This window comes from Chiroxiphia lanceolata, chromosome 29 (assembly GCF_009829145.1).
Source record: "Chiroxiphia lanceolata isolate bChiLan1 chromosome 29, bChiLan1.pri, whole genome shotgun sequence".
Classification (NCBI taxonomy): domain Eukaryota; kingdom Metazoa; phylum Chordata; class Aves; order Passeriformes; family Pipridae; genus Chiroxiphia; species Chiroxiphia lanceolata.
Window position 1 is genome coordinate 304,107 of NC_045665.1, and position 129,310 is coordinate 433,416.

General features: G+C 54.1%; 29 protein-coding genes and 1 long non-coding RNA gene across 41 annotated transcripts in view; 19 read left to right on the forward strand and 11 right to left on the reverse strand.

Annotated features, from left to right (window-relative positions):
• Nucleotides 1-2,672: 2,672 nt before the first annotated feature.
• LOC116799721 (feather keratin Cos2-2-like) lies at nt 2,673-11,070 on the reverse strand. The gene is made up of 5 exons (XM_032713049.1): nt 10,657-11,070; nt 9,603-9,694; nt 7,577-7,732; nt 3,613-3,877; nt 2,673-3,506 (listed from the first exon to the last, which is right to left on the reverse strand). The coding sequence occupies exons 3-5, from the start codon at nt 7,649-7,651 to the stop codon at nt 3,463-3,465; spliced, it is 384 nt and encodes a 127-aa protein (XP_032568940.1). The 5' UTR covers nt 7,652-7,732; nt 9,603-9,694; nt 10,657-11,070; the 3' UTR covers nt 2,673-3,462.
• A 2,595-nt stretch (nt 11,071-13,665) lies between these two features.
• Nucleotides 13,666-14,354, forward strand: LOC116799769 (feather beta keratin-like). Its single transcript, XM_032713137.1, has 2 exons — nt 13,666-13,714; nt 14,017-14,354. The coding sequence occupies exon 2, from the start codon at nt 14,034-14,036 to the stop codon at nt 14,352-14,354; it is 321 nt and encodes a 106-aa protein (XP_032569028.1). The 5' UTR covers nt 13,666-13,714; nt 14,017-14,033.
• A 2,673-nt stretch (nt 14,355-17,027) lies between these two features.
• On the forward strand, nt 17,028-18,075 carry LOC116799768 (feather beta keratin-like). The gene is made up of 2 exons (XM_032713136.1): nt 17,028-17,065; nt 17,383-18,075. Exon 2 carries the CDS (start codon nt 17,400-17,402, stop codon nt 17,709-17,711), a length of 312 nt encoding a protein of 103 aa, XP_032569027.1. The 5' UTR covers nt 17,028-17,065; nt 17,383-17,399; the 3' UTR covers nt 17,712-18,075.
• A 1,198-nt stretch (nt 18,076-19,273) lies between these two features.
• LOC116799767 (feather beta keratin-like) lies at nt 19,274-22,036 on the forward strand. 7 transcript variants are annotated; one of them, XM_032713131.1, is made up of 3 exons: nt 19,274-19,510; nt 20,933-21,030; nt 21,351-22,036. In XM_032713131.1, the coding sequence occupies exon 3, from the start codon at nt 21,368-21,370 to the stop codon at nt 21,677-21,679; it is 312 nt and encodes a 103-aa protein (XP_032569022.1). In that variant the 5' UTR covers nt 19,274-19,510; nt 20,933-21,030; nt 21,351-21,367; the 3' UTR covers nt 21,680-22,036. The 7 variants fall into 7 exon arrangements, with proteins under 7 accessions (XP_032569022.1, XP_032569023.1, XP_032569021.1 ...); XM_032713132.1 differs by having other exon boundaries at nt 19,274-19,434; XM_032713130.1 differs by having other exon boundaries at nt 19,274-19,421.
• A 2,805-nt stretch (nt 22,037-24,841) lies between these two features.
• Nucleotides 24,842-25,580, forward strand: LOC116799695 (feather beta keratin). Its single transcript, XM_032713017.1, has one exon. The coding sequence runs from the start codon at nt 24,912-24,914 to the stop codon at nt 25,221-25,223; it is 312 nt and encodes a 103-aa protein (XP_032568908.1). The 5' UTR covers nt 24,842-24,911; the 3' UTR covers nt 25,224-25,580.
• A 2,585-nt stretch (nt 25,581-28,165) lies between these two features.
• Nucleotides 28,166-28,661, forward strand: LOC116799696 (feather beta keratin-like). Its single transcript, XM_032713018.1, has one exon. The coding sequence runs from the start codon at nt 28,341-28,343 to the stop codon at nt 28,659-28,661; it is 321 nt and encodes a 106-aa protein (XP_032568909.1). The 5' UTR covers nt 28,166-28,340.
• Nucleotides 28,662-32,813: 4,152 nt separating this feature from the next.
• On the forward strand, nt 32,814-33,469 carry LOC116799700 (feather beta keratin-like). Its single transcript, XM_032713028.1, has one exon. It carries the CDS (start codon nt 32,822-32,824, stop codon nt 33,170-33,172), a length of 351 nt encoding a protein of 116 aa, XP_032568919.1. The 5' UTR covers nt 32,814-32,821; the 3' UTR covers nt 33,173-33,469.
• A 3,524-nt stretch (nt 33,470-36,993) lies between these two features.
• Nucleotides 36,994-37,326, forward strand: LOC116799772 (feather beta keratin-like). The gene has a single exon (XM_032713139.1). The coding sequence runs from the start codon at nt 36,997-36,999 to the stop codon at nt 37,324-37,326; it is 330 nt and encodes a 109-aa protein (XP_032569030.1). The 5' UTR covers nt 36,994-36,996.
• Nucleotides 37,327-40,940: 3,614 nt separating this feature from the next.
• LOC116799699 (feather beta keratin-like) lies at nt 40,941-43,147 on the forward strand. Its single transcript, XM_032713027.1, has 2 exons — nt 40,941-40,968; nt 42,338-43,147. The coding sequence occupies exon 2, from the start codon at nt 42,355-42,357 to the stop codon at nt 42,703-42,705; it is 351 nt and encodes a 116-aa protein (XP_032568918.1). The 5' UTR covers nt 40,941-40,968; nt 42,338-42,354; the 3' UTR covers nt 42,706-43,147.
• A 4,625-nt stretch (nt 43,148-47,772) lies between these two features.
• LOC116799813 (feather beta keratin-like) lies at nt 47,773-49,583 on the forward strand. Its single transcript, XM_032713199.1, has 2 exons — nt 47,773-48,055; nt 48,880-49,583. Exon 2 carries the CDS (start codon nt 48,899-48,901, stop codon nt 49,229-49,231), a length of 333 nt encoding a protein of 110 aa, XP_032569090.1. The 5' UTR covers nt 47,773-48,055; nt 48,880-48,898; the 3' UTR covers nt 49,232-49,583.
• A 561-nt stretch (nt 49,584-50,144) lies between these two features.
• Nucleotides 50,145-51,342, reverse strand: LOC116799722 (scale keratin-like). The gene is made up of 2 exons (XM_032713050.1): nt 51,285-51,342; nt 50,145-50,671 (listed from the first exon to the last, which is right to left on the reverse strand). Exon 2 carries the CDS (start codon nt 50,648-50,650, stop codon nt 50,264-50,266), a length of 387 nt encoding a protein of 128 aa, XP_032568941.1. The 5' UTR covers nt 50,651-50,671; nt 51,285-51,342; the 3' UTR covers nt 50,145-50,263.
• Nucleotides 51,343-51,900: 558 nt separating this feature from the next.
• Nucleotides 51,901-52,649, forward strand: LOC116799712 (scale keratin-like). Its single transcript, XM_032713036.1, has one exon. The coding sequence runs from the start codon at nt 52,033-52,035 to the stop codon at nt 52,399-52,401; it is 369 nt and encodes a 122-aa protein (XP_032568927.1). The 5' UTR covers nt 51,901-52,032; the 3' UTR covers nt 52,402-52,649.
• A 1,958-nt stretch (nt 52,650-54,607) lies between these two features.
• On the reverse strand, nt 54,608-55,565 carry LOC116799688 (scale keratin-like). Its single transcript, XM_032713011.1, has one exon. The coding sequence runs from the start codon at nt 55,163-55,165 to the stop codon at nt 54,779-54,781; it is 387 nt and encodes a 128-aa protein (XP_032568902.1). The 5' UTR covers nt 55,166-55,565; the 3' UTR covers nt 54,608-54,778.
• A 588-nt stretch (nt 55,566-56,153) lies between these two features.
• Nucleotides 56,154-61,491, forward strand: LOC116799679 (scale keratin-like). 2 transcript variants are annotated; one of them, XM_032713001.1, is made up of 3 exons: nt 56,154-56,571; nt 56,679-57,058; nt 61,357-61,491. In XM_032713001.1, exons 1-3 carry the CDS (start codon nt 56,398-56,400, stop codon nt 61,385-61,387), a joined length of 585 nt encoding a protein of 194 aa, XP_032568892.1. In that variant the 5' UTR covers nt 56,154-56,397; the 3' UTR covers nt 61,388-61,491. The 2 variants fall into 2 exon arrangements, with proteins under 2 accessions (XP_032568892.1, XP_032568893.1); XM_032713002.1 differs by lacking the exons at nt 56,154-56,571; nt 56,679-57,058 and adding an exon at nt 60,675-60,869 and having other exon boundaries at nt 60,977-61,491.
• On the reverse strand, nt 58,835-65,101 carry LOC116799686 (scale keratin-like). Its single transcript, XM_032713008.1, is given in 4 exon segments — nt 58,835-59,036; nt 63,806-63,917; nt 63,920-64,181; nt 65,022-65,101. Coding segments are annotated over 4 exon segments (462 nt in total). The 5' UTR covers nt 65,079-65,101; the 3' UTR covers nt 58,835-59,005.
• A 326-nt stretch (nt 65,102-65,427) lies between these two features.
• On the forward strand, nt 65,428-66,303 carry LOC116799680 (scale keratin-like). The gene is made up of 2 exons (XM_032713003.1): nt 65,428-65,622; nt 65,730-66,303. Exons 1-2 carry the CDS (start codon nt 65,449-65,451, stop codon nt 66,138-66,140), a joined length of 585 nt encoding a protein of 194 aa, XP_032568894.1. The 5' UTR covers nt 65,428-65,448; the 3' UTR covers nt 66,141-66,303.
• Nucleotides 66,304-68,460: 2,157 nt separating this feature from the next.
• Nucleotides 68,461-73,429, reverse strand: LOC116799678 (scale keratin-like). 5 transcript variants are annotated; one of them, XM_032712994.1, is made up of 2 exons: nt 72,906-73,429; nt 68,461-68,898 (listed from the first exon to the last, which is right to left on the reverse strand). In XM_032712994.1, the coding sequence occupies exons 1-2, from the start codon at nt 73,254-73,256 to the stop codon at nt 68,509-68,511; spliced, it is 741 nt and encodes a 246-aa protein (XP_032568885.1). In that variant the 5' UTR covers nt 73,257-73,429; the 3' UTR covers nt 68,461-68,508. The 5 variants fall into 5 exon arrangements, with proteins under 5 accessions (XP_032568885.1, XP_032568891.1, XP_032568890.1 ...); XM_032713000.1 differs by lacking the exon at nt 72,906-73,429 and adding an exon at nt 70,937-71,092; XM_032712999.1 differs by lacking the exon at nt 72,906-73,429 and adding an exon at nt 70,924-71,091.
• LOC116799687 (scale keratin-like) lies at nt 70,118-70,969 on the forward strand. The gene is made up of 2 exons (XM_032713009.1): nt 70,118-70,280; nt 70,388-70,969. The coding sequence occupies exon 2, from the start codon at nt 70,412-70,414 to the stop codon at nt 70,796-70,798; it is 387 nt and encodes a 128-aa protein (XP_032568900.1). The 5' UTR covers nt 70,118-70,280; nt 70,388-70,411; the 3' UTR covers nt 70,799-70,969.
• On the reverse strand, nt 72,295-72,909 carry LOC116799690 (scale keratin-like). The gene is made up of 2 exons (XM_032713013.1): nt 72,906-72,909; nt 72,295-72,798 (listed from the first exon to the last, which is right to left on the reverse strand). The coding sequence occupies exon 2, from the start codon at nt 72,772-72,774 to the stop codon at nt 72,406-72,408; it is 369 nt and encodes a 122-aa protein (XP_032568904.1). The 5' UTR covers nt 72,775-72,798; nt 72,906-72,909; the 3' UTR covers nt 72,295-72,405.
• Nucleotides 73,430-74,159: 730 nt separating the features above from the next.
• LOC116799689 (scale keratin-like) lies at nt 74,160-74,731 on the forward strand. Its single transcript, XM_032713012.1, has one exon. The coding sequence runs from the start codon at nt 74,160-74,162 to the stop codon at nt 74,544-74,546; it is 387 nt and encodes a 128-aa protein (XP_032568903.1). The 3' UTR covers nt 74,547-74,731.
• Nucleotides 74,732-77,611: 2,880 nt separating this feature from the next.
• LOC116799682 (scale keratin-like) lies at nt 77,612-78,166 on the reverse strand. Its single transcript, XM_032713005.1, has one exon. It carries the CDS (start codon nt 78,164-78,166, stop codon nt 77,612-77,614), a length of 555 nt encoding a protein of 184 aa, XP_032568896.1.
• Nucleotides 78,167-80,870: 2,704 nt separating this feature from the next.
• On the forward strand, nt 80,871-82,525 carry LOC116799681 (scale keratin-like). The gene is made up of 2 exons (XM_032713004.1): nt 80,871-81,333; nt 81,941-82,525. The coding sequence occupies exon 2, from the start codon at nt 81,962-81,964 to the stop codon at nt 82,523-82,525; it is 564 nt and encodes a 187-aa protein (XP_032568895.1). The 5' UTR covers nt 80,871-81,333; nt 81,941-81,961.
• A 1,899-nt stretch (nt 82,526-84,424) lies between these two features.
• On the reverse strand, nt 84,425-84,949 carry LOC116799683 (scale keratin-like). The gene has a single exon (XM_032713006.1). The coding sequence runs from the start codon at nt 84,947-84,949 to the stop codon at nt 84,425-84,427; it is 525 nt and encodes a 174-aa protein (XP_032568897.1).
• A 4,056-nt stretch (nt 84,950-89,005) lies between these two features.
• On the forward strand, nt 89,006-89,515 carry LOC116799685 (scale keratin-like). The gene has a single exon (XM_032713007.1). The coding sequence runs from the start codon at nt 89,006-89,008 to the stop codon at nt 89,513-89,515; it is 510 nt and encodes a 169-aa protein (XP_032568898.1).
• Nucleotides 89,516-94,056: 4,541 nt separating this feature from the next.
• LOC116799806 (scale keratin-like) lies at nt 94,057-96,309 on the forward strand. Its single transcript, XM_032713188.1, has 2 exons — nt 94,057-94,281; nt 95,113-96,309. Exons 1-2 carry the CDS (start codon nt 94,107-94,109, stop codon nt 95,526-95,528), a joined length of 591 nt encoding a protein of 196 aa, XP_032569079.1. The 5' UTR covers nt 94,057-94,106; the 3' UTR covers nt 95,529-96,309.
• A 1,134-nt stretch (nt 96,310-97,443) lies between these two features.
• On the reverse strand, nt 97,444-99,496 carry LOC116799807. The gene is made up of 2 exons (XR_004361122.1): nt 99,363-99,496; nt 97,444-98,452 (listed from the first exon to the last, which is right to left on the reverse strand). It is a non-coding gene; the product is annotated as an uncharacterized LOC116799807 (long non-coding RNA).
• A 6,745-nt stretch (nt 99,497-106,241) lies between these two features.
• On the reverse strand, nt 106,242-106,658 carry LOC116799598 (scale keratin-like). Its single transcript, XM_032712844.1, has one exon. The coding sequence runs from the start codon at nt 106,656-106,658 to the stop codon at nt 106,242-106,244; it is 417 nt and encodes a 138-aa protein (XP_032568735.1).
• A 5,136-nt stretch (nt 106,659-111,794) lies between these two features.
• LOC116799599 (scale keratin-like) lies at nt 111,795-112,151 on the forward strand. The gene has a single exon (XM_032712845.1). The coding sequence runs from the start codon at nt 111,795-111,797 to the stop codon at nt 112,149-112,151; it is 357 nt and encodes a 118-aa protein (XP_032568736.1).
• Nucleotides 112,152-113,249: 1,098 nt separating this feature from the next.
• On the reverse strand, nt 113,250-114,543 carry LOC116799600 (scale keratin-like). The gene is made up of 3 exons (XM_032712846.1): nt 114,396-114,543; nt 114,099-114,171; nt 113,250-113,862 (listed from the first exon to the last, which is right to left on the reverse strand). Exons 1-3 carry the CDS (start codon nt 114,541-114,543, stop codon nt 113,373-113,375), a joined length of 711 nt encoding a protein of 236 aa, XP_032568737.1. The 3' UTR covers nt 113,250-113,372.
• A 14,748-nt stretch (nt 114,544-129,291) lies between these two features.
• The window catches only part of LOC116799601 (keratin, type I cytoskeletal 9-like), a 694-nt gene continuing 675 nt past the window's right edge, over nt 129,292-129,310 (forward strand). The window contains 1 exon segment of the mRNA XM_032712847.1: nt 129,292-129,310. This exon segment is cut by the window's right edge and continues 433 nt beyond it. Coding sequence (XP_032568738.1) covers nt 129,292-129,310 — 19 coding nt within the window.

Genomic DNA, 129,310 nt, shown 5'->3' on the forward strand with positions numbered 1-129,310 from the left:
TTTATGGCCTGGAAACCCGAAGTTATTTAATCAGGAACAAACCACAGGAATGTAAACAAACGATGCAGGAGAATGGAGGGGGTATTTTTAGCAACCTGTGGGTGGAGCAGGTAAATCTGCTGTGAGTCATCCTGGGTCCTCCCTGGCACTTGGGGTGGCTACAGGGTGAGAAATGCTGTCCAGCACAGGCCTCTGCTGCCACAGGTTTGCCCCGAGGGGCTGAATTTAATGGAAATTTAAATGCTCCAGGGCTAGAACTAATAATGGCTGGATTAACAAAGCATCATTAATGAGGGTTTTATGCCTCATTTAAAGAGGTGTTATTACCTGAACATATGGAATCTGATGAAATATGAGTTGATTCATCCCACATTTAGTGCAGGAAGAGCAAGGACAGGTTAGAGATGAGGATTTGGGTCATCCCATTTCTTTGATCCAATGTTTCGTGCAGGAAAAGCAAAGGTTGGAGTGACCTGGAATAGTGGGAGGTGTCCCTGCCCGTGGCAGGAGGTGGAACCAGAAGACCTTTAAAATCCCTTCCAAGCCAAGCCATTCCAGGATTTCCATGGTGGTGGCAGCTGCTGCATTTGACTTGCTCACCTGCAATTACACAGAGCCCTCCAGGAGACACGTTCAGGGGGCTGTTAAAGGCCACTGATATTCAAAATACACGAATATTTCCTGTTCATGCACGATGCAAACTCAGCCTGATGCACCCTGGACTGCCCAGGGGAAGAGATGCTCGGCTTGGGATTGTCCCACACACTTAAAAAAGCACTGGGGGGACATGAGAGGCAATTCATTTAAAATTTAAAAAAGCTTCTGAGGCAAGAAAAAAAAAAAGGCCCAGAAATGATCTCACGTGCAAAGCGACGCCCGAGATCCTCGTCCGTGTTTCTGAAGAGCAGGAGTTGCTCAACCCCTGCATGTCCAAATCCAGAGGCACAGGCTGGGTTTTGCAAGGCTCAGCTTGGGTACACACATAATGAGTGTTTGTGAAGCCTTCCCAGAACTCTGGCTGTTGGTCCTGGAGGATGGTTTTATGGAAAAAGCAGCTGCAGAGTGAATTTGGGGATTCCAAGACCTCAAGTGGATAAATGTGGGAGAAAAAGTCCTGGGGGCTGAGGAAAGATGTTGGAAACACTGTTCCCTGGAAATTACAGTGGGGAAACATGAACACATTAATTCTCAGCCTAAGAGCTCATTAGTTTTGGCCATTGCTGCGTGTTGGCCAATACAGAGAAATATTTCCTTTGCATTGTTCAGCTGCACGTACCCACCTGGCAAATTCCACCTGGCAGATCCCACCTGGCAGATTCCACAGTGCAGATTCCACCTGGTAGACTCCACAGTGCAGGTTCCACAGTGTAGATTCCACAGTGCAGATTCCCCTTGCACAAGCTGTCCCAGCGTGGTGACCCAGGGAGGTGACAGTGTCCCCAGGGAGGTGACAGTGTCCAGGTCCTGCCTGGACACGTCTGGTCGGTGATTTTTGTCCTGTTTTTGGGGAATGGCCTCATGAGTTGGCTGGGGAATTAATCCCAGTTCTTTAATTAATTAAGGCAATCTGCATCTCTGGGCTGGGCAGGGATGAGGCACCTCGAGTGCTGCGTCCTTCACTGGCAGGGAGACACAGAGGGGCTGGAGCGTGTCCAGAGAAGGGAAGGGAGCTGGGGAAGGGGCTGGAGCAGCAGGGGAAGGGTCTGGAGAACTCCTGAGGGAGCTGGGGGGCTCATCCCAGAGAAAAGGAGGCTCAGGGGGGACCTTCTGGCTCTGGAATTCCCTGACAGGAGGGGGGAGCCGGGGGGGTCAGGCTCTGCTCCCAGGGAACAAGGGACAGGAGGAGGGGAAACAGCCTCAAGCTGTGCCAGGGGAGGGTCAGGTTGGCCATGAGGAGGAATTTCCTCCTGGAAAGGGTGTTCAGGCCTTGGCAGGGGCTGCCCAGGGAGGTGGGGGAGTCCCCAACACTGGAGGTGTCCAAGGCAGGACTGGCTGTGGCACTGAGTGCTCTGGGCTGGGGACAAGGTGGGGATGGATCAAAGGTTGGACTTGATGATCCTGGAGGTCTTTCCCAACCTCAGGGATTCTGGGATTTTGCTTGGACTTTTGCTCCTGACAGCCTGGGAAGGAGCCTGGAGGAGGTTTTCTGGTGACCCCCTTGGGAGGGGCTGGCAGTGCCCCAGGCAGGGCTCAGCTCTCCAAACCAGCAGCATCCTCAGTCCACGGCAAAAGGCAGGTCAGGAGAGCTCTGAAAAAAGGCAAAACTCCTGCCAATGTCCCGTGGGGATTTGGTTAATGCTGGTGGGGGGGTTGAGCCTGAGGAAAAGGTCACAAAGACACTCAGGGGGACTCACAAGGGCCCAAAAATAAAGTGCAGAGAAAAAGCTTCACCAGGAACTGGAGGGACAGGACAAGGGGAGGTGGGTTCACACTGACAGAGGGGAGACACAGGTTGGATATTGGGAAGGGAATGTTCCCTGTGAGGGGGGGGGGAGACAGTGGTTTTCCAGGGAATTTGTGGCTGCCCCATCCCTGGGAGTGTCCAAGGCCAGGTTGGAGCAACCTGGGACAGTGGGAGGTGTCCCTGAATTGGAACAGGATGAGCTTTGGGGTCCCTTCCAGCCAACCTGTTCTGGGATTCTGAAAAAGGAAAACCCAAAAGTGCTGCTGCAAGACAGAATTTAATGGGAATGAGAAGCTGAATATACACGAGCAAAACTCTCTGGATATAATCAAAGACTTTCAGGACTTCAGGAGGGTCCACAATGAATCCCCAGTTCCATGATTTTGCTCTTCTTTGGTCAGAAGGATTTGGTAAAAAAAATCTGCAATTACAAGTGCTTAATATTTTTGGGTTTGCCCTGGCTTGTATCCAATGAGATATAGGCAGAAAAAGAAGCTGGGAAAGCATTACATTGTGGGTCTAAGCAGAAATAAAGCAAAAGAAAGACTTACAAAGACCTAATTTTAAGAAATGCCAAGTAGAGCTGCTTTTTTTTTGTTTGTTTGTTTTTCAATGCTGGTTCAGTAAAATTTACAAATGAATATGAATTTAGATAAAATTTCATTTTGGAACCCAAGATTTTCAGACCTACTCTTTTGATCTATTTTATACTTTTTATTTGGAGATAAATTGATAATAGAACATCAATGTTGGCATAAAAATGAATTTATTGACACACAGTTTTACCAAACCAAGAAAAAAATAAAGATTTTTTTTTTTTTTTTTAGAAAATCTGGTTTCTCGGAAAATTCGGGGGTTTATTTCATCCTAATTTTGAACCAGGTCAGTGGTGAAATTTCAGTTTCTTGGAGTTTGGAAATTCTAGTCCTCGGGCAGGTCTAGTGCCAGGAAGCCATGGATTTATTGACTCCACTGGGAACCTCGGGAGCTCAGCACTTCTCTAATCCATTATCCATAAACTTAGTCGGGCTCTTTAGTGCTCAGTCCTGCTTTTCAGTCTATCCACAGATATCCGTGGTGGGTTTGGGTTGGCCTGCAAGTTCTACAACAAAACAGTTGGGATGAGTGAGGAGGAAAAGGGTTAAAGTTCCCTGCACCATAAAACGACCCTGCTGAGTTCATCAGAGCTGCCCCAGAACCAAACCTACCCCTAAACCCCAGGGCTCCCCTGGCTCCAAGGAAGCTCCTGACGTCCAGGACGGTGGATCCCACGATGGTTTGCTGGGGGAAGGTGGTGAGCCTGGGCCCGGGGTAGATCAGGGAGTAGGGGGGCTGGTGGGGCTCCACGATGTCCACCACGGTGTCGGGGTACTGGATCACACAGGTCTCATTGCAGGTCACAGCAAAGGGCTCGGGGCACTGCAACCCTGGCAGGCAGCACTCCTGGAAGGGAGACATGGGGCAGGGCCACACCTGGAATGGGGAGAAAGGACAGGGTTAGTCCAGAAGGAATTAGGGATTAAACACCTGGGACAGGGCCACACCTGGAATGGGGAGAGGGGATACAGTTAGTCCTGCAGGAATTGGGGATTAAACACCTGGGACAGAGTCAGACCTGGAATGGGGAGAGGACAGGGTTTGTCCAGAAGGAATTGGGGATTAAACACTTGGGACAGGGCCACACCTGAAATGGGGACAGGGGATACAGTTAGTCCTGCAGGAACTGGGGATTAAACACCTGGGACAGAGCCAGACCTGGAATGGGGAGAGGACAGGGTTAGTCCAGCAGGAATTGGGGATTAAACACCTGGGACAGAGCCAGACCTGGAATGGAGGGAGAGAGGACATAGTTAGTGCAGCAGGAATTAGGGATTAAACACCTGGGACAGGGGGAGAAAGGACACGGTTAGTCCAGCAGGAATTAGGGATTAAATAGCCAGGTTTGGGTAAAAGGGCTGCACGGTGGGTAGGGGGGTATTTGGGAAATGGGGGAATTGCAAAGGGTCAATGGGGGAGTTATAAAGGGGAATTATGGAAATCATAAAGGGTAGAAGCGGGAGTTATAAAGGGCAAATGGAATTACAAAGGTCAAATGTGGGAATTACAAAGGGCAAATGGGAGAATTACAGAGTGGAAATAATTCAGGTGAGAATTTTGCCCAGTTTAGTTTTCCAGCTGGTAACTCTTCTCCTTCCCAAGAAACCCTTTTGAACTTCATTGCTTCAATATCTGATGGTATTTTCCAGACCCCCACTGTTTTCACACTAAAAATCTCTTGTCCTATTCCTTCTCTTCTCCAGGGTTTTCAGTGTGTGGCACTGCTCTGTCTCACTCCTATTAATTGAAAGCCACAACTCCCAACCCAATTCCATATTTTAAACTTGGATTTTAATCCTCACTGCACTGGCAGGAGCAGAACCCCGGGGGAGAAGCTCCTTCCCTCCTCTCACCTGGTTCCAGGTGGAACAGAATGATCCAGGATGGAGACCCACCCATCTTTTATTGGTCTCATTACAGATCATCTGAATATTTGAAATCACACAGCTCTTTAAAACCCAACCTGAGATCCAGGCCAGATTTTTCTGGGCATTGTTTAATTACAGATTGTCAGGCCCTCCTTGCCCTGGATTGTGCCCACACTAATTGGGTGAGGAAAACAGTGGGGGAGAGGAATAATTTCCTTTACTTTACCTTTGTGAAACTGGTGGAGAAGGAATTAAGGGCTGGCACAGGGTGGGCTTGGACTGATTTCCTAAAGAAGTCCCTACATTTACCCCAGGACTCTGGGAGAGAGAGAAAATTTGTGTCTCTCTCTAAATATCCCATTTTAACCTTCTAAAATCCTCAGGGCTTCCCCTTCAGCTTTTCCCAAGTGATTCAAGTTGCCTTTGACTTGGAGGCAGGGAAAAGGCACCACAGAATATTGTCCCAGCTAAAAAGCTGGACCTGGAATGGCCAATTTTGGCTTGGGGAAAAGAATTTCTGCCACAGATTGCTCCCAAAGCTGGGATCTTGGAGTGGCCCAAGGCAGAGAAACAATTTGCCAAAGCTCATCCCGGTGCTCACGAAAAGAGATGAAGGAGAAGCACTTGGATGCTCCTTCTGGGTTTGGAATTCAACCCTGAAAATGAGACCAGCTGAAATAAACTGGTTTATAAAAATAAACCCACTCAAACAGGACCAGCAGTAAAGTGGCTTTTTTTAGTAAGAAAAATCTGTGCAGGATTTTGAAAATATTCAGGACAAGTTCTCCGGCTGTGGGAAGACACCGGAGCCTCCCTGAAGGCAGCTGAGGATGAGATTTAAATTAAAAATTAATGCTTAAAATTATAATTTCTTTAATGAATCTGTGTCTTTAGAATATGAAAGGAGCACTTGCCACTGTAAAATTATTGAGGCTCTTCAGAATTCTGAGTGAGTTTTCTGCCGTGTCCCTGCTTTAAATGAACACCAACAGCTCAAGCTCTGAAGAATAGAACTTAAATTGACTTAAAACCGAAGGATAACAGAAAGGATATTTCTGGAAAAAACACCCCCTTGCCATTTCAGAAGCTTAACCTCTGATTTGATATTTAGCCAGCAATAATAATTGATTTAAAAGGCAATAATTGATTCAAAATTGACTTACCCGGATCACCAAGGAGAAGAGTTAAAGACAAGTGATTAGGAGGGTTCTACGTAGCAAATGCTTTTATACACTTAGTCAAATGGCCTGGAGGATGTGACACCCTTTTTGCATGAAGTCTTAATTAGTTGCAAAACAAACTTTGCTGCATGCATAACTTCTGCAAGTAATGAAACTGTTTTGCTCCCTGTTTGTGTTTGCTCCCTCTCGGACCTTCCCAGAGCTGAGTCCGTGGCCCAACCTCCAGGCAGGAGCCCCTGAGCCCTTTCCTGGGCCAGAAAAGGGCCTGATCTGCTTCTGAAAGCACAGTTCAGTCGTGGCAGGGCTCCATCAGGGCTGCTGGGGGTTGCATTGTGTTTTTCCCTCTCAAATTCGGGCTGGGAAAGGGATTCAGGGGAGTAACAGCAGCAGCTTTGCCTGTCGGGAAACAGCTTTTGGTTTTTTCTTCATTTCCCAATTTTGTCCAGTGTGGAGGAGATTTCTTTATTCTGAAACACCTTTAAATGTAAACCTGCATAGTTTATATCTAGAGAAACTTATATAGTTATATCTAGAGAAACTTATATAGTTTATATCCATAGAAACCTATATAGTTTATATCTATAGAAACCTATAGAGTTTATATCCATATAAACCTATGTAGTTTATGTCTATAAAAACCTATATAGTTTATATCTAGAGAAACCTATAGAGTTTATATCTATAAAAACCTGTGGGTGTCCATCTCAGGGGATATCCAAGGATAAGGAGAACAATTCAATAAACTCTCAGCCATTTTCACAGTGCCATTAAACATCCCTGGGCAGAATCAATCCCAAAGGAAGGAAGCTCTGCCTGGTCTCACATCCCCCCCAGTCTTTACAAACATCCCTCACGTCCCTTGTGTAGGATTTGAGGAGCATCTGGGTTTGTTTCTGGCTCGGAAGGTCTGACCCTGTTGCAATGAAAGGCACATCAACACCTCCCACGTTCTCCTGTCCCTGACTCCAAGTGGAGTCACAGCTTGTTGGTTTTTTTGTTTATTGGGGTTTTTTTGCCCTCCCTCTCCCCCTAGTTTTTGACCAGGTTGTAAAGGACAATCTTATAGGAAAGGTTGTGCTCTGAAACTGGTGTTTCCATCCAGGCTCTGTTTTTCTGTGACTGAGGGGGAAAAAATAACACTCAAGAAATAGCTCTGTCCTGATGAGAACTTAATTTAACACAAGTTAGAGATGTGAGTTCAATATAAAACCAGTAAATTATTGGAGAAAATGGGCGTGGGCACTTTGGCAACATTTTTATGAGGGACCCAGAAATCTGGATTTAAAAGTGTTTTTGTAAAGAGGGAAATCAATATGACAGAAAAAGTCTAATAAAGGGGAGGAAAATCAGGAGTCCCATGGAAACAGATTTCTGAAGGAGCCACCAGTCAGAGCAGCCAGGAGGGTTTTGGGATAACAGTCTCCTCCTGCCTCGCCAGCTCATAAATCAGAAACAGTTTGATTTAATGCATTAAAAGGTGTTGTTAATTTAAATCTCGTTGTCATGCAGGGCTGGGGCTCACTGACCTGGCTGGGGACACACTTCACAGGGCCACTGCAGGTCCCCGTGTTCAGCCCCGCTGCACAAAGCTCCATCTGCATAAATCCCAGGAAACCTTTTGTTCCCCAGTTCCCACAAAGGCTTTTGCCTTAGGACCCCTCTGGAGCTGCAGGTGATTTATGCTGTGAGGGAAAACTGCGAGTAAATAGTAATTAGGACCGAAGGAATCCTCGCTCCCGGTTTGCAGTGTGACGGAGGGAGGGAGGGAGGCAGCTCCTCTCCTGGCACCTCTCGCCGGGAACATAAACCTTGGGACAGAGGAATGAGGATTCCTGGCAGCCTCTGGTGGCAATGAGGTCCCAGGGTGGATTTAAGACAAAGTTTGGTGTGGGGTTAAAGCTTTTTGGCACTGGGGTGACTAAGAGAAGTGGCCCAGCTGGGAGGATTGCCCTGCTCAGGGTGGGAAGTGTTTGATTTATTTATTCATTGCTGTTTATCCGGGGTGCTGGAGGTGCCTCCTGGCAGGGGCAGAGATGCACCAGCTGCTCTGGGGAGCTGAGGATCTGAGGCTGAAACACCTTATTGCATTAAACTGACATTTTGCTGGAATTTGTTAAAGTGGGAGAGGGCAGGTTTAGGTTAAATATTGGGGATCAATTCTTTACTCTGGGGTGGGGAGGGCTGCCCAGAGAAGCCGTGGCTGCCCCATCCCTGCAATCGTTCGAGTCAGGTGGGAATATCCTGAGATTTACCCCTAATTAACCTGCCTGAGCCCTGCTCTGCCACTGAGGAGCTGTGGAACATTGAAGCTGTGCAGGAGGGTTATTTCAGCTGAAAATTTGTATATAAACAGACAGGGGCACTAAATAAATAGTTACATATTTTTATTTTGGTGTAGTCCTTGCAGTTCAACCACTCAACACTCTTTAAAGAAAACAATTGGTTGTGTTTATATGAAATACACACAACCTGCTGCTCACAAGCCAAGTGAAGATAAACCTCAAACATGAAGGTAAAATAAAAATTCCACTTTTTAACTGACTGCAAACCACCCCAGGCCCTGTTCTTAGGGAGGAGAGCATCGTGTGCAGTAGATCCCTTAATTAATTACTGCACTTGCCCCAGTGGCTCAGTTTTATAGTAAAGCAAAGCCACCTTTTTGGGCACTCCATAAAAATGCTCCTTTGCCCTTCCCTCCCAGCTGGACTTTTTGTTGCCTTTGGCACATTTTAATTCCAGTTATTATCTGGGTTTAATAGCAAAGCACAGAAGCTGAATGAATTGTCAGAGGTCACTCAGGGAGCAAAGGGAGCAGCCTGGAGTGAAGCAGCCTCTCCTCACTGCCATTTATCATCTCATGGATAATTGGGATCCCAGCAGCCCTTTGAAGTCTTGACTGGGGTTCCATTGCCTGCCCCAGCCAGGAGCAGCTGATTAGGAGAAGGATTTCCTCCCTCCTGCAGATGCCACAGGGATTAAGGGAGGGGCTGGCAGGGCTGGGAGTGCTTTGTGTCCTGAAATGGCTTTTCCAGTTTGGCCCAGGAAAGCTCTGCCAGTCAGGGAGTAAACACAGCCCCGAGTTTGAAATCCTCATTAAATCTGAAGAGCCCCCAGTTCGTTCACATCTGCCAGAGCTGTTCCAGGAAACATGGAATGCTTTGGGTTGGGAGGGTTTCCAAAAACCCTCCAGTGCCACCCCCTGCCATGGGCAGGGACACCTTCCCCTATCCCAGGTTGCTCCAAGCCTTGGACACTTCCAGAGATGGGGCAGCCACAGCTTTTCTGTGCCAGGGCCTCACAGGGAATAAATTTTTCCTAACAGCCTGCTCACAGTGAATAGTGAACACTGATTTCTTTACATTTTCCCCTTTTCCACAGGACAAAAAAAGTGCCAGGTTTTCCAAAGCTGCTTAAAGTGTTTAAAGCACAATCCCTAATTAAATCCCATGGCTTTGTTTATGTATTTCGAAACCTAAACTGCCACTTAAGAAATCTGCAATTACTGCAAATTACTAACTATGGAGTAATGATCTTCGGTAAAAAAAATAATACCTTTTTAATGAAAATCCTGCATCAAAAATCATCCCTTAGGTAATGGTTGGTTCCCAAGGAACAATTGTCTCAGTGTGGATTTAGCTGCTTTTCTGAAACACATAAAGGAGAGGGGGGAAATAAAGAAAACAAGTAAATAATAAGAATAGAAATAAGAGGCCCAAACTGTGGGAATCTTCTTAAATTAATTGAAATATTAAAGAAGCCTTTTGTGTGTGAGCTCCTAATTAGCTCCCCAGATTAAGGGGTTTTTTTTAAGTTCTGCATTCTCCCTGTGATGCTCAGACTGGTCCCATCTGCACCTTTGCATATTTTCTGGCCTCAGTGCATAACTAGAGAAGGTCCATCAGTAACCTTGGCACGTCTCTCAGGGTGACTTTGCACTCCTGTTTCAGAGCTCTGCAATCTTGCTGGATGCCTGAAATACGATAATGAGCGTTTTCCGTGGATAACTCATTAATGGCAGTTCGCAAAGTGCTTTGAAAACCCTCCAGTGTGAAACCTCCTCGGGCTGTTCCCGGTGCCTGGAGCTGCCCCGGGGTCTGTGCAGAGACTTCGGCTCTGCAGGAACAGCTCAGGAGATTGAGCGAGTTAATAAAGAAACGAGAATAGAAACGAGACATGAAATGCTTTTCAGAGAAAGGGGGTGGAACACGGAGGCTTTTCCCTGCTGGAATCTTTCATCCCGTGGTGCCCCAGCAGGGCTGACGTGGGGGGGGCACAGAGGAAAGGCTGGAGAATTGGGGTCGTTGTGCCTGGGCAGAAATGGGGGTTTTTGTTCCTGAGAAAGGGACATTTCTGGCCGTGCTCCCCCTTCCTGAGGGACCTCTGCACTCAAGCTCTGCTTATTTGGGCACCAACCCCAGTTCAAGGGTCTGTCCCTGAGGATCAGGGGAAGAGCTGCAGCCGCCAAGGATGACACAACCCTCGTCCCCACGTAGCCCATCTTTGGGCTGCTGTGCCCAAACCTGCAGCTCAGCCCAGGGGACGAGCAGGGAAAGTGTGTGAGCTCTGCCCTTCCCTGCAGACAGATTCCCTGCCTGCAGTTGTTTACCTGCTCCTCGTTTGCTCCTCTGACAGAGCAGTAAAAATCCTCCTCTGCAGATGCCTCCCAAGCGCTGAGCTGTGCTGGAGGGATCCCCGAGGCGGAGACTCTTATCAGGAGCTCGGCGTCCTCCCCATCAGCTGCCAGGGCCAGGTGCTCATTAATGGGTCCTGCATTCCCGGTGCTGTGTGATTATCCTGCTGTGCTGCTGGCTCCAGGCACCCGGGAATTGAGAAATAAAACCCCTTTAAGACAAACAGAGCAAAGCCTCAGCTGTCACTCCACTGATCAGCTCATAACCAGGTCAGGGTTCTTGGCCTCATCATGCCTTTTTTTTTTTTTTTTTTTTTAATTTCCTACACAGTTTCCATATTAAATCCCACCAACTGAATGGATGGAATCATTTACTGTCTCAGGGAGCCTTCGTCCAAGGGGATGCAAATGGACTCCCCCCATGGCTTTGGGTGTCTTTGCCTCTCAGAGGAGGGACTACAGGAAACCACGGAATCATGAAATATTTTGGTGGGAAGGGACCTTAAAAATCACTTTGTTCCACCCCCTGCCATGGGCAGGGACACCTTCCACCATCCCAGGTTGCTCCAACCTGCCCTTGGACACTCCCAGGGATCCAGGGGCAGCCACAGCTTCTCTGGGCAACCTGTGCCAGGGCCTCCCCACCCTCACAGGGAAGGATTTCTTCCCAATATCCATCTAACCCTCCTCTCTGTCACTCTGAACCCATTCCCACTCATCCTGTCACTCCAGGCCCTTGTCCAGAGTCTCTCCCCACATTCCTTGGAGCCCCTTCAGGTCCTGGAAGGCCACAGTCACGTCACCCCAAAGCTGAACAATCCCAATTTTCCCAGCCTTTCCTCCCAGCAGAGCTGCTCCATCCCTCTGCTCAGCTCCTCTGGAGTGGCTCCAGGTGCTCCCTGGGCTGTTCCCCAGGGCTGGGGCAGCTCTGCTGGGGGGGGACAGTGTTGGAAAATCCACATTCCCACCTTATTTTATTGCCCGGTGCTGCTGCATTAAACGCTCCCAAGAATTCAAAGGAGCTGTGGGTCTGCCCCAGAAGTTTTACTGGAAGGTTGTTGTGCCACACAAAACTACTTTTTCATGAAAAGATCACCAGCCCTGGTTTGGGAGGCGGTTCAGGGAGTGGCCTCAGCTGCCCAATTTCAGGTGACGTTCTTGACCCAGTGACAGAACTACTGAAATTTTGTCACAGACTTGCAATATTTACATAGTTTGTGCCCTCTGTGTGTCTCAACCATTAATGAATATTTGGGACTAACTTTGAAGTTCTTCCCTTGAAAGGCACCAAAGGAGAAGCTTCCCTGTTGTTGCCCAGCCCTGGGGACCCGCAGACAGACACACCCTGGTGCCTTCTGACTGTGGGATGAGGGGAGAGGAAAGATCAGGATTCTGATACTGTTTGGGAGGAAACTTGGAGTGGAAGGTGCTTTTTTAATGAAAAAACAATATTTTCTAACCCCAAATTCCATTATTTGTGGGCTCACAGAATGGTTTGGGGTTAAAAGGACTTTAAAGATCTTCTAATTCCACCCCCTGCCCGGGGCAGGGACACCTCCCACCAGCCCGGGTTGCTCAATGTCCTGTCCAACCTGGCTTTGGATTGATCACATCCTGGGACTGATCACTTCTTCAGCCTCAATAATTACAGGATGCCTTCCCAATTAATTTGGTTCCTGAATCCTTAAAAAGAAATTAAAAAATTATACAAATAAAATCCCAAATCTGTGTGGGATGATGGGCAGAAACTCCGCTGGCTGAACAATTTTATCCCTTCACAGGCAATTTAATTCTTGTTTTGCTGCAATCACGACATATTAAACTCTGCTTTAATGAAGGAAATTAAACAGAAATGGTTCAGGGTGCAAAAATTCAAGCTGCAGACTTTCTTCATTGGGTCAGCCAAAATTCCCCCCTCAAATGACTTGACTGTTGTAGGAATGACTGTTTGCTGCTCCAAGTCAAACATTTGGGTTTCTGTGTTTGGGTTTGGTAACAAATAAACCCAAATTATGTTCCCAATTGCTCTCATTCCTTTGCAGAGTTGTCTAAATACTCTTAAGTGGATGTTCTGGCCACCAAATTGTGGTGCCAGGACACAAACCCCAGGCTTAGGCCAGCCCTAATTAGGCCAGGGCCACAACTTGCCCAATGGCCCGTGTCCAGCACCAGGTGCTGAGTGGTTTGTTCCCACTGAGGAACATTCCAGCTCCTGGTGGAAAAAGGGAGGGAAAAACCACTCCCTGAGACTTTCCAGGAGTTGCTCTGCGGGTCAGAGGAGGAATTATTCCCAAAAATTACTTGGAAAACCAAACATTTTTAAAAACTCTGATGGTACATGCTGGGAATTTAAAGTACTTGGAGATGCTACAAAAGTTGAAGGGAGTGACATAATAAATATAAACCATGAGAGGGTTTCTGGAATAAAATGGTTGATGGTGACTGAAAAAACTAAAAAATGGGTGCCATGGAGGGTTTGTGACCTAATTAGGCTTTTATCTAAAACAAAACTTGGTTCTCAGTGAGAGGTTCAAACCAGACATGTGGGGCATGACACAGAGAAAAACACCTGGAACTGCATTTGTGCAAAACATGCAAATGTTCCCAATCTGCAGCTCTCTGGGGTGAGTCTGGCAGCATTTTAATTTTAATTTGGAAATGGCCCTCAGACAGACAAGCCAGTGACTAAACTGAGAGACAGAGGAGGAAAAACACATTGCTTTCCGAGCAGATCACCATAAATGTCTAAATTACCTGCCCCAACAACACCGGGCACGGAAAGCGTTTGATCTCTAATTATGGCACAGAAAACAAGGCTCTGGGCTGGAAGGGGGATGCCACCAGCATGGAAACGGGGAAGGAGCGTTGCAGCACCAAATCAAAGCCTCTTTCAGGAGCAGGGAGTGTTTTCCATGCGAGATGAGCTTGGTAAACACGCGGGGAGGGTGCCCTGGGCTGTGCGGGGCTCTATAAAACCCGTCCAGCTGCAGGTCCCTCATCCACTTCTCCTGCCTTCTCCTCCTCGGTGAACCAGGTGAGCTGCAGGAGCCTTCCCCTGGTCCTCTTCTCTCCCTTTTCTCTTTCTCCTCTGGTCTCAGTGCAGCTTCTCCCGAGACCATTTCTGTTCTCCCTTGTTCCCCACTCTCAGTTCCCTGCCACCGTTCTGGGAGGTGGGAGAAGGTCTCGGGCTTTCACTGCAGGGACCCCTTCACTACCAAGTCACTTTAATGTTCCTTCCTCCCTGTTCAGGCTATGCCTGAGCACCAACCTGTGCCTTTTTTGACAAGGAACCTGCCTCTCACGCTCTGCCTGTGCTGTCCCTGCCCTCTGTGCCAGGTCTGCCACCCCCAGCCATGTCCTGCTACGACCTGTGCCGTCCCTGCGGCCCCACCCCGCTGGCCAACAGCTGCAACGAGCCCTGTGTGAGGCAGTGCCAGGACTCCCGGGTGATCATCGAACCCTCGCCCGTGGTGGTGACCCTGCCCGGGCCCATCCTGAGCTCCTTCCCCCAGAACACCGCCGTGGGATCCACCACCTCCGCCGCCGTGGGCAGCATCCTGAGAGAGGGAGGAGTGCCCATCAACTCCGGGGGCTACGGCCTGGGGAGCCTGGGTGGCCTTGGTGGCTACGGCCTTGGTGGGCGCTACTGTGGCCGGAGGTGCCTGCCCTGCTAAAGCCGGGCCTGAGCCCAGCGAGTGCCTCACCCAGGGAGCCCAAAGCCGGACTGAGGATGGAGCTGCTGGCCAGCGCTTGCCCAGGGCTTTCCTTCTGCTGCCCAGGAGGGAGGCAAAGGTGGCCAGCTGATGTCTTGTGCTTGTCCTGCTCTCTTCTGCTCCTCGTGAGCCCCTGTTGTCTCTGCCGTGCTGTGCCGGGGGTCCCTCCTGACTCCAGCGCAGCGGGGTCCTGCTCCTGGCGCTCTGCCCGTGGGGGTGGGAGGCTGACGTGTGTCCCACTGCTGGGCAGGGCTGTCTGACTGGGTCCCTGCAGCCCTCCCTGCTTTGTTTCTGTCTTTAAAGCCATTAAAATTTTTGCTGCACTGTACCTTGAGTCTCCTGGAGTTCCTTCCGTGCTGGGATGTGCAGCCGAGCTGCTCCCGGGGAACTGGGGTGCCCTGGGGGGGAATTGGGTGGGTGGTTAAAGGCCACTGATGGCCACTGGTCACACCTGGGTGAGCTGAGCACCCTGCAGGTGTGTGGGGATTGGAGGAGCCACGGGGCAGTGGAGGGTGTGTGGGGTGACCACGAGGTGCCCCAGGGGACACGTGAGCAAGGAGGGAGGTTGGGCACTGAATTCCAGCTGATGAGGCAAAACACTGACCTGGTGAAAGATATTTCTGTGCAGGTTGACACCTCCTTTAAAACTCATTAAAATGTGCACAACATTATGTCCTGAGTCTCCTGGAGTTCCTTCAATCCTGGGATACCCAGCCAAGCTGCTCCCTGGGGAATGTGATGCCCTGGAGGGGAATGGGGTGGGTGGTTAAAGGCCAGTGATGGACCTTTCTCCCCCCTGGATGTGCTGAGCAACCCCAAAGACCAGAGGCACTGGATGAGCCACGGCATGGAGGGTGTGTGGTGTGGTGTCACTGTGCCAAGGGTGACCACGAGGTGCCCCAGGGGATATGTGAGCGAGGAGGGAGGTTGGTCATTGGCATCCAGTTGATGAGCCAAGCCATGGACCTGCTGGAAGATGTTTCTGTGCAGGTCAACACTCACCTGCCCAAGGCTACAATTGTGTGTTACCACCTGGAATTGGTCCTTCCCTCCCCTCCTCCAAGCACTTCTTCCAAACCCTGGAGTCAGAGGGAGCCCCCAGGAGCTGAAGGGATGGTGGCACCCAAGGCAAAGGGTGTAAAGGGGGAAGGGAGTCCTCTGCCAGAGGAGGAGGTGATGAGGAGGGTGGGGGGACATGGATATGGGAGAGGGGTTGACACACAGGAATCATCCCCCCTCATCCCAAAGGGATGAGCAGTGTCAGCGACACGTCCTGGGAACTGTTCCTGGGGTTAGAAGGGAGCAGGAGAAGCATCTGATCCCCCCCCGAACAGTCCTGTGGGCAGAAGCATGAACTGGTGAGGAGTCATTCCCTGTGTGTCACTGTGTCCTGAAGGGACAGGAGCCTGGAGCAGATGGGCAGCAAATGCTCCAGAAATGCCACTCAGCTGCTGTGCACACTGGACCTGCAGAGGTCACCAGCAGTGATCCTTTGGTCCCTCCAATGTGCCCTTGTGTCTCCAGTCTGGGGATCCTGAGGGCCTGGGATCCCACCAGCCCAGGTCTCTGTCCCTCCTTCCCAGCCAGGCAGTGCTTTGGTTCTGCTGCTCTGCTTGTACTTGAGGGAGAGCAGAGGGAACCTTTTGTTCTCTGCTCCTCCATCTGTCCTTGCAAAGACTCATGAGCAGGGCTGGGTGTCCTGTGGAATTCCTGCCAAGGGTTTGGCCACGTGCCATGGGTCAGGATGTGCCAAAGCAGAAGTTGTGGCAAACCACGGGCAGAAAGAAGGACATGTGTCCATTGGGCAGGATGTGCCTTGGACACAGAGATGGCTCCAAGTCAAGGAGGTGCCTTCAGCTGAGAGTACTGGGAGGGGAACCTTCATCCTTGACCACTGATAATTGGGTTGGGGGACAAGGTGGGGATGGGGCACAGGGTGGACTCGGTGACCTTGGAGGTCTTTTCCATCCTCAGGGACTCTGGGATTCAGCCAAGAGTGTTTAGAGGGGAATCGTCTTCTACCAAGGGTACTCTGCTGCTTAAGGTGGGGATGAAGGAGAGGAGGAAAAAGGCAAAAGAAGCAGCAAAGTTGTGCTGAGATCAAAGCTCGGTCTCAAAGAGAGTCTAAAGCCCAAGAGCAGAGGAGCCCTGCCCAGAAAGGCGATGCCTAAAGCCGAGTGAGTGAGCCCAACCTGAGAGCAGGGGAGGGCTGGGGCCGACCCTCAGAGGTGGATGTCCAGGCTGAAGCCTCAGGGGGATGAGGAGCCTGACCCAATTTGTCAGGAAGGAGTTTAAAGTGAGGCCCTGGAGGGCAAGGCCTGGCACCAGCTGGTCAAGTGGGACACTCCTCAGCCCCGGCTGCGTCACCCCCTTCGTGCTGACGTCTCATTTTCCTTGGGAACATTTTGGCCTCTAATAGTGTCACTTGAAAGGAGCCTGGGAGGCTGCCTGGGCCTGGCAGGGCTGGGGAAATGAAAAGGCAGCGTTGCAGGGCAAAAATAAAAACACTAATTTTTTTTAATTGGGATGTTTTGCATGGGAGATGAGCTTGGTAAACACGTTCCATGTGCAAAGGTGCTTCTGGGCCCGGGGCTGTGCGGGGCTCTATAAAAGCCCGTCCGACTACAGGCTCCTCATCCACTTCTCCTGCCTTCTCCTCCTCGGTGAACCAGGTGAGCTGCAAGAGCCTTCCTCTGCTTCTATTCTATGTCTTTTTTCTCCTTCTCTTCTGGCTTCCTCTGGATCTTTACCTCGGGTCTGTTTTGCTGAGACAGTGGGTGCTCCTCTCTGTTCTCTTTGCCAGGCTGGAGGGAGCGGGGAGAAGGTCTTGGCTGTGCTTGTGGGGCTCTTTTGGGGACTGCAACACCTGAGGTTCTCTTCTTCCCTGTTTAGGCTGTTCTTTCTCTCCCAGTCTGTGTTTCCTTTTGCTGAGCAGGATCTCAGGCCGTGCCTCACGCTCTGCCTGTGCTGTCCCTGCCCTCTGTGCCAGGTCTGCCACCCCCAGCCATGTCCTGCTACGACCTGTGCCGTCCCTGCGGCCCCACCCCGCTGGCCAACAGCTGCAACGAGCCCTGTGTGAGGCAGTGCCAGGACTCCCGGGTGGTGATCCAGCCCTCGCCCGTGGTGGTGACCCTGCCCGGGCCCATCCTGAGCTCCTTCCCCCAGAACACCGCCGTGGGATCCACCACCTCCGCCGCCGTGGGCAGCATCCTCAGCGAGTCCGGGGTCCCCATCAACTCCGGGGGCTTTGGCCTGGGTGGCCTTGGTGGCTACGGCCTTGGTGGGCGCTACTGTGGCCGGAGGTGCCTGCCCTGCTAAAGCCGGGCCTGAGCCCAGCGAGTGCCTCGCCCAGGGAGCCCAAAGCCGGACTGAGGATGGAGCTGCTGGCCAGCGCTTGCCCAGGGCTTTCCTCCTGCTGCCCAGGAGGGAGGCAAAGGTGGCCAGCTGATGTCTTGTGCTTGTCCTGCTCTCTTCTGCTCCTCGTGAGCCCCTGTTGTCTCTGCCGTGCTGTGCCGGGGGTCCCTCCTGACTCCAGCGCAGCGGGGTCCTGCTCCTGGCGCTCTGCCCGTGGGGGTGGGAGGCAGACGTGTGTCCCACTGCTGGGCAGGGCTGTCTGACTGGGTCCCTGCAGCCCTCCCTGCTTTGTTTCTGTCTTTACACTCATTAAAGTTTATGTTGCATTATATCCTGAGTCTTCTCGTGGTCCTTCGCTCCTGGGACACCCAGCTGAGCTGCTGGGTGGGAAATCACAGAATCCCCATTTTTTGAGGTTGGAATACACTTCTGGAGTTCATCTGGCCCAGCCTGGCTCATGTAGGGCCACATGGAGCCAGTTGCTGTAGGTTCTGGTGGCTGTTTGGTATCCCCAGGGCTGGAGTCCCCACCGTGTGCTCCATGTGTGTCAGTCACAGTGTTCCTGTGCTCCAGTGTCACTGTCAGTGACATGATCAGTGGAACAGTGCTTCCTGAGGTTCCACTGGAGAATTCTGAGTGTCCTTTTGTGTCTTTTTCCGCTTGTCCTTTCAATGGGCAGCACTGACAAGATCCAAACTACTTCCTCTTTGGATTTAAACCCATTACTAAGCCCTTCCCCCTGCCCCCAGCCTGCTGTTCCCAGATCTCAGTCTTTCCTCACGTGTGTGATGCTCCAGCCCCTTCATCAGCCCCGTGGCCTTTCCTCTGACTTGCTCCAGTCTGTCCACACTGTCCACGTCTCCCTTGCACTGAGGAGCCCAGAACTGAAGAGGGAGGAACAACTCCCTCAACCCACTAAAGCATCCCAGGGTCCAACAGCAAACGTGACCCCACCCAGGGAAAAGGGGTGGCTGAAAGGATGTGGAGCACTTGTATCCTTTTGGAGGGTTTTAGAGTGGGTGTCCCACTGAAATGGTCACCTGGAGGGGACTGTCCTGTACCTGTGACAAAGTGATTAAAGTCACCCACATCCCTTTGTCCTGAACACCAGACTCGTGTCTCCCAGAAAACCCCGCAGCGCCTTCCGTGGCTCACAATTTGTGTGTGAGGTGTGACAGGAGCCCAAGGGGTTGTAACCCTTCCCTTCTGCCCCCAAGGCCCCCCTTGGTGCCCTCCCCTCCCCTTCTGAAGTTGTCAGAGGCGCTGGCAGAGCTGCACAAGCACAGGGAGTTCACGAGACCTGCAGCTCATGACATGTGGGAGGGTGTTCAGCAGGTCCCTCTGTGCCCCCTGCACAGCAGGGGAAGGAAAGAAAGGAACTCTCCAGGATGAGACATCGGGTCTTCCACCCCAGACTGCAAAACCACTGATGGAGGGGGGAGCAACATCATTCCTGGGTTAAGTTCACAGAATCACAGAGTCACAGAACCACAGAGTTAACAGTCACAGAATCACAGAGTCACAGAATCACAGAACCACAGTCACAGAATCACAGAACATGCTGAGTTGGAAGGGACCCACAAGGATCAAGTCCAGTCCTTACCCTGCACAGAATCAACCCCAAGGATGACACCATGAACTTGTTGTGTAGTTGGTGATGCAGAAGAGGACAAGGTGCCTGTCCAAGGTGCTTGTCACTCCTTCCCACATCCTTTGTCCTCCAGGGGTGATGTTTTGCCCTGTGCCTCCCACTCTTGCTTCAGGTACAGTGAGGGTCACTTCTTGTGCTGCCCCATAACCTGTGGGAGCCCCTGCAGTGCCTTCCCCCACAGCTGAAAGGAGATCACTGTCCACAACTTCCTCAGGGGGGGCAGAGGAGGGGCATCACCAACCTCTGCTCTCTGACCAGGGACAGGAGCCAGGGAAGGGCTGGAGCTGTGCCAGGGCAGGTTTAGGTTGGACATCAGGAGAAGGTTCTTCCCCCAGAGGGTGGTTGGCACTGACCAGGCTCCCCAGGACAGTGGGCACAGCCCCAAGGCTGCCAGAGCTCCAGGAGGGTTTGGACAATGCTCTGAGGGCCAGGGTGGGATTGTTGGGGTGTCTGTGCAGGGCCAGGGGTTGGATGGATGATCCTTGTGGGTCCCTTCCAGCTCAGGATATCCCAGGATTCCCTGAACAGCAGCTGCTGTCAGCAAACCCCCCCCCCCGTGCATGGGAAAAGCACCCCCATGAACATGCAGGAGAACTGGGGGGTTCCAAGACCATTCCAGGGAGGGAAGGTAGAGTCTGGGAATGATGAGAGAGTGCAGAGCCTTCAGGCAGCCCCTCACCATCAGTGCTGCCTGTGGGATGGGCCAGCTGGGAGCTGCATGTCTGAGTGTGCCGAGGTGCTTGGCAGTGGAACCAGTGATCTCGATGTCTGCTTGCCTCCAGTGTTTTCCCAGCCCATGAGTCCTTCTGAGGAGTTTTGATGTCTCATGGAGAGCTTTGCAATCTCTTTCCACTGCCTGTTATTGAGTCAGGGTGTAGGCCCACAGAAGTGGTTTGTAGAGCTGGGGATGGAGCAGTGCTGGAAAGCTCCAACACTGATATTTGGTGCTGGGTGGAGGTGGTGGAAGGAGACTGGGTGTGGACAGGACTGTCCCTGCTTTTCAAACATCCATCTCCTGTTGATTGGAGAATCCTGGGGGGTCCCCAATGAAGGCAAGGAAGGGAGAAGAGCATACGGATTTCTCTCGATGTTGAATCCTGATTCTGAAACCTTACAGAGTGTCCAGGATGACAGGGAAGTTTACACCCAGCCCTGCTGCAGTTGGGTATTCGCTTAAGCAATGGATGTGGTGACTCCTGCCACAGAAAACACATTTTAAGCCTGGCCTATTATTTTAGGGTTGCCTGAAGCCATGCCCTGTTCATTATGAGAAGCCTCTCCCGGAGGGCAAAGGGCCTGGACTCACCGGGTGGAATGAGACACTCAGCACCCGCTGCCTCATCTGCCCGTGCTGACGTGTCCTGGCCCCTGGGAACACTTTGGCCTCTAATAGTGTCACTTGAAAGGGGCCTGGGAGGCTGACTGGGCATGGCAAGGACAGGGAAATGAAAAGGCACTTTGCAGTGTCCCCATTTCTCTAATTGGGATGTTTTGCATGGGAGATGAGCTTGGTAAACACGTTCCATGTGCAAAGGTGCTTCTGGGCCCGGGGCTGTGCGGGGCTCTATAAAAGCCCGTCCGACTGCAGGCTCCTCATCCACTTCTCCTGCCTTCTCCTCCTCGGTGAACCAGGTGAGCAGCAAGAGCCTTTGCCTTCTTCTTGCCTTTCTCCTCTTTCTGCTTCTCTTCTGGCCTCAGCTCTGGCCTTGCCCCTGTGCAGCTTTTGCTGAGAGCTTTGAACTGGATCCTGCTCCCGAGCTCTCTGTTCGGTGGGAGGAGGTGGGAGAAGGTGCTGGGTTTTCTTTGTAGGGAAACTGAGGGGATGGGGTCCCTAATCCTCTCTTCCTCCCGAAGCCTGTCCCTTCTTCCCAGTCTCTGCTCTTCCTCCTGCTGAGCAGGATCTCAGGCCGTGCCTCACACTCTGCCTGTGCTGTCCCTGCCCTCTGTGCCAGGTCTGCCACCCCCAGCCATGTCCTGCTACGACCTGTGCCGTCCCTGCGGCCCCACCCCGCTGGCCAACAGCTGCAACGAGCCCTGTGTGAGGCAGTGCCAGGACTCCCGGGTGATCATCGAACCCTCGCCCGTGGTGGTGACCCTGCCCGGGCCCATCCTGAGCTCCTTCCCCCAGAACACCGCCGTGGGATCCACCACCTCCGCCGCCGTGGGCAGCATCCTCAGCGAGTCCGGGGTCCCCATCAACTCCGGGGGCTTTGGCCTGGGTGGCCTTGGTGGCTACGGCCTTGGTGGGCGCTACTGTGGCCGGAGGTGCCTGCCCTGCTAAAGCCGGGCCTGAGCCCAGCGAGTGCCTCGCCCAGGGAGCCCAAAGCCGGACTGAGGATGGAGCTGCTGGCCAGCGCTTGCCCAGGGCTTTCCTCCTGCTGCCCAGGAGGGAGGCAAAGGTGGCCAGCTGATGTCTTGTGCTTGTCCTGCTCTCTTCTGCTCCTCGTGAGCCCCTGTTGTCTCTGCCGTGCTGTGCCGGGGGTCCCTCCTGACTCCAGCGCAGCGGGGTCCTGCTCCTGGCGCTCTGCCCGTGGGGGTGGGAGGCAGACGTGTGTCCCACTGCTGGGCAGGGCTGTCTGACTGGGTCCCTGCAGCCCTCCCCGCTTTGTTTCTGTCTTTAAAGCCATTAAAATTTTTGCTGCATTGTACCTTGAGTCTCCTGGAGTTCCTTCCGTGCTGGGATGTGCAGCCGAGCTGCTCCCGGGGAACTGGGGTGCCCTGGGGGGGAATTGGGTGGGTGGTTAAAGGCCACTGATGGCCACTGGTCACACCTGGGTGAGCTGAGCACCCTGCAGGTGTGTGGGGATTGGAGGAGCCACGGGGCAGTGGAGGGTGTGTGGGGTGACCACGAGGTGCCCCAGGGGACACGTGAGCAAGGAGGGAGGTTGGTCATTGTCTCCCAGCTGATGAACCCAGCCATGGACCTGCTGGGAGACATTTTTGTGCAGGCCAACACCCACCTGCCCAAGGCTCTTACTGTGTGTTACCACCTACAACTGGTCCTTTCCCTTCCCTCCTCCAAGCACTTCCTCCAAACCCTGGAACCAGAGGGAGTCACAAACAAGGAGAGGAGACGTGTGGCACCCAGTACAACTGTGTAGAGACTCATATGAGTTCTGATTTTCAGTTTTCTTCCCTTTTCCTCCCTTTTTGCTGTGTTTATCCACAGGGAATGGTGGGTATCCAGCACTACATTCTTCTTCCAGTACAGTCAGAGGCTGCTTTTCTTCAACTCTGATGGGGTTCATATGCTCCCACCACATGGTTGCCTTCTTGTCTTCCCTGAAATAAAGTGATCCTTCAAAGTTCCCCTGTGTCTTTATCTGCTGGAGAACCCTGGAGAAATGCCCTCCCATCCATGACTGGGAGCCATGAGGAGCCCTCAGCAGGAACAAGGTCAAAACCAACACAGGACATGTCCTGAAGGAACAGGGTGGGTCAAGATCCTGACCCCTGCTGCTCTCTGGGCTGGGTTTGGTGGCACTGCCAGCCCTCAGGAGCTCCTGGTGAGCTGTGTGTGCCCTCAGGAGTCCCTGGTGAGCTGTGTGTGCCCTCAGGAGCTCCTGGTGAGCTGTATGTGCCCTCAGGAGCTCCTGGTGAGAGCTGTGTGTGCCCTCAGGAGCTCCTGGTGAGAGCTGTGTGTGCCCTCAGGAGCTCCTGGTGAGAGCTGTGTGTGCCCTCAGGAGCCCCTGGTGAGCTGTGTGTGCCCTCAGGAATCCCTGGTGAGAGCTGTGTGTGCCCTCAGGAGTCCCTGGTGAGCTGTGTGTGCCCTCAGGAATCCCTGGTGAGCTGTGTGTGCCCTCAGGAGCCCCTGGTGAGCTGTGTGTGCCCTCAGGAATCCCTGGTGAGCTGTGTGTGCCCTCAGGAATCCCTGGTGAGCTGTGTGTGCCCTCAGGAATGTTGCTGAGTGTTTGGAACTCTGTTTGCAGCTGTGTTGGGTTGGTGTGGCCACGTTCTGGTAGTGGGGGGGGTTCTGTGAGAAGCTGCCAGAAGGTTCCCCCGTGTCCATGGAGCCAATTCCAGCTGGATCCAGGATGGACCCGCCACTGGCCAAGGCTGAGCCCGTCAGGAATGGTGGTGACACCTCTGGGATAACACATTCCCGTCTCCCTGCACTGCTGGGGGAGAATTCGGGAAGGAGGGAGGGGTAGGGAAAGGTTTTTAAGATTTATTTTAGTTCTCGTTCTCCTGCTCTGATTCCACTGGTAATAAATTCAGTTCATGCCCCACCCTGAGCCTGTTCTGCCTGTGATGGTGCTTGGGGAGGGATCTCCCCCAGTCCTCATCTCGCCCCATGAACCCTTGTTGTATTTTCTCTGCTCTGCCCAGTTGCAGAGGGCAGTGACAGAGAGGTTTGGTGTCCAGGGCCAAATCCCCCTCAGCTCTCTGATCAGATGTGGGACCAAAGAAAAATGAGGGTATGGCCACAGGGGATGGAAGAAGGAAGAGGTTTGAAGTCAGAAGATGTTCTTGTTAGGGAGTGGTTTCTGCAGGATAACAATGACTAATACTTGAATGATTGGAAAGCAGCATCATTCCTTCTGGAATGTTCTTGTTCTGCTGATTGGAGAACTCCAGGCAACTCAAAAAAGGCAAAAGAGACAGGATAATTTGTTTTAAAGGCAATATGAGATAAAAGTTCAAAACCAAACAGTCTCTCTGAGGAAGAAATGATGTCTAACAAGGCTTAAAAGGCCTTGGAGTCACAGAGAGCAACACCTCTGGCCAGTCCCTGCCAGAGCCTGCCCTTTAATCCTAGCTTTATAATGAAAAAAACTGCATTTATTACTACAAAGACTGAAAGGCTGCCTCAGGAGGGGAAGGTGCTGACATCACCTGGAAATGTGGCCCCACTCCACCCAGGTGGCTGAAACCCCAGCCTGGTTCTGGCTGAAAAATACCCTGAACACATTTTGGCCTCTGATGCTGCTGCTTGAAAGGAGCCAGTGGGGCTGACTGGGCAGGTCAGGAGCAGGGAAATGAAAAGGCGGCGTTGCAGGGAAGGTAAACAACCAGCACTTTACTTAATTGGGATGCTTTGCATAAAATATGAGCTTGTTGGTAAATACATTCCATGTGTAAAGGCGCGTCTGGGCCCGGGGCTGAGTGGGGCTCTATAAAACCCGTCCAGCTGCAGGTCCCTCATCCACTTCTGCCTTCTCCTCCTCAGTGAACCAGGTGAGCTGCAGGAGCCTTTGCCTCCCTCTTCCCTTTCCCTTCTTCTCTTTTTCTTCTAGCCTTGACCAAACCTTTGCCCCTGTGCAGCTTTCCCGGAGAACTTTGGTCTCCCTCCCGCTGTCTGTGCTGCCCCTGTTCTTCACTGAGGAGGGGCTGGGCTTTCCTTACAGGGAAAAGTCTCTGGGGTCAGCGCTGTTGAATCTTCCTTCCTCCCCATTCAGACTGTTCTTTCTCTCCCAGTCTGTGTTTCCTTTTGCTGAGCAGGATCTCAGGCCGTGCCTCACGCCCTGCCTGTGCTGTCCCTGCCCTCTGTGCCAGGTCTGCCACCCCCAGCCATGTCCTGCTACGACCTGTGCCGTCCCTGCGGCCCCACCCCGCTGGCCAACAGCTGCAACGAGCCCTGTGTGAGGCAGTGCCAGGACTCCCGGGTGGTGATCCAGCCCTCGCCCGTGGTGGTGACCCTGCCCGGGCCCATCCTGAGCTCCTTCCCCCAGAACACCGCCGTGGGATCCACCACCTCCGCCGCCGTGGGCAGCATCCTCAGCGAGGAGGGAGTGCCCATCAACTCTGGGGGCTTTGGCCTGGGTGGCCTTGGTGGCTACGGCCTTGGTGGGCGCTACTGTGGCCGGAGGTGCCTGCCCTGCTAAAGCCGGGCCTGAGCCCAGCGAGTGCCTCGCCCAGGGAGCCCAAAGCCGGACTGAGGATGGAGCTGCTGGCCAGCGCTTGCCCAGGGCTTTCCTCCTGCTGCCCAGGAGGGAGGCAAAGGTGGCCAGCTGATGTCTTGTGCTTGTCCTGCTCTCTTCTGCTCCTCGTGAGCCCCTGTTGTCTCTGCCGTGCTGTGCCGGGGGTCCCTCCTGACTCCAGCGCAGCGGGGTCCTGCTCCTGGCGCTCTGCCCGTGGGGGTGGGAGGCAGACGTGTGTCCCACTGCTGGGCAGGGCTGTCTGACTGGGTCCCTGCAGCCCTCCCCGCTTTGTTTCTGTCTTTAAAGCCATTAAAATTTTTGCTGCATTGTACCTTGAGTCTCCTGGAGTTCCTTCCGTGCTGGGATGTGCAGCCGAGCTGCTCCCGGGGAACTGGGGTGCCCTGGGGGGGATGAAAGTGGGGGGTGAATCATTTGCATGCCTGGATGAGCTGAGTAACCTCAGCAAGGCCGTGGTCATCAGAAGTGACCTGGGACAATGGAGGGGGTGTGATGGTGTGTGAGCAAGCAGAGGGTGACCATGAGGTGCCCCAGGGGACACGTGAGCATGAAGGGAGGTTGGACACTGGCTCCCAGTTGATGAGGCAAAACACTGACCTGCTGGGAGATTTCTGTGCAGGTCAACACCCTCCTGCCCAGAGCTGTTCTTGCAAGTTTGCACCTATAACTGGTTGTTTTCCTTTCCTTCATCCAAGCACAACATCCAAACCCTTGAACACAAGGGACACCCCAGGGAGCTGAAGGGACAGATTGTACCCAGGGCAGCTGCTAGATTTTGGTGCTTTGGGGATTGACAGAGGAGGGGCCACTCAACTGAAGGAATCACAGAATCACTGAGGTTGGAAAAGATCTCCCAGCCCATCCAGTCCCCACTGTGCCTCATCCCCACCTTGGCCCCAGCCCAGAGCACTCAGTGCCACAGCCAGTCCTTCCCTGGGCACCTCCAGGGATGGGGACTCCCCCACCTCCCTGGGCAGCCCCTGCCAAGGCCTGAACACCCTTTCCAGGAGGAAATTCCTCCTCATGGCCAACCTGACCCTCCCCTGGCACAGCTTGAGGCTGTTTCCCCTCCTCCTGTCCCTTGTTCCCTGGGAGCAGAGCCCGACCCCCCCCGGCTCCCCCCTCCTGTCAGGGAATTCCAGAGCCAGAAGGTCCCCCCTGAGCCTCCTTTTCTCTGTGATGAGCCCCCCCCGCTCCCTCAGGAGTTCTCCAGACCCTTCTCCAGCTCTGTTCCCTTCTCTGGACACGCTCCAGCCCCTCTGTGTCTCTCTTGCCCTGAGGGGCCCGGCCCTGGACACAGCACTCGGTGACATGTTCTGGGAACTAAAGGCAGGCTTGGAAGGGAGCAGGAGAAGCATCTGATCCCCCCCAGAACAGTCCTGTGGGCAGAAGCATGAACTGGTGAGGAGTCATTCCCTGTGTGTCACTGTGTCCTGAAGGGACAGGAGCCTGGAGCAGATGGGCAGCAAATGCTCCAGAAATGCCACTCAGCTGCTGTGCACACTGGACCTGCAGAGGTCACCAGCAGTGATCCTTTGGTCCCTTCAACGTGCCCTTGTGTCTCCAGTCTGGGGATCCTGAGGGCCTGGGATCCCACCAGCCCAGGTCTCTGTCCCTCCTTCCCAGCCAGGCAGTGCTTTGGTCCTGCTGCTCTGCTTGTACTTGAGGGAGAGCAGAGGGAACCTTTTGTTCTCTGCTCCTCCATCTGTCCTTGCAAAGACTCCCAGAATCCCTGAGGTTGGGAAAGACCTCCATAGGATTAAGTTCAACTTTTGACCCACCAAAATCTTCTCAACTAGACCAGAGCACTGAGTGCCATGTCCAGTTGTTCCTTGAACACCTTCAGGGACAGGGACTCCACCACCTCCCTGTGTTGCTGAGCAGGACTGGGTGTCCTGTGGAATTCCTGCCAAGGGTTTGGCCACGTGCCATGGGTCAGGATGTGCCAAAGCAGTATCTGTGGCAAACCATGGGCAGAAAGAAGGACATGTGTCCATTGGGCAGGATGTGCCTTGGACACAGAGATGGCTCCAAGTCAAGGAGGTGCCTTCAGCCGAGAGTGCTGGGAGGGGAACCTTCATCCTTGACCACTGATAATTGTCTGCTTAAGGCAGATTGGGATGAAGGAGAGGAGGAAAAAGGCAAAAGAAGCAGCAAAGTTGTGCTGAGATCAAAGCTCGGTCTCAAAGAGAGTCTAAAGCCCAAGAGCAGAGGAGCCCTGCCCAGAAAGGCGATGCCTAAAGCCGAGTGAGTGAGCCCAACCTGAGAGCAGGGGAGGGCTGGGGCCGACCCTCAGAGGTGGATGTCCAGGCTGAAGCCTCAGGGGGATGAGGAGCTTGACCCAATTTGTCAGGAAAGAGTTTAAAGTGAGGCCCTGGAGGGCAAAGGGCCTGGACTCACCGGGTGGAATGAGACACTCAGCACCCGCTGCCTCATCTGCCCGTGCTGACGTGTCCTGGCCCCTGGGAACACTTTGGCCTCTAATAGTGTCACTTGAAAGGGGCCTGGGAGGCTGACTGGGCATGGCAAGGACAGGGAAATGAAAAGGCACTTTGCAGTGTCCCCATTTCTCTAATTGGGATGTTTTGCATGGGAGATGAGCTTGGTAAACACGTTCCATGTGCAAAGGTGCTTCTGGGCCCGGGGCTGTGCGGGGCTCTATAAAAGCCCGTCTGACTGCAGGCTCCTCATCCACTTCTCCTGCCTTCTCCTCCTCGGTGAACCAGGTGAGCTGCAAGAGCCTTCGCCTCTCTCTTCCCTTCCCCTTGTTCTCCTCTTTCTCCTGTGGCCTTGGCAGAAGCTTTGCTTCTCTGCAGTGGTCACTGAGAGCCTCATTCCTTCATCCTGCTCTCTTCACTTCTTTGTCCTTGTTCCTTGCTGTGGGGAGGTGGGAGAAGGTGTTGGGCTTTCGTTGCAGGGAGAGCTCTGGGACTGGTGCTGTTGAATCTCCCTTCCTCCCCACTCAGGCTGTCCCTTCTCTCCCAGTCTGTGTTTCTCCTGCTGAGATCTCACACCCTGCCTGTGCTGTCCCTGCCCTCTGTGCCAGGTCTGCCACCCCCAGCCATGTCCTGCTACGACCTGTGCCGTCCCTGCGGCCCCACCCCGCTGGCCAACAGCTGCAACGAGCCCTGTGTGAGGCAGTGCCAGGACTCCCGGGTGGTGATCCAGCCCTCGCCCGTGGTGGTGACCCTGCCCGGGCCCATCCTGAGCTCCTTCCCCCAGAACACCGCCGTGGGATCCACCACCTCCGCCGCCGTGGGCAGCATCCTCAGCGAGGAGGGAGTGCCCATCAACTCCGGGGGCTACGGCCTGGGGAGCCTGGGTGGCCTTGGTGGCTACGGCCTTGGTGGGCGCTACTGTGGCCGGAGGTGCCTGCCCTGCTAAAGCCGGGCCTGAGCCCAGCGAGTGCCTCGCCCAGGGAGCCCAAAGCTGCTGGAGCTGCTGGACGGCGCTTCCAGGAGGGCTGAGAACCTTCACACCCTCCTCCAGCCCAGGGAGGGAAGGAAGGGGCTTTCTGGACACGTGGCCAACTCGCCTTGTTCTTTAAAATCCTGCCTTTGATGACTTTCCTTGTGTCTGTGAGTTGGAATTTCACACTGACCTCTCTGTGCTTCTGAATGGTCAGTTGGATGGGTTTTATTCAGGAGTTAAGGAAAAGCTGAGTCTTGCTTGCTGTCTCTCAGATGGAATGGTTTAAGTGGTTTCTTTTCCCCTTATAAATGTATGTATTCCTTTTGTTTTGCTGAAAACTACTTGACTTTTTATCATTAAACTGATGTTGCATCTGAATTTGAGTTTCATTGTGGTTTCCTCCTCCCCTTTCATCTCTTTGGGACAGAATGTGTCATTATATGAAAATCTACACAGAGTGGAAAATGTGAATCCAATAATCACCACAATCCAGCTGAAAACAGGAATGTAATTGGCTTTACACTCTTGAGAAGCACCAAACAGGTTCCCAAACACATTTCTCTTGCTAGTTTTTTTTTTTTCCCCCCAACTTTTTTTTCCCACCTCTGTGTGTAAAAGTACAACTGTGATATTTCAGCTTAGGCTTAGGCCCCACTAAAATCCACCTGAAAATTAAAGTTACTTAGTGCTGAGTGTAAATAGTTGTGGGACTCGAGGGAAGGAGCTGAGGGACTCGAGGGAAGACACCTGGAGTTCAGGTTCAGGGTGGAACCAGCCCAAGTGTCCACACAGCTGGGGAAAGAGGGGGACACAAGATGGGATAGAATCATGGGAGCCTGAGTTGGAAGGACCCCCAAGGATCACCCAAGTCCAACCCCTGGGCCTGCACAGACACCCCAAAATCCCCCCATGGCCCTCAGAGCGTTGTCCAAACGCTCCTGGAGCTCTGGCAGGTTTGGGGTTGGGACCATCCCTGGGGAACCTGTTCAGTGCCAACCACCTCTGGGGAAGAACCTGAGATCCACCTAAACCTGCCCTGGCACAGCTCCAGCTGCTCCCTCAGGACCTGGAATGGTCACCAGAAGGAAAATCTCGGTGCCTGTCCCTCCACAGGGTCCCCTTTGAGGCCGTGGCTCGGGGCAGCAGAAGCAAAGTGTGAAAGTTGGTAAATGAGAAGGTCCTGGACTGAGCGGAGTCTGGGCTTAAAAATAGGTTCTCATGAGGGAATTTTCCAACTAATCGGATGGAATTCCTGCACCAGCCCTGCCCACAGGACTGGTCTGACTGAAGTGATTAGTTATTCCCTGAGATCTGTCAGGAATCACTGATTGCACTCTGAGGAGCATCAAAGAAGGGCCTCTCTGGGGGCAGGAAGGTGCCTTTCCAGGAGGCAAAGGGAGAGTAAAGAGCAGAGAAATGAGTTTCGGGAGAACAAAATGTCCATGTGAGGGGAAACAAGCCCCTGAATTTATCCTTGGGGATTTAAAATTGAAAAGGAGAGCCCTGCCCTGGAACCACCCTCAGCCACCACGGCTTTGGGGAGAGTTTGTGCAGGACAACGAAAACTTAATTAAATGAAGGTGCTGCTTTACATCTCAAGTATCATTTTATATCTTTAAGGGTCTTATCCATCATCTGCAAGGCCTGAAATCATTAGAGTCACAGTTCCTGAAGAGAGGGAAGATTGATTTGAAATCCATGGCCCCTTTGGATGTTCAGACTGGAGAAATGGTGCAATAACTCTGAATTTATGAGACTGTTGAGGCTTTTTTTGTGCATTAATTAGTTCCCACATATATATATTTTTTTTGCAGGTGGAACCTTTTCTTGAAGCAGAAATTGCCTTGTTTTGTTTTTCAGTCTGGCTTCAGCCTGTCATTGCATGAGAAGTAGAATCTACCCATTAAAAATTCTTTCATCTTCCCAATTTATGGGTAGTTTTAATTTCTGGTACTTTTGCACTGACTCTATTAGTGTCAGCATGGAATGACTCCAAGCACAGTCTAATAAAGATGGTTTTTTTTCAGCTCCTCAGCAATTTTTTAGCTGGTGGCTGTCTGGGGATCTCAGATCCCATTAAGGCATTCACTGAAAGCCTCTGTGCCATTCCCAGTCTGACCCACTTCAAACCAGTTGTCGTGTTCACATCCTAAAAAAAACCCACTCAGGGGAGGTTTCCAAGCCTCTTGGGTGAGTTCTTTGAGCCAGCCTGGAGTGGGGACGTGGCCAGGAGGCAGTTCAGGAGTGTTTCTGTAAAATATTGCAGCGATCTCTGATGAGTTTGGGTTTAAACTGAGGCACCACAGGAAACAGGAGCCCTTGTGCTGATCCGAGGGCTGGAGCAGCTCTGCTGGGAGGAAAGGCTGGGAAAACTGGGGTTGGTCAGCCTGGAGAAGAGAAGCTTTGGGGTGACACAATTGTCCCTAAATCCCACGCCAGGCTCTGGTTCTTTCTCCCTGGGTCCTGTGGGATCTCAGGTGTGGATGTGCTGTTTTAGCAGGGCCCTCCCAAAACACGGAATTCAGTCTGGATTGTTCTCACACTCGGCTGGAGGCAGAGCTTTGTAAACACTGCTGGAGACAGGAATTTATTAAGGATTTAGACTCCTTTTCTTAATAAAAGAACACCCTGGAAGGATGAATTATGTATTATACACATTCTTAGTGTTTTCCTTTATGACTAAAGCGAAACACAGGCTGGATACAAACTTTGTTGTGCCTGAAAGGTGGCACTGGGATAAATTCAGCCCCTAATTCCCGAGATGAGAGAAACCTGTAAGACTGCAAATGTCTGGCAGAAGATAAGGAAATGAAAACAAGGTAATAAGCACTGAGGAAAAGGCATTTAATCAGTTGGAAGCGTTTTGCATGCGGGACATACTTGTTGGGAACTAATTTCATGTACAAAGGGTGTCTGTGCTCCCCAGGCCGTCTGAGCTTCACTATAAAAACCAGCTCCACTCAACTCCTTCCTGCCACTTCTCTCCCCTCTTTCCTCTTTTGTGAACAAGGTTAGTTTAAATCTTCTTTTCTTTCTCTATTTGCTGGGTTCTTGCCTGTTAACAACCTTTTTTTTCCCCACAGTTTTCTGCCTGTTGCTGAATTTGCTGGGGGAGGAGTTTTTCTGTTTAACAATTTGGGGTTTGCTGTTAGAATTGCAGAATTTCTGGAGTCCTGACTTGGCCATGGGGATCCTTGAACTGGTGATATAAATTCATTCAAATGTGGGATTTCAGACTTAGAAAATACTACTACTAATAAAGATTAACAAACTGAAGGGGGGGAATAACTCTGCAAGGGGTTGGAACTATGTGATCTTTAAAAATCCATTTTAACTCCAACTGTTCTCTGGAAACAGAAGATCCAGTTCAATTTTCAGCAGAATTTTATATCTTTAAGGGTATTATCCATCCTCTGCAATGTTTGAAATGTCAGCTGGGTTGCCAAATGTTGAAGTTATGTTACAGAGTGCAATGACATCTCCTGAAATGTAGAGAAATGGGATCATAACGTGAAGATAAAGGGAAAGAAGAGCAAAAACGAGGGAGACCATGCTGGGATGGGTGTAGGAATCGGTGGGCTTTGATTTTTTTGGTGTGATGGAACCAGGCACAGGGAGCATCCAGGGAATTCCTGGCTTTCTCTTAGGTAGAACATCTGTGGAAAAGTGTCTGGGAAAGCTTTCGAAAGGCCTCCTCTTCACGGATGCTTAATTACACTGGAATTTGTACCTCTGTGTAGGCAGAGCTGGAGCCTTGAGAATAATTCCTCATTTCATCTTCCAGCTGCCTATTGAACTGTACCCACAGGTGCATTTGTGGGCAGGTGTTTCTCCTCCTTATTGCTCCTGCCATGCTCTGAGTTCACGGGGCTGGGTCCTGGTGGTGTCTCTCCAAAGAGACAAAGCTGCTAAAATTGAAGTGACCACCCGGGCACCTTTGCTTCTGACCCACTGCTGGTTCTGCCTCTGCTCCACCGAGAGCTGGGGGGGTGGTTCAGCCTCTGGAAGGAGGGTTTGGTTTCCTGCTCAGCTCCGTTCCTGGAGGGATCCCTGGACAGCCCCTGTTCTGGTCACTGCTGTGAGCACAGTATCCCCCCTCTCTGCCCTGTGTTTCAGGTCCTGCACCCCCGGCCATGTCCTGCTACGAGCGATGTGCCCCCGGCCCCTGCGGCCCCACCCCGCTGGCCAACAGCTGCAGCGAGCCCTGCGTGAGGCAGTGCCAGGACTCCACCGTGCTCATCCAGCCCTCGCCCGTGGTGGTGACCCTGCCCGGGCCCATCCTGAGCTCCTTCCCCCAGAACACCACCGTGGGCTCCTCGGCCTCGGCCGCCGTGGGCAGCGCCCTGAGCGCCGGGGGGGTTCCCATCAGCTCCGGGGGCTCCCTGGGACTGGGGGGCTTTGGCTACCCCGGGCTGGGCGGGGGCTACAACCGGCCCTCCCGGCGCTCCAGCACCTTCCACAGGGGCTTCTCCGGGCCCTGGTAACGCTCTCCAGGAGGGAAAAGGCAGGAAGGAATCACCAGGAATTCCGAGTTACGGCCCAAAGCAGGACTGGGCTCACGGCCACAGCTTTCACAAGCAGTCTCAGGCACCCCCAGCTCCACCCGAAGCAGAGCTGTGGGAATCAGCCATTCCCTAAAATGAGGCCGCTCCTCTCGTTTTGCTCTGTGTTTCCAGCCCAGTCTGTGGCTCTGCTGCTCCTCAGTGCATTTGGTGCTACCTGGTGTAAAAGTTTAATCTGGAGAGGAGGTGGGACTTGATGCTCAAGGTGCAATCCTGCACTGAAAGGAGAGCTCTGCCCGTGGGATGCAGCCCACGAGCTGTGCCGTTCTTCCCACACTGACCCCTGTTCTTCCCACACTGACCCCTGATGCTTTGCAGGATTTTAATCCACTCCTTGGTCTTAATAAAGTGTTGCTGTTGTGGCATCTCCAGTCTTCTGGTGGTTTTTTTCCTTCCCCTCTTATTTTCTTCTGAAACTTTTCCTGGGTGAAATTTATCCCTGAGTGGACCCTCACCGGGCTGAGAAATTTGGGGCTGGAGAAGAGAAGGTGGTGAAGAGACCTCAGAGCACCTTCCAGGGCCTGAAGGGGCTGCAGAGAAGCTGGAGAGGGATGTTCATCAGGAATTGGGGTGACAGGATAGGGGGGATGGGGTCACACAGAAAGGGGGGAGATTTAGGTTGGATATAGGGAAGGAATTCCTTCCTGGGAGGGTGGGGAGGCCCTGGCACAGGTTGCCCAGGGAAGCTGTGGTTCCCCTCACAGTAAAGATTCTTTTTTCCCCAATATCCACCCCTAAGCCTCCTCTCTGCCACTTTGAAGCCATTCCCTGTTGTCCTGTCACTACAAGCTCTTTGCAAATGGTAAATCCCTGCAAGTGAATTGGTTCTGCTAAAATTAAGGACCTGAGATTTAAATGAGATTTGCAGCAGTTGCTCAAAGAGACAGTTTGGGGAAAAAACTGAAGAGGTTCTCACATTGTGAAGATTTGGGGCGTTCTGATAACTTATATAAATTATTAAATAATTATTAAAAATATAAATTATTGTAGGTTCTGTAAATTACGTTGCAGCAGCTTCAGTTGTCCCCAGCAGTTAAATTGTTGCCAGCAGTGAAATTGCTCCTGGTTTATGTACCAGTCTCACCCTGGCACCAGATGAAAACCCTTCCTCAAAGCTTCTTTCATCCCCAAGACCTGAGGATCATTTGAATGCCTTGTTCCCTCACAAGCCCGACTCCCAAGTCAACACAACGACACGAATTTCAATTCATGGAGTAATTTGTCAGCTCTTGGGGCAATCTGGTGCCTCCCCAGCCTGGCGTGGCAGCACCAGCTCCTTACACAAAGGGCTTTAATTGAGTGTGAAACTCCATCCCTGGTCCATGAGCCGGGGTTGGTGTCTCCCTTTGAGCACCCAAAGGCTCCCAAGCTTTTGGGTGAACCCTGGGTGCCAATTACCAAACTGGCAGAATATCAATGCAAACATTTCCAGGCTGGTAATGAGCCTTTTTTTTTTTTTTTTAAATATTATCTGCCCTCCCAGACAAACTGTTTCTGTGCCCAGAGGGAAGAGTGAGGGAAAGGAAGCATTCCTTGGTTATCTCAGATGAAAGGGAGTTGAATTCTTTGGGTGAGTGATTTTACCTACTAGAAGGAATTAATTTTTTAAAATATCTAAACAGGCTGTAGATAGTAGAGATTTTGAGGAAAGGCATGAAAAAGACTCTTTCTTCTACAGAAAAAGCTTTTATAAAAAAAGGAGAGAAGAATTTTCTTGCAGAGAAAAGATGAAGATTTTAAGATTTTATAAAAAAAAATCAATATTTGGCTTAAATTTTTTTAGGTAAATTATAAAAACATTTAATAAAATAATTCAAGATTTTGAAGTTGCTTACCTGAATTCGTTTGTGAAGCCCTTTGAGTGATCTTGACCCACATACTTGGAGATTGAGTTATTATCCTGGTGATGGGAGCACTGAGATCTCATCATGTCCCTCCAACATCGGGGAGCCCAAAACTTTGCATATTTGAGCCCCTGGTCAGAAGGTGGTGGGAACTTTGAAGTCCTTTGTTCTTCTGCAGCCCAGGCTCTGTTCCAAGCCTCTGTGCAGCTGGAGTTAATTCCTGTCTCTGCTGAGGGGCTGAGAGGAGGCACCTGATCCCTGGGCTCTGCATGTTTTCCATCTCTGCAGGGAATTCCAGCAGGTTGGATTCCAGCCAGGGCTGGTCACTGCTGGCTGGGCACCAAACCCTGTCCTGAGAAATGAAGAAGTGCTGGGGGTAATTTCTCCTGACGCTGTCGTTTGGCTCAGACAGAGCCTCTCAAACCCAACATTTGAAGTTCATCCTCAATGTCCACATTCATGTTTAATTTGTCGTGATAATTGCTGCACATCCTGGCATTTCATGGTGACTTTGGCATGGAAATGATATTAAAATGTGTGTTTGGGTAAAGAATTGCAGGTTTATGAGTGTTTGGATGGGCTGGGTTCATAAAACCGGGCTCAGCCCAAGCAGGAACGTGTTTTACTGTCCTTGCTCAGCAATTCTCACTGGTTTTAATTTTCTTCAGGCTTTGCAATACTCATGGAACTGTGCTGCTCTTCTCAGCTGCCTGTTTGTGTGGGAAGGGCAACATTGGGGAATATCTGCTCTGCATCTTGTCCTGTGGCAAAGCTGAGCCCTGGTTTGTGGGCTGAGCCCAGGCCGTCACCTCCCAGCTGATTGTTCACCTCCAGCAGCGAAGTCCTGAACAAGGACTAAACATCACCCACACTCCCCTCGAGCAGTGTCTTAATGACTGAAATGGGGCCTGAAATGTCCACTGGCCTCAGGAGGCACCGTAATTACTGCCCTAATTCACAGGAGTCACCACAAGCTTCCCAAGCAATTTAGTGGGTGCCCAGGGATGAAGATGAAAGGGGTGGGGATGTCACAGGGGGAAGGGGAAAGCAGAACAACACCAAGAGAGATTTGGGAACAAACAACAACAAGAGTCGATGGGTTTGGGGGGTTTTGCATGCAAATCATGGGCCATTAGGGGATGTCATGCATAATAAACATCTCTGGTCTGCAGGCAACAGGACCGTGCTATAAAAGCCTATAGAACACAAGCCCCTTCCATCCTCTTCTCTTGCCTTATTCTCCCAGGTGAACAGGTAAGTTTGAACCTTCCCAGTGCCTTTTTAAATGCTAAACTGCCACTTTGATGGCTGCTTTTGTTTTATTTTATTTTATTGTTGTTGGTTGTTGTCGGTTCTTGGGTTCTTCCTAAATATTGCTGGTTTCGTTGTTTGGCCTCCAGGGGAAACTGGAAACTTTGTACCGAAAAGAAAGGGTTTATTTACTTGTGGAGCAGAGCATGAGGAGACAGGACTTGGAGGATTCTGGCAGTGTTATCTCTCAGAACAAGCAGATTTATGCTCCATTTTAGAGGATTTTTAGGACCGCTGGGGGAGTGGGTGGCCACGAACCTGGTTGGCTTCTGCAGAGGGTTCTGGCTAAAGGCTGGGAAACCCCTTTGCTGGTTGGGCTTGGACAAACTTTCCATGGCTGGCACCACAGTTCAGAGGCCTCACAGAAAATAAGAGAAACCTCTCAAATGTAAAAAATTTAGTGTAAAACACCAGTTCCACCCGTGGGTTTTGCTGTGACAGGTGGTGTGACAGAGCTGTGACCTCCCCAGCCACCTCCTGTAGGTACCTGGACATCTCTTACCCTCTTAGGTGACTTCTGTGGACTCACTGCAGGTTTTAAAGGGTTTAACCTTCTTCCCTGTATTCCAGCCCTGCCTCTGCCCCAGAACCATGTCCTCCTACGAGCTGTGCTGCCCCGGCCCCTGCGGCCCCACCCCGCTGGCCAACAGCTGCAGCGAGCCCTGCGTGAGGCAGTGCCAGGACTCCACGTACCTCATCCAGCCCCCGGCCGTGGTGCTGACCCTGCCCGGGCCCATCCTGAGCTCCTTCCCCCAGAGCACGGCCGTGGGCTCCTCGGCCTCGGCCGCCCTGGGCAGCTCCCTCAGCTCCGAGGGGGTTCCCGTCTCCTCGGGGGGCTCCTCGGGATGGGGGCCCTGGGGGTCCAGCCGGCCCTCCCGGCGCCCCAACCCCTCCAGGAGTGGCTTTGGGGAGCCCTGCTAAGGCGGGGGGAGAAGCAGGAACGACCCCCAGGGATGCTGGAGCACGACCCGGCCACGGTGCCCAGACGTGATGCTGAACACCCACGGCCCCAGCTGAATTTAGGGGTGGTGGGAGCTTTGCATCTCCTCACGTCGGGCCTCTGCTTGTCTTATTCCTTGATCCTTTGTGTTTCTGAGGAAATATTTTGGTTTGTTTCTGCTGCTGTAAAAATGGGGCTTTTTTTTGTCCCAGTTCAGTGCAGCACCGAGAAAACAAACCCAGGATGAAAAGCCATATTAGCTCTTGTCTTGAATCCTAGAAATGTCAACTTTCACTTCGTGCTTTTTTATTCTGCTTTTTTTGCTCTCATTAAAGTTATGTTGCATCACAACCCAAGTCTCTTGCTGTTTATTTGAAAAACTTTGCAATCTTTTAGCAAAAATCTCGCTTTTGCAGAATTTTCACTGAAGTTTATTCTGAGCATGAAATCCTTTCTCTTCCTTCTGGGCTGGAAAAGTGAGGGAGGGATGTGTGTCAGTCCTGGGTCTGCAGCTCCAAACAGGGAGGTGATCTGGCCCTTCCCAAATGACCAATGGGAGTAAATTTAAATCAGGAGCCTGGGACACAACTGCAGCCAAATGCAGGTGAGTTGGTATCTCCTGGAGCACCTGGCAGGAAGAAATGACCTGTGCAAAGGGTTTCTCCCAATTACTGCAGGCACAGCCCTGCTCCGAGGGGATGGAATAAATCCCACATTCCTCAGCCTCGGTGGCACCAAGACATTGCTCTCCCAGTGAGGTGGATCTCACACCCAGCACTAATTGCACTCTCCCAATTTGAAACATAATTAAAAATCTGCATTTGAAAAAAAAAAAAAAAGTCCCTCAAACGGGTTTGAGAAATAAAGAAAACCCGCCCGTTTTGGGTGTGTTGTTTTGCAGAGGTTCTGGTGACTAAATAACTTCTTCCCTCGAGCAGAAATGAGTTTTTGGTGTTGTTTTCCAGTTCTGTTCCCAGCAGAATTCCAGCACAATGACCACACCACTCCTGGTTCTTCGCATGAACGCTCCAGGTGTTCATCCAGGAGTGAGCCACGTTTATTTTTGGACAAAAAAAAGGGAAATTCTAAACTAAGATGCCAAACCAAACCTCAAACTTGAGTGATTTTACAGTTCTTTACAGCAGCATTTGAATAACATCAGCAATGAGACGAGCTCCTTTCAGGTACCTTGGGGAGGACACAAATGCCTGTGCTGGAACACCTTTGCCCTGGGGGGAGTTATTTGAGCAGCACAAGTGGGGAAGAGCAAATCACAGGCTCTGCCTGCACCAGGAACCCTCTGGGATCACAGGGACACCTAATTCTTTGTAATGAGCTAATTAATTACGATTCAGAACGAACTGCAGGGGACACTCCTGCCAGGGAAGCTCCTCCATACGGGGATTTTGGGGTCACTTTTGTGCCTGGAGACTTCCCACAGGGATCACTGTGAGTAAAACCCCACTGCAATTTTGATGAAGAATCTTCCTTTTGTTTCTTTTCAGAAGTTTAGTCACTCTCAGGTGTCTCAGGAGGATGTTCTCACATTATGCAAGAAGGTTTAATTATAATCTGAATACACAGGTCTGTCCTTGATTATAAAAGTCTGTGAACTTCTAATTCACTCACTTTAATTCCTCTCAAAGCTGAGGCCATTAAAGCCATTCTGACTGTACAATGCAGTGGCTGGAGTTGGGACAATGTTTATTGTAATCATTCTCAAGGAAGGCTGAGGAAATCTCTGAAAATGTTGTTGCTGGATTTTTTTTTTTTAAAAATCACAGTCAGATTTTAAAGGTGTTTTGTGTTTCCCAAGCAAACCCTGGATGAAGGAAAAATAAAAAAAAATTGATGACAATAAACTGTGGATGCTGTTATGCAAATTAATTCCTCAGATTGCTGCTAGGGAGGAAATTATTTTTGAGACAGGCTGCTAATCCCTCAGAATACGGAGAAGTGCTGAGGAATGGACAGGGCTGGGGAAGCTAAAAACAGCCAGGGAAGTTTCTTTGTCAATCCCCTTGAAATATGAGATGGTTTAAACCAAACCTTGAGCTTTTTACACTAAATTTAAAATAAAATAAGCCAGCTGTAATTCCTGCAGCCAGAAACAATAGCATAAATTTTACAGCCCAATTACTGCCCTGCACTCCCAAATCCTAATGACATGTCATTAAACAAGTGATATGGGAATTCAAATGTGGGTCACGTATCTTAAATTTGCACTTAATGTCACACTTTGCATTCTGGCTCTTTAATAAAGCTTCTGATAAACTTTGAAGTTCTCAGGAAGCTCTGACCAAGCCAAACGAGTTTCTGTTCCCAGGGGACCTTCCCAAAGACAGCCCTAATTTGGGGCTCGTTTGCATGTCTCAGAGAGCAAATCCCCAGGACTGATCCCTGTGTCTGGAACTGCTCAGGGATTTTTCCCCTTCACCATTTATCCTGCAAGTCCGCCTTGGAGAAGAGGCTCCAGTTCTTCGTGCTGCTGGAAAGTCACAGAAAAATCAGCTCCAAGTGACACTTTATAGGCTTTTGGCAATTCTCCAACTGGGTCCACTGGTCTTTGACACATCAGAGTCAGACACTGCTGGGGAAATGGGTGTTGCAATAAAATAAGGATTGTTTAGAAAAGGATTATTTGGAAAAGACCTCCAAGATCTTCAAATCCACCCTGTGCTCCATCCCCACCTTGTCCCCCAGCCCAGAGCACTCAGTGCCATGTCCAGTCCTTCCCTGGACACCTCCAGGGGTGGAGAAACTCTCTAGGAAGGGAAGGATTCTTGGCTGGAACTTCTGCCTCCACAGCTGGGTTTGGCAAAGCTTTACCTGCTGCAAAACTCCTCCTTGGGAACAAATCTCACCAAGCAAAGCAACCCTTTTATTCAACCTAAACACAGCTGCTGATATTTGAGCTCTGAGATGAGAATAAAAGTGGATTTTTTTCCATGAAGAACTCCAAAGGGATCAGGCCCAGGATTAGAGACCCAGGAAAGGTTTTGGGGGCTGTAGCTGGGTGAAAACTGTGTGTGTTCTTGGCAATCTGCCTGTAAAATTCAGGCTCTCTTTTCCTTTCCTTAAAAGGAGGAATTTCTTGCTGGAGAGGCTGGTGAGGCCTTGGCAGGGGCTGCCCAGGGAGGTGGGGAGTGCCCAGCCCTGGAGGTGTCCAGGGAAGGACTGGCCCAAAACCCATGGATTCACTTCCAAAAGCAGCAATTGATGTTTTCCCCCGGGATTTACCTGGCAGAGGAGGGGACCAGGGACTGCATGATGCAAATGATGCTTAATCTCCTCTAATGACCCCAAGCAGACCCAAGAGGGTTTTGAAGGCAGAACAAATCCTTCTGAATTAATCATGCCACTGTTCCCAGGAATTAGGCTGGCCCAGAATATTTCAAGATGAAACAATCTTGTGGTCAGATATACATGCCACAAGATAAGGAAGTGAAGGAGTAATAAGCACAAATACTGAGGCAAAAAAACATGTAATCAGTAGTGGCTCATAAATCACTTCATGCACAAAGAGTGGCCCAAGTTGTTGGGCAACTTAAGGCTCGGTATAAAAACCTGAGCAACTCCAGGCTCTGCCAGACATTTCTCTTGCCTTCTTTGCTGTGAACAAGGTAAGTCTGAAGCCATTTATTCTCTCTTTATACAACAAACTATTGCCTTGATGGTTTTGTAGCTTTTCCTCACTCATTTTGTGGCAAATTCAGCTTTTTTTTTTTTCTCTGAGGGAGGAAGGGGTTTTGATATAAAAAAAGTACATTTTCCTATTTCATATGTTGGTGGTGAGTCATAATAATCATTAATATGCCAATGAGCCACATTCACCATTTAGGGCTGTTTATCAACTTTGGGACCCAAACAAGTTTTCAGGTCCTGCAGGTGCACATGAAATATCTCTCGTGAGTTCTGGGGTGTGTTCAGAGTGGTGTGACCAAGTTCCACACAGACCAAGTGTGGAGGGTTCAGCAGAACAGAATCTCAGAATGTGCTGAGCTGGAAGGGACCCACAAAGACCATCGAGTCCAGCTCCTGGTCCTGCACAGCCCCATCCCCAAGAGTCCCACCCTGTGTCCCAGAGGATCATCCAAACCCTCCTGGAGCTCTGGCAGCCTTGGGGCTGTGCCCACTGCCCTGGGGAGCCTGGGCAGTGCCCAACCACCCTCTGGGGGAAGAACCTTTTTCTGAGATCCAACCTGACCCTGCCCTGGCACAGCTCCAGCCATTCCCTGGGTGCTGTCCCTGCTCACACAGAGCAGAGCTCAGTCCCTGCCCCTCCTCTGCCCCTGCCCAGGAACTGGAACTGCACTGAGGTCTCCCTTCAGCCTCCTCTGCTCCAGCTGAACACACCCAGTCCCCTCAGTGCCCTCCCACGGCTTCAAATCAAAGCCCTTCCCCATCTCTTTGCCCTCTGTTTGGATGCTCTGTAAGGGCTTCATCTCTTTCCTATGTTATGGTGCCCATTAAGAACTTGGGTTCCTCCTCAAACCGCTCCTCACTCAGCTCCTCGAGGGATCCCTGGACAGCCCCTGCTCTGGTCACAGTGCAGGAGCAGCACAACTCACCTCTGTCCTGTGTTTCAGCAGCACAACCCACCTCTGTCCTGTGTTTCAGCAGCACAACTCACCTCTGTCCTGTGTTTCAGCAGCACAACTCACCTCTGTCCTGTGTTTCAGCAGCACAACTCACCTCTGTCCTGTGTTTCAGCAGCACAACTCACCTCTGTCCTGTGTTTCAGCAGCACAACTCACCTCTGTCCTGTGTTTCAGCAGCACAACCCACCTCTGTCCTGTGTTTCAGCAGCACAACTCACCTCTGTCCTGTGTTTCAGCAGCACAACTCACCTCTGTCCTGTGTTTCAGCAGCACAACCCACCTCTGTCCTGTGTTTCAGCAGCACAACTCACCTCTGTCCTGTGTTTCAGCAGCACAACTCACCTCTGTCCTGTGTTTCAGCAGCACAACTCACCTCTGCCCTGTGTTTCAGGTCCTGCACCCCCGGCCATGTCCTGCTATGACCTGTGTGCCCCCGGCTCCTGCGGCCCCACCCCGCTGGCCAACAGCTGCAGCAAGCCCTGCGTGAGGCAGTGCCAGGACTCCACCGTGCTCATCCAGCCCTCGCCCGTGGTGGTGACCCTGCCCGGGCCCATCCTGAGCTCCTTCCCCCAGAACACCACCGTGGGCTCCTCGGCCTCGGCCGCCGTGGGCAGCGCCCTGAGCGCCGGGGGGGTTCCCATCAGCTCCGGGGGCTCCCTGGGACTGGGGGGCTTTGGCTACCCCGGGCTGGGCGGGGGCTACAACCGGCCCTCCCGGCGCTCCAGCACCTTCCACAGGGGCTTCTCCGGGCCCTGGTAACGCTCTCCAGGAGGGAAAAGGTGGGAAGGAATCACCAGGAATTCTGGAGCACGACCTGACCCCGGCCTGAGCTCATGGCCACGGTTTGCAGACGTGATGTTGGACACCCACGACTTCCCCCGGAGCCGCTGGAGCTGTGGGAGCTTTTGCACCTCCTCCAACCAGGCCTTCGCTTGTCTTTTGTTGTGCTTTACTTGGTATTTCTGATCAAATGTCTTGTCCTGCTTTTGTGTCTGTGTTTGACAACAGGGAAAACACGGAATTGTTAGGAATTGTCCTGCGTGGCTGAATTAGTGCAGTTCACCAATGAAGAAGGAAGATTTCAGGTTGCTGAGTGTGTCACTGTGAGAGGGATGAGTGGGTTCTGTCCTCACTGGACCATAGAAATGTGTTCCTTACCTTTATATTCCATTCCCCAGCCTCATTAAATTTGTGCTGCATCCTACTCCGAGTCTGTCTGTCCTTCCTTCTTCCCCAGCCCCTCATGCCCATTCCCAAAACACAAGGAGTCAGATTTCAGTCGTGGAAGATGATTTTTCTTTTGTCTGTACATTTTAATTCAAGCCTGAGACCCCTTATCAAAGGGTTGGCCTTCACCTGCCATGGGTTGAGACAGAAACAGGTGATTTCTAAAGATGAGATGCTTGGGATCCCTTTAAAAGCAGGAGGAGAAGCAGGGTTTGGTCAGGAAAAGGGTGGTGGGAGGGTTGGGGATCCCTCTGAGTTCAGCCTGAGCTTCTTGGTGGGTGCAGCACCTTTTGGCAGCTGAGCTCAGACCCTGGTGAGTCTGGGAGGGGGAGAGGAGAGGGATGTGCAGTGTTCTCACGAGGGAATTGGCCTTGGGAATTTGCTGGCCTGGGAAGCACGTCTGGGAGAAAGAGATTAAAGGACTAAATCTGGAAGATTTTTAAGTTCTAACCCTTTTTCAGTGTGTCTTTATAACCTGTCTCCTATTTGCTGCGCCTGGCAAAGCTGAGCTTTATCAGGCATTGCTTTGTTCCAGCCTGACTGTGCTGGAATAAAGGTTTGGAGACTGGGAGCTTTGGTCCCTGAAGGAAGAAGGTTTGGAAAAGCTTCACCTGAAGGCTCTGGGTGACTCACTGTCCTGTCAGCCCAAACAGCTCCAGCCTGAGCTCTATAAAATGTCTTGCTTGGAGTCTTTGTCTGTGTCTGTCCAGACTGATGCTGAGCTGTAATTAAAGCCAGGGAAAGCTGTTGATGAAGTTGCATTGACTGCACTCATTAGTGGAACTAAATTAAAGGAGGTGAAGGAAGACCATGAAAGAATTAATAATTTTAAGGAGCAGGTTTTCTTAATAAACAACAGAAGCAAATGGAAAGTTTGATGTTCTAATACAGGACAAGGTTGGTCTGAGTTAAATGTGTAATATATTTTTTGCCATCTCAACTGAAGTTATTGCTTGATCAAAGGTGATGAATTCCAAGGACGTCAATGGCTGCAAAGAGTTCTGAGTAAGGCACTGCAGTGAAAGTGTCTTTAATGCATTCAGGTGGATATTTCTCATGACCAAGTGCATTTTTCTGCTCTTGCAATTCTCTTCTCATCAGTGGAACCAACCCTCTTCCCAGAGGTAACCCCTGTGAATGCAGATCCCTCCCAAAGCTGGGATGTTTCATTCAGAAATTGTGTCAGAAGGGTCTGATTTGCAGCTCACCTCAAAATGAAAAGCAAAGACAATCCTCAAGCATCATTTCCCCCCTTCACTCCTGTCCCAGACTGCCTTTTTAGGTTAAAATTTGGTGTAGCAACCCATAAAGAGCACAGTCCCAAAGGAAAGGGTTTCCCTGTTTGGTTTTGTAGCCAACCAGAAAGTGTTTTTATTCACTGCTGCAGATTTTGAGCTGGATTGTCATGTTACACAGGAAGCTTTCTAGGCAAGCCAAGCTCGGGGGCTGCCTCCCAAGTTGGTTTTGTGTTTTATTTGGAAAAAAACCAAGGAAACAAGTTCCTTGTTAGCCCAGGGTTTAGTAGTACTAAAAAGCAGCATAAAACAGGGCCTGGTTTGATCCACGTGCTCTGAACAAAGGACTGTCTCTGTCTTCTTTCTCTTGTTTCATTAACTTGCATCTGCCAATATCCATCCCTGAACATGGGATGGTTTGGGCTGGAAAGGATTGGAAAGGCCACGTAAAGTCCATTGCAGGGACATCTTCCACTATCCAGGTTATTCCAACCTGGCCTTGGACACTCCCAGGGCTGGGGCAGCCACAGCTCCTCTGGGCAGCCTGTGCTGGGACCTCCCCGCCCTCCCAGGGGAGAGTTTCTCTCAAAGAGCTGAAAAAAGTTGGTCCCATGGAAAAGAAGTGACAGGAGCTGTTTTTGCAGGACCCTGAAGTATTTTCTGCTCCTGTCAGTGCAAAGGTGTTTCCATTCCAAATTCTGCAGAGGGATAGAATTGCAAAATATAATCACATAAAAAATGTAATTTAATTACAACCCACCAGACTCTGGAGGCAGAAGTACAGTGTCTGCTGTGTGCACAGGGAGGGGGGAAGAGGCTTTTACAGCTCCCTCAGGCTGCCTGGGGGATCTGAGCCATCCCTGCACATTCACCAACCAGCCCCTGCCTGAATTGTGGCTCTGATTTGCATTTGGGCTCCCAGGAGTGAAATTGGGTTGTTTGCTGTTTGTGTTGATTGCCTGGACTTCTCCTGGCCATGGAGGGAAACCACCATCCACGGGGCCCCTTTCATCTCTCTGCTTTGCATCCACTGAATATTCCTGACTCCATTCTGCTGACTCCACCTTCCAAAATGGCCAGGAGTCAAAATCCAATTTGCTTAGGAATTTTGTCTGCTCTTTGGCACTTTGGTCACAACTTGGGAGCACCACCTGCTGTCACAGCAGGAGCTTTAATTGGAGTCCTGAGTGTGTGATTCCATCCCTGATAAGTGACCGTGAGATTTGGGATCACTGACCTCTCTAATATTCTCTAATATCCCAAAGCTTTCAGCTCCTGGGATGAGAGGACTGAGCCAGCCAGACTAGCTGGACACACAACCACCTTCAGAAGTGGACTTATGACTCCTTTTATCATCTCTGTCCCTTTTGATGAGTTGGTTTTCAAAGCCACAACTTCATCATGTCGAGAGATTGTTATTGTTATAAAGGAATGTCAGAGAACCCTGGAATGGTTTGAGTGGAAGGGACCTTAAAAATCATCTCATTTCACCCCCTGCCATGGGCAGGGACACCTTCCACTGTCCCAGGTTGCTCCAGCCTGGCCTTGGACACTTCCAGGGATCCAGGGGCAGCCACAGCTTCTCTGGGCAACCTATGCCAGGGCCTCCCCACTCTCACAGGGAAGGATTTATTCCCAGTATCCCATCCAACCCTTCCCTCTGTCACTCTGAACCCATCCCCCTTGTCCTGGCACTCCAGGCCCTTGTCCAAAGTCTCTCCCCACATTCCCTGTAGCCCCTTCAGGTCCTGAAAGGCCACAATCAGGTCACCCCAAAGCTTCTCTTCTCCAGGTTGAACAATCCCAACTTTCCCAGCCTTTCCTCCCAGCAGAGCTGCTCCACCCCCCTGTTCAGCTCCTCTGGAGTGGCTCCAGCAGCTCCAGGTGCTCCCTGGGCTGTTCCCCAGCTCTGCTGGGGGGTCTCAGCTGAGGGGGCAGAGGGGCTCAGACCCCCCCTGCCCACGCTGGGGGATCAGCCCAGGAGGTGTTTTTCCCCATCTGGGTGCCACAGAGGGTGTCTGTGTGTAAGAGCACTGGGACAACTCTGGGAGATCCCCAGGACAGGAGAACTTCAATCCGTGTCAGAGATGGAGATCATCACGTCTGGGGACACCCAGTGACTCAGGAGTGGAACTGGGTTTTTTGACAGGTGACTCTGTGCAAACACTGCTTTGCATCTCAGGTATAAAATGGAGGGACTGGAGTTTCTGGGGAAGTCTGTGACATTCCTGAGTGATCTTGGTCACCCATTTCAAAGTTGGTCATGTTCAAAGGGTGTCCCCACACCTGCCCACTGGCTGATAACTCCCCATCTGCATGTCTGAGGGTTTGGGAACTTGGAAGACTTTTGTTCTTCAAAAGTGCACAACCAGCACTTATTTCCCAGGAGATGTTCAGGGAGATACTCCCAGTTCAGGGGTTGCTTTGCATGTCTCTGCCTCGGTGATTTAAACATGAGGAGAGCTTGGAATACTGATCCCTGCCCTCGAGTCTGCTTGGGCATTGCCTGCAATTACTTTTGAATCTCGAAATTGCCTTTGAAAAGGAAATGGGATCGTTGCACCTTGCGATGCTCTGGGAGACATGCAAAGGGAAAGCGACAGAATTCGCTTTCAAAGGGACAAAAAGAACATTACAAACTTCTGTGAGTGACTGCTGATGATGGGGGGAACAACTTTGCATAATAGTGCAAGGCCCAGTAAGGGAAAGTAATAATTTAATGGCAAATGTAAAACTGTTTGGCGTCTTTAATGACCCCAAAGCTGAACCTGTGCAAGACTTTGAGTGTCTCTGACCAGCCTAAAATTCACAGGCATCCCCCATCTGACCTGGATTGTTTTCCTGGGGTTTGATGTAGGAAGTTAAACTGCAGACTCTCAGATGAAGGACTTGGACACTCAGTTCCCAAATTGAAGAGCTGTGTCTCAAATTCCTTCATGGAAGTGAAGTAGTTTAATAGGAAATGAGTAGATCAGATGCTGCTGATACTCTTTCATCCTGTCTCCTGAGTCAAGAAAATAAAATATGTTCCCTCAAATAATCTATTTCCCAGTACCTTTGAGACTGGTGAAGTCTAATCAGCTCGAAGTGCTTTGTGTAACAATTTTATTTCCTATGTCTGTGTGGCTCTCTGGCTGTTTGAGGGGAATTTGGCAAACCCACAGTCCAGTTCTGAGGCAGAAATAGGAATTTCTGGCCTTCTCAGAGTGAAATGTGTCAAAAACTTCTGCTCCCCATGAAGGGGGAAGGGGGATTTCACAGGGAAGTTCCCATCCATCTTTCCTAGCAGATTTATTCATCTGTGCCATCGGTCCTTGGGATGCAAAATAATTTCTTCAGTAGCTCAGATGAATCAGTTCATCTGAGCAAGAATGAACTGGGCTCCCAAGATCTGAAGATAAAAGAAACCTCTCGAGTGGAATGCAAACATTACAGGGAGGAAATTAAACCAAGGCAGGAAATCCAAACAGTGAGGAAAAAGTAAATCACCAGCCAGGAGGATTTTGCATCTGAGAAGTCTTTGGTAATTGGCTGGTAAATGGCACAAATTATGCCTTAGATCCTCAGGCTCTCTGGGCTGGAGTATAAAAGGCAGCACAGTCAGAGGAGCTTCATCCACTTCTGCTTTATTCTCCTCAGTGGAAAGGGTAAGTCTTGATTTCTTTCCTATTTTTTAAAGTTGCCTTCATTGTATTTTATTTTTACACCCTCTTTGTAGCAGTCTGAGGTTTGTGCTTTGGGTGGGGGGGACCACCAAGCAGCTTTTTTTCCAGGAGAAGGTTGTTGTTCCGTGAAGGTGGAGGTGGTTGGATGCAGGACTTCAGCCTCATTTTTCATTTATGTCACCAAATAATTCAGTTCCAAAACGTTCCAATCTCTGCCTGTTATTGCTCAGCAATTGGAGGTGGATGTGGTGAATCTGTGCAGAGATTTTGGCTTTTGGGATAGAACCCCAGAGTACCTGGGGTTGGAAGGGACCTCTGGAGACCCTCCAGTCCAGGGCAGGGTCACCCAGAGCAGGTGACACAGGAGCGTGTCCAGGTGGGTCTGGAATGTCTCCTGGGCACCCTGTGCCGGGGCCTCCCCACCCTCACAGGGCAGTTTGTGCTCCTCACTTTTGCTCGCTGAGGAAATCTCAATTTTTCTCTCTATTTTGGGGCAGAGTTTCCCCCTCCCTTTTCTGACAGATCATAAGCCTTGTCCCCCACTTGCCCACCCAGGGCTGGAGGATCCTGGAGGAGCGTGGTTGGGATTGAGCTGCCAAAAGCTGCTCAGGGGAGGCAGAGCTGCCCCCCGAGCTGTTCTGTGCCCTGTGCAGGAGTCTGACCTTCAATGAAGCCTCTTTTCAACCCAAGACTAACCCAATATTCCCTTCTCCACATCCTCTTTCACTCTCCCTCACGTCAGCAGCTTAACCACACGGCTCTAACCACAAATTCCTCCTTGTGTTCCCTCCCTTGCTGTGCTGCAGCCCCGGTGACACCCCGGCCATGTCCTGCTACGACCTGTGTGCCCCCAGCTCCTGCGGCCCCACCCCGCTGGCCAACAGCTGCAACGAGCCCTGCGTGAGGCAGTGCCAGGACTCCACGTACGTCATCCAGCCCTCGCCCGTGGTGGTGACCCTGCCCGGGCCCATCCTGAGCTCCTTCCCCCAGAACACGGCCGTGGGCTCCTCGGCCTCGGCCGCCGTGGGCGACGCCCTGAGCGCCGGGGGGGTTCCCATCAACTCCGGGGGCTCCTCGGGGCTGGGGGGCCTCGGCTATTCGGGGCTGGGGGGGCTCTACGGGAGGTCCTATCGCCGCTCCAACCGCTGTGGGCCCTGAGGAGGCCTCGGGAGTGGCCCCGGAGGAACCGCCCGGAGACGAGAAGCGCGACCCGGCTGCAGGACTGAGTTGGTGACCACGGCTTGCTGACCCCCCTCAGCTTCCCCCCGAGCTACTGGCACTGCGGGAGCTTGGCACTGCTGGTTTGAGGCCTTTCTGTGTTGTCAGGGAGGCGAAAAATGCAATTTTGGTTGTTGCACGTAGGAACTGGGTGTCCAGCTGTAAAGCGCTGCCTGGAAACGGAGAATTAATTTTATAATTAATTTTATCCATAGAAACCCGACTGCTTTCTTATGCTGTACATTTTTTTTTTTAATGCCACTTCTCGCTCATTAAATATTTGGTGCATCATAATTTGTGTTTGGCAATGTTCTTTCTCTTCCTCTTCTCTGGCAGAAATTTGCCTGTGCATAAATTGTCAGTACCAGGCAGAGCTGCATTTCATTCATACCATGCTAATTACTGATGAGTTAATCAGACATAAGCATAAGCAATGAGCAATATGCTTTTTTTGATAGGGAATATTTTCCCTTTGTCACATCTATTGAAGTACAATATGAAATAATCATTCACATCTAACATGCAGTGGGGGGGGAGAGGTGGGAAAGCCAAAGCTGTCTTACAATATACATGACATATATAATTTATATATAATTTAATTACATGGTGTTCCAATTCCTCAGAGCTCAGAAAATCCCAGCAACCCCTGGTGTTATTATCATAGTCATTTTTTAAGTTATGAGGAATACTTTGCCATTAACAAAAAATGTGCAGGGAAGAAGTTCCCGGACTCCGTCAGCCGACAAACACCACAACCCCTGGGTCTTTTTGGCTTTGGAGAAAGACGGAAAGAGACAAGACTTGGCTGCAGGAAAAGTTTATTGTGGAGAGAGGGTCAGGAAAGAGTGTGAGAGAGATGGTGGGCAAGAGCCAGGCAGGCTGGTGGTGCCGGGCTGGAGGAGGCCAAGGGCTGTTGTGCAGCTGGTGGGTTGTGGAGCGTGGTGAGCGCTGTCAGTGGGGTGTGGGCTGGGTCTAGCAGGGCCCGCAGGTGTCCCAGATTTTCCTGGAGTAGCGGGGCAGGAGCCAAGGGCTGCAGGCGGGAGCAGCGCAGGCTGTGGGAAAGGTGCAGAGGCCCCCCGAGGCCTGGGTGGCCCCTTGGCCGTAGAGGCCCCCCAGCCCCAGGGAGCCCCCAAAGGCGGGGGCTCCGGCGGAGCCCACCACGGCTTGCTGGGGGAAGGAGCTGAGGATGGGGCCGGGGAAGGTGACCACCACGGGGGGCGGCTGGATGAAGGCCGTGGAGTCGGGGCACTGGCGGGCGCACAGCTCGTTGCAGCTCTCGGCGATGGGCTGGGGCACAGCCACGCTGGGCTTGGGCACAGCCACGCTGGCTTTGGGGGGGCACAGCTCGTAGCAGGACATCTTGGCCCGAGGGAGGTGAGGCTGAAACAGAAAACCACAAATAAAAGGTGTCATGAGCAAGCAGGAGACCCCCAGGCTGAGCAGTTCAATGATCCCTGGCTGCCCCAAAACAGAAGTGCTCAGAGCCACATGGACTAGAGTTCTCTGCCCATGACTTGTCCTTTGCCCCCCAGGCCCCAGAGTGCCCTGATACCCACACAGAGAGAAACACAAGATCTCTCCCCAAGCCCTGTGCCCAGCCTGGCTGTGCCTGTGGCAGCCAAGGGGCCCTTGGTGCCTGGTGCCAGTGCAGCTGATCCCTGCCAGTCCCTGCCAGGCTGCTCCCAGCACAGCCGCTGCCCTGGCAGCTGTGGTGGCCAGGGAGGGCCGTGGGCAGGGCCTGCCCCAGGAGGCCCAGAGCCCGGGCACCCACCTGCCCTTGTGCTGAGCAGAGCGAGGCCGCAGCAGTGGATGCAGCCCTGGCCCAGGGCAGCACTTTTATGGGGGGCCGGGCAGGCGGGGCGGGAGCTGCCCATGCTGGGGGCACGTGGCGCTGGGGGCCCAGCCCCTGCCTCCTCCCTGCCTGCCACGGGGCTCTTTTGCTGACTGGCTCTCCTGGACAGCCCCAACCCGCTCTCTCAGCCCCTGCAATTACCCCCTCGCACGCTGCCAGCTCATGGGGCACATCAGTCCTGCTGGCTCCTCATTATCTCAGTGGGGCCATCTGCACAGGGCAAAGGTTACGAAACCCAAATCCAAGGCAGCTCCTCGGGGCCCTGCCTGCTCAGCACGAGGCATCAGTGGCCCGCCCAGCAGAGCCGGGCTCCATCCACCTCCAGGCTCTGGCCATGGAGCTCTGCAGGGCTAGGGGACAAAAGATTCCCTGGGCACTTCCCTCAGTTAATTGTGAAAGGCCCAGAGATGCCAAGCAGTGCCCAAGTGTTCCTGATTCCTGCCAGTGCTGCCCCAAGCACCCCAACCCCTCCCTGGTATTCCTGGAGCCCCACTGAGGGAGAGATCCCTGCTGACAAAGGGCAAGGAGGCAGGAAGGGGCAGCAGGCTGGGGCAGCGGGATGTGCTGGGGTGGCAGCCGGGGGGATGCTGACTCAGGGAGGGGCAGGAGCGGCCCAGCCCTGGTGTCATCAGCAGCAGGGAGTGTCCCCTGTGCACATTGGCCCGGCCGGGGCTGAGCCGTGGTGGGGCTGCTATAAAAGGCCTGGCCGGGCCAGGCTGTGCCAAGCTGCTCTGGCCACCTTGTCCTCAGGGAAAAGGGTAAGTGTGGCAGCGCTTGTGCTGCTGGCTCCTGCTGCAGCCCCGGCCCCCGGGCCTGGGCCGCTGCCCTCTGCAGCTCTGCTGCCCTCACTGCTGCCCTCTTGCAGAGCTCCAGCGCATCCCTGGCCGAGATGTCCTGCTACGAGCTGTGCCCCCCCAAAGCCAGCGTGGCTGTGCCCAAGCCCAGCGTGGCTGTGCCCCAGCCCATCGCCGAGAGCTGCAACGAGCTGTGCGCCCGCCAGTGCCCCGACTCCACGGCCTTCATCCAGCCGCCCCCCGTGGTGGTCACCTTCCCCGGCCCCATCCTCAGCTCCTTCCCCCAGCAAGCCGTGGTGGGCTCCGCCGGAGCCCCCGCCTTTGGGGGCTCCCTGGGGCTGGGGGGCCTCTACGGCCAAGGGGCCACCCAGGCCTCGGGGGGCCTCTGCACCTTTCCCACAGCCTGCGCTGCTCCCGCCTGCAGCCCTTGGCTCCTGCCCCGCTACTCCAGGAAAATCTGCTAAAGCCTCACCCAGCAGCCCTACAGCCCTTTGGGGCTCTCAGCCTCTCTCCTCCCCTCTTTCCTCCTCTCCTGTCCCTCTCCCCATGACTCCTCTCCCCCTCCTGCCCGTGCCCACATTCCCGACTCCCCCATGGTCCCACAGGGCACTTGCTTCTCTCTGCAAGAGCCCCTGCCTGGCACAAGCCTGAAGGATCAGCTCTCTGCCAGCCTGGGCACATAACCTGCCTGCCTCTGCCTCATGTGTCTTTGTCCAGTGTGTTCTGCCCTTGCAATAAAAGAATCTTGCATCCAACATCTGCCTCTCTGGTTTCCTGCTGTTGCTCAGAATGGGGGGCAGAGTTTCCTCGCCCTGCCCGTGTCCCTGACCCCACTGGCCGGGGCAGTGTCTCAGCCCCATCAGAGCCAGGCTGAGCTGCCTTTGCACAGCCCCATCAGCCCTGGCAGCTCTCAGCACACACACTCCTGCAGCTCAACTCCCAGGATTCTGCCTGAAGCCAGGCAGCTCCTCTGGCTGCAGGACATGGAGCCCAGTGGGGCAGTAGCTGTGCTTTAAACATGCTTCAAAATGGCTCTTTGTAGTCTCTTTGCTGGCTCCTGCTTTCTTCTTCCCAAGCCCCCCCCCCCCGACAATGTTCTCCCCTGCAGGAATGTCCTGGGCAGATCTCCTGAGCTGTTCTCATTGGCCCCTTTAACCCCTTCCTATTGGTTGTTAACCCTTCCTGCCACCTGTCATTGGTTCCCCTGGGAATCCTCCGAACCCTATAAATGTGACATCCCCAACAATAAACTCTCTCTTGCCTCCTCTCCACGCCGCTGTGCTGTCTCTGTGCCTGCCATGGGACCACTTGGGTGGCAGGAGGGGAGAGCACCTCTCCCCTCCAAGCTCAGGACCCGAAGAAACCCCTGGCGCGGGAGTCCCCCCCCATCCACCTTAAGCTGTGGAAATGGTTCCTCAGATGGAAATGGAACTAGAACTGGGCTGCCCCACACCATGGGGGGAAAGGGATCCAGAGCCCAGGGGGCTTTTTCAGACCTCCAGCCTCCCTGGGATAGAGAGGGGCTGTCCCCACAGCTGGGAGCCAGCCAGGGACAAGGGTTGCCAGTGCTCCAAACCCTGTATGTTTGCATGGCTCTGCTAAAGTTCTTGGAACTGAAAGCAGAGGAGAGTCTTCCCTTTCACTGTTCCCTATCCTGGATGTTCCCTCATCATCACCTCCTCCTTCTCCCCCTCCTCCTCCTCCTTCTCCTCCTCCTTCTCCTTGTCTTTCTCTATCACTTTTCCTTTCACTTATTGCTTCCACTTCTACTCCATCTCATTGCTCTCATTCTCATCTTTTCAGTTCCCCTGTGCTATAGTTTTCTCCTCCCCATGAACCTTCACTGTCCCCTTCTCTCTTCTATTTTACCTTCTCCTTGTCCTTCCAGTTCCAATTCCCCTTTGGTGACCCCTCACCCCTGCACACACAACACATTTGCTGCCCCTCAGCTCTGCTACAAACACACAGTGACACAAATCCCCCCTGGATCCTTGTTCCCACAGCCTTTCCAGGCCACCTTGGCCTCCTGCTGCCCCCTCCAGCAGGGTCACCCAGAGCCCAGTGCCCAGCCCCGTGGCCACAGGGCTTTGCCAGCTCTCCAAGGACAGAGCCTGCAGCCTGTGCCAGGGCAGCCTGTGCCAGGGCAGCCTGTGCCAGGGCTGGCTCCCCTGCCTCTGACCAAGGCCTTTGGGGCTGCATTTCAGCTGCTGCCCATTGCCTCTGCTCCTGGCCCTGAGCCCTCTGCCCAGAGCCTGCTTCCATCTTCCTCAGCCCTTCCCTTCTCTCCTGGCTGCTGCTGCTGGAATCCCCCGCAGCCTCCTCTGCACTGGGGGCAACATTCCAGGCACTCTGGGGCTGTGCCAGCAGCACAAATGGTGCCTGTCCCTTCAGCAAGTGTGTGTGGCCCTTGGGGGAGTGTCTGCAGTGCCCCCCAGGTGTTCTGTCCTTGGGGGGCACAGCAGTGGGCACAGCAGGGCAGGGCTGGCCTGGCCAGGGCTGAGTGGAGGGCAGGGATCCCTGTGTGCAGCTGCCCCACAGACACCTCTGCCCACCACTGCAACCCCCCAGTGCCACCTGGGCATCCCAGCAACAGCTTTGCCCTCCCACCCTTGGCACTGCCCCACACCCAGGGTCTTCCCAACTAGGGAAAAATGGGGATGGAGACAAGACTTGACTGCAGGAAAAGTTTATTGAGCAGAGAGGGTCAGGAGAGAGTGTGAGAGAGATGGTGGGCAAGAGCCAGGCAGGCTGGTGGTGCCGGGCTGGAGGAGGCCAAGGGCTGTTGTGCAGCTGGTGGGTTGTGGAGCGTGGTGAGCGCTGTCAGTGGGGTGTGGGCTGGGTCTAGCAGGGCCCGCAGGTGTCCCAGATTTTCCTGGAGTAGCGGGGCAGGAGCCAAGGGCTGCAGGCGGGAGCAGCGCAGGCTGTGGGAAAGGTGCAGAGGCCCCCCGAGGCCTGGGTGGCCCCTTGGCCGTAGAGGCCCCCCAGCCCCAGGGAGCCCCCAAAGGCGGGGGCTCCGGCGGAGCCCACCACGGCTTGCTGGGGGAAGGAGCTGAGGATGGGGCCGGGGAAGGTGACCACCACGGGGGGCGGCTGGATGAAGGCCGTGGAGTCGGGGCACTGGCGGGCGCACAGCTCGTTGCAGCTCTCGGCGATGGGCTGGGGCACAGCCACGCTGGGCTTGGGCACAGCCACGCTGGCTTTGGGGGGGCACAGCTCGTAGCAGGACATCTTGGCCCGAGGGAGGTGAGGCTGAAACACAGAATAACAAAAAAAAAGGTGTTATAAACAAGCAGGAGACCCCCAGGCTGAGCAGTGCCCTATTCCCAGGCCTGGCCTGCAGCTGCAGGGACCAGATGTGTACTGACTCTCCCACAATGGCCACCTCTTGCCCTTTGCCCTGACAGCCCCCTGAGTGCCCTGATCCCCACACCAGAGCCCACCCAATCCCTGCCCAAGGCCCTGTGCCCAGCCTGGCTGTGCCTGTGGCAGCCAAGGGGCCCTTGGTGCCTGGTGCCAGTGCAGCTGATCCCTGCCAGTCCCTGCCAGGCTGCTCCCAGCACAGCCGCTGCCCTGGCAGCTGTGGTGGCCAGGGAGGGCCGTGGGCAGGGCCTGCCCCAGGAGGCCCAGAGCCCGGGCACCCACCTGCCCTTGTGCTGAGCAGAGCGAGGCTGCAGCAGTGGATGCAGCCCTGGCCCAGGGCAGCGCTTTTATGGGGGGCCGGGCAGGCGGGGCGGGAGCTGCCCATGCTGGGGGCACGTGGCGCTGGGGGCCCAGCCCCTGCCTCCTCCCTGCCTGCCACGGGGCTCTTTTGCTGACTGGCTCTCTTGGACAGCCCCAACCCGCTCTCTCAGCCCCTGCAATTACCCCCTCGCACGCTGCCAGCTCATGGGGCACATCAGTCCTGCTGGGTCCTCATTATCTCATCGGGGCCATCATCTACACAGGGGAAGGTTACGAAACCCAAATCCAAGGCAGCTCCTCGGGGCCCTGCCTGCTCAGCACGAGGCATCACTGGCCAGCCCAGCAGAGCCGGGCTCCATCCACCTCCAGGCTCTGGCCATGGAGCTCTGCAGGGCTGGGGGACAGAAACCCCTCCTGCCCTGCCCAGAGGGGAATGGGGCAAGGAGCACAGAGCCCCAGTGCAGCCCCCGTCATTCTGGTGCCTGCCAGCCCTGGCCTAGCCCCACCACAACCCCTCCCAGCTCCTCCTGGAGCCCCATTGCTGAGGGAGATCCCGGGATCACACAACGTGCCAGGGGGGATTGGACCCTCAAGGATCATCGAGTGAAACTCCTGTCCCTTCACAAGAGTCATCCCATGTGCCCCAGAGTATTGTGCAAAGAGCTGTTGAACTGTGTGAGGCTTGGTGCTGTGAGCACTGCCCTGCTGCCAAGTGCCCAGGAGGCAGGAAGGGGCAGCAGGCTGGGGCAGCGGGATGTGCTGGGGTGGCAGCCGGGGGGATGCTGACTCAGGGAGGGGCAGGAGCGGCCCAGCCCTGGTGTCATCAGCAGCAGGGAGTGTCCCCTGTGCACATTGGCCCGGCCGGGGCTGAGCCGTGGTGGGGCTGCTATAAAAGGCCTGGCCGGGCCAGGCTGTGCCAAGCTGCTCTGGCCACCTTGTCCTCGGGGAAAAGGGTAAGTGTGGCAGCGCTTGTGCTGCTGGCTCCTGCTGCAGCCCCGGCCCCCGGGCCTGGGCCGCTGCCCTCTGCAGCTCTGCTGCCCTCACTGCTGCCCTCTTGCAGAGCTCCAGCGCATCCCTGGCCGAGATGTCCTGCTACGAGCTGTGCCCCCCCAAAGCCAGCGTGGCTGTGCCCAAGCCCAGCGTGGCTGTGCCCCAGCCCATCGCCGAGAGCTGCAACGAGCTGTGCGCCCGCCAGTGCCCCGACTCCACGGCCTTCATCCAGCCGCCCCCCGTGGTGGTCACCTTCCCCGGCCCCATCCTCAGCTCCTTCCCCCAGCAAGCCGTGGTGGGCTCCGCCGGAGCCCCCGCCTTTGGGGGCTCCCTGGGGCTGGGGGGCCTCTACGGCCAAGGGGCCACCCAGGCCTCGGGGGGCCTCTGCACCTTTCCCACAGCCTGCGCTGCTCCCGCCTGCAGCCCTTGGCTCCTGCCCCGCTACTCCAGGAAAATCTGCTAAAGCCTCACCCAGCAGCCCTACAGCCCTTTGGGGCTCTCAGCCTCTCTCCTCCCCTCTTTCCTCCTCTCCCGTCCCTCTCCCCATGACTCCTCTCTCCCTCCTGCCCGTGCCCACATTCCCGACTCCCCCATGGTCCCACAGAGCACTTGGTTCTCTCTGCAAGAGTCCCTGCCTGGCACAAGCCTGAAGGATCAGCTCTCTGCCAGCCTGGGCACATAACCTGCCTGCCTCTGCCTCATGTGTCTTTGTCCCCTGTGTTCTTTGCTGCTCTTGAAATAAAAGAATCTTGCATCCAACATCTGTTTCTCTGGTTTCACTGTCAAACCCAGCCTTTGCTGAAGGGCTTCCTTGCACTAAACATCGTCCCCACCCAGTGGACCAGACCAGTGTGTTGTCCCCATCAGAGCCAGGCTGAGCTGCCTTTGCACAGCCCCCCAGCCCTGGCAGCTCTCAGCACACACGGTCCTGCCCTTGAGCTCCAAGGACTCTGCCTGCAGTCTGGCAGCTCCTCTGGCTGCAGCACTTGCAGCCCGTGGGCTTTGGAAGCCCTCCAGCCCTTTGGGTAAAAGTCGGGCTGACCCTGGGCCTGGGGACACTCCAGGGGCAAAGGCTGCCTGAGCTCCAGCCCATCTGATCCTGCACAGCTCTGCTAAAGGTCTTTGGGGTGATGGCAAAGAAGAGGCTTCCCTTTCTCTGTGCTCCTTATCTTAAATTGCATGTTCATCAGCACCTTCTCTTTCCCTTTCCCCATCTCCTCTTTCTCCTCCTGCTTTTCCTTCTACTTCTCCTAGTCCTAATCCTTCTCATTCTTCTCCTTATTCTGCTTCCATTACATCTTTGCTATAATTTTCTCCTTCCCATGACCCTTCACTGTCCCCTTCTCTCTTTTATTTTACCTTCCCCTTCCCTTTCCCATTCCCCTTTAGTTCTTTTGCTCCCCCCTCAGCACACACAACACATTTGCTGCCTCTCAGCTCTGCCTCAGACACAGAATGATAACTCTAAGGGAGAGTAAGGGAAAGAAAAACTGAGAGTGGACAGATGTCCAGAGTCACTGCCCATGGGGTCCAGCGATGGAACTTGGGAGTTGCAGCTTCCACGTCTGTCAGTTGAAGGGTGGCCTTGATCTGCTGGGGGTGAAGGAGGGAAGCCCCCACACTCCAAGAAGTTATGAGTTATTATATCCATGGTTGGTGTCCCGGGCCATGCCTCGAGCCTCCAACCTCTCCCTGGGCCTGAGCAGAGTTTTTGTGTCTGGCTCCCTCCTTTCGAGATTGGCAGAGGGGGGCGGGATGGGCTTTGATGGGCCATCAGAGGTATAATGCAAAGGTCAAAAGCCTGAAACTCGGCTCTTCGGGCCCTTTCAGGGCTTGACACCTTCAGCACTGGAGGGAGGGATGGGCCTAACTGCCCATCAGAGGTATAAAGCAAAAGTCCTGCAGAAGCCTGCAAAAGTCCCTTGGTAATCCTAGAATGCATAAATCATGAACCATTTCAGTCTCTGACAGAGTGTCTGCAGTGCCCCCCAGGTGTCCTGTCCTTGGGGGCACAGGAGTGGGCACAGCAGGGCAGGGCTGGCCTGGCCAGGGCTGAGTGGAGGGCAGGGATCCCTGTGTGCAGCTGCCCCACAGACACCTCTGCCCACCACTGCAACCCCCCAGTGCCACCTGGGCATCCCAGCAACAGCTTTGCCCTCCCACCCTTGGCACTGCCCCACACCCAGGGTCTTCCCAACTAGGGAAAAATGGGGATGGAGACAAGACTTGACTGCAGGAAAAGTTTATTGAGCAGAGAGGGTCAGGAGAGAGTGTGAGAGAGATGGTGGGCAAGAGCCAGGCAGGCTGGTGGTGCCGGGCTGGAGGAGGCCAAGGGCTGTTGTGCAGCTGGTGGGTTGTGGAGCGTGGTGAGCGCTGTCAGTGGGGTGTGGGCTGGGTCTAGCAGGGCCCGCAGGTGTCCCAGATTTTCCTGGAGTAGCGGGGCAGGAGCCAAGGGCTGCAGGCGGGAGCAGCGCAGGCTGTGGGAAAGGTGCAGAGGCCCCCCGAGGCCTGGGTGGCCCCTTGGCCGTAGAGGCCCCCCAGCCCCAGGGAGCCCCCAAAGGCGGGGGCTCCGGCGGAGCCCACCACGGCTTGCTGGGGGAAGGAGCTGAGGATGGGGCCGGGGAAGGTGACCACCACGGGGGGCGGCTGGATGAAGGCCGTGGAGTCGGGGCACTGGCGGGCGCACAGCTCGTTGCAGCTCTCGGCGATGGGCTGGGGCACAGCCACGCTGGGCTTGGGCACAGCCACGCTGGCTTTAGGGGGGCACAGCTCGTAGCAGGACATCTTGGCCCGAGGGAGGTGAGGCTGAAACACAGAATAACAAAAAAAAAGGTGTTATAAACAAGCAGGAGACCCCCAGGCTGAGCAGTGCCCTATTCCCAGGCCTGGCCTGCAGCTGCAGGGACCAGATGTGTACTGACTCTCCCACAATGGCCACCTCTTGCCCTTTGCCCTGACAGCCCCCTGAGTGCCCTGATCCCCACACCAGAGCCCACCCAATCCCTGCCCAAGGCCCTGTGCCCAGCCTGGCTGTGCCTGTGGCAGCCAAGGGGCCCTTGGTGCCTGGTGCCAGTGCAGCTGATCCCTGCCAGTCCCTGCCAGGCTGCTCCCAGCACAGCCGCTGCCCTGGCAGCTGTGGTGGCCAGGGAGGGCCGTGGGCAGGGCCTGCCCCAGGAGGCCCAGAGCCCGGGCACCCACCTGCCCTTGTGCTGAGCAGAGCGAGGCCGCAGCAGTGGATGCAGCCCTGGCCCAGGGCAGCGCTTTTATGGGGGGCCGGGCAGGCGGGGCGGGAGCTGCCCATGCTGGGGGCACGTGGCGCTGGGGGCCCAGCCCCTGCCTCCTCCCTGCCTGCCACGGGGCTCTTTTGCTGACTGGCTCTCCTGGACAGCCCCAACCCGCTCTCTCAGCCCCTGCAATTACCCCCTCGCACGCTGCCAGCTGCCACCTCAGCCCTCCAATCAGCCCCGCTGGCTCCTCATTTCCTTTCATTCCCCTCAGCACTTCCATCACCTCCCTGCCTCACAGGACACTCCTGCTGACAAAGGCTGACTGTAGGTGCCAGGGCTCTGCCCAAGGCCTTGATCTCGGGGCGCCCACATTCCTTGTCTGCAGAGCCCCAGGGCACAGCGGGGTCCTGGTGCTGACCTTGGCAAAGCCTCCCACACCCCAGTGCCCTCCTGAGGTGCCCTGGGTGTCCATCATCTGCACAGGGGGGATGTTCTCCAATGCCATGTCCAAGGCAGCTCAGACCCCCAGTGCAGCCCCTGTTGGGCTGATCCCTGCCAACCCTGCTCCCTTCCCACCCCAGCCCTTCCCAACTGTTCCTGGAGCCCCATTGCAGGGGCAGATCCCACAATGACAGAATGTGCCCAGTGGGATGGGACCCACGAGGATCATTGAGTCCAACTCCTGGCCCTGCACAGGCCCATCCAGAGAGTCACAGCATGTGCCCAAGGATAGACTGCAAAGAGCTGTTGAACTGTGTGAGGCTTGGTGCTGTGAGCACTGCCCTGCTGCCAAGTGCCCAGGAGGCAGGAAGGGGCAGCAGGCTGGGGCAGCAGGATGTGCTGGGGTGGCAGCCGGGGGGATGCTGACTCAGGGAGGGGCAGGAGCGGCCCAGCCCTGGTGTCATCAGCAGCAGGGAGTGTCCCCTGTGCACATTGGCCCGGCCGGGGCTGAGCCGTGGTGGGGCTGCTATAAAAGGCCTGGCCAGGCCAGGCTGTGCCAAGCTGCTCTGGCCACCTTGTCCTCGGGGAAAAGGGTAAGTGTGGCAGCGCTTGTGCTGCTGGCTCCTGCTGCAGCCCCGGCCCCCGGGCCTGGGCCGCTGCCCTCTGCAGCTCTGCTGCCCTCACTGCTGCCCTCTTGCAGAGCTCCAGCGCATCCCTGGCCGAGATGTCCTGCTACGAGCTGTGCCCCCCCCAAGCCAGCGTGGCTGTGCCCAAGCCCAGCGTGGCTGTGCCCCAGCCCATCGCCGAGAGCTGCAACGAGCTGTGCGCCCGCCAGTGCCCCGACTCCACGGCCTTCATCCAGCCGCCCCCCGTGGTGGTCACCTTCCCCGGCCCCATCCTCAGCTCCTTCCCCCAGCAAGCCGTGGTGGGCTCCGCCGGAGCCCCCGCCTTTGGGGGCTCCCTGGGGCTGGGGGGCCTCTACGGCCAAGGGGCCACCCAGGCCTCGGGGGGCCTCTGCACCTTTCCCACAGCCTGCGCTGCTCCCGCCTGCAGCCCTTGGCTCCTGCCCCGCTACTCCAGGAAAATCTGGGACACCTGCGGGCCCTGCTAGACCCAGCCCACACCCCACTGACAGCGCTCACCACGCTCCACAACCCACCAGCTGCACAACAGCCCTTGGCCTCCTCCAGCCCGGCACCACCAGCCTGCCTGGCTCTTGCCCATCATCTCTCTCACACTCTCTCCTGACCCTCTCTGCTCAATAAACTTTTCCTGCAGTCAAGTCTTGTCTCCATCCCTATCTTTTCCTTTGTTGGGAAGACCCTGGGTGTGGGGCAGTGCCAAGGGTGGGAGGGCAAAGCTGTTGCTGGGATGCCCAGGTGGCACTGGGGGGTTGCAGTGGTGGGTAGAGGTGTCTGTGGGGCAGCTGCACACAGGGATCCCTGCCCTCCACTCAGCCCTGGCCAGGCCAGCCCTGCCCTGCTGTGCCCACTGCTGTGCCCTTCAAGGACAGAACACCTGGGGGGCACTGCAGACACTCTCCCAAGGGCCACACACACTTGCTGAAGGGACAGGCACCATTTGTGCTGCTGGCACAGCCCCAGAGTGCCTGGAATGTTGCCCCCAGTGCAGAGGAGGCTGCGGGGGATTCCAGCAGCAGCAGCCAGGAGAGAAGGGAAGGGCTGAGGAAGATGGAAGCAGGCTCTGGGCAGAGGGCTCAGGGCCAGGAGCAGAGGCAATGGGCAGCAGCTGAAATGCAGCCCCAAAGGCCTTGGTCAGAGGCAGGGGAGCCAGCCCTGGCACAGGCTGCCCTGGCACAGGCTGCAGGCTCTGTCCTTGGAGAGCTGGCAAAGCCCTGTGGCCACGGGGCTGGGCACTGGGCTCTGGGTGACCCTGCTGGAGGGGACAGCAGGAGGCCAAGGTGGCCTGGAAAGGCTGTGGGAACAAGGATCCAGGGGGGATTTGTGTCACTGTGTGTTTGTAGCAGAGCTGAGGGGCAGCAAATGTGTTGTGTGTGCAGGGGTGAGGGGTCACCAAAGGGGAATTGGAACTGGAAGAACAAGGAGAAGGTGAAATAAAAGAGACAGAAGGGGACAGTGCAGGTTCATGGGGAGGAGAAAATTCTGGCAAAGGGAAACTGAAAAGATGAGAATGAGAGCAATGAGATGGAGTAGAAGTGGAAGCAATAAGTGAAAAAAAAAAAGTGATAAAGACAAGGAGAAGGAGGAGGAGGAGGAGGAGGGGGAGAAGGAGGAGGTGATGATGACATGTAGTGGTTTGGACCTTGTTTTCCCCCAGAGGCTAAGAAAATGGAACATCCAGGATAGGGAATATTGAAAGGGAAGACTCTCCTCTGCTTTCAGTTCCAAGAACTTTAGCAGAGCCATGGAAACATAAAGGGTTTGGAGCCCTGGCAACCCTTGTCCCTGGCTGGCTCCCAGCTTTGGGGACAACCCCTCTCTATCCCGGGGAGGCTGGAGGTTTGAAAAAGCCCCCTGGGCTCTGGATCCCTTTCCCCCCATGGTGTGGGGCGGCCCAGTTCTAGTTCCATTTCCATCTGAGGAACCATTTCCACAGCTTAAGGTGGATGGGGGGGGACTCCCGCGCCAGGGGTTTCTTCGGGTCCTGAGCCTGGAGGGGAGAGGTGCTCTCCCCTCCTGCCACCCAAGTGGTCCCATGGCAGGCACAGAGACAGCACAGCGGCGTGGAGAGGAGGCAAGAGAGAGTTTATTGTTGGGGATGTCACATTTATAGGGTTCGGAGGATTCCCAGGGGAACCAATGACAGGTGGCAGGAAGGGTTAACAACCAATAGGAAGGGGTTAAAGGGGCCAATGAGAACAGCTCAGGAGATCTGCCCAGGACATTCCTGCAGGGGAGAACATTGTCCGGGGGGGGGGCTTGGGAAGAAGAAAGCAGGAGCCAGCAAAGAGACTACAAAAAGCCATTTTGAAGCATGTTTAAAGCACAGCTACTGCCCCACTGGGCTCCATGTCCTGCAGCCAGAGGAGCTGCCTGGCTTCAGGCAGAATCCTGGGAGTTGAGCTGCAGGAGTGTGTGTGCTGAGAGCTGCCAGGGCTGATGGGGCTGTGCAAAGGCAGCTCAGCCTGGCTCTGATGGGGCTGAGACACTGCCCTGGCCAGTGGGGTCAGGGACACGGGCAGGGCGAGGAAACTCTGCCCCCCATTCTGAGCAACAGCAGGAAACCAGAGAGGCAGATGTTGGATGCAAGATTCTTTTATTGAAAGGGCAGCAAAGAACACACTGGACAAAGACACATGAGGCAGAGGCAGGCAGGTTATGTGCCCAGGCTGGCAGAGAGCTGATCCTTCAGGCTTGTGCCAGGCAGGGGCTCTTGCAGAGAGAAGCAAGTGCCCTGTGGGACCATGGGGGAGTCGGGAATGTGGGCACGGGCAGGAGGGGGAGAGGAGTCATGGGGAGAGGGACAGGAGAGGAGGAAAGAGGGGAGGAGAGAGGCTGAGAGCCCCAAAGGGCTGTAGGGCTGCTGGGTGAGGCTTTAGCAGATTTTCCTGGAGTAGCGGGGCAGGAGCCAAGGGCTGCAGGCGGGAGCAGCGCAGGCTGTGGGAAAGGTGCAGAGGCCCCCCGAGGCCTGGGTGGCCCCTTGGCCGTAGAGGCCCCCAGCCCCAGGGAGCCCCCAAAGGCGGGGGCTCCGGCGGAGCCCACCACGGCTTGCTGGGGGAAGGAGCTGAGGATGGGGCCGGGGAAGGTGACCACCACGGGGGGCGGCTGGATGAAGGCCGTGGAGTCGGGGCACTGGCGGGCGCACAGCTCGTTGCAGCTCTCGGCGATGGGCTGGGGCACAGCCACGCTGGGCTTGGGCACAGCCACGCTGGCTTTAGGGGGGCACAGCTCGTAGCAGGACATCTTGGCCCGAGGGAGGTGAGGCTGAAACACAGAATAACAAAAAAAAAGGTGTTATAAACAAGCAGGAGACCCCCAGGCTGAGCAGTGCCCTATTCCCAGGCCTGGCCTGCAGCTGCAGGGACCAGATGTGTACTGACTCTCCCACAATGGCCACCTCTTGCCCTTTGCCCTGACAGCCCCCTGAGTGCCCTGATCCCCACACCAGAGCCCACCCAATCCCTGCCCAAGGCCCTGTGCCCAGCCTGGCTGTGCCTGTGGCAGCCAAGGGGCCCTTGGTGCCTGGTGCCAGTGCAGCTGATCCCTGCCAGTCCCTGCCAGGCTGCTCCCAGCACAGCCGCTGCCCTGGCAGCTGTGGTGGCCAGGGAGGGCCGTGGGCAGGGCCTGCCCCAGGAGGCCCAGAGCCCAGGCACCCACCTGCCCTTGTGCTGAGCAGAGCGAGGCCGCAGCAGTGGATGCAGCCCTGGCCCAGGGCAGCGCTTTTATGGGGGGCCGGGCAGGCGGGGCGGGAGCTGCCCATGCTGGGGGCACGTGGCGCTGGGGGCCCAGCCCCTGCCTCCTCCCTGCCTGCCACGGGGCTCTTTTGCTGACTGGCTCTCCTGGACAGCCCCAACCCGCTCTCTCAGCCCCTGCAATTACCCCCTGGCACGCTGCCAGCTGCCACCTCAGCCCTCCAATCAGCCCCGCTGGCTCCTCATTTCCTTTCATTCCCCTCAGCACTTCCATCACCTCCCTGCCTCACAGGACACTCCTGCTGACAAAGGCTGACTGTAGGTGCCAGGGCTCTGCCCAAGGCCTTGATCTCGGGGCGCCCACATTCCTTGTCTGCAGAGCCCCAGGGCACAGCGGGGTCCTGGTGCTGACCTTGGCAAAGCCTCCCACACCCCAGTGCCCTCCTGAGGTGCCCTGGGTGTCCATCATCTGCACAGGGGGGACGTTCTCCAATGCCATGTCCAAGGCAGCTCAGACCCCCAGTGCAGCCCCTGTTGGGCTGATCCCTGCCAGCCCTGCTCCCTTCCCAGTTGTTCCTGGAGCCGCATTGCAGGGGCAGATCCCACAATGACAGAATGTGCCCAGTGAGATGGGACCCACGAGGATCATCGAGTCCAACTCCTGGCCCTGCACAGGCCCATCCAGAGAGTCACAGCATGTGCCCAAGGATAGACTGCAAAGAGCTGTTGAACTGTGTGAGGCTTGGTGCTGTGAGCACTGCCCTGCTGCCAAGTGCCCAGGAGGCAGGAAGGGGCAGCAGGCTGGGGCAGCAGGATGTGCTGGGGTGGCAGCCGGGGGGATGCTGACTCAGGGAGGGGCAGGAGCGGCCCAGCCCTGGTGTCATCAGCAGCAGGGAGTGTCCCCTGTGCACATTGGCCCGGCCGGGGCTGAGCCGTGGTGGGGCTGCTATAAAAGGCCTGGCCGGGCCAGGCTGTGCCAAGCTCCTCTGGCCACCTTGTCCTCGGGGAAAAGGGTAAGTGTGGCAGCGCTTGTGCTGCTGGCTCCTGCTGCAGCCCCGGCCCCCGGGCCTGGGCCGCTGCCCTCTGCAGCTCTGCTGCCCTCACTGCTGCCCTCTTGCAGAGCTCCAGCGCATCCCTGGCCGAGATGTCCTGCTACGAGCTGTGCCCCCCCAAAGCCAGCGTGGCTGTGCCCAAGCCCAGCGTGGCTGTGCCCCAGCCCATCGCCGAGAGCTGCAACGAGCTGTGCGCCCGCCAGTGCCCCGACTCCACGGCCTTCATCCAGCCGCCCCCCGTGGTGGTCACCTTCCCCGGCCCCATCCTCAGCTCCTTCCCCCAGCAAGCCGTGGTGGGCTCCGCCGGAGCCCCCGCCTTTGGGGGCTCCCTGGGGCTGGGGGGCCTCTACGGCCAAGGGGCCACCCAGGCCTCGGGGGGCCTCTGCACCTTTCCCACAGCCTGCGCTGCTCCCGCCTGCAGCCCTTGGCTCCTGCCCCGCTACTCCAGGAAAATCTGGGACACCTGCGGGCCCTGCTAGACCCAGCCCACACCCCACTGACAGCGCTCACCACGCTCCACAACCCACCAGCTGCACAACAGCCCTTGGCCTCCTCCAGCCCGGCACCACCAGCCTGCCTGGCTCTTGCCCACCATCTCTCTCACACTCTCTCCTGACCCTCTCTTCTCAATAAACTTTTCCTGCAGCCAAGTCTTGTCTCCATCCCTATCTTTTCCCTAGTTGGGAAGACCCTGGGTGTGGGGCAGTGCCAAGGGTGGGAGGGCAAAGCTGTTGCTGGGATGCCCAGGGGGCACTGGGGGGTTGCAGTGGTGGGCAGAGGTGTCTGTGGGGCAGCTGCACACAGGGATCCCTGCCCTCCACTCAGCCCTGGCCAGGCCAGCCCTGCCCTGCTGTGCCCACTGCTGTGCCCTTCAAGGACAGAACACCTGGGGGGCACTGCAGACACTCCCACAAGGACCACACACACTTGCTGAAGGGACAGGCACCATTTGTGCTGCTGGCACAGCCCCAGAGTGCCTGGAATGTTGCCCCCAGTGCAGAGGAGGCTGCGGGGGATTCCAGCAGCAGCAGCCAGGAGAGAAGGGAAGGGCTGAGGAAGGTGGAAGCAGGCTCTGGGCAGAGGGCTCAGGGCCAGGAGCAGAGGCAATGGGCAGCAGCTGAAATGCAGCCCCAAAGGCCTTGGTCAGAGGCAGGGGAGCCAGCCCTGGCACAGGCTGCCCTGGCACAGGCTGCAGGCTCTGTCCTTGGAGAGCTGGCAAAGCCCTGTGGCCACGGGGCTGGGCACTGGGCTCTGGGTGACCCTGCTGGAGGGGGCAGCAGGAGGCCAAGGTGGCCTGGAAAGGCTGTGGGAACAAGGATCCAGGGGGGATTTGTGTCACTGTGTGTTTGTAGCAGAGCTGAGGGGCAGCAAATGTGTTGTGTGTGCAGGGGTGAGGGGTCAGCAAAGGGGAATTGGAACTGGAAGGACAAGGAGAAGGTGAAATAAAAGAGACAGAAGGGGACAGTGCAGGTTCATGGGGAGGAGAAAATTCTGGCAAAGGGAAACTGAAAAGATGAGAATGAGAGCAATGAGATGGAGTAGAAGTGGAAGCAATAAGTGAAAGGAAAAGTGATAGAGAAAGACAAGGAGAAGGAGGAGGAGAAGGAGGAGGAGGAGGGGGAGAAGGAGGAGGTGATGATGAGGGAACATCCAGGATAGGGAATAGTGAAAGGGAAGACTCTCCTCTGCTTTCAGTTCCAAGAACTTTAGCAGAGCCATGCAAACATAAAGGGTTTAGAGCCCTGGCAACCCTTGTCCCTGGCTGGCTCCCAGCTGTGGGGACAGCCCCTCTCTATCCCGGGGAGGCTGGAGGTCTGAAAAAGCCCCCTGGGCTCTGGATCCCTTTCCCCCCATGGTGTGGGGCGGCCCAGTTCTAGTTCCATTTCCATCTGAGGAACCATTTCCACAGCTTAAGGTGGATGGGGGGGGACTCCCGCGCCAGGGGTTTCTTCGGGTCCTGAGCTTGGAGGGGAGAGGTGCTCTCCCCTCCTGCCACCCAAGTGGTCCCATGGCAGGCACAGAGACAGCACAGCGGCGTGGAGAGGAGGCAAGAGAGAGTTTATTTTTGGGGATGTCACATTTATAGGGTTCGGAGGATTCCCAGGGGAACCAATGACAGGTGGCAGGAAGGGTTAACAACCAATAGGAAGGGGTTAAAGGGGCCAATGAGAACAGCTCAGGAGATCTGCCCAGGACATTCCTGCAGGGGAGAACATTGTCGGGGGGGGGGCTTGGGAAGAAGAAAGCAGGAGCCGGCAAAGAGACTACAAAGAGCCATTTTGAAGCATGTTTAAAGCACAGCTACTGCCCCACTGGGCTCCATGTCCTGCAGCCAGAGGAGCTGCCTGGCTTCAGGCAGAATCCTGGGAGTTGAGCTGCAGGAGTGTGTGTGCTGAGAGCTGCCAGGGCTGATGGGGCTGTGCAAAGGCAGCTCAGCCTGGCTCTGATGGGGCTGAGACACTGCCCTGGCCAGTGGGGTCAGGGACACGGGCAGGGCGAGGAAACTCTGCCCCCCATTCTGAGCAACAGCAGGAAACCAGAAAGCCAGATGTTGGATGCAAGATTCTTTTATTGAAAGGGTAGCAAAGAACACACTGGACAAAGACACATGAGGCAGAGGCAGGCAGGTTATGTGCCCAGGCTGGCAGAGAGCTGATCCTTCAGGCTTGTGCCAGGCAGGGGCTCTTGCAGAGAGAAGCAAGTGCCCTGTGGGACCATGGGGGAGTCGGGAATGTGGGCACGGGCAGGAGGGGGAGAGGAGTCATGGGGAGAGGGACGGGAGAGGAGGAAAGAGGGGAGGAGAGAGGCTGAGAGCCCCAAAGGGCTGTAGGGCTGCTGGGTGAGGCTTTAGCAGATTTTCCTGGAGTAGCGGGGCAGGAGCCAAGGGCTGCAGGCGGGAGCAGCGCAGGCTGTGGGAAAGGTGCAGAGGCCCCCCGAGGCCTGGGTGGCCCCTTGGCCGTAGAGGCCCCCCAGCCCCAGGGAGCCCCCAAAGGCGGGGGCTCCGGCGGAGCCCACCACGGCTTGCTGGGGGAAGGAGCTGAGGATGGGGCCGGGGAAGGTGACCACCACGGGGGGCGGCTGGATGAAGGCCGTGGAGTCGGGGCACTGGCGGGCGCACAGCTCGTTGCAGCTCTCGGCGATGGGCTGGGGCACAGCCACGCTGGGCTTGGGCACAGCCACGCTGGCTTTGGGGGGGCACAGCTCGTAGCAGGACATCTTGGCCTGAGGGAGGTGAGGCTGAAACAGAAAACCACAAATAAAAGATGTCATGAGCGAGCAGGAGACCCCCAGGCTGAGCAGTTCAATGATCCCTGGCTGCCCCAAAACAGAAGTGCTCAGAGCCACATGGACTTGAGCTCTCTGCCCATGACTTGTCCTTTGCCCCCCAGGCCCCGGAGTGCCCTGATACCCACACAGAGAGAAACACAAGATCTCTCCCCAAGCCCTGTGCCCAGCCTGGCTGTGCCTGTGGCAGCCAAGGGGCCCTTGGTGCCTGGTGCCAGTGCAGCTGATCCCTGCCAGTCCCTGCCAGGCTGCTCCCAGCACAGCCGCTGCCCTGGCAGCTGTGGTGGCCAGGGAGGGCCGTGGGCAGGGCCGGCCCCAGGAGGCCCAGAGCCCGGGCACCCACCTGCCCTTGTGCTGAGCAGAGCGAGGCCGCAGCAGTGGATGCAGCCCTGGCCCAGGGCAGCGCTTTTATGGGGGGCCGGGCAGGCGGGGCGGGAGCTGCCCATGCTGGGGGCACGTGGCGCTGGGGGCCCAGCCCCTGCCTCCTCCCTGCCTGCCACGGGGCTCTTTTGCTGACTGGCTCTCCTGGACAGCCCCAACCCGCTCTCTCAGCCCCTGCAATTACCCCCTCGCACGCTGCCAGCTCATGGGGCACATCAGTCCTGCTGGGTCCTCATTATCTCATCGGGGCCATCATCTGCACAGGGGAAGGTTACGAAACCCAAATCCAAGGCAGCTCCTCGGGGCCCTGCCTGCTCAGCACGAGGCATCACTGGCCAGCCCAGCAGAGCCGGGCTCCATCCACCTCCAGGCTCTGGCCATGGAGCTCTGCAGGGCTGGGGGACAGAAACCCCTCCTGCCCTGCCCAGAGGGGAATGGGGCAAGGAGCACAGAGCCCCAGTGCAGCCCCCGTCATTCTGGTGCCTGCCAGCCCTGGCCCAGCCCCACCACAACCCCTCCCAGCTCCTCCTGGAGCCCCATTGCTGAGGGAGATCCCGGGATCACACAACGTGCCAGGGGGGATTGGACCCTCAAGGGTCATCGAGTGAAACTCCTGTCCCTGCACAAGAGTCATCCCATGTGCCCCAGAGTATTGTGCAAAGAGCTGTTGAACTGTGTGAGGCTTGGTGCTGTGAGCACTGCCCTGCTGCCAAGTGCCCAGGAGGCAGGAAGGGGCAGCAGGCTGGGGCAGCGGGATGTGCTGGGGTGGCAGCCGGGGGATGCTGACTCAGGGAGGGGCAGGAGCGGCCCAGCCCTGGTGTCATCAGCAGCAGGGAGTGTCCCCTGTGCACATTGGCCCGGCCGGGGCTGAGCCGTGGTGGGGCTGCTATAAAAGGCCTGGCCGGGCCAGGCTGTGCCAAGCTGCTCTGGCCACCTTGTCCTCGGGGAAAAGGGTAAGTGTGGCAGCGCTTGTGCTGCTGGCTCCTGCTGCAGCCCCGGCCCCCGGGCCTGGGCCGCTGCCCTCTGCAGCTCTGCTGCCCTCACTGCTGCCCTCTTGCAGAGCTCCAGCGCATCCCTGGCCGAGATGTCCTGCTACGAGCTGTGCCCCCCCAAAGGCAGCGTGGCTGTGCCCAAGCCCAGCGTGGCTGTGCCCCAGCCCATCGCCGAGAGCTGCAACGAGCTGTGCGCCCGCCAGTGCCCCGACTCCACGGCCTTCATCCAGCCGCCCCCCGTGGTGGTCACCTTCCCCGGCCCCATCCTCAGCTCCTTCCCCCAGCAAGCCGTGGTGGGCTCCGCCGGAGCCCCCGCCTTTGGGGGCTCCCTGGGGCTGGGGGGCCTCTATGGCCAAGGGGCCACCCAGGCCTCGGGGGGCCTCTGCACCTTTCCCACAGCCTGCGCTGCTCCCGCCTGCAGCCCTTGGCTCCTGCCCCGCTACTCCAGGAAAATCTGGGACACCTGCGGGCCCTGCTAGACCCAGCCCACACCCCACTGACAGCGCTCACCACGCTCCACAACCCACCAGCTGCACAACAGCCCTTGGCCTCCTCCAGCCCGGCACCACCAGCCTGCCTGGCTCTTGCCCACCATCTCTCTCACACTCTCTCCTGACCCTCTCTGCTCAATAAACTTTTCCTGCAGTCAAGTCTTGTCTCCATCCCCATTTTTCCCTAGTTGGGAAGACCCTGGGTGTGGGGCAGTGCCAAGGGTGGGAGGGCAAAGCTGTTGCTGGGATGCCCAGGTGGCACTGGGGGGTTGCAGTGGTGGGCAGAGGTGTCTGTGGGGCAGCTGCACAGGAAAAGCTGAAAGGAAAAGTGATAGAGAAAGACAAGGAGGAGGAGGAGGAGGAGGAGGAAGAGGAGAAGGAGGAGATGATGATGAGGGAACATCCAGGATAGGGAACAGTGAAAGGGAAGACTCTCCTCTGCTTTCAGTTCCAAGAACTTTAGCAGAGCCATGCAAACATAAAGGGTTTAGAGCCCTGGCAACCCTTGTCCCTGGCTGGCTCCCAGCTTTGGGGACAACCCCTCTCTATCCCGGGGAGGCTGGAGGTTTGAAAAAGCCCCCTGGGCTCTGGATCCCTTTCCCCCCATGGTGTGGGGCGGCCCAGTTCTAGTTCCATTTCCATCTGAGGAACCATTTCCACAGCTTAAGGTGGATGGGGGGGGACTCCCGCGCCAGGGGTTTCTTCGGGTCCTGAGCTTGGAGGGGAGAGGTGCTCTCCCCTCCTGCCACCCAAGTGGTCCCATGGCAGGCACAGAGACAGCACAGCGGCGTGGAGAGGAGGCAAGAGAGAGTTTATTGTTGGGGATGTCACATTTATAGGGTTCGGAGGATTCCCAGGGGAACCAATGACAGGTGGCAGGAAGGGTTAACAACCAATAGGAAGGGGTTAAAGGGGCCAATGAGAACAGCTCAGGAGATCTGCCCAGGACATTCCTGCAGGGGAGAACATTGTCCGGGGGGGGGCTTGGGAAGAAGAAAGCAGGAGCCGGCAAAGAGACTACAAAAAGCCATTTTGAAGCATGTTTAAAGCACAGCTACTGCCCCACTGGGCTCCATGTCCTGCAGCCAGAGGAGCTGCCTGGCTTCAGGCAGAATCCTGGGAGTTGAGCTGCAGGAGTGTGTGTGCTGAGAGCTGCCAGGGCTGATGGGGCTGTGCAAAGGCAGCTCAGCCTGGCTCTGATGGGGCTGAGACACTGCCCTGGCCAGTGGGGTCAGGGACACGGGCAGGGCGAGGAAACTCTGCCCCCCATTCTGAGCAACAGCAGGAAACCAGAGAGGCAGATGTTGGATGCAAGATTCTTTTATTGCAAGGGCAGAACACACTGGACAAAGACACATGAGGCAGAGGCAGGCAGGTTATGTGCCCAGGCTGGCAGAGAGCTGATCCTTCAGGCTTGTGCCAGGCAGGGGCTCTTGCAGAGAGAAGCAAGTGCCCTGTGGGACCAAGGGGGAGTCGGGAATGTGGGCACGGGCAGGAGGGGGAGAGGAGTCATGGGGAGAGGGACAGGAGAGGAGGAAAGAGGGGAGGAGAGAGGCTGAGAGCCCCAAAGGGCTGTAGGGCTGCTGGGTGAGGCTTTAGCAGATTTTCCTGGAGTAGCGGGGCAGGAGCCAAGGGCTGCAGGCGGGAGCAGCGCAGGCTGTGGGAAAGGTGCAGAGGCCCCCCGAGGCCTGGGTGGCCCCTTGGCCGTAGAGGCCCCCCAGCCCCAGGGAGCCCCCAAAGGCGGGGGCTCCGGCGGAGCCCACCACGGCTTGCTGGGGGAAGGAGCTGAGGATGGGGCCGGGGAAGGTGACCACCACGGGGGGCGGCTGGATGAAGGCCGTGGAGTCGGGGCACTGGCGGGCGCACAGCTCGTTGCAGCTCTCGGCGATGGGCTGGGGCACAGCCACGCTGGGCTTGGGCACAGCCACGCTGGCTTTGGGGGGGCACAGCTCGTAGCAGGACATCTCGGCCAGGGATGCGCTGGAGCTCTGCAAGAGGGCAGCAGTGAGGGCAGCAGAGCTGCAGAGGGCAGCGGCCCAGGCCCGGGGGCCGGGGCTGCAGCAGGAGCCAGTAGCACAAGCGCTGCCACACTTACCCTTTTCCCCAAGGACAAGGTGGCCAGAGCAGCTTGGCACAGCCTGGCCCGGCCAGGCCTTTTATAGCAGCCCCACCACGGCTCAGCCCCGGCCGGGCCAATGTGCACAGGGGACACTCCCTGCTGCTGATGACACCAGGGCTGGGCCGCTCCTGCCCCTCCCTGAGTCAGCATCCCCCCGGCTGCCACCCCAGCACATCCCGCTGCCCCAGCCTGCTGCCCCTTCCTGCCTCCTTGCCCTTTGTCAGCAGGGATCTCTCCCTCAGTGGGGCTCCAGGAATACCAGGGAGGGGTTGGGGTGCTTGGGGCAGCACTGGCAGGAATCAGGAACACTTGGGCACTGCTTGGCATCTCTGGGCCTTTCACAATTAACTGAGGGAAGTGCCCAGGGAATCTTTTGTCCCCTAGCCCTGCAGAGCTCCATGGCCAGAGCCTGGAGGTGGATGGAGCCCGGCTCTGCTGGGCTGGCCAGTGATGCCTCGTGCTGAGCAGGCAGGGCCCCGAGGAGCTGCCTTGGATTTGGGTTTCGTAACCTTTGCCCTGTGCAGATGATGGCCCCGATGAGATAATGAGGAGCCAGCAGGACTGATGTGCCCCATGAGCTGGCAGCGTGCCAGGGGGTAATTGCAGGGGCTGAGAGAGCGGGTTGGGGCTGTCCAGGAGAGCCAGTCAGCAAAAGAGCCCCGTGGCAGGCAGGGAGGAGGCAGGGGCTGGGCCCCCAGCGCCACGTGCCCCCAGCATGGGCAGCTCCCGCCCCGCCTGCCCGGCCCCCCATAAAAGCGCTGCCCTGGGCCAGGGCTGCATCCACTGCTGCGGCCTCGCTCTGCTCAGCACAAGGGCAGGTGGGTGCCCGGGCTCTGGGCCTCCTGGGGCAGGCCCTGCCCACGGCCCTCCCTGGCCACCACAGCTGCCAGGGCAGCGGCTGTGCTGGGAGCAGCCTGGCAGGGACTGGCAGGGATCAGCTGCACTGGCACCAGGCACCAAGGGCCCCTTGGCTGCCACAGGCACAGCCAGGCTGGGCACAGGGCTTGGGGAGAGATCTTGTGTTTCTCTCTGTGTGGGTATCAGGGCACTCCGGGGCCTGGGGGGCAAAGGACAAGTCATGGGCAGAGAGCTCAAGTCCATGTGGCTCTGAGCACTTCTGTTTTGGGGCAGCCAGGGATCATTGAACTGCTCAGCCTGGGGGTCTCCTGCTCGCTCATGACACCTTTTATTTGTGGTTTTCTGTTTCAGCCTCACCTCCCTCGGGCCAAGATGTCCTGCTACGAGCTGTGCCCCCCCAAAGCCAGCGTGGCTGTGCCCAAGCCCAGCGTGGCTGTGCCCCAGCCCATCGCCGAGAGCTGCAACGAGCTGTGCGCCCGCCAGTGCCCCGACTCCACGGCCTTCATCCAGCCGCCCCCCGTGGTGGTCACCTTCCCCGGCCCCATCCTCAGCTCCTTCCCCCAGCAAGCCGTGGTGGGCTCCGCCGGAGCCCCCGCCTTTGGGGGCTCCCTGGGGCTGGGGGGCCTCTACGGCCAAGGGGCCACCCAGGCCTCGGGGGGCCTCTGCACCTTTCCCACAGCCTGCGCTGCTCCCGCCTGCAGCCCTTGGCTCCTGCCCCGCTACTCCAGGAAAATCTGGGACACCTGCGGGCCCTGCTAGACCCAGCCCACACCCCACTGACAGCGCTCACCACGCTCCACAACCCACCAGCTGCACAACAGCCCTTGGCCTCCTCCAGCCCGGCACCACCAGCCTGCCTGGCTCTTGCCCACCATCTCTCTCACACTCTCTCCTGACCCTCTCTTCTCAATAAACTTTTCCTGCAGCCAAGTCCTGTTTCGTTGTCTCTTTGTCTGGAGCTCTTTTCCCCGCAGCTCTGGGAGGGTGAACTCTGGTCCTTCTGTGTTTCCCCAAAGGCTCTCATACATTTTTTGCTCCTCAGAGAGATGAGGTGATTCCTGCTTTGTTTGTATCCCACTCCAGTTCAGTGGTTTTCAGCACAGGGAAAATCTGATTTCTGGGGAAGAGCAATGAATAGAAGAATGATTCAATGACAAAAGTGCAACAGTGTATTGGGATGAGGTGTTTGGAGTACTAAGTGTCTTCAATTATATTTATAAATATTTCTGTTCTTGTATATACACGTTTAAAATTATGTGTAAACTGGTACATTTCGGCCATAATATTATTGTGTTGCAGCTCTGTTAGAGGTGTCTTAGGCACTTGTGGCCTTCCAGAAGATTGTGTGATGCTGCCCTCTCACCCTCCAAAACTTACAGAGCTGCTGCTGTACCTCCTGTAGGGAAAGTGTAACTCCCTCGGTGTCAAAGCAAGCACAGACAATCTTTTCCTTTGTTTCACTCAGCATGACAAACCCAACAACGTTTATTTCATCCCTTTCTGTTGCACATGTTGGTTTATTCAGGATTAGTCCCATTGGTTTTTCCCGGATTCACTCAGTCTGTTGGAGAAGTCGGGACATGTCTGCAGTGAAAGGGAAGCTGGGTGTGCTCCTTCCCTTGTTTTAACAGGTCCTACTTTAATTACTACGACTCTCTGGTATTTTTTGTTTAGAATAAAGTCACTCCAGAGCCTGCACAGGTACAGGACCTGGAGCCCATTCAGGTGACCTGCCACTGGGAGACAGCAGGAGCTGTATGGATACTTAATAGATATTAAATATATCATTAATAAATGTCTAATAGGTATTTAATATGTAATTAATACATGTTTAATAGGTATTTAATGTATAATTAATACTTATTTAATGTATAATTAATATATATTTAATATATTAAGGATCCAGAGGTCTGAGACTCTACTTGGGAAATCTGGAGTCAGCAGGTCCCCGGCCTTGCTCCCTGTCACTGACAGTCACACTCTCACTGTTCCTCCCATCAGTTCAGAACATCTCGTTTTTCCAGTCTGAAAATCTGATTCCCTCCTGTTTGGTGCCACTCAGCTTTATGTTATCAGGGCACAAACCAGAGTCTCCCAAAAGATGTGCCAAGGCCACCGACGTCAAGGAATAATTAGAGGTTTCCCTGAGCCCTGAGTGAGGAATGCAGTGAACTCCCTCCATCCTCACAGCCCCACACTGGGCACTGAGAAAGGGCATCTCTGGGCATTGTGCAATCAGCCCTGAGCTCACTGCCAGCCTCCAGCCCCAGGGAAAACTCCCTCCCTGTGCTGTCTGGGTGTCAAAGGCTCTCAGCACGGGTGTATCTGGTGCTGAGCACTGTCTGACACAACACACATTCACCTGGCTGCAGGTGGGCCAAAGGTTGGGCTCCATGACCCTGGAGGTCTTTTCCAACCAAAATGATTCCGGGATCCTTGGTCAAAATATTCTCAGGGAGCACTTGTTAATTCATAAAGATGGAATGTTGTTTTCTTAAAATAAAAAACAGGAGCAGCACGGACTGATTTCCATTTCAATCTGTAATTAATTACAGCACGAGGCCACCTGAGGTGTCCAGTCCCCTTTGGGGAGGAACACTGAAAACACCTGTGAAAAATCTGACTTGCAGAACTGAGATCAGGAAATGGTTCATTTGTGTGTGGAGCTTTTCTTTGAAAGAGTCTCGGAGAAAGGCAGAGGTAAATCCTCTCTAATGCATTAGTTCATATTCTTTTCACTTCACCCAGCTGACAAACAGGCTCAGCCAAACCTCCCCTGGGGCAACTGTTATCATGGCAGTGAGGAACAAAAACAAGAGGCAGTGCTTCATCTTTGCTCACCTGATACTGATCTGAAAAAGTGTTTCCCATTGTTCACCTTCCTCCTTTCGCTCCTTTTCAGAATAGGCTTGGACAGAACTTCAGGCCACATTTTTTACCTTGTCTGTGAAGGCACTTTGAGGATTTCTAGTACATGGTCTGGAAGACGAGAAGTTAAAAGGAATTCCAGCACTAAATTAACTTGTTGAAAACAGAGTCATAGAATATCCTGATTGGAAGGGACCCACAAGGATCATCAAATCCAACTCCTGGCCCTGCACAGGACACCCCAAAATCCCACCATGTCCCTGAGAGCACTGTCCAAAGGCTCCTTGAACTCTGGCTTGGGGCCATGGCCACTGCCCTGGGGAGCCTGTTCCTGTGCCCAACTGGATGGGGATAATTGGAGTGACTGCTGGAGTCTGACAATGGCAATAATTAGTGCAAGGGACACGATAATTTCAGCTTGGTGACAATGAAGGACAAGGCAGGGAGGATTCTCAGCTGTGGGCTCTGACCAAAGGCAGCTCAGCCTGGTCCTGCTGGGGGTGAGAGACCACAATGAGGGACCCCTAAAGCCCAGGCTGGGCCTTGACAGGAAAAACAGAGGCAGGTGTTGGATGCAGGATTGTTTTATTGCAGGGGAGGGAAAGGCCTCCTGGACAAAGCCACAGGAGGCAAAGACAGGCAGGTCACCCCTCTGTGCTTTGAGCTGTTCCCTCAGCCTTGTCCCAGGAGGCAGCAGCTTCAGGGAGGAGCCAGTGGATGGTGGAGTCCCACATTGGGCCACTGGCAGAGGCAGGGAGGAGGGGGGGAAACAGAGGAAGGGGAATTTCTAGAGGTATTCTGACCCCACTGGTTTTAGGTGGGAGTCTGATGTTCTGCCCCTTGCTCAGGAGCCGAGTGGAGGATCCAGGGTTGTATCATTTGCCAAAATTCTTCAGTGCAGGGGTGTCCCTGTGGGGTTCAGCAGGGCCTGCAGTGTTGGGGTGTCCCCGTGGGGTTCAGCAGGGCCCGAAGCTGCCCCGGCTGTACCTGCTGGACCTGTAGGAGTAGGGGCTGCAGGAGCCATAGGATCTGCCAGAGCCCCACAGACCCCGGGAGCCCAGGGAGCCATAACCTCCATAGCCCAGGGATCCATAGCCCAGGGATCCATATCCCCCATAACCCAGGGACCCATAGCCAAGGGATCCATATCCCCCATAGCCCAGGGATCCATATCCCCCATAGCCCAGGGATCCATAACCCCCATAACCAAGGGACCCATAGCCAAGGGATCCATATCCCCCATAGCCCAGGGACCCATAGCCCAGGGATCCATATCCCCCATAGCCCCCATAGCCCAGGGAGCCCCTATAGCCCCCAAGAACGGGGGCTCCAGCGGATCCCACGACAGAATCCTGAGGGAAGGAGCTGAGGATGGGCCCAGGGAAGGTGACAACCACGGGGGGTGGCTGGATCAGGGTGCTGGAGTCGGGGCACTGGCGCACACAGGGCTCGTTGCTGCTGTCAGCCAGGGGCTGGGGGCGCAGGATGGGGAACAGGTCAGAGCAGGACATTCTGCAAGGCTGGAGGTCGATCTGCAGGAGCTGATTTGAGCAAGAGCAAGACATGATTTACCCACAGGAAGGTGCCGGGGAGCTCCCTCCCTTCCCTCCCACTGGAGCCCCTCCAAAGCACAGCAGTTTCCCCACGTGCATTAAACACCAAAACTGGAGCAGAAGAGCCAAACTCTGCTCGGATGCTCTGCTGAGTCGGTGGCTCGGCCAGGAGTGGGACTCAGGGAGCCCAGTGCGTTGCTGTTCCTGATTTCATGACTAGCTCTGCACTGCCACTGATCTCCTCTGTGCTGATCCTTGTCAAAACAGGGATTAGGACTCATTGTCTGCTCAGATTTGCTCGGGAGCTTGTTTGATGAGACCATTAGGAGGGAACTGCAGAGTTTCCAAACATTGAATCAGGGCGTTGAGATATTTACAAATCACTTAAGGCCACGGCATTTTGGTTTGGGGCTCTGAACTATCATGAAAAAGCCTCACAGTAAACAATTAACAAGAAAACCCAGCACTTCACTTTTCAGCTCCTTAAATTCCCTCCATGACCCCTTTTTATCCTAAATGAATGTCTTACAGAACATTTTCAACATCTCTCAGTCCCTCTCTGTCCTCCTCTAAACCAGTGCCTGATCTCTGGGAGTTTTCATGCCCATTTATCTCAAATTAAAACCATTTTGGATGATTTTTAACAGGATAATCTGGATATAATGGCAGGTCGGCTTCTGAGCCTTGTGAACCACGAAGATCAATTTCCCAAATAATCTCCAGTCACCATTTAAACAAACAGAGAAGAGGAATAAACAGTGAACTGGTCTCCTCACGGACACAACTGGAAGCAACCCAACAACAAACTAAATTTCCTGCCGTATCAAGAAGCTTGGAATGAAGTGATGACCCTGAAGGCAGAGAACAGTTGTCCACAACAATTTTTTAGGTGTCCACAACACCTCAAATTTTGCCTATCAGTCTTTAATGGAAGAGACCACCCCAGGTAAATTTTCCACCCCACATAAACTGTTAAGCAAAGAGGAATCCCAAGGGTTGGGAACAGCAGCTCCAGACTCACCAGGTCCTTGGGAAGAAGGAGTGAAGAGAAGATGTTGGGAGAGCCCTGAGTGGAGGCAGCTTTTATGCAGTGCAGAGTGCCCGAGGGGGCAGAGGCTGATTTAATGACCATGCAGCTCATTAGGTGACAGGGCACATTTTTGGGATTGATAGTCCTGCAAAGTGACGAAATTGTTGCGCTTGGTGCTGGTGTTTATTTCTTGATTTCAGGTCTCCTGGAGCACCACCCCTTTCATCTGAGAGGCTGATGGGTGAAGTGAGTCCATCTTTCATCCTAAATCATGATTCATGATGTTAATATCAATTTTCTGTCCTCTCTGTGGTTGCACCATGGATCACCAGAGCTGGTTATCACTGATATCCTTCTCCTCCTGTTTTATGTGGCCACGATGCTCAGAGGTTTATCAGAAATCACAAAATCCTGGGATGGTTTTGGGACACGTGTCCAGAACAGCCTCAGCTTCCCTCTGACCCTCAGACTGCAGCTTAAAGCTTGAAGTGCTGAATTAATAATTGAATTGATGTTTCACTGAGATGTTTTTGCAAGAGGTGGGGAGGCCCTGGCACAGGTTATTCCATGGATGCCCCATCCCTGGAAGTGTCCAAGGCCGGGCTGGATGGGGCTCAGAGCACCCTGGGACAGTGGAAAGTGTCTCAGGGCAAGATGATCTTCAAGGTCCCTTCCAACCCAAACCATTCCACGGTTCTATACAGGAGAACCCCCAAATCCAGCTGTGGCAGAAATAAAACCCCTTGTTTTTTGTTGCAGTTAATCCCATCATCGGTGGCATCTTTCAGCAGGGAGCAATTAGGGGCTGGGAATCTGCTGGGAAAGGCCAAAGCTGCCTTTTGCTGAGGTTTCCTCCTCTGCTGACACCGTTCCTGTAACACTGTCATTATCTTTGTTATCATAATCACCGACCTGCTTATCTGCACCCCACGTATTATTTATAAATTATGAGCTTTTCCAAACCTGGAGATCCGTAGGGAGATTTCCCCAGCTATTATCCTGGAAGAAAAAAAAAAAACCAACAACCCCATGTCAAGGTTTTACAAGGACATTCCAAGGGATTTTCAAACACCTCATGATCACCCATTACCAACTTGTACACACTGTGTCATAGTTCTGCACAATGTGGGCCTGGGTGATGGATCCACCCCACCATTAGCAGAGATTATCACATTAAACAGGTAAATTGAGGTCACTTGGGGTTTTTCCCGTAATCAGTTCGTGGTTTATAACACTTTTTGACCTTCTCTTGACTTTAAAAGTAAAATCTGCCTTTTTTATTTAAAATGCACACTGACAGAGAGCAGGTTTAGGTGGGATGTCAGGGATAAATTGTTCCCTGGGAGGGAGGGGAGGCCCTGGCACAGGTGGCCCAGAGAAGCTGTGGCTGCTCCATCCCTGGAAGTGTCCAAGGCCAGGTTGGAGCAACCTGGGACAGTGGAAGGTGTCCCTGCCCATGGCAGAGGGTGAAATGAGATGATCTTCCAGGTCCCTTCCAACCCAAACCATCCCATGATATGATTGTGTGACACAAAAGCCATTCAAAGATGCTCCTTGTGTTTGCCTTGCACTGAGCAGGTGGGGGCAGAAGTGCTGAGCCTGCACAAAGGAGTTGTTTGTCCCCCTCATTTGAGATCCTGAAAGAAATTCCATTTGGCTCCAGGTATCCCTGTTGATTACAGCCAAAGACCTGCAACCCAACAAAAAGAATGAGTGTCCTCCTATCATCCTAATTAAATAAATCAAGTCAGCTTCTTTCCTCCCCTAACGCTCTGGAAAGCAATGGAATAATAAAAAAGAACTCCACACCTAAAGCCTGGAGACAATAGAGGTCTGGGCTGGAATGTGCACGTCACCCCATGTGTGGGTTTGAAGTGCCTGCAATGCACAGGCAATAAGCAAAAACAATTTCAGCACTTTGAGGAATTATGTGTCCTGCAATTTGGGGTTGGGACCTAATTAGGAACTCGCGCATCGGGTGCCCAACGTCCCCCAGGCAAGCTCAGGGCTCTATAAAAGCTCCCTGCACCAGGTCTCTCCATCCACTGCTCCCAGCTCATCCACCTCTCTCAGCTCAGCCACCTTTGGGAACCAGGTAAGGCAGAATTTCTCTCAGGCTTCTCTAAATTTGCTGTCAGGAGCTCTGGGTTCTCCCTTGGGACCGAGTCCTCCTGGGTTGTTTCCAGGCTGCCACTGATCTGGGGGAGATTTGCTGCTGGAAATGATGTTTGAGCTCTCATTCATCTCCAGGCCTTGTAAAGACAGGCCCCAGGAGAGGGGGGTATAATCCCAAACCTGTAGTATTTTAGCACTATATTTTGGGAGATGAAGAACAGCTCACCTACACTGTTGTGTGGGGCTGCATTTGGTTGAGTGTTGCTGAGTTTGTGACAGCAGAGACCAAACTTAGCAAGTGGAAACTATCAACTAAGAGCAGTGTAATACTGTCAAAATTATCCCAGCTGGAAATTCCAAAGATCCAGCTGAAAAGTACATGACTTTGTTGGACAGGATTGAAGAGAATATGACTTTGTTTGATAAAACTGAAGAGAACTTAACTTTGTTTTACTGAAGTCAAGGCTGGCCAAGGGATTATGGTGATAGAAAGAAAAGTGATAGGAAATGCTTCCCAGATTTCTTTGTGACACTCTGTTGGGCTGTTTGATGCATCTCTAATGTGAATAACTGAACCCCTTCCACAGGTTCACTCCCAGCCCTGCAGAATGTCCTGCTCTGACCTGTCCCTCGGCTCTGCCTGCGGCGTCCTGCGCCCCCAGCCCCTGGCTGACAGCGGCAACGAGCCCTGTGTGCGCCAGTGCCCCGACTCCAGCACCCTGATCCAGCCACCCCCCGTGGTTGTCACCTTCCCTGGGCCCATCCTCAGCTCCTTCCCTCAGGATTCCGTCGTGGGATCCGCTGGAGCCCCCGTTCTTGGGGGCTATGGGGGCTCCCTGGGCTATGGGGTCTATGGGGGTTATGGATCCCTGGGTTATGGGGGATATGGATCCCTTGGCTATGGGGGATATGGATCCCTGGGCTATGGGGGATATGGATCCCTTGGCTATGGGGGATATGGATCCCTGGGCTATGGGGGATATGGATCCCTTGGCTATGGGGGTTATGGCTCCCTGGGTTATGGCTCCCTGGGCTATGGGGGGCTGTGGGGCTCTGGAGGCTCCTCCCTGGGCTCCCGGGGTCTGTGGGGCTCTGGCAGATCCTATGGCTCCTGCAGCCCCTACTCCTACAGGTCCAGCAGGTACAGCCGGGGCAGCTTCGGGCCCTGCTGAGCCCCACGGGGACACCTCAAGTGAGGGATGAGAAGTGATGGTTCCAGAGGCAGAGAGCTGGGAACCACCACTGCTCCATCCCCAGGCCCTTCAGCCCCTTTGGAATTTCTCCTCCTCGTTTCTGCTTCCATTTCCTGCCCTAACGCTCCTCCCACCCCACGTCTGTCCTGCCTGGGGCAAACACGGGACAGAAGTGCTCAGAATGGGTCCTGTTTGCTCAAACCAGGAGCTGAGCCCCAGAAAAACCCCCAGCTCAATCCCATGGGAATGTGCCTCGGGCTGGAGAACAGCTTCTTACTTCTTGGAGACTCTGAAATGGATTCCTTTGCTCACCATCATTAAAAATTTATTGCATCACCCTTGCCATGTTCTGGTGGTCTTTTCTCGTGTTTTCACCCGTGATATTTGTCTCAGTGGAACTCTCACCTGTGCAGGTGTCAGTAACAGCCTAAACTGTCACAGAATCATGGGATGGGTCGGGTTGGAAAGGACCTTAAAGCTCATTTGCCATGGGCTGGGGCACCTTCCACGAGACCAGATTGCTCAGGGCTTCATCCAACCAGGCCTTAAACTATGGAGCTGAATGTCCTGCCCAAAAATCCAGGGATTTCAAATGTCCAAAAGCAGTGGGAAGCCCCTGGCACAGAAGGCATCACTGTCCTGCCCTCCCCATTTCTCATGGATATTTTGGAGGAGTTTGGCTTTTTGGTGCCAGCTCTGCTGGTTACAGGGGTAGAGAAATGAAACAATAGATCACTAATTTTAAACTCTCTCCCAAACATATTAGGCTTCAGTCAGAATTTCTTCCAGGTAAATCTTTTGTCTCTTTGAACTTCAGGTTCGCACTCAAATACTTAAACTCTGTCCTCAGTCATTGTTTCTGCAGAAGTTGAATCAATTTTCTGTCAAATCCTTATATAAAGTTTCCTGGGCCACACAATGGAATTTGAAATCCGAAGTATGGGGATGAACTTCCTGTGTTGTAATGAAATCAAAAGTGTTGGGTGGTTTTTGACAGAGAAACAGCTGCTCCCTGCAGGTCCCTGAAGGGGTTAATTCATCCATTCCAGCAGGAACAGAGAGAGCAGAGTCAGGGCTGGAAAACTGTAGGGTAGAAAATGCCTCAACCTGGATATAAATCCAGGGTGGGGAGGCCCTGGCCCAGGTTGCCCAGAGCAGCTGTGGCTGCCCCTGGATCCCTGGAAGTGTCCAAGGCCAGGTTGGAGCAACCTGGGACAGCGGGAGGTGTCCCTGCCCATGGCAGGGGGTAGAACAGGGTGACCTTTGGGGTCCCTTCCAGCCCAAACTATTCCAGGCCTCTGTGACTCCCCAGTGTAATTATTATAGCCCAGCCCAGTGGGGCAGGGAGGTTCTGCTCCCAAATCCGTGCTCTGAGTGCTCTGACTTCCCTCAGAGCTGGGCCATTCCAGCTGGGGTTTCGTCCTCACACTTGGCCTGGGTAAGGATGTGAGTTTTGGCCATTTAAAGAGGAGAGCAGAGTATAACCACTGATGCATAAATTAAAACTCCAAAGTTCATTTGTTTGGTGCAGAACAGAGTCAGTTTAATGAGAAATAAGCATTCACAGAAAAGCATTGCAGGATATCAAGAATGTCAGACTGCAGGGAACTCCTTCCAGAATTGCTCCTCTTCAGCTGGGCAGCGAAGTTGCATTTCAGAAGAATACAAATGACTTGTTTTATCCCACTCGTTCCACACACAGACGGAAAGAAAAAAGCCCATAAGACCCCAAACAGAGAGCGAATAAATCAAGGATGTTTTGTGTCCTTCCAGCTCCACTGGAGTGGGGTTGGCAGTGGTCACAATAGCACCTCTTTGGACCTAGATTGGACCCCTCAGTTGCCAGTTATTCCAAACTCAGGGAGCATTTCCAGGGGCTCAGCAGGTCCCGCAGAGGCCGCGGCCGTAGCGGCCGTACCAGGAGTAGGGGCTGCAGGAGCCGTAGGATCTGCCAGAGCCCCACAGCCCCCGGGAGCCCCCACAGCCCCACAGACCCCCATAGCCCCCATAGCCCCCATAGCCCCACAGACCACCATAGCCCAGGGAGCCAGAGCCCAAATATCCCAGGGACCCATAGCCCCCATAGCCCAAATATCCCAGGGAGCCATAGCCCCCATAGCCCAGGGAGCCATAACCCCCATAGCCCCCATAACCCCACAGACCCCCATAGCCCCCATAGCCCCCATAGCCCCCAAGAACAGGGGCTCCAGCGGATCCCACGACGGAATCCTGAGGGAAGGAGCTGAGGATGGGCCCAGGGAAGGTGACAACCACGGGGGGTGGCTGGATCAGGGTGCTGGAGTCGGGGCACTGGCGCACACAGGGCTCGTTGCCGCTGTCAGCCAGGGGCTGGGGGCGCAGGACGCCGCAGGCAGAGCCGAGGGACAGGTCAGAGCAGGACATTCTGCAGGGCTGGGAGTGAACCTGCAACACACAGGGAGGCTCAGGCTGAGGAGAAGACAAGCACTTCAAAATTCAGCATTAAAATAACCAGCCGGGCGCAGTGTTCCCAGGAAACAAACTGATTTCTGGCTTTGCAACCTTAAGGCTCTTTTTCCTTCCCACAAAGCAGATTTTCAAAATTTTCCCTCTGCAACATGTGGGAGATGTCCTGCCCTGCTCAGAAAATCTCACCCCTCAGAACACCCTGCTAAGAACTGAGGTGTGTTTTCACACATTGAACCCAAAACTGAGAAGCAAAGGCAGAGAGAACAAAGTGATTTTGTCCAAGGTCGTTCTGATGAGTCAGAAGGAGAACCTGGGTTTGGGTTCAGCAGGTTTACATGAGATGCAGCTTGTATAGAACTTAATTACAGTAGCTTGATCTTCCCACTTATCCCAGTTTTGATGAGAGCCAAGGGAACAACAGATTATAGGATTGCAAATGCCCGGGCTGTTCAGAAAGCCATTTGACAAGACAATTAACAACAAATCTCTCTCTAACTGAGTCCTGCAAGCCCTTAGCAGAGTCTTGAGGAGGAACATGAAAACAAAAAGTAAAGGAAAGCTGAAAATTTGTGGTAGCAGGTTGTTCCAAGCTCTGTCCATCCTGGCCCTGGACACTTCCAGGGATGGGGCAGCCACAGCTTCTCTGGGCAACCTGTGCCAGGGCCTCCCCACCCTCACAGGGAGGAATTTACCCCTAATATCTCACCTAAACCTCCCCTCTGTCAGTCTGAACCCACCCCCCTTGTCCTGTCACCCCAGTTCAGACCCTTGTCCTGTCACCTTCAGACCCTGGAAGGGGCTCTGAGGTCTCCACACAACCTGCTCCTCTCCAGGCTGAACATTCCCAGCTCTCCCAGCCTGTCTCCACAGGGGAGGGGCTCCAGTCCTCTCAGCTGACTTAGAGCATTGCCCAGTTGCTCCGGGGTGGTTCTTACACCCAGAACTCCCCAGAGCTCCACGCACCAAACTGGTGTGGCTGCCACCCCAGAGAGAAGAACCTCTTCACTCCAGCCCCTGCCACGAGTCAGTGCAGATGCACCAACAGAACAGATGGACACCAACTCAGGCTGAAACCAGCACCAAAAAGACACCCCCAGAGCAGCAGGAAGATCAGACTTACCCAAGGCACTGAGGAGTCAAGGGAAGTGTCTGGAGGAGCGAGGAGAGAGAGGAGCTTTTATCCCCGAGCTCGGCGGTCCCGGCTCAGCCCCAATTCCCCACACACGTCACCCCCGGGATGATGAAACCCTCGGGTTCATCTCCGGTGTTTATGAGGCCTCTCAAATTCATTTGTAACCATGATCCAAAGCATCGCTTGAGATTATGGGGAATTCTTTCATCTTGTGACGGACTTGGGGGAAAATTAGCACCTGGTGTTGTTCCAGTGGCTTCCCTGGAATTACAACAGAAATTCCTAAGCCAGCTCCTCTTGGCATTGACTTCGCACCTGGAGAGTGTCTCAGGGGTTTAGGGGGATTACAGCCTGCAGTGTCATGGAGGGGGGATTTGGTTAAGTGCAGGTAATTCCCATTCCAAGCTGCCACCACAGAGGTTAAAGCCTGTCCACGTGACACGCAGGAAGTTTGGGGGTGATTTCTGCTGGTTTGTCCTCCCCATCTGCACTTGGGAGGACTGGTTTGTCTCCAGGTTCCAACCTGGGTGGGAAGGTCAAAGGCCAGGTTGGATGGAGCCTTGGAGCGACCTGGGACAGTGGAAGGTGTCCCTGCCCATGGCAGGGGTTGAGATGAGCTTTAAGGTCCCTTCCAACCCAAACCACTCCATGATCCTGTGATTCCATAAGTACAGTGGGAGAGAGAGCTGTTAGGGAAGTGTGAGTGCTTGAAAAGGATGTTCTGGATGTTCTGTCTCTGCCTTCTGCCAAAAATGGCCCAAAGGACTTGACAGTGTTTGAGGGAAGGGCAGGGAGAGCAATCCATGGCTGAGTGCACAGCAGAGAGAGCAGGAGGGGTTTCCACAAGTCCCTTGGTCATGAGGGGAGAACAGAATTGTGTTCAGGGAGCTGGGGGGGCTCAGCCTGGAGAAAAGGAGGCTCAGGGGGGACCTTCTGGCTCTGGAATTCCCTGACAAGAGGGGGGAGCCAGGGGGAGGTCAGGCTCTGCTCCCAGGGAACAAGGGACAGGAAGAGGGGAAACAGCCTCAAGCTGTGCCAGGGGAGGGTCAGGTTGGACATTAGGAGGAATTTCCCCCTGGAAAGGGTGTTCAGGCCTTGGCAGGGGCTGCCCGGGGAGGTGGGGGAGTCCCCAGCCCTGGAGGTGTCCAGGGAAGGACTGGATGTGGTACTGAGTGCTCTGGGCTGGGGCCAAGGTGGGGATAGGGCACAGGGGGGACTTGAGGACCGAAATAATTCTGTGATTCTGTGATAGAAAACCCTGTAAGGACCCCGTGGTGCTCTCTGTGCCTGCCCTTGGGAGCAGCAGCGAGGACTGAGCAGCTGAGAGTGCAAAGGATAAAGATCCACGTGATGACCCCGAAGTTGCTCTAAACAATTTTCTCTCCAGGTCTGTCCTGGCCTGGATTTAATGGGAAAAAAACCTCAGGTGAGCACAGGTGAGCACAGGTGAGCACAGGTGAGCACACGGGGGCTGCCACGAGTAGAGGAGAAGCTGAGGAAGAGCATCAGGTTAATTCCTGCTGTGAGGCCAGGGATGGGGATGGGATGATAACAGGAATAAACGTGACAAGCTCACCCTGGGAGATGAAAGAGGTCCCTGTGATGAAAGGCCCCCGTCTCATTTCACGAGACCTGGAACCCACAAACAAACAAGGAGTCAGCAGAACGTGGCACACGAGGTTTGGGTTTGCCCCAATTATGCACATCCACAAATTGCTCCTGAGCTGATCCCTGGGATCTTGGGAACTGTATAAAAGCTCTCCCGAGCCAGGGCTCTTCACCTTCCTCGCTTCATTCACCTCCCTGAGAAGGGTAAGCACCATCCTGTGGGAATCCTTTCCTGAAATTCCCACCTCTCTTTTCTCCTGGCTTAACTAAGGTTGGAACTGTCCATAAGTGCTCTAAGGTTCTTAATAATGTTGGGTTGTCTTGTCCTGATTTTGTTTTTCTTCTTTGCTGTTGGACATTCACGTGTTTGGGTTTGAAATGGTCAAACTGGGGTTTGTAAATGTTGTTCCTTGTCAGTAGGAATCAGAGCTACCAGAGCAGCTTCCAAAACCTCAGCAGAAGGTTTGTTCAGTTGCTAGGAATTTTTTATGGATTGTATCATGTATGAATTATGTCTTGATATGTGTCTATTTATATGTGTGTATTCTTGAGGGGACAAGCTTAAACCCCAACCTACCCTTGGAACTAGATAATATCAGAATTGTCTTCTAGTTTAATATTTTCTTGTTTCTGCTGGTGGGAAAAAATTGTTCACAGCCAGTATTCCTTGTCCTTCCATGCTGGTGTAAAACAAATATGAGGCAGCTGTTCAGACACAGCTGGTGTAAAAGTGGCTAAAAAGTGGACAGAGTTTGCAAAATCTGGATAATGTGAAAACACATCTTAGTTCTTTGCAGGCTGTTATGAGGGATGAGATTTTCAGAGCAAGGTGGGACATTTCCCGTGGATTGTGTGGACATTCAGGGAATTTTTGAAAATCTGCTCCGTGAAAAAAAAAAAGGAGCTGAAAGATTGCAAAGGGAGAAATCAATTTATTTGCTCAGAATGCTGTGCCTGGGTGGCTGTTGGACGCTGAATGTTGAATTTGAGTGAGGGGCAATGAGAGAGAAGAGCTCGGAGGGACTAAACACCCGTCACCAGCGAGGTGATGAAATTGTTGGGTCCCTTACTGGCCTTTCTGAGGCCTCTCAAACTGGTTTGTGACAATGATCCAACGTTGCTGGAGATCAGGGGGAATTCTTTCATCTTGTGATGGACCCAGGGAAAGAATGAACCCCTGGTGTTGTTCCAGTCGCTCCCTTGGAGTGGAATTCTCTTCCTTGCAGCCTGACCCTCCCTGTGTGTTGCAGGTTCACTCCCAGCCCTGCAGAATGTCCTGCTCTGACCTGTCCCTCGGCTCTGCCTGCGGCGTCCTGCGCCCCCAGCCCCTGGCTGACAGCGGCAACGAGCCCTGTGTGCGCCAGTGCCCCGACTCCAGCACCCTGATCCAGCCACCCCCCGTGGTTGTCACCTTCCCTGGGCCCATCCTCAGCTCCTTCCCTCAGGATTCCGTCGTGGGATCCGCTGGAGCCCCCGTTCTTGGGGGCTATGGGGGCTATGGGGGTCTGTGGGGTTATGGGGGCTATGGGGGTTATGGGGGCTATGGGGGCTATGGCTCCCTGGGATATTTGGGCTATGGGGGCTATGGGTCCCTGGGATATTTGGGCTCTGGCTCCCTGGGCTATGGTGGTCTGTGGGGCTATGGGGGCTATGGGGGCTATGGGGGTCTGTGGGGCTGTGGGGGCTCCCGGGGGCTGTGGGGCTCTGGCAGATCCTACGGCTCCTGCAGCCCCTACTCCTGGTACGGCCGCTACGGCCGCGGCCTCTGCGGGACCTGCTGAGCAGGGCAGGGAAACCCTGGGAATGAGGGAGGAGTGAGCAGCAAAATGCAGCTCCAGCCGTGGGAGCTCTGGGGCAGCACTCACAGAGCCTGCTCAGTGCCCTCTGCATGTTCCACACCTCTCCTTTTTTCCCCTTGAATCCTTTCCTGGTATTTTCCCAGGTTCAGTTCCTTGTAATCTTCTTTATCCCACCTGTGACCGAAGGCAGGGAGAGACCCCACAGTGTCTTTCCCTCTGCCTTTGCCTCTGACATCTTGGATTTACATTCCTGGTATTACAATGTGGTTTTGCTCTTTTCCTTCTCATTAAAACTCTGTTGCATCATTTAAAACACACGTGTCGTGGTTTTGTGTCCTCATCCCCCCCCCGAATTTTCCAGCTGTGCTGGGCAAAGCTGATGTTGTGCAAACCCACCCAACATCCCACCTAACCCTGCCCAATATCCCACCTAACCCTGCCCAATATCCCATCTAACCCTGCCCAATATCCCATCCAACCCTGCCCTCAGGCAGTTTGAAGCCATCCTCCCTTGTCCTGTCACTCCAGTCCTTTGTCCAAAGTCTCCCCCCACGTTTCTTTAACCTCCTGCAGGTCCTGGAAGGTCACAATCAGAGAAACTTCCCCACAATGACCAAACCCCAGTTCTCTCAGCCTCTCACAGATTGAGTTCCTGGGTTTGGGATTTCTTTGGTTGTGTTGAAGTTGTGTGTATATTAAATATAAACAGAATCGGTGTCAATATTTTATAAAGAGCCTAAACCCAAACGAAATCACTGCACCACATGTGACAGAATTCTTTTAGGTTATCAGCAAAGCACAAAACCAGCTCCTGACTCGGGCAGATCCTTATCTCACCAGACACTTCTCTTTATGTGGTTCAGCAGCCAAAAGATCTCAGGGTACATATTTTCCTGCAGTGAGAAGAGTTGCTGAACTGAACCATGTTTGGAGTTCATCTGACCAGAAACTGAGGGTAAAATCTGAATAAAGAGAGGCAAGAGCTGCCACAGGTGCCCAGCTCCACCCTTTGTGACTGGGCAGTGCCCACAGACAATTCTCAGTGTTCATCACATAAAAAGTCAGCTACAAATCTACCTTTTATTTGGTTTTATTTAACTGTCTCTGCTAGGTTGAACAGCTCTTCCAGCAAGACCCACAGTGGGGAAACAGCCAGAAGGGATGTTCTACCTCCTGCCAGGACCTGAAAACCCGTGAGGAAATCTCTGGTGGTGAAGAGAACAGTGAGCAAAGCTCCTGTGCCACAGGGAGCCCTGGAGCTGGGACCTTCCTCCCGCCACAGGGAGCCCTGGAGCTGGGACCTTCCTCCTGCCCTTCCTGCTGCCACAGGGAGCCCCGGAGCTGGGAGCTGACGGGGCTCCTGCCCTTCCTCCTGTCCTGGAGGGACACCGAGGGCTGGGCTGGAAGGGGGTGACAGGGGAGGGTGGCTGAGCCACCACCCTCAGGTCAGGGCAGCTGGGGCTGCTCATGAGTTGGTCATCAGGAAACACGACTGAGGGTTGATGGAACACGGCAGGAATTCATCTGGAATGGGAGGAAAAGCTTCAATCCCGTGGAAAGGGGAAAGTTCTGTGTCCAGGGCTGGGCCCCTCAGGGCAAGAGGGACACAGAGGGGCTGGAGAGTGTCCAGGGAAGGGAAGGGGCTGGAGCAGCAGGGGAGGGTCTGGAGAACTCCTGAGGGAGCTGGGAGGGCTCATCCCAGAGAAAAGGAGGCTCAGGGGGGACCTTCTGGCTCTGGAATTCCCTGACAGGAGGGGGGAGCCGGGGGGGGTCAGGCTCTGCTCCCAGGGAACAAGGGACAGGAGGAGGGGGAACGGCCTCAGGCTGTGCCAGGGGAGGGTCAGGTTGGCCATCAGGAGGAATTTCCTCTTGGAAAGGGTGTTCAGGCCTTGGCAGGGGCTGCCCAGGGAGGTGGGGGAGTCCCCAGCCCTGGAGGTGCCCAGGGCAGGCCTGGCTGTGGCACTGAGTGCTCTGGGCTGGGGCCAAGGTGGGGATGGGGCACAGGGGGATCCACGGGCTGGGAGGGCTTTTCCAACCTCAGGGGCTCTGGGATCCCGGGAGAGTTTTTCCAAGCTCTGGGATTCTGGGATCCTGGGAGGGCTTTTCCAAGCTCAGGGGCTCTGGGATTCTGGGATCCTGGGAGGGTTTTTCCAAGCTCAGGGGCTCTGGGATCCCGGGAGGCTCGGGGCAGCTCTGAGGAGGGATTTATGCCCTTCCCCAGAGTGCCCGAGGTGGCCCCTGAGCCCCAGCCCACATCTGTCACTCCTGGGCCTCCTCCAAGTGACGAAAGAGTTTTTGCTCAATGTTTCTGTTTATGAGTTGATTCAAATTCTGACACTGCACGAAATGCAAATTACAAAACAAATATTTCTTTCATCTTAGCCCTTAATTGGCGAGATTCATGCCTGGTAAGGTTCCATTAAATACATTTGGGATGACAGGAGGAATTATGCTGCTTCATTTATTAACCTCTTCCTTTGCTGGTTGACATAATGACGGTGGCTCAAGTGTTAATCATAATTATCATCTGCTTTAAGGTGCAGGTTTTCTTCCTTTCTTCCTTATCCACAGTAGATAAAATAGAATTGATAAAGATCCACAGTGCCTTTCTTGTGAAATCAGCAGCTTTTAAATGAAGCTGGAACTCAAAGTTGGACAAGACCATCGTGTACTTCTCAGAGGAAAAATCAAAAGATACATTGCAAAGTGCTTTTTAAAAGCATCCAGATCCATGTTTTGTCTCTCAAATGTTCAGGCAGATCTCAATATTTTTGTACTACAGGGAAAACATAAATTAATATCTCAGCACTCAAGGAGCTTCTACAGAAACCTACAAAAATAAATGAGAACTTCAATTCCACAGGAAAATCAACTGAAATGCTGAGGTTTGAAACCGTGGGCTGGTGAAGGGAACAGGAAGAGTTCACAGTTTAATAACCACATTTCAAAATGTTGGGCTGTTTGAACCCAACCACATATTTATATGACAATAATGACACCCCACTTCATGTGTAAATTATTAAGGAGGGTTTGGGAAGTGCTTAAAAACACACACAAAGAGTATTTGGACACTCAGTGTGAGTAGTGTCCTTCCTGTCATCCCCTGGGGACATCCCAAAGTCTGGGAAAAAGGAACCTCCTCATTTCAGTGGTAGAAATGTGTTTATTTAGCAAATCATTCAGAAGTTTATTTAGAAATCGTGGTAAATAAACGTGTTTATTCAACAACCAACCAGCCCACGGGTAAATGAGGGTTTCTGGGGTGGGACCCAGAACTTGGAGTCTGGAAATCAGGGTGGGACACGTCTCCCCAGACCCTCCCTGTTTACAGGCCGGGCTTTCAGCTGAGCTGGTCGTGTGTCCCCACAGCCAACGACAGCAGATTGGGCTGCTCTGGGTGTGATGCCAATTCTGGCAAGGGCAGCACCCCAGAGGGGCTGAATTGTCTGGCAGGAGCTCCTGTCCCTCCCCACCAGGGGCTGGGCAAGGCTGAGAATTCCAGTGGGGCACAAAAGTGAGGAATTTGCCCGTTTCATCTTTTTGTGTGGAGAGGAGAAGGTTGTGTGGAGACCCCAGAGCAGCTCCCAGGGTCTGAGGGGGCTGCAGGGAACAGGGGGAGAGGGGTGTTCATCAGGAACTGGGCTGACAGGACAAGGGGGAAGGGTTCACGCTGACAGAGGGGAAATTTAGAGAGGATATTGGGAAGGAATTCCCCCCTGTGAGGGTGGGGAGGGACTGGAATGGAATTCCCAGAGAAGCTGTGGCTGCCCCATCCCTGGAAGCGTCCAAGGCCAGATTGGAGCAACCTGGGCTGGTGGGAGGTGCAGTGGGATGACCCTAAGGGTCCTTCCAACCCCAAGCATTCCATGTTTCTGTGATTCCAGGTCCTCCTTTGGGGCTGTGCACAGAGTTGTGAGGATCCATTCATGTTTGCATTTGCAGCAGGAGGAATTTCCCCCTGGAAAGGGTGTTCAGGCCTTGGCAGGGGCTGCCCAGGGAGGTGGGGGAGTCCCCAGCCCTGGGGGTGTCCAGGGAAGGACTGGCTGTGGCACTGAGTGCTCTGGGCTGGGGCCAAGGTGGGGATGGGGCACAGGGGGGACTGGATGATCCTGGAGGACTTTTCCAACCTGAATGAATCTGGAAAAAAAAAAAAAATGCTGATATCCCTGCAGAGAAAACCTCATCCTTAGGTTTAAACAGATTCAGGGAGTAAAATATGTTTTCTACAATAAAGACAATTCAGGATTTCTAAACCCAAACCCTGCTGCCAATGCCCAAAACTGCCAACCCCCCCCAGGTTTGTGGCTGTGAGAGGGATCAGGAGGTTTTTCCACCTGGCTGAGCATTTCATTGCAAAATGTGTGAGCAGATGAGATCAGAGCCAGATCTGAAGCATCAAACCCAAACATGTCCATGACAGCAGGTTCCAGCTCCCATTAAAATCATTAGGGGAAGGTAATGAAGGAAGTGTTAACTAACTGGAAGGAGTTTAATTCCTGCTGCAACGAGCTGGGTGGGAGGGTCCCAGCAGTGAAACTGGTCCTTTGGGCTCCGAGATGAAAGGGAAGCCGGAATGTGCAGGTTGTGCCAGGCAGAGATTTCGGTGATTTTGCAAAGCAAGGAGGGTTTCATCACTCGGGGAGTTGGGCTGTGGCTCAGCCCCCCCAGGCCATCTCCAGGGCTGTATAAAAGCAGCAGCTACCCAGGGTTGTTCCATCTCACTCTCCTGCCTCTCTCCTCCACATCGGGTAAGTCTGATGCCACTTCATTTCTTTCTCGCAGTGCCTCAGTTTTATTCTTTTTAATTCCAGAGCTCAGGATGCTGTTCACTGGAGTTGCTTTACTGGGTTTAGGATGAAATTTTTCCTTCGTTTCTTCTTCCTTAATTTATTTTTAATCTTATTTTTGGAGTATCTTGGCCAGTTGTTTTACTGCGAGGCTTTAGGAGCCAAGATCAGGGGCTGAGGCATTTATTTTAAATAATATGCTAAACAGCATATAATACTGTTATATTTCACATTGTGTCCCTGTAATTCGTATTTGGCCATTCTTGTAGGAGACTGAAAATGCAGGGTGGAATAGGCTTGAAAATGCAGAATTCTCCTGCCCCACTTCAGTTCACTGAATTAGAGAGGCTTGGCCATATCCTAAATTCTTTAATGACCCACCTGAAGAAAGAGCTTGTTTTAAACCCTGAGATCCAACCTGGCCCTGCCCTGGCACAGCTCCAGCTGTTGCCTGGGTGCCGTCCCTGGTCCCCCCAGAGCAGAGCTCAGTCCCTGCCCCTCCCCTGCCCCTGCCCAGGAACTGGAGCTGCACTGAGGTCTCCCCTCAGTCTCCTCCAGCTGAACACACCCAGTGCCCTCAGCCCCTCGAGGCCCTTCCCCATCTCTGCTGCCTCCTTTGGACCCTCTGCAGCAGCTCCAGACCATCCTTCCATTGCAGTGACCAAAACTGCCCCAACATTTGCACCCCGGGCTGGTTTCCCTCATTCCCCAACGACCGAACCCCAAACCCTGACCTGTCGTTCCCTTCGACCTGGCGCCTCGTTTCTGAGCGGCCCCTTCTCTCTGTTGCAGGATCCCCTCCCTCCCCAGCAGAGAAGATGTCCTGCTACGACGTGTGCCCCACCACCCCCAGCATCTCCTGCCCCCAGCCCGTGGCCAACAGCTGCAATGAGCCGTGCGTGCGGCAGTGCCCCGACTCCACCGCGCTCATCCAGCCCCCGCCCGTGGTGGTCACCTTCCCCGGGCCCATCCTCAGCTCCTTCCCCCAGCAGGCCGTGGTGGGCTCCTCGGGGGCACCCGCCTTCGGGGGCTCCCTGGGGCTGGGGGGCCTCTACGGGGGCTCCCTGGGCTACGGGGCCCAGTTTGGATCGGGGGCCCAGTACGGATACGGGAGCCCGGCCCTGGCCGCGCTCGGCGGCAGCTCCTGCGGCCCCTTCTCGTCCCGCCGCTACAGCCGCGTCCTCCGCAACCTCTGCGGGCCCTGCTGAGCCCGGGGGGGCCCCAGAGCCCCGGGGGGGGGCCCAGAGCCCCGGTGAAGACCCCAAACCAGAGCAATGAGGACAAGGGCTCGGCCTTCCCGCAGCCCTGACACGGAGCTCCCGCCCCTTCGCCTTTCTCATCCTTCTCCTGCTCTTTGGTGGCCCCTCAGCGTCTCCTTGTTGCTGTTGTCGCCTGTTCCAGCTTTCCCAGGGCGCTCATTCCCTGTGGACACCACCCCCAGTGACAAGAACCTTCAGCAGCAGCTGCACAACAGCCAGGAGGAGCCGGCTGAGGATGGGGATGTCTCGGAGCAGGACGTTTATTGGTCGTGCCCTGGAATTGTCTGGAAGGGGGGTTTTCGTGCTCTGTGATATCTCGCTTTGCAAACAGGCATTTCTTGCTCATTAAAACTTGTTGCATCACACAGCAGCCTCTGGTTTCCCTTCTTCCCTTCAGCCACAGCCTGTCCCGGGTGGCACCTTCCCAAAAGTCAGGACCAAGGTGCTCCCTTGGGCAGTAGAACCCCAAAACCCTTTAGCCCTGATTTTACGTGGTGTTAAAACCTTCCTGGGGTGAAACTCCTGAGTAGCAGCTTTCCATCCTTTGAAGATATCAAAGGTGTGAAATAACAGAATCCCAGAATCACTGAGGCTGGAAAAACCCTCCAAGATCATCAGGTCCAACCTTTGACCCATCTCCACCTTGTCCCCATCATTCCTGGACCAACAGTGTCTTAACTCCTGTTATTTAAACATGATTTCAGTGGGGCCTTCCCAAACAGCCTCTGAAAATGAGATAATTAGTCAAATTGACATGTTTTCAGGGAGTTCTGATTTCAGGCGAGTTCTGATTTTAGGTGGAGGGTGATGCATGGCATGGGCAGAGTATACAGGATGTGGGTTATTTTGCAGGTCGTGGAATTATGGAATGAGGAATGGTTTGGATTGGAAAGGGCCTCCAAAGTCCATCTAGTCCAACCCCTCTGCCATGGGCCTGATCTTTCACTAGACCGGGTTGCTCAAAAACCAGTTCCAAACAACTTCCAAACACTTCCAAAAATCCCCAAAGGATTCCAGACATGGTTTACTAAATTACTGTTTATAAGTTAAAGGGGAGAATGAGCTTAAAAAAAATCGCTTTTTCAGGTGAGTCTGATCAAGCCTTAATTTGAAACACCTGAAACTAATGGAGATCCTGCAGCTGTAACAACGGTTAAATCCCTTTTACCGGGATCCAAACACATGCCCGGAGCTCGGGAGGATGAGAGAGGGTGCAGTGACCTCTGCGGGTCAGGATGAGACACTGTCGGTTCAGTTCTTACTCCCCTCCAGGGACGGGATCCATGGAATAACCTGTGCCAGCGCCTCCCCACCCTCACACGTGTTGCTGTGCAGGGAACACTTAACAGCTGTTCTTTGTTTGATTTTAAGTGGAGTTGCCAAGGGTTTAGAGGGGAAAAGTTCAAACAACTCACAGAATTCCAGCAAAGATTTGCCATTCAAGTAAAAATTCCTGCTGTCTGTTCAAAGGAAAATTCTACCCGTGGATCCCAGGGCTTCATTTTTAACCAATGAAAAACATCATAAAATCAATGTTTGGGGATATAATTAAACTGGAGCCTCGGGCAAGTGTTGAGACACAGGGAAGACCTTGGGAGCTGCCAGGTTTAACTTTCTGTGTGAGCATGTGGCCAAGAACCACACCTGTCCTGGAGGGAACATCCAACTCAGCTGTGAAGGTTACAAAACACGTTCATCCATCAAGACACGACTTTCTGCCATCACACTTCCTCCTGCTCGAGGGACCTGGGCACCTTCCAAGCTCCGGTGCTGGAAGGAAACAACCCCTGCCACGTTTCACTGCAGAGGCTGAATGGTGAAAACCCCAGAAGTGGTGGACAAAAACCACAGGAGAGCTCTGGGGTTTGGTGCACGGTGGTTTAATGAGGGAGCAAGAAGCAAAACACGTTACTGGGAATGAAAACCAGAGCGAAAATCTCGGCAGGGGCTCCTTGAAGGCTGTAGGCAAAGAGTTGCTCCAGGGCTCTGCCTTCCATGTGCATTGCTCCTGCTTTTCCATGGCATGGGAAGACTTCCACGATCTCATCCCGCTTTCAAACAGCCACAGGTGGTTGATATGATGGTTTTGAGGTCGTTGTTATCAGGAGGTGGAAAGAACAGCCCAAAAACTAAACTGAATCATTGTCTTGGGAACTGCACGGAGCTGTGGAAGGGATGGTGCTCCAGGTGGGCACTGCCAGGACGGGGCTTGGGGAGGCTCATCTTCCTCCTTGGTGGGGGGCTGCTCCTCATTCCTTGCACATTTAACTCAGGCTGCAGCTCCCAGAGCACCAGTGAGCCCTGGAGTCAGAGCAGAACATGGATCCAGAGCAGAACATGGATCTAAAGCATCAGTGAGCCCTGGAGCCAGAGCAGAACATGGATCCAGAGCAGAATATGGATCTAAAGCATCAGTGAGCCCTGGAGCCAGAGCAGAACGTGGATCCAGAGCAGAACATGGATCCAGAGCAGAATATGGATCTAAAGCATCAGTGAGCCCTGGAGCCAGAGCAGAAGGTGCCCTCCCATCACCCTAAAAAGCTCCTGAAGTTGTCGGAGCCGCAGGGCCCCAGAGTGCTCGAGGGTCTCCAGGGGCTCCCGGTGCTGCTGGTGCCCACAAAACCCTCCTGGGGGCAGGAGGTGATGGTGGGAGGTGGGAAGTGTATGACCACGGGGGGTGGGTAAACCACAACCGTGGAGCCCCCAGGGGAGGAGACCCGGGGCTCCCCCCAGCTGCTGGCGATGTGCCTGCGGGATTTGCTGGGAAAGGGAGAGAGGGAGCTGCTGCTCTTCCTGGAGGAGGACATTTCTGGGAGTGGAGACCGGCCTGGAACACACGACCCAGCTCAGACAGCAGGATCCTGCAGGTTGGGCTTGGAAGAGAAAGCGAAACACGGCAAAAAGATCAGAGGGAGGCTCAAAGTTTCAGTTTCGTTTCAGCAGCAACGTCCCTTTTCCCGTCTTCTCGGGCCCTTCTCTCCCCAGGAACAGTTTCTGTTTTGACTCCTAATTATGGAGCCTATTTGAAACATCGTTAGCAGTAAAATAACGTGTCTTTGCACTCAAGTTATCCCCCTGTCCTTTATTGTTTCTCCTTCCCACCATTCCTTGTTGAATCTGACTTCACCTGACAATTCATTTTATAACTGACTGCAGAAAAGAACAGAAACTCTGGGGTTTATTGCAGAAATAACTAGAAAAGAACAGAATCACTGGTCTGCAGGTATTTAGTACCATCCTGGGCTGGTTTTGCACCACTTGTACTCGTTCCAAGTGTAGGAGGGAACTCATTATTCCAGCTGTAAGGAAGAGGTGGCTGAGGCTGGGGAGGGAATGTGTTCCCCGGAGCTATTTGGGGAGGTGACAGGAGGCAGAATTCAGACAAGCCTGGTTGTTCCCGACCCTGTTACTCCTCAGTCTGTCCAACACCACACTTGGCACCAGGGCTCCCCTCCTGTCAGGGAATTCCAGAGCCAGAAGGTCCCTCCTGAGCCTCCTTTTCTCCAGGATGAGCCCCCCCAGCTCCCCCAGGAGTTCTCCAGCCCCTTCTCCTGCTGCTCCAGCCCCTTCCCCAGCTTCATCCCCTTCCCTGGACACGCTCCAGCCCCTCCATGTGAATCGAGTGGCCCAGCCCTGGAGGCAGCCCTGGATGTTCCCTCCCCAGTGCCCAGCACAGAAGGACAACCCTGCCCTGCTCCTGTGGCTGCACTATTTTAAATCCCAGCAAAGTTCAGACCCTGCAGAGTTCCAGCAGCCCAGAGGCAGAAGCAGGTCCAGACTCACCCTTCGGAGCACGGAGCGAGGCAGGAGGAATGGGTGAAGAACGGGGTAAAACAGCCCAGAACTGGGAGCTTTTATGCCTCTCCTTGGGCAGTCAGGAGGAAATGAATCATTCCCGTCTGACGCCCTCGAGCATTATAAAACAGAACTTCCCTCCAGCTGCACTGCCCCGAGCCATGTGATTATTCTGCTCAGCCACAGGGATTTTTACATCTGTGTCATTACTCAGGAAAAGTAAGGGAGGGGTGTTTTGCCTTTTTTTTTTTATTTTTCCTGCCTCTCTGGCTGTCAGGCAAAGACTGCTCAGAAGTTTATCCATGAACACAAAATGCTGATATACCTGAGACACTGCCCCACTTTTCCCATGTCATGCTGCAGTAAAGGGTCTCTGAGCAATTCATCCCATCCTTCCCACACACATTAATTCCCATGCCTCTGATCTGAGGGAAGGGGGAAGACACCTTCGTGTCCAACCTGACACAAGGACACCTTCCCACTCGGTTTGGAAACAGGAATTGTTTGTTCCCATCCTTCTGGGCAAGAAACAAACACAAAGCACGAGTCCAACCTCCAGCTTTAAAAGCACAGATGGAACACCCAGCCCTGGAATGGGGGACAGGAGCCTCCAACAACGAGGGATCCATGTCCCCCTTCCCTTGTTTGGGATTCTGTGGGATCGTGGCTGGAGCTCTCGGGCTCCTGAGCCACGGACACCTCGTGGTTCAGGGTGGCACAGGCTGGGGAGGGAAGTTGTGCATCACCCCTGGGAACCTGGGGCTGGAATGTCAAAGGGCAGGTTCAGCTGCTGCAGGGGATTTGCTGCTGCTGCTGCTGCAGATTTATCCCTCAGATCCAGTTTCCTCCCCAGTTATTCACTGGTAAAAACTACTTCCCATTGTCTCCCCATTTTCCATCCCCAAGCTGACATTATTTCCAAATGCTTTTTTTTTCTTTAGCCTCAAGGAGACGAGTTCTTCCCTTCCAAATTCCTCCTTTTCTATGGAATTACAGGTTGAATGGCTTGCTCTGAGTGACCCTAAGATGTCTGTTCTAAAATGTTCATTGAATTCCAGTTTTCCATTGGCATTTGGTGACTGTGATCCATAATTCAGTGCAATGCTGTGCAGGTGACCCTCGTAAGGAAGCCTCTTTCCTGGGGCTACCTCAGGAGTTCCCTGAGTGGTGTTTCCCAGCAGAGACACCCTTGGAAGTTGCTGACGGCAGAGGATTCACATTCACAAGAAACAGGAACAGAAACAGAGGGAAGAAGATGTTGTGGAGCCCCAAACCACAGGGTTTGCTCCTCCTGCCCCAGCCACGCCTGGTTTCACTGGCTCTGGGAGCAGGTGAAGACACAACCCCACAGACACCTCCATGAATCACCCAGTCCTTGGAAATGCATCCCTTCCCTTCCCACCCTGTTCTCCTAAAAAGGAGATAAACACTTGTATCAGTGGGACTGGGCACTCGGGGAGTTCTCCAGGGGTCACTTTTGGGGCCAGTCCTGTTTCATGTCTCCATCCAGGACCCGGATGAGGGGCCTGAGGCTCCCCCAGCTCACAGAGCCCAGGCTGGGGGGGGTGAGGATCTGCTGGGTGGGATGAGGATCAGTTAGAGGGGATGAGGATCAGTTAGGGGGGATGAGGGTCAGTTAGGGGGGATGAGGGTTAGTTAGGGGGGATGAGGATCAGCTGGGGGGATGAGGATCAGTTAGGGGGGATGAGGGTCAGTTAGGGGGGATGAGGATCAGTTAGGGGGGATGAGGGGTAGTTAGGGGGGATGAGGATCAGCTGGGGGGGATGAGGGTCAGTTAGGGGGATGAGGGTCAGCTGGGGGGGATGAGGATCAGCTGGGGGAATGAGGATCAGTTAGGGGGGATGAGGATCAGTTAGGGGGGATGAGGATCAGTTAGGGGGGATGAGGGTCAGTTAGGGGGGATGAGGGTTAGTTAGGGGGGATGAGGATCAGCTGGGGGGGATGAGGGTCAGTTAGGGGGGATGAGGGTCAGCTGGGGGGGATGAGGATCAGCTGGGGGAATGAGGATCAGCTGGGGGGATGAGGATCAGTTAGGGGGGATGAGGATCAGTTAGGGGGGATGAGGGTCAGTTAGGGGGGATGAGGGTTAGTTAGGGGGGATGAGGATCAGCTGGGGGGATGAGGATCAGTTAGGGGGGATGAGGGTCAGTTAGGGGGGATGAGGATCAGTTAGGGGGGATGAGGGTTAGTTAGGGGGGATGAGGATCAGCTGGGGGGGATGAGGGTCAGTTAGGGGGGATGAGGGTCAGCTGGGGGGGATGAGGATCAGCTGGGGGAATGAGGATCAGCTGAGGGGGGTGAGGATCAGTTAGGGGGGATGAGGATCAGCTGGGGGGGATGAGGGTCAGTTAGGGGGGATGAGGATCAGCTGGGGGGGATGAGGGTTAGTTAGGGGGGATGAGGATCAGCTGGGGGGGATGAGGGTCAGTTAGGGGGGATGAGGATCAGCTGGGGGGGATGAGGATCAGCTGGGGGGGGTGTGGAACTGCTGGAGGGCAGCAGCTCTGCAGAGGGGTGGCACAGGCTGGATCCACGAGCTGAGGGGCAGCAGGGCCAAGTGCTGGATCCTGCCCCTGGAGTCACAGTGACCCCAGGGAACATTCCAGGCTTGGAGAAGGGTGGCTAAGCTGGAAAAGGACCTGGGGGTGCTGGTCAAGAGCACCTCGACAGGAGCTCAGGTGTGTCCAGGTGGCCAAGAGGGCCAGTGGCACCTGGTTGGTGCCAAACTGAGTGTGGGCACAGCACCGGGGCTGTTCCTCTGTGTAGGCACCTCCAGTGCTGCTTCCACCCTCAAGCTGTGCCAGGGGAGGTTCAGGTTAGAAGGTTTTCTGTCTCCAGTGGTTTTCTAGCAGTGAAAAATGCTGCAGCACAAGGTTTAAAGCAGGACTAGAACCTGGCAAAGCTCATTGCTGAGCAGAGGGCTGAGAGAGAGCGTGGGTTTGTTCAGTTGGGGTCCTCACTCCCCTCTCACTTTAGGGCCTTATTAGGGTGGAAACACCAACCCTGCACCCAGGAGAGTCCCTCAGTTGTGTTGTTTCCCCCAAGCAGGCAGAGAGCAAAGGCAGAACACTCAGATTATGATGCAGCCTGATTTATTAATGGGTGACAGAGGGGGGAAAGGTCACAAAAGCAAAAGGTGATCGTACAGAAAATGAGGCTTTGACACAGTTGGCCTCTGGTTTCAGGAAGCTTCATTCCAAGCAGTGCGTTCTTTCCTTCTCCTCCAAGTGTCAGCTTCCCCCTGCAGTCCAGTTCTCACAACTCCTGGTGGATACCAAGAGCAGCTTCGAGTGGGAGAAATCACAGGGTACAAACTTTCCCTTTTGCTCCCTGGATAATGTTGTTGGTTGGGATGTGGGAGGAATATTGATGCATTTGAAATTTGGACCGTGAGAGGAACAGAACACCACATTTAGAGCTAAGGCAGGAGGCACAGGAGTGGGTACAAGCACAAACACAATCGAGTGGCAGCAGGAATCAGCCTTTTCATGGCAGCGTTTTAAAAAGCCATTTTACTCTTGAGATTGGATCTTGCATTCAGCACCCTGGCTGCTGCTCTTGGAGAAAGAGAACTCCTGCTGGCTCTGGGAGGGCTCCCACCTCCTGAACCTGTACCCACCGACCCTGGGGGAGCAATAAGAGGACGAGAAGTTGCTCCCCTGGGACGCCCCGTAACAAAAGGAGCCTCTGGAGCCGTAAAATCCCCCAGAGCCCAGGGAGGCCTCGAGGGCAGCTGGTGCTGAGGATCCCACCACGCTCTCCTGGGGGCAGGAGCTCAGGATGGGCCCAGGGAAGGTGATGACCACGGGGGGTGGGTAGATCACGGCCCGGGAGTCCCCGCAGGAGGTGACACAGGGCTCGTTCCAGGCGTCGGCCACGGGCTGAGGGCAGGACACCCAGCAGGGAGAGGAGCTGCAGATCTGCCTGGAGGAGGACATGGTGCTGCACTGGAGGTGGCTCTGAAACACAGGAACACAGGGCTTGGAGTCACAGAGTGTTCTGAGCTGAGAGGAACCCAGGAGGATCACCCGGGTCCAACCCCTGGCCCTGCACAGACACCCCAAAATCCCACCAGGGATTCCTCCCTCAGGAGGAACCTGCAGATCCCGAGGAGGGCTCCCCTGGGGCTCCTCCAGGGTCATTTTAAAGCAGCTCAGTGGCAGGACAGGACTGATGGAACTTTGGGAATTCAGTGGAAGGATGGGGTTTGTAGAACTCCCTCTCACAGGGAGCTTCAAACTTCACCCACCACCAGAGCCCAGACTGGGCTGCAGCTCATTTCTGTGCCAGCCAGGATTGGGCTGCAGCTCATTTCTGTGCCAGCCAGGATTGGGCTGCAGCTCATTTCTGTGCCAGCCAGGATTGGGCTGCAGCTCATTTCTGTGCCAGCCAGGATTGGGCTGCAGCTCATTTCTGTGCCAGCCCAGACTGGGCTGCAGCTCATTTCTGTGCCAGCCAGGATTGGGCTGCAGCTCATTTCTGTGCCAGCCCAGACTGGGCTGCAGCTCATTTCTGTGCCAGCCAGGATTGGGCTGCAGCTCATTTCTATCCCAGCTTTAGGAACTCAGGGCTGTGAATCCTTGAAGGACTCAGCAAGGAGTGCAGGATTCCCTCAGGGAGCTGGAGGATCCCAGCCCTGAGCTCTCTGCAGGCTCAGAAGGTGCTGGAACAGCCCCTCAACCCCACAGCAGAATTCCACATAGGGTTCAGTTAATCAGCATTAAAAGACCCCATAAAAAAAGGTGCAAAGAATGAAAAACTTACCTGAGTTCCTGAGGAGGAGTGAGGAGAAGCTGTGGGGAGAGGTGTGAGTGGCCCAGGATTTTATACTCCTGTCTGGAGCCTCTGAACCACCCCCTGCACGTGATGTTGGAGCAGGTTCCGAGCAGCAGCGATGACACACAACCACTCACAGCTCACAATCACCAATTATTGGGCAATTCCAGCTTTCCAGCACACCTGGACACGTCACCCCGTTACATCTTCAGCCACAGCAGATTCCAGCCTCTCCAAACCCATCCCTGGGATTTGTCCTCTGCGGGAACGAGGGGCAGTTCAACAAAACCAAAACCAACTGCATTGAGGTTTATATCTTTTATGGTTTAGGATTGACTCACAGGTGGGGAAAAGGAATCGATAAACAGTTCTCAGCTTTCCCTGGAATCCACACAGAGAGGGGGAAACTCCAGGTTTTTTTGTTGCCTTTGCCCCCCCCGAGGATTTTCCAGGGCCCTGATGACACCAGGGTTTGATTCCTTGATCAATACAACAATCACCCCCATTGATGGGGGACATTAAAGGATTCAGGCCCTTAATTACAGCAATAAATTCCACTGTGGAATCCTGGATCAGGAAACCTGGTGCCTAATGCTCCTTAAGGTGGAGAAGGATGTGAAAGAACCACAGAAGGAAAGGAGTTTGATTCATTCCCACCCAAAAGCAGCCTAGGGAGTGGGTTGGTGCCAGGAAGGACCTGGTGAACCCTGAGCTGGGCTGTTGTGTCACCCACGAGGAAATGGGGATCACCAGAGTCAGTAGGACCAGTCAGAGAACTCCTGCACATCCAGGTGAGCTGAATGTGCAACAAAAACCTGTGGGTAAAGCAGAAAATCCTCCTGAGCAAGGAAGGGCTTCCCAGGGGCTGTCTGGGACCATCTGGGGTCTGGGGGGGGAAAAGGAAACCTCAGAGAGGCAGAGATGGGATGTTTGACCCCCCAGAGCTGCCACAGCTCCCCTTGCAGAGGGAAAATCTGATTAAAATGGGCATCTGGGAGCTGCTTCTCCAGAGGTTTCATGGGAAAAGGGTCAAGGATTCCACAGTGGGAAAGGTTATTTCCTCCCTCCGAGTGTCAGGGGGGTTCAGCAGCGCTGAGGGAACCTCTCCCAAATGTCCCTGTGCTCTGGTTTGGGGCTGGTAGGAGGAACACAGAGGTCCCTCAGCAAGGAACAGAGAGGCAGAAATCCCCCCCTCCCCTGCTGATTTGTCTCGTTCCCAGCGGGTTTGTCCCTTTTGCAGCTTTCACCAAAATATTTGAAGGGAAAATGGGGTCGAAAAACAAACGAAAGAACGAAACCAAACAAAGCAAAAGGAGAACGAAACAAAAACAGAAAACGAACCAAACAAAAAGGAAAATGAAACTAAAACAGAGTCAGGAGGAGGCAGGAGGGGTGGGAGGTGCAGCTGCTGGGATGTTGAGGGGTTTGCTTTGCTCTTTTCTTACTCCTGGCTCTGTCCTGAGGGAATTTCTTGCTCCCTTCAGTGACCCTTGTGGGTTTGATGGTGACAGATCATCTTGGCTGCATCAGCAGCTTCTCCCTGCCCTTCTCTGGCCAACCTGTGCCAGGCCCTCCCCACCCTCCCAGGGGAGAATTTCTTCCACAAACTCAAGTAACTCATATATTGTTAAAGTATAAAGTGTATAAAATTAAAAGAGTACGTGCATGAAGTGTATAAAAGTAAAGTTTGAAGTCTGTAAAGTTTTATATAAAAAATACTTGTGTGATGTCCGTGGCTGTGAAACATTCGGGATTTTTATCAAGGTCTGGGATTTCCTTTTAACACCTTTGTTAATGCAAGAGATGAGCAGCCGGGGGTTCTTTTGGCATCAGTGGATTTAGAAAGCACACAAATAAAAGCAGAAAACGTTCCATTGTGATGCAGAAAGGCTTTTACTGACAAATGGGGTCTATCAGACAACAGCAACACTGCAGGGAACAAGGGAGAGGAATGAGGTTAAATTTACACAGAGTGATTTGGGAGCAGAGGCAGGAATTGGGAGCAGAGAGCGATTCCAGAAGGGCGATGCAGCGTCTGGGATGGAGAAGAATTCCTGGCCTTCCCTTCACTCAAAATCGGCGAATCTGCTCCTGTTTCTGCTGGATTTTGTCATCCAGGGAGCCCTTGGAGGGCTGGGGAGGGCGGGACATCCCGGGGTAAGCGGAATACCGGGAATAGCAGGGGTAGGAATATCGGCCGGACAGGGAAGCGCCGGATCCCCAGGAGCTCTGAGCACCCCCAGAGCTCCCCAGGCCAAAGGAACCCGCCGGCCCCACGGGCAGGGAGGTGCCCACCACGCTCTCCTGGGGGCAGGAGCTCAGGATGGGGCCCGGGAAGACGATGGACACGGGAGGGGGGTAGAGCACAGCTCGGGAGTCCCCGCACGAGGTGACACAGGGCTGGCTCCAGGCGTCGGCCACGGGCTGGGGACACGGCACCGGGCAGGGCAGGGAGCAGCGGGAGCTCAGCTGGCTGCAGAAGGACATCCTGGGCCTGGAGAGAGGCTGCAACACAACAGGGGGACAAAGGGGAGCCTCCATCAGTCAGACCAGGCAACGTTCCACGGGTGCCCCTGGGAACCCCAGCGGGGCTGGGCTGGAAGGGACCTCAGGGATCAGCCAGTTCCAAGCCCTGCCGTGGATTCAGCTGGGACACATCGGAGGGTACAAAGAAATTCCTGCCTGGCAGGGTGGGGAGACCCTGGCACAGGTTATTCCAGGCATGTCCCTGCATCCCTGCAAGTGTCCAAGGCCAGGTTGGACGGGGCTGGGAACAACCTGGGATAGTGGAAGGTGGCCCTGCCCAGGCAGGGGGTGGAATGAGGTGGGATTTAAGGTCCCTTCCAACCCAAACCATTCCAGGATTCCATCATTTCTTGAGGTCTGATGCTTCCCCCAGAAATCCCATTCCCTCCAAACCCTGCCAGCATGAAAGAAACACCAGAACCCTTTGATTCGAATGAAAACAAACACTCCACCAACAATAGACAAAGCCATAGGAAGTGCTCAGACATGAGCACATTAAAACAACCATTCTGTGATTCCAGAAATCTCCATTTTAAGGTCCCTTCCAACCCAAACCATTCCATGAATCCACATTAAAGTGCTTTTAGGTCAGACTTACCAAGTTGACGAGCAAGGAGAAGCTCAGAGGGGTGGATTGAGTGGATTGAGGATCTCTGTGCTCCCAGCACAGCAGGACAGAGCTGAGCTCTCAAGTGCTTTGGAGGCTCCAGGTGCTTTTATCCAGTCCCTCAGTTTGCCCCGGGGGACGTGAACCTTTCCCCTTGTCCTCCTCGTCCCTCAAATGCACTTTTTTGGCATCTGTCACTCAATCAAGGTCTTTGGGACCATTGTTTCTCCTGAGTAACTCCACCTCAGATGGTTTTAAATCCCCATCACAGCCCAGAGACTCCTCTCCTGTCAGGCAGGGAGGGTGATTTCCACCTTTGTTTTGATCTGACAACTTTGCTGGGGACAGAGGGAGACGAATCTTCACATAAATGTTTCAGGTTGTGCTGCTGTGTTACAGCTCAGCCAATATCTGCACCTGGACTGGCCATTTATTGGTGTTTGCTTGTTTTTCACAGGGTTAGGAACACCAGGACAGAGCTGGAGATCAACATCCCAGACCTCTGTCCAAGGCCACCTTATGGAATCCTGGAATCCTGGGAGGGCTGGGGTTGGAAGGGACCTGAAAGATCATCCAGTTCCACCTCCTGCCATGGGCAGGGACACCTTCCTCTGTCCCAGGTCACTCCAACCCGGCCTTGGACACTCCCAGGGATGGGGCAGCCATGGAATAACCTGTGCCAGGGCCTCCCCACCCTCCCAGGGAAGGATTCCTTCCCAACATCCATCCAAACCTCCTCTCTGTCGCTCTGAACCACCCCCCTTGTCCTGCCACTGCAGGCCCTTGCCCAAAGTCTCTCCCCACATTCCTTGGAGCCCCTTCAGGTCCTGGAAGGCCACAGTCAGGTCACCCCAAAGCTGAACAATCCCAATTTTCCCAGCCTTTCCTCCCAGCAGAGCTGCTCCATCCCTCTGCTCAGCTCCTCTGGAGTGGCTCCAGCAGCTCCAGGTGCTCCCTGGGCTGTTCCCCAGGGCTGGGGGGTCTCCCCTGAGGGGGCAGAGGGGCTCAGACCCCAATTCCAGCTCTCCAAACTCAGTCCTTGACTCAGAGCCGGGGCAGGAGATGAAAGGATGTGCCCAGGGCCCCTCCCAGCTTTCCCTCTGAATCAACAAGTGCCTTATTTTGCCTCAGACTTTTAATAATCCCATTAAGAAATCAACAATAAAAGTTGCCCAATTCATTTGGGTGTTGGACAAATGAGTGGTTGTGTATAAAGGGGTGAAAAAACAAGGATTTTACATTGTCTTGAGATAAGGAAACACCGAGGTTGAGAAATAATAATGGGGGTATTAAAATGGGCAGCAACTGAAGGGGTGTGATCACAGAGCAAACGTGATTTCCAGGGAAGGAGTTGCAAAGGACTCCGTGAGATCATTTCGAGCCTGAGAGGGAAGAAAACTTTCGGGTGAGGATGAAGGAAACAGTGATTCAGAAGTTTGGAGGAGAAGTGTTCAGCACAAACCCAGGCACCTGCTGAGCCTTGTTTTCCTTTCGGAGGGACCACTCATCGCTCCCAACTCAGGAAACCTGTGACTGGTACAGCCCTTCCCTCTGAAAGGTGCTGAGCCCACGAGAAATGTTCTGGAAACCAGAAAATACACATTTATTAAGCGTTAAAGATGAATATATAGAAATATAAATATATAAAAATATAAATATATAAAAATATAAATATATAAAAATATATATGTATATATAAATATAAATAAACCAGGTTTATTAAGCATTAAAGATAAATATATAAAAATATAAATATATAAAAATATATAAATATATATTTATATATATAAATATAAATAAATCAGGTTTATTAAGCAATAAACCATATTTTGATTTTTGTTTAATTTTTAAATATTTAAATTTATACTTTTATATATAAATACTTTTCTATTGAAACATAAAAACACTTTTTTTTCCCCCAGCAGGTCAAACCCTGCTCTTTTCAGGCCTGTAACACCCACGGGAAGTGGGGAATCACTGCTGGTGATTTCTAGCAGAGAGGATTAAGACAGAGGCACAAATGATTTACCAACCATGCCCTGGCAGTGAAATGAGCCTCTGGGAGGGGATCCCGGGCATGGCTTGTACTCGTGTTAGTATTTGTAATTATAATCCCATTATCTCTTGGCTCATGGAAACAGGGTTGGTGCCCTGATACCACGAGAACTGGGAGCTCCAGGTCAGGCCTGGCAGGAGCCAGGGACGAAACCAGCTGGGATTGGGATGGGCAAGGGAAGGGTCCTCACCCCAAGGGATGGGCAAGGGAAGGGTCCTCACCCCATGGGATGGGCAAGGGAAGGGTCCTCACCCCAAGGGATGGGCAAGGGAAGGGTCCTCAGCCCATGGGATGGGCAAGGGAAGGGTCCTCAGCCCATGGGATGGGCAAGGGAAGGGTCCTCACCCCAAGGGATGGGCAAGGGAAGGGTCCTCACCCCAAGGGATGGGCAAGGGAAGGGTCCTCACCCCAAGGGATGGGCAAGGGAAGGGTCCTCACCCCATGGGATGGGCAAGGGAAGGGTCCTCACCCCAAGGGATGGGCAAGGGAAGGGTCCTCACCCCATGGGATGGGCAAGGGAAGGGTCCTCACCCCATGGGGTGGGCAAGGGAAGGGTCCTCAGCCCATGGGGTGGGCAAGGGAAGGGTCCTCACCCCATGGGGTGGGCAAGGGAAGGGTCCTCACCCCAAGGGATGGGCAAGGGAAGGGTCCTCACCCCAAGGCAGGACAAGGAGGGCACCCAAAAGCCTCTCCCCAAATTCCTGGCTGCTGGAAATCTGCTCCAGCCCCCTGGGCCTGGAGCTGCCCCTGGCCCTGGCTCTGCACTCCGGGGCATTGTTGGTTTTCCAGGTTGGATTTTTCCCCCAAGGGAAAGGAAGGGCCCAAACTCTTGTTTCCAAATAGGCTGAGGAGCAGCACCAGGCAACGTCTGTGTTTACAATGAAGGCCAGTGGAGACAGAGCCTTTCCATCCCACCTGGAGAAGCCACAGGAATGCAGATTGCAGGGCAGGGACGGGGCTCCTTCCGAGCCTTCTGCTGCCAGGAGGAACCAGCACGTGGAACCTGGTTCAGCTCTGCAGTTCAGAAACACTCTGAGCAGCATTTCGGAGTTCAAAGTCCTTTAAGATCATCACATTCAGGTGCAGGAGGACCCAGCATTTGCCCCCTCGCTCTGCTGTGTGCTCTGTTACACTGGGGGAGGAGCTGGATGCAATTCCTCAGTTGTGAAGGTGTTTAATGTGAAACCCTGTGTGTGACCAGAGACAGGTATTTAATGTGAAATCCTGTGTGTGACCAGAGAAAGATATTTAATGTGAAACCCTGTGGGTGACCAGAGAAAGATATTTAATGTGAAATCCTGTGTGTGACCAGAGACAGGTATTTAATGTGAAACCCTGTGTGTGACCAGAGACAGGTATTTAATGTGAAACCCTGTATGTGACCAGAGAAAGATATTTAATGTGTGTGACAGAGCAGGGGCCACTGTGATGCCTCAGAACAAAGTGGAACATTTTGGGGTTTTTGTGCTTTGGAGCTCAGAGGAGTGGAAGGAGGAAGTTCAATTTTGTGCTGAGTAGGAAGAAACTGCTGAGGGTGAATCCCAGCCTTGTCCTGAGATGAAAGATTCCCGTGGGCTGTGATCCCACCCAGCTCCTGTTGCCCAAGAGCAAACAACGTGCCCGGATCCCTCCACCCCCTGCCGCGCCAAGGGCAGGGAAGTTTGGGCTGGAAGGAGGGAGGGCTGAATGCCCAAAGGGTGGCTCAGACCCTGGGCAATGGTATAAAAGTGCTCAGAGCACAGAGCTCCTCAATCCACTCAATCCACCCCTCTGAGCTTCTCCTCGCTCGTCAACTTGGTAAGTCTGACCTAAAAGCACTTTAATGTGGATTCATGGAATGGTTTGGGTTGGAAGGGACCTTAAAATGGAGATTTCTGGAATCACAGAATGGTTGTTTTAATGTGCTCATGTCTGAGCACTTCCTATGGCTTTGCCTATTATTGGTAGAGTTCTTATTTTCATTCAAATCAAAGGGTTCTGGTGCTTCTTTCATGCTGGCAGGGTTTGGAGGGAATGGGATTTCTGGGGGAAGCATCAGACCTCAAGAAATGATGGAATCCTGGAATGGTTTGGGTTGGAAGGGACCTTAAATCCCATCTCATTCCACCCCCTGCCTGGGCAGGGCCACCTTCCACTATCCCAGGTTGTTCCCAGCCCCGTCCAACCTGGCCTTGGACACTTGCAGGGATGCAGGGACATGCCTGGAATAACCTGTGCCAGGGTCTCCCCACCCTGCCAGGCAGGAATTTCTCTGTACCCTCCAATGTGTCCCAGCTGAATCCACGGCAGGGCTTGGAACTGGCTGATCCCTGAGGTCCCTTCCAGCCCAGCCCCGCTGGGATTCCCAGGGGCACCCGTGGAACGTTGCCTGGTCTGACTGATGGAGGCTCCCCTTTGTCCCCCTGTTGTGTTGCAGCCTCTCTCCAGGCCCAGGATGTCCTTCTGCAGCCAGCTGAGCTCCCGCTGCTCCCTGCCCTGCCCGGTGCCGTGTCCCCAGCCCGTGGCCGACGCCTGGAGCCAGCCCTGTGTCACCTCGTGCGGGGACTCCCGAGCTGTGCTCTACCCCCCTCCCGTGTCCATCGTCTTCCCGGGCCCCATCCTGAGCTCCTGCCCCCAGGAGAGCGTGGTGGGCACCTCCCTGCCCGTGGGGCCGGCAGGTTCCTTTGGCCTGGGGAGCTCTGGGGGTGCTCAGAGCTCCTGGGGATCCGGCGCTTCCCTGTCCGGCCGATATTCCTACCCCTGCTATTCCTGGTATTCCACCTACCGTGCTGGGGGCTGCAGGCCCTGCTGAGCGACGTGGATTCCTGAGCATCAGCAGGACTCGGCCCCAGCAAACCCTCCCAGCCCCTCCTGTGCCCTCGGGATGAAGTTCTGCAGCTGTTAAATCCTCGCCCTCCCTCCATTAAAGTCGATGTTGCAGCACAGCCTTTGTTCCCTGCTTTCCTTTTCTCCTCAGCTGGGAACTCTTGGCCACTGGAGCTCAAATGATGCCCCAGCTGAGGGTCAGGCCCGTGGGGGGTTCATCACAAGGTGCCCTGGCTGCCGGGGGGTGCTGCCCATTCAGCCACGAGATGGGGATGGTCCTGAAACCTTCTGTGGGATTTGTGGTGGCAGGGGTGGGATGAGGCAGCAGGAGGGACCTTCTGGATCTCCACAACTCCCTGACAGGAGGGGGGAGCTGGGGGAGGGGGTCGGGCTCTGCTCCCAGGGAACAAGGGACAGGAGGAGGGGGAACGGCCTCAAGCTGTGCCAGGGGAGGGTCAGGTTGGACATGAGGAGGAATTTCCTCCTGGAAAGGGTGTTCAGGCCTTGGTAGGGGCTGCCCAGGGAGGTGGGGGAGTCCCCAGCCCTGGAGGTGCCCAGGGAAGGACTGGCTGTGGCACTGAGTGCTCTGGGCTGGGGCCAAGGTGGGGATGGGGCACAGGGGGGATCCATGGGCTGGGAGGGCTTTGCCATCCTAAATCATCCTGGGATGCACCTCAGCATCTTCACTGCACTTTAAAAGTGTATTTTCTGCTAATTGCAAATGCCAGTGCTGGGAATAGATTTCCCTTCTATCCTGGGAAAGCCTTGGCTTCAGCTGCTCCATGGAGAGGACCCAAACAGGGAGAAGCAGAGCTTTTCTCCTGCTCCTAAGAGCCTTTTATATCTTTCTAATACTGAAGGGCCAAAACTCTCATTTCCAAAGTATCCAAGTACTCGTGGCTGGAAGGAAACCATCCCTGGTGACTACTGGGAATTAAATGCAGCATCTGGAAGAGGAATAAGGGAGCTCAGAAGGAAGGGAGGGGTGGAATGGCCACGGGTCAGTGCTGTGCAACATGGCTTTTAATGGGCACGAGAAGCAAAGCCAACAGTCACAATCACCCAGGGGACAGACACAGGCACTTCAGGACCCTTCAAATCACAAAGCTGCTGCATTTCCTACAGGAATTTCTGCTTTCCTCAGCGCTGCCCGAGAATTCCAGCTCCGTATCCGAGGTTTTCTTGCCCCGAAGCTCCCGGGAATCCTTTAGCAGGGACCGCAACTCCCCCGGCTGCCGGTGCTGTACTGGCGGGGGAGGAACGGGCTGCAGCTACCCCTTCCCACGGCCGAGCAGCCGGAATTGTAGGACCTGCTGGAGTTACACACCCCCCCGTAGCCACTGGAACCCCCAAAGAGGATGGAGCCCCTCAAACCCGCGGGATTTCCGTACCCCCGGGAACCCAGGGAGCCCCCGGAGCCCAAGGAGCGGGCGATGCCCGGGGGGATGCCCGGGGGGCTGCAGCTGCCCACGACGCTTTCCTGGGGGCAGGAGCTCAGGATGGGCCCGGGGAAGGTCAGGACCACGGGCGGGGGGTAAATGACGGCCTTGGAGTCGTCGCAGGAGGTGACACAGAGCTCGTTGCAGGCGTTGGCCAAGGGCTGAGGGCAGGGCAGCTCGCAGGGGCTGCCGCAGGGCAGGCACAGCTCTCCGCAGTAGGACATGGCTCCGGGGACGGCTTTGGTTCCAGGGGTCGGTCTAAAAGACAGGGAGGAGATCAAAATAACACCCAGCACACCTTGGAGCTGCTGCCCAGCTCCCTCCAGCGAATCCGGCTGAAAAACCATCCCAAAAACCAATTTACAGCATCCAAGCGCTTCCGTAGCGAGGCTGGACGAGCAGAGGAGGGAATTTAAACCCCCCGTGCGCTCGAGGAAAAGTGTCTGAATCCCTTGGGGGTCCGTAAGTCTGAGATCAGCTCCCCAAATCCGCACCTCTCCAAGCCCCCAGCGGACAGTTTGGCAGCAGGGACCCGTTTGTAGCTCGGCAGAGGAACAAAGCTCAGCGCTAAAAAATAAAGATCTGAGAGTCAAAAGAGTTAAGCCCGGACTTACCTGATCCGCCGAGGAGGGAAGGTTCGGAGATGGAGGTTAAACAGCCTTGAGCTGCGAGTGCTTTTATAGGATCCCTGCGAGCGCCCGGAGGGTAAAGGGCCTATTTGTAGGTGATTATCTCATTTACTTGCAAATCGGATGCTGTGCCTTGGCTCGCTCCTCGCCCGCCGTAATTACCTCTCGGAGGGGGGGTTGTCCTGCGCCCCACAGGCGATATCCATCTCACGGGTAATTGGGGCTTCCCCTTGATCACCGGTTGCAGCGACGACGCGGAATCACAAAATCTTTCGGGCCGGAAAAGAGCTCCCAGGTCATCGAGTCCCATCTTTGGACAGTCCCAGCCTCGTCGGCCCGAGCAGAGCTGCGGGGGCCGCGTTAAAAACCCACCCAGGGGAGGTTTGGGGCAGAAATCAGGAAGGAATCCTTCCCTGGGGGGGAAAGGGAGGCCCTGGCACAGATTATTCCAGGGATGCCCCATCCCTGGAAGTGTCCAAGGGCGGGTTGGACGGGGCTTGGAGCAGCCTGGGGGTGGAATGGGCTGAGCTTTAGGGTCCCATTCCCTGTTCCCCGTGAACGGCGGTCACGGAGCTCCGGGGGCAGATCCCTTCTCCAGACACAAACTCCCCCCGGGTTTTCCTCCCACCCCTCCATTCCTGTGGAGATCCATCCCCGCAAATGCCCCCTCTGACCCCCCCGAGCGGGATAATCACAGCTCTGATAAATAAATACACCTCCTGCCCTTCGCCTCTGGATGGGGCAGGAGGAAGGAGAATTCCTCTGGGATGGGCAGAACCATCCCCTGCTGCGACTCCTGCCTCCCTCTGCCCGGGCACACCCTGCCCGGCTCCAGCCCTGTACTTTAGGCACGGATTAAATCCTGTGGGATGGTTATGAGGAAGCTCCGGGCAACACTTCCCTTGTTGTTGTTTTAATTTTATTTTATTTATTTTTTTTTTGTTTTGCCGCGGAATCAAAGCACCTCCGTGTGATTAACGTGTTGTAGATACAGAGCTCGGCTGTAATAACATTAATTACATGTTGTTGCACTTTTAGGTTCTCGATAATGAGTAATAGTTTCACTTCAAACCTTAATCTCCTCGTCCTCCTGGGCAGACACTTCGTGGCTCTGCAGGTCATGGTTGTTTTCTTTGACACAGAAGGCAATTTATTTCCTTTGCTGCACTACAATCAGAGTGTTAAATTCACAGACCTTCTGGTCTTTGTATGGTGTAAATCTGCTCTATCAATTGAAAAAATACATAAGAAGATTTCCCTGCATAAAATCTGAGCTTAAGCTGCTAAAAAAAAAATTGAAACCAGCCTTGTAGTGGGATAAATTCAGATCCTCTCATTAAACATACACAGCACAAATTCCACGAGCCTTCCTTCTCCAGGAATAGTTTTGCTTGTCATGTCATTGTGTGAAGAATTTTTGATTCCCCGTGGAAATTGGGAGCCCAGGGATTTATTTACTCTCCACTCTGCTGCCAGCTGGAGGATCTGGGGTTCAACACGTCGACCAAGGCATTTAACCCCAAAGTTTTCAAAATCTAAGGGGGACTTCTGCCCATTTTCTTTGAAAAGCAACGTTGTGTCTCTGGACAGGCTCCAGCACCTCGAGGTCTTTTGAGGGGAGGGAGAGTTGAGTCTCTGGAAGCCCAAAACAGGCAGCAAACCATAAATCAGTAAAAATAAAGTCCAGGAGGGAGAGAATCCCAGCCACTCTTTGCCACAGAGTTCAGGCTCCTCTGAGGAATCAGCAGCAGATTTGGGATTAACAATTATGGACTCATTATCTCATTACACAGCCTGTAAATTCCTGTTGGAAGCTCCAGCTGTGTTGGACACCCCGAAGGAGCAGATTCTGCACCAACACGGGCCAGGAGACATTTCCTGAGGGCTTTTCCTTACAAGCATCAAATAACAGCGTGTGGGGTGGCAGGAGACAGGTTTATAGAACCCCTGTAAATGCAACCATCCCAGTTAATTTAACAAGTAAGAGGTGCAAGAACAGCAGAGCTGTTGGGAAACAAAGCTCCTGCTAATCCTGATTTTAGCAGTGCCTTTGTCAACATTCACCTTCCAGCCTTTCCTCCTCTGGGCAGTGCTTTGGTCTCTGGAGCTTCTGAATCGATGGGGAAAACAAATGAATAATTTATGGCAGGAAAATGCGACTCCAGGGAGGAGTTTCCAGCAGCTTTGAGGGTGGTTTGCTGGTTGCTGCCAGGGGGAACTGGTGTTATAATGGGGGAAGTTGTGTTGCTCCTCCGAGCCAGCTCCCCATCCCTGAGCACCTTGGGAAGGGCAGGATGGACCAGCTGGGGAGGGTTTGGGCCCTGGAGCTGAAAAACAAGCTCAGAGACTTTGGGTTTAGCTCCTGAACCACCAATTCCAAACCTTTCAGAGCTTCCAGAGCTTTCAGAGCTCCCAGTCACAACCTCCTTGGGGAAACAGCACCAGTGGGACCTTTCGGGGGGGATTGGTCACCCCTGGGGTGTCTCACTGCAGGATTAGGAGGTGACAACCTGCACTTCTGCAGCCACAGAGCCACCATCTCCTGCCAGGCCAGTTCTGAGCCAGCCCCAGGCTCTGCCAGGCCGGCTCTGAGTCAGCCTGAGCTGATTCCACAGGAGGGAGCAGCCCCAGCACAGAACTGGGCCAGCAGAGCAACATCCCAGCCTGGCAACTTGGGGCTTGACAGGGTTCTCAATAGAGGAATAAAGATTCTAATCTATTTGTAATATTAAAAAACCCCGTCCTGTTATAAAATGTGGTCACCTGGAGAGTGAACTTCTGGAGTGATTGGGCTGAGGGGGCAAATGTCTTTTGTGAGCCCCTCTTTTTAACTCAAGCTGATTGGAAACAGCTTTATGTCTTGATCCTGGGCATGAAAGGCATCATAAAACAAAAGAAGAGCAACTTTCTAGTGAAAATCATCACTTTACTAAAAAAAAAATAAATATCTCGAGAAGATATAGAAATAAACGTGTGTGAAATAATGACCTTTTTCTTCATCACTTATTACAGAGTCTTGGGGAGTGTAACCCAAATAATATACTATTACCACTAAATTAACATCCCACGTTACAGGTGTAACATCAGTGAGTGTCTGGGAAGCATCCTGGCTCCCTTTGTTCTCAGGAAGCCTTGGGATGTTTCTGGGTGGGTGTAATTGCAGGAATGGCACGGAATTCCAGAGGCACCCAGAGAGCAAACACGTGTACGGAGCCATTAGGGAGGGATGGAATTAACACCACCCTGGGGATAAAAACACCACCTGGAACTGCTTGGCAGGAGCAGGACACGCCTGGTGCCCTGAACAGCCCAAAGGGCTCCACTGCTGGCACCAGCTGGAGATGCTGGAACTGGGGCTCTGACCAGAACTGGGGCTCCAGGTCTGCCCGTGACTGTCACCACTGGGAGGTGGAAAAGAGTCCCGTGCAAAAGCAGCTCAGAAAAGTTGGGATGCAGAAACAAGAGCAGCTTGTTCCTAGAGAAGAAAGTCTCCAAGCAGGGCTGGTTATGAGCTAGAACAGGACACTCTAAAAACAGACATTTTGCTGTGATTTGGAGGGTTTAACCCAGACCCAGGTTCCTCTGGGAATCAGACCTTTCACTGCTTTCCTGGACCACAGGACCGACATCCCCTTTTGTCAGAGAGCAGAACCAGCTCCTTAACTTTACCTGGGCATCAGGTGTTGAGTGTCTGGAGGAAGAGTCTCCCCTGTTGGTCTAAACAAGGCTGAGTGTGACCGAGAGAGCGACCAAGGAGCAGAGGCAAAAGGAGATTCAGAAGGCCAATGGTTTGATGCAGGAGCATTTTAATGTGAATGCAAAGTGGAAGTGAACATTTGCAGAAAGGATAATGCAGACTAGAAGGAGCAGTTTCTCTAGAGCCAAGAAAAGCTAAACCCAATCCCCAGTTCCTCCAGCGTGACCCGTTTCCTCGCGACGTTCCCTTCCCTCGCACTTGCCGAGTCCCCCTCGAATCCCTACCACTCCAGACCAAATCCCTGCCACTCCAAACCAAATCCCTTCCTTCCCAAACCCCTGCTCAGCGTCAGACTGGGGAGAGGAAGTTAAAAGCACAGGCACAAGATGCAAAGCCGGGAGAGTAAAAGAAATCTAAGCTAAAGCTCTACGGGGAGTTAAACGCAGGGTCCCGGTTTCCAGCGTCGCTTCCCTCTCGGGTGTCCTGTCGTGTCCTGTCGTGTCCTGTCGTGTCCTGTCGGTCACATTCCGTGTTCCTTCGCTTCTTCCCTTCTTTCCTTGCCGTGACTGTCGCCTTTTAAGCTTTGACCTTCTTGCAGATGCCCCTCTGGCAGGGGTGCTTCCAGCGGGTGGAGTAGGTGTAGGAGCGCTCGGGGACGCACTTGGTCGCGCACTGGGGAGCGCAGGGGGTGGTGCAGGTGGGGACGCACTTGGTGACGCACTTGGTGGCACAGGCGGCCGTGGCACAGGGGGTGGCACAGGGCGGAGCGCACTTGGTGGCACAGGGGGTGGCACAGGGCGCTGGGCACGGCGCGGGGCACGGCGGGGCGCACTTGGTGGCACAGGGGGTGGCACAGGGTGGAGCGCACTTGGTGGTGCACGGGGTGGCACAGGGTGGAGCGCACTTGGTGGCACAGGGGGTGGCACAGGGGGTGGCACACGGTGGAGCACACTTGGTGGTGCACGGTGGAGCACACGGGGCACACGGTGGAGCACACGGAGCACAAGGGGCAGGGCATGGGGCACATGGGGCAGGGCACGGGGCACATGGGGCAGGGCACGGGGCACATGGAGCACACGGGGCAGGGCACGGGGCACACTGAGGGACGCACACGGGCTCACACTTGGTGCCGAACTTGGGGGCACAGCAGGACTCGAGGCACTCCAGCCCCTTCTGCGACCCCCCGACGGCCACCCCCGACTCCAGCGCTCCCGCCAGCTCGGCCGACTCCGAGGATCCGACCACGGTGTCCTGGGGGTAGGTGGTGAGGATGGGCCCCGGGAATGTCACCACCACGGGCGGGGGGAAGATGATGACCCGCGAGTCGGGGCAGGCGATGACACAGGGCTCGGTGCAGGCGGCCGCCCGCGGGTCCGGGCACTGCCCGGGGCAGGGACACGGACACGGCTCCACGCACACGGACTTCTCACAGGACATCCTGGGGCTGCGCTGCCGACCTGCAGGGAAGGAACAACACACGGGAAAGTAAAGGGGCTGGAAGGACGGGAGCGATACCCGAGAGACGGGAGGGGGGGGATAACGCGGTAACCACCCTGCTCTGCTCTGCTTTGCTCTCCTCCGTGAGCTCCCGGAGCCCAAAATCCTCCCTGCAGGCACCAAAGCACCTCTGTGGGGTTACTCTGAGACATCTGCCCTCTCCTCTGGGATTTGGAGGGGCAGGTCAGTGAATTTGGGGTCGCACAGCACCGAGGGTTCAGGAATGGGAAGCACAAGACACGTCACTGGGTTGAATTTGCCCCGTCTGGGTTGAGCAGACAAAATACAGAAAGAGGAATATCCTCTCTCCCTGTGAGGGAATGGACCCCAGGAGGGTATAAATAACTCTGGGTTTGGTGCAGTCACTTTGGAACAGGTGACTTTGACACAGGGATTTAGTATCGAGCTCGCTGGGAAAATTAAACAAATAAAATTTGCAGGATCACAAGGAAAAAGCTGAAACTCTGCAAAAACCCGGCAGCAGGTCCCTGGATTTAAATTCCAGTGGGAGTAGAACCATTCACAAACCTGGGCTGAATTCTGCACCTTTTTCAATCTTTTGAAATAAGTTGAAGGGGGGGGGAGGTGATTTGGGAAATAAAATAAAACTACATTTCGAGTTGCCATTTAAATGTAACCAAATTCCAGCTCAAAGCACCACATGAAGGAGCCTCTTAATCTGTTGTTTGAGATTAAACGAAATATTTTGGTTTCAGTCAAGGTGATTATTTGTTGTCTGCATGTTGGAAAAGCCTGGGTGGGGCTGAGTCTGACTCAAGCGATTTCTGTTTTCTTTTTCTAGACACAATGTCAAAATATCCATCATTCCCTCAAACTTCTCCTGACCCTAAACCCTAATCCAGGCACTCTCTTCAGGTTCCACCCTTTAAACCCTCTGCAACAATTAATTCTTGACAGCCAAGACCAAACCAGGGGGAAAGGAGGAGTGAAACCCAAACACAAAACACGAAATTCCCAGTGGATAATACATTCCCACACAGCCTGGGCAGTGTTTTCATATCACCACTGCTTTGCATAAATAGAATAAAACCACCCAAAGCAGCTTCCCAAGCTCGGATCCCAAAGGTGACAGCGACTGTCTCAGTATTTCTGCAGCCTGTGCCAATATTTACACAACATCTCTGCCCAAAATTAGATAAAGATCAGGAGCCACAAGGTCAGAACCACCCCAGCAGGTGGGTATTGCTGGCTGAGATATTTTAAGGCTATTTAAAGCCTATCTACATTAAATTTCCATAAAGCAATGGAAATAGACGTTTTTGATACCATCTAGAATTCAAACGCAGTTTTACACCTCAATCTGAATGAATAATTAACAAATGGCTCTTTCAGGAAAATAAGCTCCTGAATATTGCACAGAATCACGGAATATGAATCCGAAATTCAGCCCTGAAATTAAACGTGAACCTTTCCAAAATTACGAATTTTTTAAATTTTATTTTATTTTAGGAAAAAAAAAAATGATATCAGAATCCAACTTACTCAGTTCAGCGAGGAGAAGCCAAGAGAACCTGCTGGAAGGTTTCTGCAGCAGGAATGGTTTTATATACCCGCCTGGACCACCAGGCTGATGCAAGAAAATAACGTCATATTTGGGCATTAAGGCTCCATTACTCCCCAGACCCAATTTGGAGGTTAATTACAGTAATTGGGCGGCTTTGCCGGCTGTTTGTGTTGATTACCCCGTCCTGGCCCGCACGTGACTCGTGGGGTCCTGTCCCTGGACTCCTCTCTTTTCCCAGTTTTGAGCCTCAAACCCCGTCCTGCAGCTCTGCTGGGCTGGAAGGAGCTGATTAAAGCCCGGCTTTAGTGGAGCTGAGCCCGGCTTAGTGGAGCCTGGGCTGCACTCTGAGCCACTCAGAGCTCCCAGGGCTCTCCCTGCCAGCCCTTCAAAACAGGACTTTGTTTTCCTGGCTGAACGTCCCGGCCTCCAAGAATGCAGAGGAGCCAAACCTGACATTAGGCCTGAGTGTGCTGGCTGCTCTGAAGCTTGTTAGGACGTGTTTACAGGGCCTGGAGTCACTGCGTGACTGGGCTGTTCAAATTGCCTCCCAGAGACAGTCCTGGCTCCTCGTCTGAGACTCCAAAACACGGCAGGGCCCGGGTTTAGGGCCATAAAATAAAGCACAGCGAGTTCCACCTCAGGGTGGGGAAGAACCTCTGTCCATGGAGGGTGGAAGAGCTGCCCGGGAAAGGGTTGGAATGTTCCTCCCTGGAGACATCCCAGACCCACCTGGACGTGTCCCTGTGTCCCCTGCTCTGGGTGACCCTGCCCTGGGTGATCTCCAGAGGTCCCTCCACGGCTATTCTGGGATTTTGGGATATAACACAGCACCAGGACTGGTGTGGCAGCCACAGCCCCAGTCCAGCACGAGGTTCCTCCTCCTCTGCTATTCTGGGATTCTGGGATTTTGGGATATAACACAGCACCAGAGTTGGTGTGGCAGCTGCAGCCCCAGTCCAGCACGAGGTTCCTCCTCCTCTGCTATTCTGGGATTCTGGGATATAACACAGCACCAGAGTTGGTGTGGCAGCCACAGCCCCAGTCCAGCACGAGGTTCCTCCTCCTCTGCCACACAGCTCCTGGTTGTTCCCAGGGAGAAACACGAGAGGAGAAAACTCATTTTGGTAAAAGTGGGCTGGTCAGAGGGATCCTGGTATGGGATAAATCAGCCCGTCCCCAGCCCAGCTCACAGTGGGTTTGGTCACAGCTGCACCAGGAACAGGATGAGTGTGAGGAGGAGTGTGGGAGTCTCAGGGTGAGGGAGCAGCAAAGCCACCAACGCTGCCCATTCCCTGTTCAACACAGAGAACCAGGGAAAGGAGGAACAGCTGATTTATTGAGGGTTTCTCAGGACACCTTCAGACACAGAGCACTGAGAGTTACAGCCCCAGCTTTGGCCCAGCTTGACCTGCTGTGATGAAGCAGCAACTGGGAGCTCAACCCTGGCCCCCTCAGGTGAGAGAGAAGCACAGTCCCATTTAAATCCCATTTAAATCCCCAACTATGGCCTGGTTTGGAGAGGTGAATGCTTGGCCAGCCTGATTTCAATAATATCATCGGGATAACAAACACCAGGCCGGTTTGTAATGCCCAGCTCCAAGGGGCTCCCCATTCCCCAGGTGTTCCTCACCCTCTGACTCAGGGATCACGTGCCCTGGCACATTTATTTATTTCCCAGCGACGCTATGATTCAATCCCGGGCAGTTCAGCCCCCAGCAGCCTGTCATTAAACATCAGAGCGCCACAACACTTTGCATATATAAAATATTAGTGGGTGTTTGCAAAACCATCCAAGAGCATTTCCTCAGAACAATTGCAGTAAGTGCTTCTGCCCAGGGGAGCCTCCAAAGTCGCTTTTGTTTCCAGGAGGGGGGTTGATAGCGCAGAAATCACGACAAAAATGGGCAAAAAAGTGTTGGGAATGTGCAGAAAGGAGGGAAATGGCCCCAGAAAGGGTTCAGGGGGTTCAGGTGCAGTGGGATTGGGTGGAGGGTCCCACTGTCAGGGTGTCAACCAGACCTGTGCAGGGAAGGGGAGATGTGCCCTGAGAGGGGATTGGAATAGAATCATGGAATGGGTTGGACTGGAAGGGACCTGAAAGATCATCCCGTGCCACCCCCTACCCTGGGCAGGGACACCTCCCACTGTCCCAGGTTGCTCCAACCTGGCCTTGGACACTCCCAGGGATCCAGGGGCAGCCACAGCTTCTCTGGGCAACCTATGCCAGGGCCTCCCCCCCTCACAGGGAACAATTCCTTCCCAGTATCCCATCTAAGCCTCTCTCTGTCAGTGTGAAGCCATTCCCCCTTGTCCTGGCTCTCCAGGCCCTTGGAAATAATCTCTTTATTTTTCCTGTAGCCCCTTCAGGTCCTGAAAGGCCACAGTTGTGTCACCCCAAAGCTTCTCTTCTCCAGGCTGAACAATCTCAATTTTCCCAGCCTTTCCCCCCTGGCAGAGCTGCTCCATCCCTCTGCTCAGCTCCTCTGGAGTGGCTCCAGCACCTCCAGGTGCTCCCTGGGCAGGTGAGCAGGGTTTGTTCTCTGGTAGTTTTGGGTAAGTGAGGGGTGACTGGGCATCCTCTCCATCCCCTTTCAGCAGCTCCAGCCCTGCCAGGGTGACTCCTCCTGTGCCCTCAGCTCCCCTCCCGTGGCTTTTATCCCACCTAAAATGCATTTCCAGCTCCAGATGTTCCTCCTTTGCCCTCTTTCTGCCTCAGGCACTTCCCACAGAGCCCCTTGGCAGGAGCAGGGCTGGAGGAAGAGCCTCTCCCACCCCCCTGGCACGAGGTGCCCTCCCCAGAGCAGCTCCAGAGGGAGCTTTGGAGCAAGTCCCACCTTCACACGCATAAATTCATTTATTCCCTTGCCTGTATTTATTTATTTCCACATATAAAATCCAGAGATGAGGAAGTAAGTGCAGAATCACTGCTGGTGAAGGATTTCAGGCTTCAAATTGGGGAAGTGACAAATGGTTCTGTGAACAGGGAAATGAACGTGAATTGTTGGGGGAGCTGGAGAAGGGGAAGGGGCTGGGAGGCCTTTTCCAACCTCAGTGATCCTGTGATTCCCCAAAACCAACACCAAGGGCTTAAAAAGTGATTCTCTGGGGAATCCCATTGGTTGTCTCTGTGTTTTTGTCTGTTCTCCTCTCCCCCCTCAGGTCTCTCAGACACTCCACATTCCTCAGCAGGGTTGTCCTTCCACATCCAGGGGGCTGAGTCACGTTCTTATGGGAAAGTGTCCTCCTGGCAATGAGGAGGCAGAGGGAGCACCGAGCCCAGGCAGAGCTGGAGGCTCTGTGAGCACAGAACCCAAACATTCAGGGGTTCTCTCGGAAAAATCTGAGATCCAGAGGCCTTCAGGTGGCAGAATTATGATGTTACAATTCAAAAACTGGCATTGCAGGATCCTGGTTTGGGGAGGAACGGGTCTGACACCAGGTCACGTTCCCAGGAAGGCATCAGATGATTTTCCCATTTGATTCCTTGCCAGGTGACACTGGTAGGAAACCCCACTGTTCAGTATTGGCTATTTGGAAGGATGTGGTGCAAAATACATTGTTCCCCCCCTCAAACCCAGTGTTGCAATGTAATAAAGGGGCCTGATTCTCCACCAGGACCTTCAAGAGCCTGATTCCCCACCGGGACCCTCAAGAGCCTGATTTTCCACCAGGACCCTCAAATCTTTCTCAGTTGCTGAATTGCACAAAAAAATATTCCCTGAAAAAACAAGTTACAAGGAAAAAACGCCAAAGACTGAGTTTGAATGCAACAGAACTTTAATGCCAGGGAAACACAGGGCAGGTGTGGGGAATGCAGTCCCACAGCACATGGGAGCTGTCCCAGGGAGCTGGGAAGTGCTGCAGCTCCTCCGGGACCAGCAAAGTCCATCCCCGGCACATCCCCGGGATTGCAGCTCCCCCGGGAGCTCAGCACAGCCCAGGGCTGCTGCCAGGGCACAGGGGGGGCTCCTCAGAAGTAAAAGAAGCCACAGTTTCCTCCCCCAAACCTCCGGGAGCCCCCGTAGGAGCTGCCCCCTCCATAGGAACCCCCCCCGTAGGAGCTGCCCCCGCCGCAGGAGCCCCCGAAGGCCCCGCCAGAGGAGCTGGAGCCAAAGGACCTTCTGCCCCCATAGGAGCCCCCAAAGGACCTCCTGCCCCCATAGGAGCCCCCAAAGGATCGACCCCCTCCATAGGAGCCCCCAAAGCCCCCCCCAGAGGAGCTGCCCCCTCCGTAGGATCCACCCACTCCCCCCAAGGAGCTGCCCCCATAGGAGCCCCCCAGGGAGCTGCCCCCATATGTGCCCCCCATGGAGCTGCCCCCATAGGAGCCCCCAATTCCCCCCATGGAACCTCCTCCTCCGTAGGAGCCCCCAATTCCCCCCATGGAACCTCCTCCTCCGTAGGAGCCCCCAGAGTTGCCCCCCGAGCCCCCAAAGTTGCCCCCGATGGGCTGTGGCAGCACGGTGCCCACCAGGCTGTCCTGGGGGCAGGAGCTCAGGATGGGCCCTGGGAAGGTGAGCACCACGGGAGGGGGGTAGACCACGGCCCGGGAGTCCCCGCAGGAGGTGACACAGGGCTGGTTCCAGGCGTCCACGTAGGGCTCTGGGCAGGTCACCTCGCAGGGGGACGAGCAGCCGCTGCTCAGCAGAGCTCCTGAAGACATCTTGGGCTGCAGAGGAACCTGCAGCGGGACGGGAATCACCAGCTCAGCACCCCAAAGGCCAGGGGCAAGAGCAAACCTGGCTCTGGGGTCCTTCACCAGCAGGGAAACAAAGGGGGAAAGGAGAGTTTGGAAAGGGTCGGGTTTGTCCCTCTGCTGCGTTTTCCCAAAGTTCCCGCTGCTCCAGCAGTGCTGGGAATCGTGGAGGGCAAAGCCCAGCTCCACGTGCCTTGGGAAGCAGCTCATCTTTGGGATTCTTTTGGATCACAACACACATGTGGTGGAGGTAAAGGAACAGTATTGAACTGATCCCAGTGCCTGAGGAAATCCCATCTCACAGTTCATCAGCTGTGTCTAAAAATGCAGATATTTTACAGACTCTCAGTTTTAAAGGGCATTTTCCCCAAGTTTTTGCTGCTCTGGCAGTGCTGGGAATCGTGGAGGGCAAAGCCAAGCTCCACGTGCCTTGGGAAGCAGCTCATCTTTGGGATTTTGTTGGATCAGGACATACATTTACATCTGCTGGGGGTAGTGGGCAATATTGAAATGATCCAGGTGAGGAGCATCTGCTGCTCCCAAGCTGTCCTGAAAACACCTTTTGGGATGGAGATAAACCTGCAGCACAGGCAGAGGAGTAAATTTAAATGTGTTCACAGCTCTGAGCCTTTACAGCCACCACAGTGATCCAATTTATGGTTTCCTGACAGAAGGAATTATTGTCTTATAAATATCGTCTTATAAATATTATTGTCTTATAAATATTGTCTTATAAATATTATTGTCTTATAAAATGTCTTATAAATATTTATTTATAAATAAATAAACATTCGAGGAGAGATCTTTGCTCCAGCTTTGCTCCATTCTGAGTAAAAGCCCAGCTGTGAGTTGTTGAGCTGTGACCTCCTCATCAAACAATCAGGATTTAATTGACACTTTCCCTCTGTGGTTTGGAAGAACACAGGCTCACATTTGAAGACCTGCATCTGCCAATAATTACTGTGACTGGCTGCAAGAACCTTCCCTGCCTGAGAGACAAAACAATCACAGAATCACAGAATATTTGGGTTGGAAAAGACCTCCAGGATCACATTGCTGCTCACTGCTGAGCATTGACATTGAGTTATTTCCCAAATTAAACACTAATAACGACATCCCAGTTAATATAAAGGAACACAAAGGCACAGAACTCACCGGGCTCGCCGAGGAAACCGAACTGGAGAGAGGAGTTGTTGTGGAAGCTGGAGGAAAGTGGGGGTTTTTATACCCTGCCAGGACGTGCCACACGCGTGGGGACCCAGCACTTAACCAGCCCCACGTTTTGCTGTATAAGCTCCTTCTAATTGTAATAATTGCTTTGATAAGTGATCACGATTAGTAAATCAGCTCCACATCATCCAATGTGTGCAACACACCCTTTGTCTCACTTTAATCCTTAAATAGTTTTTGTATGAATTTTGGGACTGGGGCCATTCCCTGACCTCGTTTGACTCCCAGACTGAGCTCTGTTGGCTTGGGGGGGGGGGGGGTAAAGGCACCAGGTTTTCCTTAAAAACACCAGTTTGGTTTTGTCAGGAGAAATATTTTCTGTTCTGCGGAAGAAATTGGAGTTCAGAATTGTGCAGAATTGGGAAAGTGGCAAATTTCCTCTTTCTGTCCCCTTGGATGGGAAAGGTCATTTTTTTTTTCCCTGTTTGACACCCACCCAAGGAACTCCCCACGGGAGGGTTCAAACAAATTAATTCCTTGGATGTCCACTGTCAGCCAAGAAAGCACCAGGAAGCACCACGTGAGAGCAAGGGGTGATTTTATTGCCATAATTCTCCTTTTGCCACCTCTCAGGAGAGCTGCAACGATCCAGCAGGACACACAGCTCTTGTCCTGGAGGCACCATCTGAGGAAAAAACCCCAATAATTTCGGGTATGGAAAGGCTGCACGTAGAGTATGTAAAGGTGCTTTAATCTAAAACAAAATAAGAGGGTCTTAAGAGTGGCAAGGACTGTTTTTTCAGGAAAACCACAGTGGTATTCCCAGATTTAAACTCCTTGTTTATTGGGAGGAAGAGACACGGAAGCATCAACAGGAGGAGAGATCTCTGAGCAAAGTGTCCTTTGTCAATAGCTGGGAGGGCTTTTCCAGCCCCAGGGATCCTTTGATCACTCTGGGTCTCGTTTTTCCCCCCCTGTGATGTTGATCCTCGGTGTTTATGTAACATGTCCCCAAATCCCTGGTGTTCCCATCCCCACTCAGAAAGTGGAGCACGGGGGAGCTGCTGGGGCTCAGATCTTGCAACAGAACGTGGACAAGTCCTGTCAGGCACCGGTGACAGCCCTTGGTTTGACAGCTCTGCTCGTCAGCAATTCCTCCTTGACTCCTCAATTAGTGTGAAACTCTCAGGTTTCCTACGGTGGGGTTGAGAAATCCCAGCTGACACGAAGAACCCCAGGCCCTGTTGATGGTTCTCCCATTCTGGTGAGTGGCAGCACCTCATCGATCCCCCGGGGATTCCCAAGCTGGATTTGGGAGAGAGAAGCAGAAATTTGGTGCATTAAACCCCTTTATCAGATCAGTAAAACCCCCTCTTGCATCTCTACTCAGTCCAGCTCCAACCCCGGTGAGTGGCAGCACCTCATCAACCCCCCGGGGATTCCCAAGCTGGATTTGGGAGAGAGAAGCAGAAATTTGGTGCATTAAACCCGTTTATCAGATCAGTAAAACCCCCTCGTGCATCCCTACTCAGTCCAGCTCTAACCCCGGTGAGTGGCAGCACCTCATCGACCCCCCGAGGATTCCCAAGCCAGGTTTGGGAGAGGGAAAGAGAAATTTAGTGTATTAAACCCCTTTATCAGATCAGTAAAACCCCCTCGTGCATCTCTACCCATTCCAGCTCTGACCCCAGCGAGGGCCAGGGGCAGCATCAGCTTTGGGGTCGGGGCAGGAGATCAAAGCTGGGGCGTGGAGGGCTCGTAACGTGACTGGGGATTCATAATAATAAAGTCATCACGTCACTTAAAGAACAATTAGGCCAATTAAAGGAATAATCCACACAGCAAAACACGCTCGGGGAGCGCGTGGGCAGCTCTTGCACAAAGCTCCTGTCTCAGGGGGTCTGAGGAGCTATAAAAGAGCTCTCAGGGCTCCCCAATCCCATCAGAGACGACTCTTCCTCTGCACTGCTCCAGACCCGGTGAGTTGGACCTTCTTGGCTTTCTGTAGGAACCAAGAGCAGACAATTCCTGTCTTTACCTGAGGGTTCCTTCTCCTGCAGGGCCCGTGGTTGTCTCTTCCGTGCTTTAAAACTGAGAGTCTGTAAAATATCTGCATTTTTAGACACAGCTGATGAATTGTGAGACGGGATTTCCTCAGGCACTCGGATCAGTTCAATATTGTTCCTTTACCTCCACCACATGTGTGTTGTGATCCAAAAGAATCCCAAAGATGAGCTGCTTCCCAAGGCACGTGGAGCTTGGCTTTGCCCTCCACGATTCCCAGCACTGCTGGAGCAGCAGGAACTTTGGGAAAACGCAGCAGAGGGACAAACCCGACCCTTTCCAAACTCTCCTTTCCCCCTTTGTTTTCCCGCTGGTGAAGGACCCCAGAGCCAGGTTTGCTCTTGCCCCTGGCCTTTGGGGTGCTGAGCTGGTGATTCCCGTCCCGCTGCAGGTTCCTCTGCAGCCCAAGATGTCTTCAGGAGCTCTGC

Coding starts and splice junctions, on each gene's coding strand:
- LOC116799721 (XM_032713049.1), bottom strand. CDS start 7,651: ATGCAGATGGAGCTTTGTGCAGCGGGGCTGAACACGGGGACCTGCAGT. Junction 3,878..7,576: donor TGAAGTGTGTCCCCAGCCAG/GTCAGTGAGCCC, acceptor TCCCCATTCCAG/GTGTGGCCCTGCCCCATGTC. Junction 3,507..3,612: donor GGGAGCCCTGGGGTTTAGGG/GTAGGTTTGGTT, acceptor GTTTTGTTGTAG/AACTTGCAGGCCAACCCAAA.
- LOC116799769 (XM_032713137.1), top strand. CDS start 14,034: ATGTCCTGCTACGACCTGTGCCGTCCCTGCGGCCCCACCCCGCTGGCC.
- LOC116799768 (XM_032713136.1), top strand. CDS start 17,400: ATGTCCTGCTACGACCTGTGCCGTCCCTGCGGCCCCACCCCGCTGGCC.
- LOC116799767 (XM_032713129.1), top strand. CDS start 20,901: ATGAGCTTGGTAAACACGTTCCATGTGCAAAGGTGCTTCTGGGCCCGG. Junction 21,031..21,350: donor TCTCCTCCTCGGTGAACCAG/GTGAGCAGCAAG, acceptor CCTCTGTGCCAG/GTCTGCCACCCCCAGCCATG.
- LOC116799695 (XM_032713017.1), top strand. CDS start 24,912: ATGTCCTGCTACGACCTGTGCCGTCCCTGCGGCCCCACCCCGCTGGCC.
- LOC116799696 (XM_032713018.1), top strand. CDS start 28,341: ATGTCCTGCTACGACCTGTGCCGTCCCTGCGGCCCCACCCCGCTGGCC.
- LOC116799700 (XM_032713028.1), top strand. CDS start 32,822: ATGTCCTGCTACGAGCGATGTGCCCCCGGCCCCTGCGGCCCCACCCCG.
- LOC116799772 (XM_032713139.1), top strand. CDS start 36,997: ATGTCCTCCTACGAGCTGTGCTGCCCCGGCCCCTGCGGCCCCACCCCG.
- LOC116799699 (XM_032713027.1), top strand. CDS start 42,355: ATGTCCTGCTATGACCTGTGTGCCCCCGGCTCCTGCGGCCCCACCCCG.
- LOC116799813 (XM_032713199.1), top strand. CDS start 48,899: ATGTCCTGCTACGACCTGTGTGCCCCCAGCTCCTGCGGCCCCACCCCG.
- LOC116799722 (XM_032713050.1), bottom strand. CDS start 50,650: ATGTCCTGCTACGAGCTGTGCCCCCCCAAAGCCAGCGTGGCTGTGCCC.
- LOC116799712 (XM_032713036.1), top strand. CDS start 52,033: ATGTCCTGCTACGAGCTGTGCCCCCCCAAAGCCAGCGTGGCTGTGCCC.
- LOC116799688 (XM_032713011.1), bottom strand. CDS start 55,165: ATGTCCTGCTACGAGCTGTGCCCCCCCAAAGCCAGCGTGGCTGTGCCC.
- LOC116799679 (XM_032713001.1), top strand. CDS start 56,398: ATGCTGACTCAGGGAGGGGCAGGAGCGGCCCAGCCCTGGTGTCATCAG. Junction 56,572..56,678: donor CCTTGTCCTCGGGGAAAAGG/GTAAGTGTGGCA, acceptor GCCCTCTTGCAG/AGCTCCAGCGCATCCCTGGC. Junction 57,059..61,356: donor CTCCTGCCCCGCTACTCCAG/GAAAATCTGCTA, acceptor CCGCTACTCCAG/GAAAATCTGGGACACCTGCG.
- LOC116799680 (XM_032713003.1), top strand. CDS start 65,449: ATGCTGACTCAGGGAGGGGCAGGAGCGGCCCAGCCCTGGTGTCATCAG. Junction 65,623..65,729: donor CCTTGTCCTCGGGGAAAAGG/GTAAGTGTGGCA, acceptor GCCCTCTTGCAG/AGCTCCAGCGCATCCCTGGC.
- LOC116799687 (XM_032713009.1), top strand. CDS start 70,412: ATGTCCTGCTACGAGCTGTGCCCCCCCAAAGGCAGCGTGGCTGTGCCC.
- LOC116799690 (XM_032713013.1), bottom strand. CDS start 72,774: ATGTCCTGCTACGAGCTGTGCCCCCCCAAAGCCAGCGTGGCTGTGCCC.
- LOC116799678 (XM_032712994.1), bottom strand. CDS start 73,256: ATGCCAAGCAGTGCCCAAGTGTTCCTGATTCCTGCCAGTGCTGCCCCA. Junction 68,899..72,905: donor CCTTGTCCTTGGGGAAAAGG/GTAAGTGTGGCA, acceptor TTTCTGTTTCAG/CCTCACCTCCCTCAGGCCAA.
- LOC116799689 (XM_032713012.1), top strand. CDS start 74,160: ATGTCCTGCTACGAGCTGTGCCCCCCCAAAGCCAGCGTGGCTGTGCCC.
- LOC116799682 (XM_032713005.1), bottom strand. CDS start 78,166: ATGTCCTGCTCTGACCTGTTCCCCATCCTGCGCCCCCAGCCCCTGGCT.
- LOC116799681 (XM_032713004.1), top strand. CDS start 81,962: ATGTCCTGCTCTGACCTGTCCCTCGGCTCTGCCTGCGGCGTCCTGCGC.
- LOC116799683 (XM_032713006.1), bottom strand. CDS start 84,949: ATGTCCTGCTCTGACCTGTCCCTCGGCTCTGCCTGCGGCGTCCTGCGC.
- LOC116799685 (XM_032713007.1), top strand. CDS start 89,006: ATGTCCTGCTCTGACCTGTCCCTCGGCTCTGCCTGCGGCGTCCTGCGC.
- LOC116799806 (XM_032713188.1), top strand. CDS start 94,107: ATGTGCAGGTTGTGCCAGGCAGAGATTTCGGTGATTTTGCAAAGCAAG. Junction 94,282..95,112: donor GCCTCTCTCCTCCACATCGG/GTAAGTCTGATG, acceptor TCTCTGTTGCAG/GATCCCCTCCCTCCCCAGCA.
- LOC116799598 (XM_032712844.1), bottom strand. CDS start 106,658: ATGTCCTTCTGCAGCCAGCTGAGCTCCCGCTGCTCCCTGCCCTGCCCG.
- LOC116799599 (XM_032712845.1), top strand. CDS start 111,795: ATGTCCTTCTGCAGCCAGCTGAGCTCCCGCTGCTCCCTGCCCTGCCCG.
- LOC116799600 (XM_032712846.1), bottom strand. CDS start 114,543: ATGGGACTCGATGACCTGGGAGCTCTTTTCCGGCCCGAAAGATTTTGT. Junction 114,172..114,395: donor GACAACCCCCCCTCCGAGAG/GTAATTACGGCG, acceptor TTTATTTTTTAG/CGCTGAGCTTTGTTCCTCTG. Junction 113,863..114,098: donor TCCGCTGGGGGCTTGGAGAG/GTGCGGATTTGG, acceptor CCTGTCTTTTAG/ACCGACCCCTGGAACCAAAG.